This window comes from Melopsittacus undulatus, chromosome Z, assembly GCF_012275295.1.
Source record: "Melopsittacus undulatus isolate bMelUnd1 chromosome Z, bMelUnd1.mat.Z, whole genome shotgun sequence".
NCBI classification, from domain to species: Eukaryota; Metazoa; Chordata; class Aves; order Psittaciformes; family Psittaculidae; genus Melopsittacus; species Melopsittacus undulatus.
Genome location: NC_047557.1, coordinates 42,953,377 through 43,077,976, shown reverse-complemented (window position 1 = coordinate 43,077,976; position 124,600 = coordinate 42,953,377). Strand labels below are relative to the sequence as shown.

Genomic DNA, 124,600 nt, shown 5'->3' with positions numbered 1-124,600 from the left:
GCCGTGGGTCCGCCGAGCTCGGTGCTGGGGAGGGTGCTCTGAGCCGCCCGTTGTGTGGGAGCGGCGCGGGGGTGGGGGAGAAGGGAAAGGAAGGAACAGAGGGAGCCTTTCTCCATAGACCAGGGACCTGGGAACGTTCGGCTTAGGTTTGGGAGAACACTGAGAAGGGACCTGACGGCGGTGCGAGCGGGTGGGGTGCCCTCCCTGAGCTAGAGCACAGGGTCTCCGTCCATAGATCTGACCCAAATGCTGTTGGCGAGCGCTGCAGTTGGCAGCTCGCGGCTCTGCAGGCATCCGCGGTCCCCGGTCTCGGTCCCGTTGCTGGCTTCTCGCAGGCTGGTCGCACCCCGCTGCGAATCGGAGCTTGCTGAAGACGCAGTGCTGACTACGGGGTCTGGGGAATCGTGGATGAGCGGGGAGGGTGGCGCAGCTATGCGGTCCTTCTGTCAGTTTGCCGAATTTGAACTGCCGAATTTGGAAGAAGACTTCAGGCGATTTGTTGGGTTTTTTTTCCTTATTTTTCTCCCGTGTCAGACGTTTCCTCTTCTTCCTTTTGTCCTCTGATTTAATGAAGCAGATCTGCTAGAGATTACGTAACAGTTTCTCTGCAGAGTGAACTGGGATATGCTGATTATCTCTTTTGTCAGGGGGGAACCAGAGGACAAAAGATGTATAAGGGAACTACATTTCAGAGCCGGTTTTACAGTGGGTTGGATCTTTTATTTTTCTTTTCAAAATGCGTAAACTGAATGCTTCCAGTGTTTCTAGCAAAGATCGCCAGCACAAGACAGTGGCTAATCTAATTTACTAAGCAAATAGAAGCTAGCTTAAGCAGATTTTGTCTTTGAAGTTATGAGGAACTAGCTAGACTTTAAAATGAAAACATTAATTTCATCCATCACCCTTTCTATTCATTGTGTGCTCAAAGTACAGAGCATTTGTATGTGGAGGAAAGTAACAGAAGAAAGCTCAGTATGAACTACTGTTAAATCAGTGACAGCACCTACTTCATATGTCAGCATTGCATTTTGTTCAGTAGCTGTTGGAAATGCCTGATGGTTCATAGCTGCACTGTACTTACATTTAATTTTTTGGGTAATCTTAGACTCCTAGAATGGTTTGGGTTGGAAAGGACCTTAAGATCATCTGGTTCCAGCCCCCTGCCATGATCAGGGACACCTCACACTAGATCAGGTTGCTCAAAGACCTATCCAGCCTAGTCTTGAACACTGTCAGGAGTGAGGCATCCACAACTTTTTTGGGCAATCTGTGCCAGTGTCTCACCAGCCTCACAGTTAAGAACTTCTTACATCTAACCTAAATCTTTCCTGTGTAAGTTTAAACCCATTACTCCATGTCTTATTGTTACAGTTCCTGATGAAGAATTCCTCTCCAGCATCCTTGCAGGTCCCCTTCAAATATTGGAAGGCTGCTGTGAGGTCTTAATGCAGCCTTCTCTTCCCCATATATGTAACTCCATCTTGTAATGATCTCAAGGTTATGGCAGCAAAGAGCAGTTCATTATTGTTAGACCTGATAGTGGTTAAAACATCTGTAAATGAAAACTAGTTGTATCTTTAATGCAGAAAGCAGTAGGGCTTGGACCAGCACTCTGTTCTGTAGAAAGACTGTTGATTTTCTTGGAATTCTATTCTTAAATTCAAGAGAGAAGGACTATAGCCCATATAATAATCATTTAACTATGAAATTAACAACACTCCCCCACCTCCATATATAATGAAAATTAGTTTCTGAAAAGGTGGTATGTTTAAAGGTTGTCACAAATGCTTTCATTACCAAATACATGTGCGTGTTACTGCACAGGCTGAATGATGACAATTATGGGCTGGCTTTTGTGAAGTAATCGTGGAGATCTCAGTCCAGTTCTTAACACACCAATGAATGGATGCCTCATAACTAACTGTAAGCAACTGCCACTTCTCTTGCAAAAATACCAAGCATCAAAAATGAACAGCAAGTTGGTTATGTGTGTGTTAAATGACTGTAGCAGTTTAAAAGTTAACACATGTTCACTGCAGTAACCCCTAAGCTGAGATGCTTTGAGAATATCAAAGCACTTTGATATGATACAATGAAGCGTATTGATAGAGCGCCGTAAAGGACTGATCTAAGTTCTGTTACTTTTGATACTCACATGGGAACATCCAGAGAAATAAAATTGCTTTTTACTGATTTTTAGGTTCCACACCTAGAATTATTATATTATTTTTTTAATAGATGACAAGTTACTAGTATTTAAAATGCTTTGGTGTTTAATGCAAAAGTATCCTTGTTTTCCTTAGTCAAGCATATACATGTAGGATCCTTAAGGTAGGCCTCAGTGTTCAGTAAAACAGAAAAGCAACTAGATAGTTCTTTGTAGTTGTGTCTGAAATGTGTGCTTCCTTCTTGAAGTGCGAGTACTTAAAATGTAAGAGTTATGAGGAACTTGCTTGAACATTAATATCTTTGTTCATCATCATCATCATATACTTGACTTGAATAGGCTGCTTAGTTTAAGAAAGCTTCAGCTAACAATATACTAGTTTAGGGTGTAATCAGTTGACTACCCGCTATTTTTGTCTTTTCAAAATGATGTTACATTAATTTTGAAGGTACTGATGTATTTTGTATGCGTTTGTAATAGTGTCTATTTTTACACTGCAGAAACTCATACTAAAGCATGATGAATTTCTTAAGGATACTTAAGAGGATAAATGAGGAAACTTGTCCTTTGCTGTTCAGTTTAAGAAAAAAATCCTGTAAAAGGAGCTTTGACTGGCATAAGCAAAAAGGCAGTCTTTGAAGTACTGTGTGCACAAAGGTCAGTGAAGTAAAATAGAAAACACAATTTACTAATAAGTTTTGTCTTTTTATAATGTATTCTCCTCATGCTGTGCATGCTATTCTTAAAATATGCTAAATAAATGGAAGCAGGTTTAATAATTAAATCTTTGTTTACTCTAAAAATCACGAATTTTAAGAGTCGCAAATTGACCAGTTTGTGCAAAATGACATCATTTGTTTATACTTTTCTGAACAACACAGAGAACCTTCCCTGTCCCTCCAGAAACATCTTCAGTCCATTGTGGGAAGAGAGGTCACCTGCTGCAAGTTACTGTCAGTTAGCTTTACCCCAGGAAGTAGGAATCAGACATTTTTTAAGATTATTTTTTATCTTTTACACTAGTTAAAGTACTGCTGATATTTCAGGAGCTTACCATTGATTTCGATGCCCTTTTTAACAGAAGTTATTGGTGCAGGGAAAAAAGGAAAATGGAGGCATATGAAAGTATGCAAATACTTTCATGAACAGAAAGAAGGTTTCTTTCAGCTGGGCCAAAGTTTATTTTAAGTCTTGCTGTTCTTTAATGTGCCTGTATATTAAAAAAATTACAATAAGATTCGGATTGTTTCAGATTAAGGGTCTGTTTTAAAACAAAACCAAAATACCTGAGAAACTGTCACAGTTTGCAGGTTCACAGTACTTACCTGACAGCTTTGTCCTAATACAAGCTGTCAGAACCTGGTGCATTGATTTAACTAAAAATATCTATGCTAATAGTCAGAGTATGAAGAAGTAGCAACATATTGCCCTCAGTGCACAAATGAAATTACATGCATGAATTTTTATTTTAACTGTGAGTGTGGAGGTTCTTGTTTGACTGAAACAAATGAGATTTGCTCTGGGTTTTGGTCAGGTTTTTTTTTTTTGTGTTAATGTCCTGCATATATAAATTAAATGAGATTGTCATAGGCATATGATTTGGTTCAAGCTTTCAAAACATTGTGTATCACTTCAGACATTTGTCCCCTTCCTTCCTTCAAAAACAAAACCTCATCCTTCCCACCCCCAAACTCCAGAACACTTTTATGAAAATACCCACCAGGGTACAAATATGTATGTTCTTAATTACATTGTGCAAAGAATATTGATTTATTATTTCATTTGTAATATTTCAAAAGAAAGAGTAGATGAATGAGCCACAGATGTGAAGCTGAACTGAAATGCTTTTGTATGCATTGAAATATACATGTAACAGTGCACAAAAGATCTCCTCGGAGGTGAGAAAGAACAGAAGCTGGAGAAGTACCAAGTGTTCTAGTGATTAGGAAGGGATGGCATATCTGAAGAGCCGAAACAAATTATCTAGTGTTTATGTGGGGGCAAGTTTTTGCTTTCAAATGAGGGAGTGGTTGTTTTACAGAGTTAAGGAGAGCTGGTAGGTGGGTTCATTATCTTGAACTGACTGGATATGTTCAGTACATAGAGGTATAGAAACTGGTACACTTAATTAGTGCAGCTTAAAATTTAATAGGAAACAATGAGTAAGCAGGTGATAACTACGGGGAGGAGGATAGGATTCAATAATGCTTACGCATTGCTACCCATCACAGTATTTTGAAGAGCTTTTTCTCATTCTCCTTGCTTTTTCCTGCTCCCAGAGGGGATAATCATTAACTTTTAACATTATTTGTGATAATTTTAGCTGTATGATCTGATACTGGAAGTCATACTGTACTGCTTACATAGTAGCAAATGTTGATTTAATGGACTATAAACATGCAGTTGGGAGTGGGGAGCCTGTCTTTGTCTGAAAACTTGCGTCTGAATAAACATCAGCAGTGTTGCTTGATTCATTGCTTGTATTGCTGTATCAAAAATACTAAATGAATGCAATGTGATTTGTGTAAACTAAAAAGGCAGCTTATATGTTTACGCCACTGGACACCACTGATGTCCTTGCCTTCCCACATTGTGTGTAGATTGACATAGCTTTATTACTTTTTTCTAAGTGTTTGGATTGTCCTGTTCAGAAGTATATCTTCTGCTTTTTTTGTTTACATTAACAGTAAGTAAAATTAATGGGTCTCAAAATAGAAGTAGCTGCATTAGGCATGTTACCATCACTTGTTTTTTTCTGAAATGAAGTTAACACTTTTTGCCAGTCTTAATTTGCATCTGCTATTGTGTCCTCTTTAGTGCAGAATTACCATATTTTGAGCTGATTTTTGTCATGTAACAGGACATATACAGAGCTATTTAAAAACATTATCTTCTTAAGTGATTTAAGTAAACTGACTTTGACTTCAACTTTGAAAAATTTGAGAGATTTTTATCTACATCCTCCCTTATTTGCTCGTTACTTGCCAGAGCCTGCATGAAACTATTTTTGTCTTTGCCTGAGTCATACTTGAGTTGATTCCATGTCTTCTGCTTGGCTTTAAACAAAGTTATGCATTTAAAATAATTCCATTAATAGAACTTCACAGGAAACTTGTAGCTGTACTGTTTGCTGTTTTAAGTATTCTCTCTTGTCATCCAGCCTGACAGAAGAAGCAAGATTGTCCCCACCTGTTGCCAGTGTACTGGTAAATTCCCATATTCTGATTATCTGCATTCTTCTTGTTCAGACTAGATGACTGGAGAAACCTGTACGGCAGGTGAGCGAGGAGGCTGCTTCCAAATACATGTGTATTTTCTGATTGTAACCCACAGGTTTACAGTTTCTAGGAACATTAAGTTATTCGCTGGAGAAAGATCAAGAGACTAATCAAATCAAGGATGATGCCTTAATCACTCATATTCATTCATATTAATATGGTGGGAAGAGAATGTAATAAATATAATCAGGTGTTTATGCATAAGTTTTATATAATGGACTAAAGAAACCATTATACGACTTCAAACTTGAATTAACTACACCAGAACTCTAGTTGAGTTTCCTGATTTAATGGGTAGAAACTGGCTGATGCTGATGGGCTATAGGTCACACTGTATTTAACCAGGCCCAGGTAGGAGGATTGGTATCTCCTGTCTGTCATAGCTACACAAAAGTAGTCCCCTGCCTCCAACTTCTGCAGTTTCCGCTTACTTGCCAGAAAAGTGTCTTTGTTATGTGTCGAGAAAATATAGTTGGATATGTCCCCTGCATAGATTATCTGTGAACATTTGCATGGATGGTACAAACAGAACTTAACTTTCTAACACTAGAACACCATCTGTGTTAAAGGAGTAACAGCAGTAACTGTAAACTTCAGGTGAATCAGGCCTAAGGAAGAGCTGCCAACTGTCACCCAAAATGCACATCTGCTTGCTTTGGATATCTTCGTTCCTGTCTTTTTGAGTGGAATAAATTGTAGTGTTTAAGATAGTATTTGTAAGTTCTGTAGCCAGGTGTATGTATTTTGAAAGACAAGATAAATAAAAAATGTGGACAATGGAAAGGACCTGAAATCTGCTTTTTGCTGAATAAGAACAGGTAACTCCATGGTTGCAGATGGTTATTGGGAAAATAACCTTACATATTTCTATTGGGGATTGTGCATTTATCATTATGTATTATTAGTAGAAATGAGATTTGAACTGAATTTCAGTTTACCAGCTTTCACTAAAGGGCTGCTTCTCCTTTGTATACACATGACCTCAGAATTCTAAGCAGTTTCCTTTCTTCGTTTGAGGAACTTAATGAAGAAGGAAGTATCAGTCCTTGGTTGTTGCAGATAACGGTGTCAATGAGTGAGAATTGCTCACTTCCGGAAGTCTGCAGTGATACTGAGTAGCTCAGACCTGGGCATGCAGAGGTTTAAACATATAAAATATTTATCTTTTGCAAAGACTGTGAGGAGAAGGGGAAGAGAGAGGGAGAAAATGAAGCCTTTGGCTTTTACAAATCACTAATGAGTTTTTTTACTTGCTCCAGAGCTCCCTCAGTGCCCAAGGCAGCAGGGATCCCGTGACTGTGAGGCTGGTGAGGCACTGAACAGGTTGCCCAAGAAGATGTGATAAACACATAAATGTATTGGCTTTCGCAAATTATAAGTGTGGTTATGTGGATATAATTATACAAGTTTATAGTAACAAAACCAAAGCTTGATAAAGACACAAGATGGGCAAAACAGAGTCAATATAGAAGAATCTGTAAAGGTAAAGGGGGGGGGGGGGTTGCATGCTTGATATAAGAAAAGCTAGTGCCTGTAAAATATATTTTTTAGCTTAACTTCGGTTGTAGAAAGAGAACAATGTTTATGTTGTTAGCCTGTGGAATTTAGTGGCCCCACTAAATGTGAGTTAATTGTTTCACACTAGTCCTCTATCTTTAGTTTTAAAGAACAATGTTTGTGTTGTAAGTCTGTGGTGAGATAACAAGATTTAGTGAGTTATTTCACACCATCCTTCTACTTATCAGTTAGTTTAGAGACAGAGCCTCCCAAACATCTGCTAGCTTGGGATACTCCTGTCCTGCTATAAATTTTGCAGGAAGGTCACACTGTTTTAAATCTTTGCTAGTTATCAGAATAATTACAGATATGGCTGGTTTTAGCGAGTTGTGTGATTACTGGGGCATCCAACTGTGCCGAAGGTGAAAAGTACACTGTGAGAAAGACTGCTTATTTCATCTTGAAGACCCCTACTCACATGAGGAAGACTGCTTACTTCATCCTCAAGACCACTGCCCACAATCATTGGAGAGCAGTGCGCAGATGCCAAGAGGATGAGACTTTGATAATAAATTATTGGACTTAGTTATAATGTTCCCTGCCTGTACACAGGAATTATGAATATGTATGTGACTAATGGAATTGTGAAAGTATGTAAACCTGTAACAAATACTAATCATTTGTGCCTCTGGCTATGGTCATGTGCCCAGCGCTGTTTGCTTTTGCTTTATTGAATTTGTCCCTCAATAAAACTTCGTTATCTTGTTTAGAGGAGTGAATTTGTATTTCAGAAAGACATAAACGCTCCATCCCTGACAGTGTTCAAGGCCAGAATGGTCAGAGCCTTGGGCGACGGGGCTAGTGTGAGGTGTCCTTGTCCACGGCAGGGGGTTTGAACTAGATGATCTTATGCTCCTTTCCAACCCTAGCCATTCGTTATGATCCGTGGCTTCACTGCGTGCTGTGAAAGAAGGGTGTGACAGTTCCCCCGGGCGGAGGGCAGCGCAAGGCGCAGGTGGAGGAAGGAAGTCCGGATGCGAGCAGCCGGTATGACAAGTGACCCGGCGAGGCAGGTTCACTCGAGTAGTCACATAATCCTGCAAGCACCGCATTCCCACATGCCCCCCAGTTCTTGCACCTGAGGCAGCCCGCACCCTTCCTCGCCACCTGTCCCTAGCCACAGGCTAGGCAACTCCGTGCCGCGGGGTAGGCCAGCAGCAGCACCGCGCCTGAGGCGAGCCGGGAGAAAGCCACTCGCAGCTAGGTGAGAACCTTTCCAGCTTCCGCCTCCGCCCGCCAGCTTGGCTCCCTCGCGGAAGGTAGCGTTGTCGCACAGGCCTTGCAACGTGCTCCCCCCGGCGGCGGTGGCGGCGCCTGCGCAGGGCCGGGGCGCGGCAGGAGAGGCCGTGACGCGTTGCGGTGAAGGCAGGCTCCTGCCGCCGCTCGCATGAAGGCGGTTGGGATACGGCGTGGGGCCTGCGGACCGGCGCGGCTGGGTGCCCCCGCCTGACCTCCGCGCGTGAGAGGCACGCCTCCTGCAGCCTCACCCGCCCCTCAGGGGGGCTGCGGGGCAACCCCAGCCCTCGAGACGGCGGGGGCCTCAGAGGTGAAACCCCCGTCCTCCGCAGAGCGGGGCCAGCTGCAGTGGGGGCGGGGCCAGGCGGGGCAAGGCTAGGCGCCAGCGGGGAGGGACCGGGCCCGGGACTGAGGCGGGGTGGGGTGGGGCGGGGACCTACCCGGTCGGGACCTACCAGGCGCCTGGCCTGTCCTGTACGAATTCACCCCGTGCTGGGTGGATGTCTCAGCTGTCCCGGAGAGCGGTGGGTGTGCGTGGAGACGCGTGGCCACGGTCGTTCTCTCCGGGATCCGTTTCCTGGAGGTGCTACAGCCCTACGGTAGGAGCGCTGGCTGGCGTAGGGCCTGGCTGGGGTGTCGGTTCTGCCCGCGGCGTGGGGGACGTTTACTCTTCGCACTGCACGGTTCGGTGCGCGGCCCGCTCAGAGGCTCCTCTCAGCATTACAGCGAGTCGGCATTACAACACAACTTTTACGTTTCGCGAGGCGGAAAGGCTACGAATGACCCCTGTCCCGCTGCTCCCGGTGAGGCTGTAGCTGTGTGGCTCCTGCCCGGCCCTGCCAGGTAACCTGTCATAGGCAATGCATGGAAAACACGGCGGCCCGGATGGCTTCTGCTGAACGGCTGTTGAACTTAACACTGTGGGGAGGCCTTTCTTAATATTTGGGTGTGTTTTAATTTTCCTGCTTCCTACTGCAGTTGTGGAAATGTAGCACGGCAAGTGCTTCTCTAGGTGTCGGCTCAAGTGCGTGACAGATAATCTGAGAAGTCTGTGTATCGGGGAGTGGTGTGGTGTTTCTTTTCAGTGTAAACTGTTTTCCGGCACTGGGCTTTGTCAGATGCTTAGGAATCCTGACCTGGGTGAACTTCAGTTATGTACATTTGTAGCTGTAAGCTCTCTGTGTTATGTTACAGGCAGAGGTGAAATTCTGTGCACCTGTATGGTGTAAACCCATGAAACTTCTGGATAGTCTTGTGGTACAAATTTTGATGTCTTTATTTTTGCATCACGAGGGAATTAGTTGTCCAACGAATGTATTCTCACCGGTAATGTTCTGTTAGAAAAAATACATATGTGAACTACTTTCACGGCTTATACTTAAAGAAAAGGCTTCCCAGTTTTGCAGATAGCTTTCAGTGTGTGTTTCATTGCTGCGTGTAATGATGGGTGACAGGATGCGGCTGATGGGATAGCCCCACCTTCTGGCTAATCCTTCAGCGAAATCATACTCGTGACCCAAGAGTTTTTCTGGAAATTATACCCCATGACGAGCGTTGTGGATATAAGTGCAAGGCTGTGTCGGGATGTTTTGGGTTTTTTTCTTGGCTGGGGAGTGGTAAGATAATCTCCTTTTCTGGAGACCTTCCTATTTAAGGTCAAGATAATTTTATCCCATACCCCTGTTTCAGCAGAACAGTATTTTATTGTTAGTCTCTGATGTCTCAATTCATTATAATTATTTTTTTTAATGCCAATACAAATTAAAGGAAGTATTGTCCACTCCCCGTCCTCCCAAAAGCTTTTTAAAAATAATTTGCTTTTTTTTTTCCTCTGTTGTAGCTTTTTCTTTTTTTCTTTTTGAAGAGTTAGGGGAGGATCCCAGAGCCAGGAGTAGTCTTAGTGTGTGAAGTGATACCTTATCTATGTTTGTGTGAAGTGACATCTGATCTCAGGCTTAGCTTTCAGTTCAAGTTTTGGAGATGGTGGTGTTCTTAATTAAGTTTTCATATTCCAGAAAGTCACAGGTTGTCTTTCAAATGGAAGCTTTTGAACTTGAAAAACAGTTAGTTGTTTTGGTAGTAGATGGTAAACACACCGGTTTATATTGGTTAGCTTACTGCTGCTAGGAGCAAATTCCCTGAAATTATGTGTGAGAAGCTACAATTAGCAAGGGAAAACCTGTGAGAAGGCATTATGAAGTCCTCTAGGCTTACAGAAGGAGCTTGCTATTTCACCTCACGTTTAGGTTTTAGTCTAGGGAAAACATTCATCTTGTCACTCAGCAACTTGTCAGCAATGTATCTTATCATTAGAGATTTTGCAGTCTTTAAAATTCATGAGATATTCTGCTGGACATATCTGGGAACCACCTGTTTTTTGGCTCCCAGTGTGTTACTTGAAACTTCTCCTTGAATTCCAGTATCTGCAAGCTGCTTGCTTTTAGAAGATTGCTCCTGCAGCATGAATTGCTAATGTCCAAAAGATCTGAATGCTGCTGAAGTCGCCCTGGGCCTGGAGAATAGCTGCAGTAATTGAAGTGTTTAACTCCTTAATCAACTTAGAGGGAAGTCATGGTTGTCAGACCAAGTGTGGGAGTACTGAACAAGGCAGCTGCTTGTATGGGCACTTAAAAGGGATTTGTAATCGCAGTGTATCTACAAGTATGTTTTCAAGCCATGCACTATCCACAGCTTAGCTGTCCAATATCCTGTGCTAAGCATCAGAAAGATTATGAGCTGCTCATTGTGTGTCCTCAGTATGATTCAATGTGGTTTACATTTGGAACTACAGTTTTGTAAAAGTTATATGTAGAAAGACTGGGGTGGAGGGGGAGAAGGGAGCACCCAAACATCCTTCCTTCATTTTGCAACGGCTGCAGAGGTGGCCGTCCTGCAACTGTCACCCTGAAACGTTAGCACATTACAGGGCACATAAAATTTTTCACTACATCTTTAAGAAAAACCCTTACTATATATGAGAAGCAGGATGTGCAGGGTTTTGCATACTGGAGGTAGGTAATACTTTTTAATTGCTTCAGGTGTATTTCATAAGCTGAATGGTACAAATCAAGGTTTTGAAAGTGAGAATTGTTATTGAGAGTTTTATGGATTGTGAGATGACTGTGTTTCTCCATACTAATGAGGTAGAATGGCTCGAAGTGTATTGAAGTAGATAAAGCTGCAACAGGGAGCAGCATATTTTTACTTGTTTATTTCTATTGTCTTAAAACCAGACTTGAAGATTTGCTTTAACTCAGCTGGTGAAAGGCAAGGTTAGATGCTTGGGTTGATTTCTTTCCAGACTGACCTTAGCCATAAGGATGATGTAAGCTGAAGGAGGAGTCACTGAATTAGGTGCTGGAAAGCACCTCTGACATTTATCACTGTGTCAGTGAAGCATTTCCAAGAGCTGGGGAAAGTTACCAAATGTCCAGTTCTTGTTCAGTTTTTGGTGTAGGGAAATGTTTAGTTTCTGCCATGTCTGTCCTTTCCCTCCTGGCTTTTTTTATTGCGCTCCTCTCCCTCTCCGTGCTGTTGGCCTTCTACCTGATGAAAGTGTTATTATGCTAGCTGGGCAACAAGTAGCTGACTTTTGCAGTATTTATGTCAATTTAAATCATGCAGGTTTTGAATGTGATACTCTGTGAGCCTGGAAATTGCGAGTTTGTAGTATTTTGAGGAGTAACTTCGTGCTTGCCATGTCTGTAATTTTCTATGAGCTTCTTTCCAGGCAAGAAATGAAGTAGTGTTGACTACGTGTTTCAAACTTTTTTTTTTTTTTGTACAGCTAAGTGGACTAGTGGTAATCAGATGCATTGCATAGTTGGAAAGCTGTTGTATGGGGATTTGGTATTTCAATCTTCTGTGAAGCTTTATGTGTGTCCTTTTGAATGTCTGATTATATACTACAGTTTATCTAATTATGTCAAAAAGTCAACACTTTGCTATATTGCAGCAATGGGTAAATTAATCAGCTGACTTTTTTTGTTTTTACTAAAAATATTTATAGCAATAAATATTTATATCAAAGGGTACAAGGAAAAGACAGTAGGTGATTTTCAGAAGTGTGTTTTCTTTGACTAGTAAAGGTTGTTCACTTTTTCATTTTACTTTGAATTTGAAAATTATTTTCCACCACAAACTTAAGATTGATTTTTTTTAATTATTTTTATTTTTTTCCTACTTGGAGGAGTTGGTTAGCTTTAGTTATTAAGGGGTTATTTTTTGCCATTTCCATATGAAATTACATCTAGAAGAAAAGTATCTCTAGTTGTGGTAGAATACAGTATAGGATTTGCCAACTTGAAACTTAGTTGTGAGAGTTGAAAAATTTCCCCAAATTGTCAGTCAGAGTTTTAAACTGGATTATAGATAACCAAAACTTTTATGTAATGTACTGTGGATTGAGCTTTCAAGATACAATGCAGGCTGTACCAATAACTGTGGCATCTCAAAACAGCCTGTGAAAGTTTTAATCTAACATGAGGCCTCATGTTTTTGTTAAGGAGATAGTTCACACCCAATAACTTTACTACTCTGTATAGCTTTAAAATATTTTCTGTCAAAAAACAGTTAAAAATACACATGGAATTTGTTTCTTGGGGCACTGAATTGGGAAACAGTATGTCATGTGTGAAACAGTAAATGATTAAACGGTCAGAGGGGTTATTTAAGGTATAATTTCTAAGCCATTTTGAAAGGCACAGTCCTCCTTATGATACAGGATGGGATGGTGGAGGCAACATGACTGTATTAATAACAGTGGCCAGTTCTTACTGCTGCTGAAAGAAGAGCACTGTGCTGCCCTGACAAATGTTTCTTCTGTAGTCTCAAGTCACATACTGCAGTTTTCCATATCGTGCAGAGATATTTGTGGGTTTTGGCCCACTGTTTTTGTCACAGTGTTGACCATTTTTCTACAAGCATTCTGAATGGTGGGCTTTTTGGTACTGAAATAGTGGTGCTTCCCTTCACCTGATGCTGCTCATCCTAAATTTTGAGCATACCTATTCCTACAAGTGTAAATTTAGGTAAATAGTCTGTTTCTGCAAACAATTTATGTTTAAAAAAGTAAACCAGAAGCTGTATTTTGGAATTGAGGTTACCTAGAGCACAAAGAATGCAGTAATCTTTTTGTATAGCTGTATTCAAACAGACCTTTTCAGTGTCTTGAAAAATATTTTAACTTATAAACAGCTTTGGAGATTTCAGAGCATGTTAAATGATAGGCTGTCAAAGGCCAGTTTGTTTCTGGTATGTTCTGGTATGTGAATCCACATGTACTTCTGAGAGGTAGAAGTGTCTTTTGAAAGCATACCCCAGAATGCAATCACCTGATCTCATGGAGGGTTTTGATTTTTTTTATTTTTTTTTTTTTTTTCTGCCTAGCATTTATGGAATTTTAAATCATTACATATTTTCTCAGTTCATACCCAGGATTTTCTCTCTTTCATTTTCAGTTCAGTGTTTTGTTTTGTTTTTTTTTAACACAGTTCTGTGCCTTGAACTTTGGTGTTCCTTCCTTGTTTTGCATGCTATTTTTTATGGAGGATTTACAAAGATTTTGCACATCTACTTGCTTCTACTATCCAAAAAATGAGTACACAGTAAAGAAATTACTTTTTTTGTTGTGCACTTGTTAATGTTTACTTTTTTTAACCTTTCAAATCAAGTAACTCCATGAGGACTGTAAGTGAAGATTGAGCTCTGGCTTTGAAAATAACATGATCCTAGCTTTGGATACAAAGCAAAATGGGAAAATATATATAGAAAAACACTCTTACAGGTTTTTGCAGACTTATTAGGGTAGATGTATACACTACAACTAAAGCTTTGTTTTTTCTCTTCATGAATATGATTTTATATGTGGATTTTGCAGTTCATTTGTTCATGATAATAAAACATCTTTTAATATATAGTAAACAGACTCATAGGCCTTTCCGAATAAAGTCTATTATTTTAAGAAAACAAGTTTCTGGAAAATAAACCCACAGAAAATAGAATATACTGCAAGTAGAACACATTTAGTAGTATCAGTAAACTGTGAATATTGATACTTTGTTTTGACTTTTTTAGTTTTGCTTGGTAAAAATAGTTGACTTCTTTGGAGTGTAGTTACAAAGTACTTCCCTGCCAAAGTCCTAATGTTATCCAGGTAAATTTCAAATTTCAGAGGTCTCTGGCCCTCTAAGGAGTTTTCATGTGGTGGGTTTTGTTGTTGTGGGTTATATTTGTTTTTTTTTTTTTCTTGGAAGTAGGGGATATGTGTGTTTGGTGTGGATTTTTTTTTTTTGAGTGGGAGAGGAGTTTAAGAAAATAAAATACAAAGGTAGTTTACATTTTTTAGGTACTTATTCTTCCAAGACATGCCTGCCCATGTTAAAGTATTTTGGTTAGTTGAAGCATGTGAACTCTGTTATGTAAACTCAGAATGTCTTCCATTTTCAGTAGCGGTCGTATTAGCTTTGTTTTCCCTAAGAGATTTCCAATAGAAGCATTGCAACATGAAAACTGAGATTTTTTTTTTTTTCAGCCTCCATTGTCTAGAGAGATAGGCTTTATCTGTATACATTGTTTGTGAGCATGTCTGATTTTTGTGGTGAATCATTTTGCCCTGTTGAACTAGTCCTGCTCATTTTTCTTGCCATTAGCTTGCCAGATACTGGTAGATTTGTCTTCCACGGGAGGTATTTGAAACTTTTTTGGGAGATTTTCCCTTGCAAGAAAATGGGCTTGATGGCAAAATAGTCTGGTATGACTCCAAAATCTAGACATGTTTTTTAAATGTGTATTTAAAAACCCTCCAGTTTCAGTGAAAAAGAAAAAGAGGAAAAAACAACCATGAAAGCAGAGTTGCTGTTAGTTAAAGAGTTTAAGCCTCAGATGTGAGCTTACTGTGTTTAACATAATGACAGTCTCTTTCCTATGTGATGTTACCAAAACGATCATGAAATTGCTCAGTGCTGACATATTGTAATGGTAACTATGCTTTTTTTTTTTCTTCTTCTTATGATTCTAACACAGAGTAAGGGATGGAGTCTGGTTTCATGTCTGCCTTCTTTACGGTCTATTAGTGATTAAAAGGAAAACAATTTACAGTGACTACACTTAACTGCAGGTTCTGGTGCAGTTGAGCCATGCATTACTGTACTGGGTTTGATTTAATTTCATCAGTTTTATTTAAACATGGCTGTTCGGGGCATATAGAAATTCTACCTGGATGGCTTGCAGTAGGTAACAGATGTACTCCCCTTCCCCTGAAATACATGCATCAATTTAAGTAACAGAATCATAAAGACAATGCAAGAAGAGCTACGTGACAGTGCATGTAAAGCATTTATTTTTTTTAATTATCTCTTTCTATTATTAGGTAAATGATGGTGAGTAAATTTGGTGATTAGGTAGCTTTCTGTGGTGGTATAAATTCCTGATAGTTGCCTGATGACAAAGGATTCCTCTAAGAAAGAAGACAAACAGAATTGGGCAGGCACTGGTCTGATTCAAGTGAAGGAGACATTTATTTTCTTATTTTTTTTTTTTTTTAAACAGATGGCATTTTAGGTTTCTCTTTCCCTAAAACAGTGGATTTAGTAAATGAATGCCTAAAATGGGAATGAGATACTGCTTTCTGGAAGAATCAGGAGCCAGTTCAGACTGCATCAGATAGGTGAGATGAAGTAAAAAAAGAAGGGTTTTGTTTGCTGTTTTTAGTGACACCCTGGGTTCAACTGTAACAGTTGAGGTTTTTTTTTTTCCTTACTAGTAGCTGGTGCAGTGCTGTGTTTTGGCTTTAGTCTGAGAACAGTGCTGGTAACACATGGATATTTTAGTTGTTGCTCAGTAGCTCTTATCCTGAACAAGGACTTTTCAGTCTCGCACTCTGCCAGTGAAGAGGGGCAAAAGAAGCCAGGAGGAAGCAGAGACAGGACACCTGACCCAAATTAGCCAAAGGGGTATTGTGTCCCACAGGACATCGTGCCCAGTATATAAACTGAGGGGAGTTACCCAGAAAGCCCAGATTGCTGCTCAGGTCAGCCTGGGTATCAGTTGGCAGGTCATGAACAATTGTATTGTGCATCACTTGTGTTTATTGTTTTCTTTTCCTTTCTCATTTTAGTTTTATATTCTCTCCCCTTGTTATTTCCCTTGTTACTATTATCATTGTTAGTACTAGTTTAATGTTATATTTAAGTTATCGGACTGTTCTTATCTCAACCTGTGGGATTTACATTCTTTCAATCCTTCTCCCCATCCCATCTGGAGGAGCGAGGGGAAGGGGGAGGAGGGTGAGTGAACAGCTGTGCTTTTTGAGTTGCTGGCTGGGCTTATGCCACAACCAGCGAAGAATTTGAATAAGAAACATGTACATAAGTACTTGGTGTGTGATTTTCAGGGGTAAGGGAGGAAATCTGAAGCTTGGTGGTCAGCAAAGGGGAGCCCAAACCTGTAAGTTTCTTCTTTCACATGAGAACTGTGGCTCAGGCTGTTAATAAAAAACAACAGCAACATCTGCTGTTGCTGGGCTGTTGATGTTGGTGGTGGGCTGTGGACAGTTGCATGAGGTTTAACAAGGCAAAGTGTGAGGTCCTGCACTAGAGCCACAACAACCCCATGCAATGCTACTGGTCTGGGGAAGAGTGGCTGGAAAGCTGCTTTGCAGATAAGGACCTGTGGGTGCTGATTGACGGCTGCTGACCATGAGCCAGCTTGTGCCCAGGCAACCAAGAAGGCTGACAGCATCCTGGCCTATATCAGCAATAGTGTGGCCAGCAGGACCAGGCAGTGACCAGCCCCTGTACTTCGCACTGGTGAGGCTGCGCTTTGAATCCTGGGTTCAGTTCTGGACCCCTCACTGAAAGAGAGACATTGAGGTGCTGCCTCAGGTCCAGAGAAGGGCAACAAAGCTGGTAAAGGATCTGCAGCGCAGGTTCTGTGAGGAACAGCTGAGGGAACTGGGATTATTTAGTCTGGAGAAGAAAAGGCTCAGGAGGGACCATATTGCTCTCTACAACTACCTGAAAGGAAGATAGAGAGGGGAGGTGACTTGTCTGTTCTCCCAAGTAACAAATGATAGGACAAGAGGTAATGACCTCAAGCTGCACCAGGGGAAGTTTAGACTGGATATTAGAAAAAATTTCTCCACCAAAAGGATAGTCACATGTTGAAACAGGCTGTCCAGAAATGTAGTGGGATCATCATCCCTGGAAATGGTCAAAAACCATGTAGTTGAGGCCCTCAGTGACATGGTTTAGTGGTGGACTTAGCAGTGCTGGGGTAATGGTTGATCTTGATGACCTTAAAGGTCTTTTCCAATCTAGTTGATTCTGTGATCTGGATTCTCTGACCCTCGTCATAATCCCTTCATGTTTTCTTGCAGAAACCTTGAGGTCCAGTCACCTATGCTAGCAGAATGGTATTAGCATGGAGCATTAACTACCAGAATTACTAATTCACCTTTCATTCTCCTGCAGTTCACTCCTTAACATGTGTCAGTAAATTATTGCTGGCTTGGAGAGGCTGAGCATCTTGGTGTTCTTCTAATGCATATAAATCAATATTCAGGAAGGCTGTGTCCTGACAAGTCTCTGTAGTTGAACGGGTGCTCCCAGTAACACCTAATAGACATACCTGAATGAAATGGCGCCAGTTCATTTCTTTAGCCGTTGTTTTGAGCAAAAGACAGTCACATTGTGATAGTGCTTACCATTTTGTGCAAGATCTTTGCGGTCAGGGTGTTTATCCAAGAAGTAGGAGACTGGGTTCCGTGTTACTCTGTTACATTGCAGCACCTGCCAAAACTTATGTGTAAGTATAGGGGGAATATACTCTGCCCTTTTGCATGAGCTTTGCCAGTGAGTGGCTATGTTTCACAGGGCTGAAAATACTGATCAGTGGAGAAGGTGAGTCAATGGCACAGTGACAAAGAATTCACATAGGAGGGTGGCAAATACGTGTCGCATAATGCTTGTCTTTGCTTTTGTGGAGAGAAAGGGAAAAGTGAAAATAATATCAAACTTCTTATAGTCCATTTAGTTTATCTTAGTGTTGGTAGCATTACTATAGTAAGTGCAGCTTTCTGATTTGGAACTTTACCTGTCTGGAGAAGTTTTCTATGAAGATGGTCCCTGTTTCCCCTGTAAGGGTGGAAGCATAGATGGAATAATGTTCCACAGACAGTGTCGAAAGACAAAGGGAGATTACACAGAATCCACCATATATCAGCTTGAAGCTTAACTGCCTAATGCTCTCTGGTCACCTCTGCTCCCTTCCAACTCGAGGTTTGGTTAGTTGTTTTTTTTTTTTATTATTATTTTTTGGTGGTGGTCTTTTAAATGCAGAAGAACTGATACTAATTACCCTCTGCTCTGCTACCAGTGGCTGGCAAGTGGCACTAAATGTGGTTAAAAGTATGTGTAAACTGAGATTTACGCACCTTCTGCTGTTAGCTTTCTACCAATTCTTTACTCAAAATAAGCACAATATTAAAAGTTTTAACATAGTTTGAAAGTGGCTTTTTTTGCATCACCTGGAAGAATGTTAAAGAGAGATTTTGTTTGTTTGAGAATTATGCATACTTTTTGATTTTGTTTTGTTTTTTTGTTTGTTGAGATTTATGCATACTTTAGCATGCATAGGTGTTCCACCAGAATTCTCTGGATTGCTGGTATATGCATTTCTATCTCTTCTTCTCCCTTCCTTGGCCTGTTTTTTTTCCCCGAGAGGTTCTTGTGCTTTCTTACCTACTTGTCTTTTCCTCTGCAGCATTTGCACATTTGTGCTTATGGTAAATTTGGAGTAAAACAAGTTAAGACCTTGCAATTCAAGGTAGTTCATCTCTGTAGCTGTCTCCACTTGTACAGCAGTTCAGCACACTATAGTATGTAGACACTATTGACACTGGCAGACTTTTCATCATCTGCCTGACAGCGGATCAGCGCTACAAGCAAAACAGCACTTGGTTACTTGAATTCAAGAATCTAATATTTTTTCCCCCAGTAAAACCTGCAACCTGGTTAAAATAATCCAGACTTCATAATCTGTGAAATGTCTGCATTGTGGTGGACACAGTTATTCTCTAATAATTGTTGGTTGATATTCAAAGATCACCTGCTACAGGGTCGTAAGTGTTGTGTCCCAACTAGAAGGAAGTGCAGCAGGAGGCCCAGGAGACCTCCTTGGACAGATAAAGAGCTGCTGAGGAAACTTCAAAGGGAAGAAAGAGGCTTATAAAAAGTGGAAGCAAGGACTGGCAGCCTGGGAAGAATACAGGGATGTTGTCTGGGAAGGTAGGGACCAGGTTAGGAAAGCTAAGGCCCAGTTAGAATTAAACTTGGCTAGGGATGTGAAAGATAACACGAAGGGACTCTGTAGGTATGTAGCGAATAAAAGACAGACTAGGGACAAAGTGGGCCCTCTCTGGAAGCTATCAGGAGAACTGGCTACCCTGGATTTGGAGAAGGCTGAGGTTCTGAAAGACTTCTTTGCCTCAGTCTTCACTGGCAAAGACTCTTATCACACCACTCAGGTCTTGGAAGGCAGATGCAGAGACTGTGAGAATGAAGACCCTTGGCCCACTGTAGGAGAGGATCTGGTTTGAGACAATCTTAAAGAACCTGAATGTGCACAAGTCCATGGCCCCTGATGAAATCCATCCGTGGGTCCTGAAGGAGCTGGGGAATGAAGTTGCTAAGTCACTGGCCATCATATTTGAAAAATCATGGCAATCAGGCGAAGTTCCCGATGACTGGAAAAGGGAAATATAACCCCCATTTTCAGTGCGGTGAAAATGGATGACCCAGGGAACTACAGAGCAGTCAGTCTCACCTCTGTGTCTGGTAAAATCTGGGAGCAGATTCTCCTGGAAGGCATGCTAGGGCACATGAAAAACAGCAAGGTGCTTGGTGACAGCCAGCATGGCTTCACTAAGGGGAAATCCTGCCTGACCAATTTGGTGGCCTTCTATGATGGGGCTACAGAACTGATGGACAGGGATAGAGCAGTTGATGTCACCTACCTGGGCTTGTGCAAAGCGTTCTATACTGACTGCATGACATCCTTGTCTCTAAATTGTAGAGACATCAGTTTGATAGGTGGACCACTCGGTGGATAAAGAACTGGCTGGATGGCTGCATGCAAAGAGTTGTGGTCAGTGGCTCAATGTCCACCTGGAGACCAGTAACGAGTGGTGTCTCTCAGGAATTGCTGTTGGAACCGGTCTTGTTCAGCATCTTTGTCGGTGACACGGACAGTGGGATTGAGTGTGCCCTCAGCAAGTTTGCTGATGACACCAGTGCTGGAGGGAAGGAATGCCGTGCAGAGGGACCTTGACACACTTGTGAGATGGGCTGATGCCAACCTTATGAAGTTTAACCATGCCAAGTGCAAGGTCCTACACCTGGGTTGGAGCAGTCCAAGCACAGCTACAGGTTAGGCAGAGAAGAGATTCAGAGCAGCCCTATGGAGAAGGACTTGGGGATGTTGGTCAATGAGAAAATCAACATGAGCTGGCTTCAGTGTGCGCTCACAGCCCCAACCGTATCCTGGGCTGCATCAAAAGGAGGGTGACCAGCAGATCGAAGGAGATGATCCTGTCTCCCTATTCTGCTCTTGTGAGACCTCATTTGGAGTATTGTGTGCAGTTCTGGTGTCCTCAACATAAAAAGGACATGGAACTGTTAGAACAAGTCCAGAGGAGGGCCACGAGGATGATCAGGGGACTGGAGCACCTCCCATATGAAGACAGGCCGAGAAAGCTGGGGCTGTTCATCCTAGACAAGAGAAGGCTGTGTGGAGACTTCATAGCAGCCTTCCAGTATCTGAGGGGGCCTATCAGGATGCTGGTGAGGGACTCTCCATTAGGGACTGTAGTCATAGGACAGGGGGTAATGGGTTCAAACTTAAACAGGGGAAGTTTAGATTGGATATAAGGAGGAAGTACTTTACTGTAAGGGTGGTGAGGCACTGGAGCGGGTTGCCCAGGGAAATTGTGAATGTTCCATCTCTGGCTGTGTTCAGGTCCAGGTTGGACAGAGCCTTGGGTGACATGGTTTAGTGTGAGGTGTCCCTGCCTATGGCAGGGTGGTTGGAACAAGATGACCTTAAGCCCTAACTATTCTATGATTCTATGATTTTAACTGTTCATTGTCTTTAAAGGAACTCAAGGTAATTTACACTCGAAGAGTACTTGGAGAAATCTAGGACACCTGTTAACTTGGTTCAAGCTGTGAAATCTTGTGAAAAGCTGAACATTTGCTTGTTTTGGCTGCTGGGAAAACATCCTGCTTTTAGGTAAGTCTGGAAATAAGCTTCCTTCATACTTCATCTGCTTTAAGATTTTAGGAGTTGCAGAGTGAAATTTACCAGTAAAAAAAGCCTGATTATTTAAAGTGTTGAACAACAAGGATTTTTGAGAGGACTTGCAAATCTCTCTTGGGGGAGGCTGTGTTTGTGTGTGTGCTTGGCTGAGTTTCTTACCTGCTTTTCCCAAAAGAACAAGTGCTTTGTCTTCTTTATTCTCACCCACTTTTTTGAATATCCTTTTTCCCTTTACTGTCTTCTAACCAGTAAATTCTAACCACTGTGCCCTTTAAGGACATGATTATTTTTCTCACAGTAGGCATATTTGTCACTCATACTAGATCTCAAGTGGAAGTAGAGAGGTTCTGTTAATGGTCCTGTAGACTTCAACCTGAATTGCTTGGAGCCACCATTTGAGGAAGCAGTGTACCCTGAGGACACTGTGTCCTTAAAAGGATAGGAAAGTTGAATCCTTCGCATGATATGGTTTCTGTCCAAGAAATGTATTCAGGTCTTGCTTAAATAAGAGCACCAAACACTCCATATTTCTCTCTGTGGCTTTAGTTCTGGTTATCCCATAGATACATGAAATGGCAGTCAGAAATAAGTGGGTTGTGGCATCTCACAACATTGTCAAGTAAGTTTAAAGAAGGGTATTTACTGGCTTCAGCAAAACCTTTGTTCACTGAAATTTGTGCAGTGAAATTCTGTCATGGGCATACAAATATTGTCTATTAATTAACTTAGATAAATTTTTCTTTTATTATAATCAGACTCTCTTGGTGGGACTCAGTTATAATGCAGAATCATACTCTGTACTTCTTTTTCAGTAGTTTAGTTTAAAAGCTGGATCAAATAGACAAGAACTTGTGATAGTTTGGGAGAAGCACAATCAGTGTGAATTAACTTACTAAACATTTCTAGTGTAAAGCCATCCAGTATGGTGGTAGTATTTCATCATTAAAGAGCAAAAGATATTGATAATTTGTAGCTGTTTAATATCTTCCAGGTTGTCAGAGATGGTGATTTGAAGAATCAGGTTTCCGATATGAACAAAGTAAGAACATCTGAAAAAAGGTATATTTAAAACTCTAGTGACTTTTCAACATCAAGTTATTTGAGATTTGAGAAAAAGCAGTTTTTATATTAATAATAATTTAAATAATACATTATGGGTCCTTAGTAAGAATGTGTAAATTGATGTACTGAAAAACTGAGGGAGTCAATATTGGTTAACATAAATTATATGTATTTAATATTTAACTTTCTAAATTTAAAATTTTCAGTTAGTGTTAGACACAATCAAGTCTACATTAAATTTTATTGAAATGATTATTAGGTAATTTATTTTATGCAAATATGGGCAAAACATAAAAAAATCCGACTGAAGCAATCAAAGGCAAGTTTATAACAAGCCATGAATTTGTCGTAAGGTGTGTATAGTTCTCCAGTAATTCTGCAGTCCAGCACACAGCTAGGATAAACAAGAGTGAGATTACTGAATATTTCAAGAGTTGAAAAGTTGTGTGTTATTTTCATGATAACTTGTTCTAGCAAATATGTGGAAAAAATTGAAGAGATTTTCTGTGGAAAACACCATGTCTATTAAGCATCAGGAAACTGTTGACAGACTCAGTCCTGCTCTTCTCTTAAACTAGCAAGGGTTAAATCATCTATCAGATTAAAAAAATATATCTAAAGGCAGCAAAATAGGGAATTTTGGCTTCAGTCTTAGTTCTTTGAAGTACTGTTTATTTTCCAAATGAGTGGATGAATTTGTATGTAGGACATGCCCTACCATGGATTAATTTTATATATTGGGATGAATTTCAAATTTTAATGCTTGCATGTAGAAACATGTTTGCTTTTGTTGCCTCTAAGTGGAGTGGCTTGGTATTGGAGTCTGTGTTCCTGTTTGTGTGAGAGATTGGCCAAAAGAAATACAAAGAAACTACTAAGTTTTCTACTTAGGGTATATTAGTTCCTTAGGCATTCCAATAGGCAAAGTCAAACTCTTAGTCAGCAATGCGTATTCTTGGAAATACTGCCAGTTATAATACGTAAAGTACACAAAGAATATTAGATTTTTGTGGAGTGGCAACTTAAGTGTCTTGTGTTCTTCTTTAGTTATTGAGTTGAAATTAAAGTTTCCATCTCTGCAATTCAGTTGTTCCGTAAGTTGTGAATAAATTATGGTGAATTCATTGTACAGACATAGCTGTGAACTAATCAGAGGTACCAGCACTCTAAATATTATTTGGTAACTGTGGGGGTAGCTGGGGGGAAGGAGGAGGGGAATAATGGATTGCATTGGAATAAAATAAAAACAAACTCATGAGAAGCCTGCCTACTTTAAAATAGTTTTTTTTTAATGTGCTGAAACACTGAAGATCTGTTTGCTGTGAGAGAACACCCTGATATGTCAGTGTGCTGACTGACTGCAGACAGAAGTTGCAGAAGAAGGAAGGTACAGCTGGGAAACTGAAAGTTTCTGATGGCTTCTTTAATTTGACTGTTATCTTTTGGAAGGCTTTTTGAAAAATTAATAGCTTAAAACCATTCTAAGATAACAGAATTTTTATAAGCTGCCATGACAGCCGGTAGAGTTATCTTTCTCATTATGAGCAGACGCTTAGAAAGGCATAGCATTTGCGTAGCAAAGGTAGTGTACAGTAAGTAATGGAGAGTTGTGAATCTAGCACTTTTTCATAAATGGAGTAAAAATGCTTGAAACTTTTTTATAGTTGGTGAGACTGGAAGAAATATCTCTGCAGTGAGGGAATTTTCTTTGAGAAGATGTTTTCTTTTTGAGGGAGTTCTCTCAAACATGAACCCCTGATATCCTGTGTTCCTCAATGTCTGAGCAGTTGATTCCTCTATATCTACTCATAGCTTTCCTAACCAGAAAAGGAAATGCACAAAGCTCTTTGGTTAGTTAGAGTCATGCTGTATGCTTTGGCAACAGTTGAGATGATGGCAAGGTTGTTCATGCTTCCTTTCTGCAACTAAGGTGATTGTGTGAGGGGTATTTTGAACTGTGGCATTTGAACGTGGGATGGAGAAACAGTTTCCCTGCGTGTTGAGGCATGCAGTGTACAGGATCAAATAGGTGTGGTAAACTTCTTGGGATCCTTAAAAAAAAGTCTAAATTCATCCCAGAATAATAATTGTCCGTTGTTTTCAGAGCTCATGAGTTTTGGGTGAAGTAGTGAAAGGCAAAAATGCAAACCTAGTGGCTGTGTTTGTGGGAGTCAGGGAGGAGAAACTAAATAGCAGTAGGTCAGCCATCTTCTCTTCTTTGTACAGAAGGATCCTGGAAGAACTATCCAAATGGGCAAGGCTTCAAACAGCCAAAGGTAGTTTGGGTTCTTGAAAATACATCTGATTTTTCAGGTATGAGGAGGTAACAGGTCCCATGAGTGGGAAAGTGACATTAAAATGCCACATACGTGCTTAAAGCTTTACTGACACAGCCGTTGCATCTGACTGCCATCAGGAAGCTAAGGAAAGTGCTCCATCCAAATGCCCTGCAGCACTGACTGCATACCAGAGGCAGTTATGCTGTCATAAGGAAATAGTGCACAATTTGTTTCTGGATGTGCTCTTTCTTTCACTCCGTGGTTAGTTAATGCCTGAAAATATTTTGAGCTTTGACTAATGGTCTGAAAGTGAAGAAAGAGTTACTATTTAAATTGCAGAAAACTTGAACCTGGAAAGATCTGCAGAAATATTGGAAGACTAAGAGATTTCAAAATGCTCTTGTGAAATGCAAAAACTGATATCTGATGGAAAAATGCACATGGTACTGTGCTAGAGGGGTGTACAGCTGGAATTGATAAAGGACATTTGTAGTGATGAGAGCCAGAAATAGTAAGATTTGTAGACTTTCAAATGAAAGAAATAAAAGTGTTAGAATCAAGTTGCCTTTGGTTATGTAATTACCATTTTTGCAGGCAGTTAAGGACTGATTGGTCATAGGTCTGTCACAAAGGGCATCAGTGATGTTTATCCAACTCTGAAGAGAATAGTTTATATGGCCTTATGAAGGTTCTTCTTGTGCTCCTTAGTCATGATTTTTGTAACTAGAGACTCTGTGTGTAACCCTTGGTGACTACAGTGTGTTTTTATGGGAATTCTTTAAAATGTGTGGGGTGAAAAATATCTCTTTTAGTAGCAAGTTCTTCACATTGTGGGGAAAGTCTTGTATGAAAGGCTGGACGCAGTGTTCAGGGTATTCATGTGAGATTCTGCAACGTCAGCAGTGTAGGAGGAGATTTAGGTCTGTGAGGACACGGTTTTTATTCTGCCATTCTGACTCTTAACTTGGTTCACCTAGCTGTTGGATAAATAAATACTGAATTCCATGGTGCTTCCCTGTTTTGGAGAACTATTTTCTAGATTTGGAGCCTGGATGGTTTGTTGGTCAAAAGTATGTATTTATATTACAAATATTGAAAAGAATCCCATTGCACATTGGGCTCCCATTTTATTTGTAGGTCAGATGGGCTCACACAGCAGTATCATGCACAGGATCAGAGTCAGGCTGACTGCTGTAATTCTTGTCGTACAGCTTTTTTGATTTAACATGCAGGCATGGAAAGTGTCATAATATTATAACCAGTATGTGTATAAGTGTAGAGTATTAATAAATAAGAATAAAATTCTTGTTTCAAGAAGAAAACTGTTGTAGTTAAGAGGAAATAAGGACTTTGATTTACATTTCAATATAGACTCTGGGCTTGTGTTATTTTCAAGAACACTTTATTGGGTATGCTGAAGATGTAAAGTTCATTTATTATATTTCTGTTGGAAGACGTCATCCAAAATGAATAATCCAAAACTATTCTAAAGATATCTCTTTAAATGCTGCAATGAGTGCTCAATGCTCTTGATAGAAACTCTGGCCCCAGGAGGAGATTGTGGCTCTGAATCTTAGAGTTTAAATTGTTGTATTTGCCAGTGCAGAGAATAACTTATCCTTTCTAAACCTTTTAGAGCTTTTAGTAAGTATGGAGAAATTATATGCTAACTTTCTGTACATGGTATATTACTTCCATGTGTCAGTGTAGCTTGAATTCTGCAGGCTGCAGGAGTCAAAACTGAGGTTAGCTCTGAAATTTTGATGCCTGTAAACGAATTTTGTCTTTACAAAAACTTAATTGTTCCTAAGGATCATTTTTGCTTTGAGTTGCTTCCAGCTTTGAAACAACATTTATTTCAAAAGTAACGATATACCATAGTGGAAATTATATGTATATATATTGACACACACACATACAAATTGAAGCAGCAGTTCTCTTATACTTTGGATTATATGTGAGTTGGCTGACCTCTTACTTGTTTTGATTGTGGAGCTGGTGAAGATAGTATCCTTTGGAAATTAGTCAGTTTGTATACCAGATCAACAGAGCTTGTAGATTTCATTAAAATCTTGGGTTTATTTTGGAGTAGTTCAAGTTCAGTGGATAAATAAAGGAGTGGAAATAAACAAAACAAAGCTTATGCAAATAATAATGGATTTGTTATTTATTATTTTGGATTACAAGAAAGGATTGGAGGGATTATGCTGCACTTATATAAGGAAAATAATATTTTAGAAACCAAGACAGATTTGTTTTAGATCAAAACCAACTTTTATATCAAAGTCAGACAAATAACTGAGAAGGTGATACACTTATTTTACAATATAAAACTTAATTTTATTTAAGATCTATAATTAGTGTAGCCATTGCTTATTACTGATGCTAACAGCTTGTAAATATCATCTTTAATCTGTAATTGTTTTTTGGCTATGCTTCTCATTTAGATGTCAGTGTGGAAAAAGGAAATCAGTTGAAGCAGATTCCTTGACAGCTGTTTTATCAGTTTGCTTTCACAGTTGTCCAACCTTCACCATCACCTGCCTTTTTTTCTTGATTTTAACATTTTTGTCCAAATCTAATTATTAGTAGAGTTAACTGTGTGAAACCTTTTCACAGATATAAAATACAAATCGGGGAGACAGTGCCTTATTGCTATAAACAAAACTGAGAGTATTTATAAAACTGATGTTATATACTTTATTTTTATTGCAAATAGAACAGTATATGTGTAAAAATTAATTATTCTAGATTATTGCAGGACACTAATGTTACAAAACTGAAAAGTCAAGGTAGTTAATCCTTGGAAATCATGATTTCCTGTAGTTAATGACATGGCTATTATTGAAATGTTAAATGTTTGTCTAAAAATTACTTTCACATAGAAACGTGAATCTCGAAACTATTCTTCGTAATTATTGTGATGATCTAAAACTGAAGAACAAATAAAACGATTCTGGGCCGACTATTTACTGTTTGTAATCTACCTATCTATGTGGATGTCTTTTTTGAATCTATTTCTTATATTAAAATACATTTTCAAGGGAATATTATGACATTAGGCCAAAATACCCTTATGTTCCAAGTGAATCCAAACTGTGATGATAGCTTTGGACATGTTCCAATTTTTTTTTTTCTTCAAAATGGTGTAATTTTACTTCAACTGGTGGGTGTTGTTTTGCTCACTTTTCTTTTACTTCTAAAACACTGTCCTGAAGGAAAACAATCCTGGGCACTGTTTGTAGTCAATTTTCCTTTGAATGGCAAATTTGATACAGTATCCTGGCACTTAAGTTAAACTTTATAAAATACAAGTTACTCTAATTGACATAGGTAAACAACATTTTACCTATACCTGTTACACGCGGCAACCAATTTCCCTATTTGCAGTTGCTTATGGAGGTGGTGATGTATAAATTTGTTGTTGTATAAATTTAGTCAACTGCAATGCAGGCTTTGCAAAATCTGTAAATTTGCCAAAATTAAGGAGAATTAAGACTGGTTTCCAATAGAGAGAGAATACAAAGGTGGATTAGCCATTCCCCTTACTCTGACAAGGGATTTCTGTCTTTAATAGTTGTATTCTGTAATCTAAATGGAAAAATGAACATAAAAAATCTGTTTTGTAGTGTTTCTACTAGTTCTCGGACTATGTCTCTGCTGTCACAGCTGGAGAAGATCAATTTGGGCTCTGTGTTAGGAGAAGCAGACAATGCCAGATATGTTACTTCAAAGATCCTTCATCTGGTTCAGAGTCAAGGTAAGTATCCAATTTTTGTGGTTTTAGTACTTTTCCTTTTGAGCCTTTCTTCTTGTATTCCTTCCTTGCGGGACTTCTGATTTCTGTTTGGTAAACTTTGTTATCCTGTTTTTGTCACTGATTGTTCAAAGTGCCCGTTTAAGGTTATGTTTAAATACCATCTGGTAAAGTACTGGTTACAAATTGTTTTCAAACAGATATAATTTAAATAATAATAATTCATATATATGAGAAGTAGAGGTGTCTGGAAGAGAGATTTCTTACATTTTCTTTTGTTTACAGTTTGGTTTTTTTTTTCCCTTAGGGCGTAACAAGATTGTTCAATAAGTGAAAGCAAAAATAATTTTTAAAATTACTTAAGTCTTTTGCTTATTTCAGTTTTATATACATATATGCAGTTTTCAGTAGGCTTTGTTATTTGCACAGTGCAGATTTCTGATCAATCTGTACGTGATTCACACCCCACCCCCCCCCACTGCAAGTTAGTATACTAAAAGAACAATGGTCTTTTTCTTGCTGGTAGAAAAAACCAGGAAGGAGATGACTTCTAAGGGCTCCACTGGAATAGAAGTTATCCTGTCAACTCTAGAGGTAAATCCTTTTAATCCACATAGCTATGGGTACATAGGAAGTTTTCATTTTACCATTGGTCTTCATATTATTAAGTACGTTGTTATCCTAGATAGTCTTCAAAACGGGACTGCAATGATTAGATACGGTCTTTAAGTACTCTTCCTTATGCATACGTATTCTAAGAATTAATATAAATATTCTAAGAAATTATTTGCCAACTGTCAGTTCTAATTAATACTCCATACTACAAACCAGATTTTAATTAGTTTTGTCTTTAATTCACGCTGCATAGTGGGATGGTTAATTGGGTGGTTACATCATAAATTGTTTGATTTAGTGGTGGCAATTTCTTTGAGCTCTAAGTATCTATACCACTGTATTACACTTCTGTATTAAGCAAAGAAATCTCTGTGGTTTTATTGCAGAATACAAAAGATCCTCAAACTATTCTAAATATATTGAATATTCTCATAGAGGTAATTTCAGTTGGTAAGTTTTCATTAAGCAGTAATTTGTGATTATATTCCTGTATTCTTCTGTAGATTTTGGGGGGTTTTTGAAAGTTTGTTTTTGTGTTCATTTTTTGTTTGGTTTTGTTGTCTTTTGATTTTTATTTTTTTTCCCTTGATCTTTGCTAAAGCTGATTTGTATGCAGAATAAAAAGTGCATAAAAACTGAAGTCACCTTTCAGACATTCAGCCAGAAATTATTTGTGTTGCTCTAAGCCTAAGTCCAGCATGGTTTTGCACAGCGTACTCACATATGAAGAAAATACTGCTGTTTTAAAGACTTCTTTTATGATAACTTTAACTTTGATATGTAGTTGTTCTTTGGCTTCAGAAATATCAGCTAAGGTTTAATTCCTAGGTGGTGGTCGAAGGGCAAACATCTTGGTCACTAAAGGAGGGACACAGATCTTATTGCAGCTGCTTTTGACTGCCAGCAAAGACTCCCCACCAAACGAAGAATTAATGGTGCTTCTTCATACCCTTCTTGCAAAAATTGGTCCGAAAGGTGATAATAATACACTTACATAATATGGCTTAATACTTTACAGTTTTAGTGTTGATACTTTAGAGAATTTTCTTTCTATTATGGTATAAGCATCATCTACTCAGAATTAGTAGAAGAGAGCAATAGGAGTAAAATAGAGGGGAGGAAAGAGTGGTGCAAAATAGATACCCAGCCTTGGCATTATCAGTAGAAGGAATTCACAGTTCATTTAGCTTTTATTTCTTTATAATAATCAAAATTAGTGTGACTGATCTTGTGTTTCTTTGATGTCAGACAAAAAGATTGGCATGAAAGCAAGAATTAATGGTGCCCTAAACATATCATTGAATTTAGTGAAGCAGAATTTGCAGAACCACAGACTAATATTGCCATGTCTTCAAGTATTAAGAGTTTACTCAACCAGCTGTAAGTATTGCAGACAATTACTTCCTTTCCCATGATAAATTTTTTTTTAATCTAGATATGGTTAAAGTATTGGATCTAAATGTTTGTTTAATGGTAGATGTTTTAATATTTTTTTATCTGAGAATTTGCTTTTTATATCATCAAATTGCTTAAATACTAATAAAAGCTGTGAAGTATGTTTGTACATCTTTTTGTTCAGTCTGTGTGTGTGTATATATAGTTTATCTAGTTGGCAGGGTTGGCAGGGTATTGGATGTGTAGAATTTTGAGTCATCTAGTTTGCATAAATGGTGATGTTTTAAGATCTAAACTAGAAACGCTAACATTGTGCTTGCAAAAGCACTTCAAATTAAATAATTGTTCTCTTTATTATACATACTCACAGTTCTTTTGCTTTCATTATTTCATTCTTGATTGCTAAATTGAAATAGGAATTACTGCTAAATTAAAACAGGAGATACTTTACTTCTTTATTTAATGTTTCCTTTATTCCTTGTGTTGAAGTGCCCTACTAGTGGACTAATTCTTCCACAAGAACCTAATTCATTGTTTGAGCAGGCAGTAGAAAGTTGATGAAAATAATGTAGTTCTTGCTGTATCTCTACTGTCAGATTCTCGTAAGTTTTCCTTTGAGTTCCAAGTGGCCATTAAACCTCTTTAAAATTGTGAGAAATTGAAAACATAACCACATTCCTCTAAGATATTTAATTTGATGATCTCTAAGTTATGTTTTCAGGACATTCATATAAGCACCTATAATTCATAGAATCATAGAATCATAGAATAGTTAGAGTTGGAAAAGACCTTAAGATCATCTAGTTCCAGCCACCCTGCATGGGTAGGGAAACCTCACACTAAACCAAGTTACCCAAGGCTTCATCCAACCTGGCCTTGAACACTGTCAGGGATGGAGCATTCACAACCTCCCTGGGCAACCCATTCCAGTACCTCACCACCCTCACGGTAAAGAATTTCTTCCTTATATCCAATCTAAACCTCCACTGTTTAAGTTTTAACCCATTATCCCTTGTCCTATCGCTACAGTCCCTAATGAATAGTCCCTCACCAGCATCCCTGTAGGCCCCCTTCAGATACTGGAAGGCTGCTATGAGGTCTCCACGCAGCCTTCTCTTCTCCAGGCTGAACAGCCCCAACTTTCTCAGCCTGTCTTCATATGGGAGGTGCTCCAGTCCCTTGATCATCCTCATGGCCCTCCTCTGGACTTGTCCAAATACTTTCAAACATGAAAGACTTAATTCTGTTGGGCTGTCAGATAATGAGCTAATATGGTTCAAAATTTAAGAATTTAAGACTGATAGTTATATGGCTTAGGTGAAAACTTGCTTCGTCCTGAAAATGGGAGATTGAACTGAGTCTCTAATTTAGATTCTGCTTAGATCAATTGTATGTTTCTATATTTCCCACTCATTCTAAAAGAAAAAAAGTAGGTCTTTATTACATTCTGGTGTATATCTTGTTTAAATTTTGTTTAAAATGTTGTGTTCAGTTACTACTAGAATAGAGTTCTAACTTGGATATGGTGTGATGCTGTTTATGCTGATGAAATTGCTGCTTGGGTTCAAGTACTAAATTCTGCAGTATAACATTCGTGTTATGTTGAAGTCAATTTTTAGTTGCTCTTTATTTTGTTAGGAGTGCATATTCCTAATCTCAGTTGGTAACTGAATTTCTGTGCTTGTTTCAGCAGTTTGTATTTTCAGTGAGCATTTGGCTTCAGCCATATGTACATCCAGTGTCCTTCTCTTGAACATAGGTTTTGGTTGGTTGTTTTTTTTTATTTTCCCTGAGAACATAAATGCGTAACATACAGCTCAGAAAGTCTTGTATATATTGCCATTTTGAAATTTTACAGCAAACACTTGGCTTTCAAATCCAGATGGACATACCTGTCTATCCTGTCACTATACAGAAGGATCATAGCAAGTCATAAAACTCAATAGACTCAAAATTGAAGAAACCCCGCTGTCTTGATAAACTGTGAGATATTTTGGAAGAAAATGCTTTTTATGATGTATCTTAATAACAAAGAAAGCGGAAGTGTGAGCTGTAATATTTACATAATTTTGCGTGTAAAGTAATAATTTTTTTTCCTTTCCAAGTTTTATCAGGATTGGGTTGTCACATGAATTGTGTTCAGAGTAGTGTCTGCTTGTCATGATATGTCTTCAAGCACAAAGATGTCTAACATTTTTGTGCTTCAGAATTAACTCATGTATTTTAGTTTAAGTAGATGTTTTTTTCCTTTTGCCTTTCTTATGCTTATCCATCTTTCTTAAAATGGATTGTTTCTAACTCTTCCAGCTGTAAATGCAGTGTCCTTGGGAAAGAATGGAGTTGTAGAACTGATGTTTAAGATCATTGGCCCTTTTAGTAAAAAGAACACTAGCCTTATGAAGTAAGTAAGGTCACTTTAATATATTATATATAAAAATATTAGATATGCTTCAAAACTTGTAAATAAAAAATAATATTAGAGAAATCAAAATTTCACATGTATTTGAAAGTTAAAGGGAGTTTAGAGGGAGAACCACAAATCTAATAGTTTACCCAGTAGAGTAACACAAAATATTTGAATTTCTAGTTACAGTACTGCTAAAATAATATACATGTTATTTTTTGTCTATAATGTTCCTGCATGGAAACCGTGTAATAGTAATCCCCAGATAAGGACAAATGAGTCAAGACAGTCCCATCATTTTTCAATTTGTTGAATTGGCTGCCATATCTCCTTTGTGTTTTTAGAGTGACACTATCTATTTTATTTTGTAATAGAATTTTCCTTTTGTTTTACTTCAGAGCAATTCTAGACCCCAGAGCAAAACCATGAAACAGAATAGGAATATCTGCAATATCTGTCAGTTGGCTATTGTGTTTAGAAAAAAAAAATGTAAAAAATCATTGCGTATCTTACTGTGGTGATTTTAATTTCCCCTGCTCCCTCCCCCATTTTGGTGAGGGTTTTTTGTTGGGTTGGTTTTTTGTTTTTTTTTTTTTTTTTAAGAATTTAAGGTAAAAATAGTTAAGTGGATAGCCCTTTCTTTATACACTACCACCTTTTTGAATTACATAACTGGAATTTTTCATTTGGTAACAAAATAATATTCTCACATGGTTCATCTTCTAACTTCAGTACAAATAAAAATAAGTGCTATGTTACCTGAATCTGGTATTTGTGATCACTGCAGTGTCTTTTTAGAAAAGTGCCCTATGTCTTTAAGCTCCAGCTAAAATTAGGCATATGAACTTATTATTCCATGATGTAAGTAATCATGATATCCTTGTTTACAGTCTTCACACATCTGATTTTAGACTATCTGTGCAAAGGGGCAAAAATCAGTATATATGTTTTTGAGTTGTACAGCTTGATTTAATTGAGACAAGATCTTTGTGTACAAGAAAAATCTTACGCTCACAATCTTGTATTGTAGTACAGACTGATGAGCATTACTCTTCAGTATATTCACACAGTGCCAATTTTCACCTACAGTTTTCTAAAATAATGTCCTTTGCTGTGTGGAAGTACTTGTTCTGCTGCTGCATAAAGACATGATTTTCAGAAATATCTCCTCCACTGAGTATTGTTCCTAAACATTACATTGTCATGGTGGTTTTTTGCAGGGACTCAAAGTTTGTACAGCCATTGCATTGATATTTTTAAATTTCACCATTGAATTTCAGTAACAGCAGAAATGCATGATTTATTATGCATGAAATTCATGAATGATTTAGTGAAATCAAGTTTAAGAAGCTAAGTCTGTGATACAATGCATCTCAGAAAACATGAGGATAGGTGCTAAATAAATATATTAGAAGTAAATATTTTGTATAGTTTTACAGTGTTGTTGATTAAACTTACTGGTTGGTTGCTGTTTTGACTTTTCTTGTTATGTTGACAGGGTTGCTTTAGACACACTTGCTGCATTGCTAAAATCAAGTAAGTGAATACAGGAAATTGTCTAGTTGAGATACATATATGTGTATGTATTTATATATATATATATATATATATATATATATGCAGAGCAAAACTACTATTAAGTCTGTGACCAAAAGAAAATCAAGGCTATGAAATTTAGAAGTAAGGCTACAATTTTATCTGCAGTCCTTGGTGCTCTAATATTTGTGTGTTATATACACCTATGTTTAAATATCAGTTACTATTTCTTCAGTTATGCAGCAGAAAGCCAGTGCTGATTCTGCAGAATTGATCTGGATGTAAGGTAGAGAAATAGCCTCTTACAGTCACTGACCTCTTCAATGCCCTTCAGTAACAGATATCAATAGCGTAACTCCTGTGCACCATCTTTATAACATATGTCTGAAAATATCTGTTGGATGACAGGGGAAAATACAGGGTTTCTTCAGGTACCTTTCTGAGTAATTAGGTCTTGGGTCCTAATGACAAGTCTGTCAGTGATGTTTGTGAAGTGGAGCTAAGGGTAACAGAACAACAGTCTTTCCCCAGACATTACCTATCTCGGCTGGCAGCAGGGAATCCTGATAAATGTCATCTCAGCAGATTTTCTACCAGCATTGTAACTGTTGGGGATTAAAATATCTTTCTCTCCAAATAATTGTATAAGAGCTACAGCATTCTTAAGTTTAGTGGATAAGAACTGGTGTGTGATCAGATTTGCAGAAAGCCATTTCAGACAAATGACAGTAAAATTCTGTACTGATTATTATAGAGTGCTGAGTTTCGCATGTTTGATCAGTGTGATACCTTGGTTTTACAGATTTGTGTATTTACTAATTTTGGACTGTTTCCTTGGGAAATCTAGGGAAATAAATAGTTCCTAATTATTGTCAGTATTCTGTTCTGCAAATTAGCAGTTAAATTTTAATGTTAGGGAAAGAAAATAAATTTGAGTTCTTACTCAGCCCTGAGGATTCTGACATTGCAACTTCCTGCACGTTTTATAAGTAAATCTTTTCATCAAACCACTAATCTCTGGTGTGAGAGAACCAGTTGTCATACCGGTTACGCAGTATTTTGGGTAGGGGTATTTTGATTTTATCAAATATGAATGATAGTTGCTGTAAAACTATATGAATTGTAAGTGTTAAGACATTTGTTTCAAATCTTATATCAACACCACCTGTGTGGACAGGTGTGCTAAGAAAATACATTATTCTGAAGAATGTAGGGTAGACTACTGACCTCATTTATTCAGTAATTTCTGGTTAGGTTGATGTAAAACTGCTAAGCATGACTAAAATACTACTTTAAATGAAACAATTCAGTTACTTGACTAAAAAGAATAATTTTGATTTTAATTTTGATTTTATTTGAAAGTAATATTGAAGTCATTAAGCAATTTTTAATTTTCTTTCCTAACTTTTTTTTCTTTTTAATAAAGAAACAAATGCCAGGAGAGCAGTAGACAGAGGATATGTGCAGGTGCTTTTAACGATTTATGTTGATTGGCACCGTCATGATAGTCGACACAGATATATGCTGATACGTAAAGGTGTTTTACAGTGCATTAAAAGTGTTACAAATATCAAATTGGGAAGAAAAGCATTCATTGATGCCAATGGGATGAAAATTCTTTATAACACCTCACAAGTAAGTTCATCTCGGTTGGATTTTTGTAGTGTTGTTTCTGCCTCCTTGACTTAAGAAACAAATCCTTACCTCACATGTGTCATAGTTCTTTTATTGTATTCATAGAATCATAGAATAGTTAGGGTTGGAAAGGACCTTAAGATCATCTAGTTCCAACCCCCCTGCCATGGGCAGGGACTCCTCACACTAAAGCTGATTATGGGGTTAAGGATTGTTTTCTGTACTTGACTAAAGTGGAGTGAAATAGTAGAGGATTAGATTAATATTTGCTATTATTTGGCTGTGACTATCTCTGGGAGGGGCTGTCAATCTCAATTTTTAAAAATGTCTTAATTTTGAAATTAGGATTTAAAAATATGGATTTGAGCTCATTGAAATTCTTTTGGCCTTCAAAGAAGACATTAGTAAAAATTATTGTAAACAAAATACTGTAAGTGAATTCTAGAAATCTGTAAAACAAATGTAGCTTCACTATTAGTTTGAGAGATTCTTTTTTTTCATTGTTTTCCTGTTAATAGGAGTGCCTTGCAGTAAGAACTCTTGATCCCCTTGTGAACACATCCAGCCTAATAATGAGAAAATGTTTTCCTAAAAACCGTCTTCCATTACCAACTATTAAAAGTGCTTTCCATTTCCAACTCCCAGTTATTCCTGCCAGTGGTCCTGTGGCTCAGCTGTACAATTTGCCTCCTGATGGTACGGTAATTTTGTAATGTTTTGTCTTTGGGTATGTCTAACATTGCTTTATGTAATGTGGAATCAATTGCAGTTATTGGTGTTCTCCACTAAAACTTGGACTCTGAGACTCTTCTCAGATAGCAAGAGGTCTGTGGCTGTTAGTGTGGAGCACGGATTTCTAATGTTAAGTTTTAACAAGTGAAAATTTTGTCCACACGTATGTGGTTGTGTTTCTGAGAGACAAAAAATAAAACAGGAACAAAAATGTGATTTTCATCAAACTCTGAAGTGTAGGTTGTAAATACTAGCCTACAAACTTAAATGGGCTCTCCTTTTATCTCGCTTATCTTACACGTTTTCCCATGTGATCTGTAATGTAGTGTACATTCAAATTTTTAGGCATGTATATTCCTTGATTCTCTTATTCTGATAAATTGGATATAGTGAGTTTTGATTAACGTGCTGTTTTAAAGCATTGGTTTTTGGTTTGTCGTGGTTATTCCTTCATTTGTATGATGACAAAGGTAGAGATGATTTCTTGGATGGTTGCAGCCTTTTAGGCAACACTTGTCTGCAAAACATTTGTATGCTGCTATGTATGAAATAGATTCATCCATTTTTGGGGCACCTTTCAATATTTTTGTGTAATTAATGTTTAATGCATTTTCAGACATGGTAGAATAGCTTGGTACCTGATAAGCAACTGATGAAGTTGCTGCCAGAAAGTTACTCTAAAATAGAGAGCAAAGTCAGACTTTTTGATATTTTCTTATGCACAATATCTCCTGAAACAAATGTGAGTAAGTCTGAAAGAAGACAGCTTTCTGACTGAGTCTGGCTCAATTCAAATGGGTCAGACTCAAACTGCAGGAATTTTAGAGTTTATGTTTTGTCTTCAAAGTAGAAAATGGATTTAGAAGTGTGTTCCAAAATTCAATGGAAATTAAGCCTCTATTTAGTACAGTATTTTTTTTTTATATTATATAGTATCTATTTTGAAGTAGACTACTGATAGTTTGGGGGTTTTTGATAGGTTTATTGTCTGTCAAAAAAGAAATTAAAAACCTAAGGAAATAGGATACATAGGATTTTGTTTTTAGGGAAAACTTGCGTAACAGAAGACATGTAATATGTTGGGATGGGTACTGCTCTGAGTTTACTTGAAGTATAATATAATCAGCATTGTGAAAGCAATATGTGTAATCATTGTGAATACACAAGAAAATCAGTATAATTTGTAAACATCCAAGTGAGCCTTTTACTGACAACCAGCAAATTTCCTGAATGAAAAACAGTCTCAGAAAACATAATAAAAAATCCCAGCATTCAAAATGCATGGGCTTTCTAGAAAAAGATAAAATCTGCCACTAGTAAGCAGAATATCTGCCAGAACAAACAGTTAATGGCCAGTTTCACATATTAGGGTGTTAGTTCAATTTTCATCAGTCATGTGAACAATTAGTTTGCTTCTTGTTTTTTTATTGTTAAGAAAGAGGGAATCCTAGGTCCTTCAATGTACTCGGTCTCTAATTCAAGTAGAAATTAGTCATTAGTGTGCAACTAGTTTCACATGTAAGAAAAAAAACAACATCTTGCTGTATGTTTTGGGGGTAAAATTTAGTTCCAAACAGGTCATACTAAGCAGCTGTAGTGATGACTCTCCTTGAGTGTCTTCCTTAGTAGGCCCCATTTAAGCAAGACAAAAAAGGTGAAGAGGGTGCTTTGTCCCACTGTTCCCTGATACTAGGTCAATACCAGTTAATATGAGTAATAGGTGCGAAGACATCAATTATTTTTGGATGTGATCATTATTACTAACTTCGGGAAAAGATGCGAGAGCTATCTCATTCTGTGCTCTCCTCAAGACATGCTGAAGTATTCTTGGCACATCCACATTGTAAAGTATTTCTAATGGCTATCTCCTGACTTGCTGAGGTGGATTTTTTTAGGGTGTTGGATGTTTTTTGATTTTTCTTCTGCTTGTTTAAACCAGAGATCTTTGTTTTGACTGAAAACTGTATGGAAATGCAATAAATTGAGACTGCACTATTGTCAAGCAAGGTTTTTTCCGTAAATCTGGCAATAGTAACTAATATTTACTCATTGTTTTTCACATTGATTTTTTTTCTCAAGTGGTAAATAAAGTAAACCCAGAAGATAGAAATTTTTTAGACATATGTATGGGATTAAGTGTATAATCTGCCTTGAAACTTTTTCTATCACAGTGGATGATGTAGTAGATGAAAGTGATGATAATGATGATGCAGAAACAGAATCAGAAATGGAAACTGAAAATGATGATAAGGACCGACATTTCAAGGTTGGTATGAGAAAAAATTAACAGGCAAAAATCAGGCATAACAGTTTTCATTTTTTTTAAGTTGCTTGAATCGTGCATAGAATCATAGAATAGATGGAAAGGACCTTAAGATCATCTAGTTCCAGCCACCCTGCCATGTTTTTCAGTGTTAAAATGACTTTGAGGAAGTTTTCAGGGCAGCTTCTAAAATTAAAAAAATTCCTGAAACTTAAGAAATGTGTATGTTTTGTGAAAATATCAGCATTTATTGTTCGGATTGTTTCAAGATTTTAATCAAAACCGGTTTGCTTCACACTTGGTGTGACTGGAGTACAGTGGAACAGAACTGCAAACTCTTAGTATTCTTTTTATGATTTGTATTTCTCTCATCCTGCTCTTTTAAGCTGCTCAGTATATAATAGCTGCTCTAACTTTTTCCATCAGTCTGGACTGGGATTGACTAGGTAAGTGTTTTAGCAAGGTAATAGTGAAGTTCATCCAACTGTAGAGGTAGAGACCAGACCTCGCACTGTTGTATCGCTTTGGAAGGTCTTTTCTGCTGGTCAGGACATCAAAGGACATTTGGTCAGAACTATCTTATTCTGTATTTTTATGTTGCATACACTCAGTTAACTGAATTGTCTGTCCATGGACAGGAATGGCAAATTATATTCAAGGCTGTCATGAGCCCTTACGAAGGGAATATCTTCTACAGAAGCACTTCTTTGACACTTCAGTCAGATGAAATCTCCACATTTGAGACTGCAATAGTTGGATTATCATGTAGTTTGATGTCTGTGTACAATACCTTTGGATGACAGCAAGAAAATGGAGATATTTGTAACAGTTCTGTTGAAATAGAAGCTTTAGCATGCTAATAAAACTGAGCTGCTTAAACCTTCATGGTGAAAAGTGCAGTTCAATTAGTTTTAAAAGAGTAATACTCAACTTTTAAAGCATGGCTATGTCAGAAGTAGAGGTAAATATAATTATTTTAGAAGTTTATTAATTCTGGATGCAAGATTAATTTGTTCTGGTGCTCTTTCAGAATGACGATATTGAGACAGATATTAATAAACTGAAACCTAGACAGGAATTGGGAAGACCCTTAGAAGAACTGAAAATGTATGAACAATTCTTTCCAGAGCTTTCAGAAAACTTTCAGGTAAAGTATATGATTCCCAGGACATTCCTCATCAGGATGGGTTGTCTCTGGATTACACTTTGACATTCTTTTTTTGGGTGGATAGTTCCTCTAGCCAAAAAATAAGAGTCTGCATATAATAGTGCTAAAAAGTTATTTAGTTAAATGTTAATGGTTGCTTTAATCTGAGTGAGAAGTGGACTGTGGGCAAATATGAAGGAAAACTTTTCTGATGTCTAATTATGGCATACAGCAGAAAATAACAAAGGACACAGGATTTTGACAGATTCATTGTAGTAGGTATTTCCATAAATGCTGTGCACCTCTTTAAAGTAGCTGGTTAAAATATCTGTAGAACTACATTGAGTTGATAATTTGATATTGATGAACTACTTGTTTGTCACTTTGACACTATCTTCTTGTAAAAGTTGAAACTTCATTGCTATGTTTTTGTAAGTTTAAAATATAATAGCTGTCATTTTTTAAATTACACTTATTTGGACTATTGCAAAGCGTATCTCAGAAATGGTGAAAGAGGCTTCTGATACAAATGAAACTTTAAGAATAGTTTACTTTTTTTTAATAGTTTTGTTTTTTTCTCTTTTATTTTTCAAGGAATGTGACTTAGTTTCCAAGGAACCAAAGCCTTATATACCTGGTACAAATCTGAGTGGACCTATTGTTGTTCCTACAGCAGGAGAGGAGTACTCTGCTGAAACAAAACCATCAACAAAAGGAGTTGCTTTGAAGGAGAGCAGTCCTGTATTGACAGAGGAATACAGTAGAAGGCCAGCCTTTCTGGAACTACCAAAGAAAGATAGTATCAAAGAGAGCAGTTTACATCAGCTAAATGATCAAAGAAACCTATCTCCATCCTGCCAGTGTCTAAGCCAAGAAATTGTGAAAGGCTTAGACAGAATGAGTTTGCAAAGCAGTGCAAAAAATGATCAGTATTACAGTACAGCATGTGTAATAACAAAGGAACGCAAAACTAGCCTTACCACACTTGCTTGTAGTAACCCTTGTGAACATGTTTCACCCTGTGGAAGCAGCCTCTTTGAAGGATCATCTGTCCACCTGGGAAAACTCTGCTGCACTGGAGTGGATTCAGAGGAGGAGGATTCCAGATCTAGTTCATCAGGGGAACAAGTTATGCTTGAAGTTTCTGATATATCACCAGTTCATGACTGTGATCTTTATATTGAAATGGTAAAAACCACAAAGTCTATTCCTGAATATTCAGAAGTGGCCTATCCAGATTATTTTGGCCATATTCCACCCCCATTTAAGGAGCCTATTCTGGAAAGGCTGTATGGCGTGCAGAGGTGAGTTATTGCCCTCATTTTTTGTTGTTATTTTCATTCTTTTGAGAAACAATCTCTACCCTGAAGACTAACAGGCACAGATATAATGTTTGCTTTGGCATCTAAATTTACTTTTCAGTGAAAAGTAGTTTTGGGGTAGGTGGGTAGGCATTGGTCAGTGCAGAGCCATAAACAAGAGCACAATCTGTTTCTGTAATTGTTAATTCTGTAATTCAGTTTCAATACCAAGTTTAATGTATAGTCTCCCTTTCTGCCTTTTCATTATGCGCATTTAAGTTTTGCAGTATGTAAAAGAACAAAACAACCCACAAAAAAACCCAGGCAAACAAACCAAATAACCTACCTGAATGCTTTCTTCAGGTCTTAACACAGATTTGACAGTTAATAGTTTAAAGATATTTTAGCTCTTCCCTTTGCTAACTAAGCTATCTTTCAGAAAAATGTAGTGGGAAAAAATCAATAAATAAATACACTTACATGTTTGTTTTTAGTGTTTGCAGTACAACAGGTTTTAGAGGTAACAAAGGATGAGGATGTAGTTTGTGTTAGATCCTGCAGAATGACACACAATAAGTACAGAATAAAAAATAAAACAAACCACAAAAAGCAATGCATCGTCATGCTCACTTCTTTCTTCACTAAGAGATAATAGAAGACAGTGGAGCATGATGTGACTCTTAAGAATAAATTGCAGAGATAGTATGAAAAGCTGACTTATATGCACAGTAAGTTCCAAAAAAAAAAAGATTAACATGTTAGCAGAACATGTAGGAGTAGGTATGAGACCTTGCCACTTGCTTAATTATTAGATTGAATGCCTTCAGCTTTATAAATTTAACCAATTTTATGAGATTCTTCATATTTATATTTAGTATTAAAGTGATTAAGAGATGAAGTGTCTTTAGGTTGTCTAGTTAAAATCCTCCAGGTGTTTCATATTTGTCATAAAAATGTGACCTTTCTATTGAAATGATCAAATGATGAAACATTAGTGATATAATAAGTATACCATTACTAGAAAGCACCATTCAGTGTTGTCAGAGAAGATTCCTCCCTATAAGCTAATTTTTTAGAAAGATTCTGATAAAGACAAGAGATAACCTTGAATCAGAAATCACCTAATAACTGCATTTTAAGAAAATCTTGCAAATTGTCATGATGGTTTTGTAGTACTTAATAATTCCGAATGTTCCTGAGTAAAACTGAGTGAAGCCAGATAGAATTTGGCATTCTGATGCTAATTCTTCTTAGATGTAAAACACTCTATTAATTCTCACTTTTAACCACAAACCACGTGTGCTTATACATAAAGTTGATTTCTAAACCATGAAGGTAATTCCGGAGTATATTTTTTTAACTCGAAAATTTCTTATTTTTGTTGTATCTTCTGTGTTGAAAGTAACTTTTTTAGGTCTTGCGTGAAACAAGAATGAAATATCAGGTAATATTGCTAAACTTGAATAAAAAATCCTGCATCACCTTTTTAAGGTATGCTCTTCCAAGAATTCAGTTTTCTACAAGTGACTCAGTCTCATTACTGCAATATGAGAAATTTCTGAGAATGGAACCTGTTTATAAAGGGCTTAATCTTTTTAGGAATTTATAGGAAGATGGTGAAAATTAATTTGGTAGGAGACATACAGAAGCTTTTCAGTCTTCGGCAAAGCTGTGTCTGAACTTTTGGCATTCAGTGGGATTTGTGTTCCCTCTAATGCAAGCAGTTTTTCAGCTAAGTCTTCTTCATAAAACAAATAATTGTCTTAATACATCCTTGTAATCTAAAAAAAGGTTGAGGAGGGCTGAGGTGGGACATTTGTGGATTTTCTTTATACTTTTGTTAGACAGATGTAGTGTGGGATTTTTTTTTTTTTTTAGTCTTCTGATATGCTCGGACTTGCAATGTTTTTGAATTTGTGCCTTGGAGTGCCTTTGTTTTTTCATTTATGTTTAGTAACTTGTAATTTTCATAAAATGTCTCACCCAATTATTATTGTTTAGAAAAGCGTCATTGAGAATGACTGAAGTGTTGTAAATTATTCTGCCTTTTAGGGAAGAAAATCATAAGTTTGGGTTTAAATTCCTACTTTTTTCTATTCCTGAAGTTTTAGGTTGTTTTTTGCTCTACACTTTAATTTTTTCTAATCATCTCATACTTAGAAGTGATTACGAGTTAAATCAGGATCCACAGAGGACTAATCTATAAACAGAGAGCTCCACATCAAAACCAGTGGGTGTTTTTTTTTTTTTTCATTTAATTATCTTAAATAGCTTCTCTTTCATCTTGATTTTTGGAACCTGAAAATGTCAGCTACTGCTTTTCATGTGCATCTTGAGTAACATTTCTTTTGTCTACACTGATTATTACTATGGGTTTTGAATGCCTGATATTAATGGATTTTGTCTTGGCTAAACTCTTGGGATGATAGGAAGTATTATGACCCCTTAGAGCTGAGGCACACTGTGATCTACGGAGTTCTGTAAGATCAACTGCAATATCAAAAATCCTTAGTTCTGCCCTGAGCGGAACCTGATCAGACAGATTGTGGTGAGTCAGCCTCTACAATTTTGTCAATACATTAGACTTGTGACTTGTTTTCCAGTTTTAATTTAATAAGAGACACTGGAGTTATGCACTTACCTTCTTTTTCTCATTTGTTAACAATGTTTATTTTGATTAGAGAATTTTCAGCCTGAATGTACTTTACTGCTCTGTTCTTGTATTATTCATTGTTAATCTGCCTCCTTTTCTTCTTATTGCAGGTGCTGTGAAAGCTTTCCCACACAGCTCTGCTACTATATTTCATTCTTGAACTGCAACACATTATTACTTTTCCAAACCAGGACCTAGATACTGCCAGTTGTGCAATGGTTTTATGATCTGGATAAACATACACCTGACATTTGGCTGACATCACCAAATTCACTCTTACTTGTTACCTAGTCGATAAATGAACCTAGATCTCCAGAGGTGAAAAGCTAGTGCACTAATACACTCACTGTACAACCTACTCTAAAACTCTTTAATTTTAGTTATGGTAGGACTCATTTAAGTTACTAATGTTATAAAGTACTGTCCTTGATTAAAGCATTAACATAAATAATGTTTGAGTAATTTGTGCTTCTACTATAGAATATGAAGTGGTGCATTTTTCTGCATAAGATAAAACCCATTGTGTGCATGAAAACTCAGCTCCCTCACGTACAAATAGTGGACTCAGTCAGCTGTGAATGCAGGTGTTTAAACTTAAGAACACTTACAGTTTGTGCACATAAGTGGGGGTGATGCTGCAGTCTCTCTGAAAATCTGTCTCACTATCTTCATATCAACTTTGTAGTTTTCATCGTTGTATGCGGCAATTCCTCTTTTGTAGTTGGAAACAGTGTTAAACAATTTAAATAAGCACTCTGCTTGATATTGTAGGACAAAAATATCTCAAGATATTGAAAGACTGATTCATCAAAATGACATTATAGACAGAGTTGTTTATGACCTTGATAATTTGAGGTAAGTTTTTTACCATTCTGAAAATAATATTCAGTGAATACACAAAGCCTGTTCTAGTTTTTCTGTTATATGATTTGTAATATTTAAAGCAGTACTATAATGATGGACTTCAGTGAATGTTTAATATAATGTAATAGTGTTTCTGCTATCCAGGCTGAATTTAGAGGAAGGTTCAAAATAATTTTTTAATTACCTAACGAGGGCTAAAATAAATGAGTTTGGGTTTTTATTTTTTTTTTAATTATTATTTAAGTTTGTTCATTTTGGTCCCTTTTCTTTTTTTACTTACAGTTGTTTGGTGCCAGAGGAAGTAGATGTTTTGAAGTTTAATTCCAAATTTGAATCTGGAAACCTGCGCAAAGTTATTCAGATCAGAAAGTAAGATATTTCAACTTTTTTTTCCACACAGAAGGCCTTTTATTTCTGCTTCTTATAAAAAGATTTATTTGGTTTTGTTAATCTTTAGAAACGAATATGATCTAATTCTGAACTCGGATATAAACAGCAATCATTATCATCAGTGGTTTTACTTTGAAGTCAGTGGAATGAAAACTGGCATTGGTTACCGGTTTAACATCATCAACTGTGAAAAGTCAAACAGTCAGTTTAACTACGGTAAGATACATTTCCCATACTTTGAGAAGAAATATGCAGAAAAATACCTGTATTAGAGAGCTCAGATGTTTCCTTCCCTCTGCCCTGAGATCAACAGTATGTTCATGTTGTCAGATCAGATTCTTTTTTAAAGCATTACTAGAAAATGTTTCAAAAAGTTTCAGTTGAAAAGAAAAGAATGGCTCCCTGTTTTTAAAATGAAGTTTTCTTTGAAGGGAGGCAAAAGCAGAAGAAAATTCCTAATTTGTCCTAAGGCCATTCTTTGGGTGGTGGTGGGGGGGGGGGGTAGATACTAAAGCCTGTTGATCCACACAGGCACAAGAATGACAGCTGTCATCATTAATCCCTTTCTGAATAGAGGTATATTTTCAGATGTGAAAGTAAGTGGAGACATTCTCAAACTGTATTGTCTCATTGATTGGAAGAGAGGCACATTATTTGAGAAGGGAAAGTAAGTCTCCTTTGGAATGCTGGGCATCGTATGTGACCCTTGCAGTCTCCAGCAAGTAATGCTTGCTGCTTGTAACTCATGCAAAAGTACTGTCTCAGTGAATATGTCTGTCTTCTACTTTGTCAGGGGGTTCTGTGTATGTGTCATCCAGAGTAAAACCATTTGGTTCATGATTTTTTTATTTTTTTTTCCCTGGATTTTCTGGTATTTGTCCTTAAGAAGGAGGAGGAGAAGCTCCTCTCTCCCCACCCTGTCTCAAACTATTGGAACAGAGTAACACCATATTCTTCTTTGTCACAACTGTGCAATTCACAGTGATAAAATCTAAGCATACCAGGGAGTTTGGCCAGTAATAAGATGCTTTTACATTATTGACTAATTTTCATCACTTAGATCTTCACTCGTATGTTGCATAAACTTACTTGATAGTTACTTTTGTTTTTTTTAATTACACAGAATCAGTAAATGGATTTGACTAACTAGTAAATAATGTTCAATTAATATGTAGTATTTCCTACTCTTAACTTCATATTAATAATTCACTTTAATTATATTCTCAAAAAAATACAGACTTTAAATAGTTAATTTTTTAAAAATATACGTAATTGTCCTGAAACATCAGTTATTTTCCATCTCTCCAGGTGAATGGATATTATCAACTTTTTATATTCTCTTTGAAATTTTTTTGTAATGCTGAGGTGGATGCAATGGGACCCAACGCTTCTTGTAGATTACTATTCATGCTAACCGCAGCTTTCATTTAAACATTTAATTTTGATGTCCTGTGGGTCTGATTCCTTTTTTCTTCCTTTATTATTTTCTTAAAATTTGGATGAGGGAAGAGGGGGGAAGAATATTTTGTCAGCTGATTGAAAGAGTGTACAATACCCAGTCATTCATGAAATATGCTCTGATAGTGAGTAAATCAATATAGGTAGTTTGGAAACTCACAGTGTTGATGTGGTCTATTACTGCCAAGATCTTGATGTTTAATGTTATGTATTAAAGTGAGATGTAATTTTTCTTCAAGGTATGCAGCCCCTCATGTATTCTGTTCAAGAAGCATTAAATTCTCGACCATGTTGGACTCGTGTTGGGACAGATATTTGTTACTATAAGTAAGTACACCAATCAAATATGCAGCAAACACTGAAGATTAATATGAGGTACAATTTTTAAGGAGAAATGCTTGCTTCCGAGTTTGATAATTCTATTTTAGTAGTTCTGTTAAGAGCAGAGTTTTCTTCCTGAATTACTATTGAGAACAACAGAAGTGATCAAAATACATAGGGTCTTATTTTGTTAGCATAATGCTAATATTTAAGCTGATCATCTTTTATACTTCTGTTAGAGATTACTTGGTGCTTAGAGAAACTTTTAAGGGAATGTATGGAATATGTGCATGCTTACTTGGAATCTTATTAGTGACTTCCAGTAATACAGGTCACATGCTTATTATTAGGCTTCTACATTCTGTGGTATAGTCATTGTACACTAATCCTGGAACACAGGATGAGATAGTATAGCATGTCCATGCATTACCCTTCTTGGTCAGTATGAATGAATGTGTGTCACTGCTATAATAAAGTATGCTTAGAAAGAGTGGTAGCCAGTGTTTTTAACCTGGATGTACATAGAAGAAAAATACAATCACTAAAAATATTCCTGGCTCTTAAAACTCTTAGGAAGAATTGCTAATAAAAAAAAAAATCTGATATGTTTGTTACCTTCATTTTACTCTTAGGAATCACTTTTCAAGAAGTTCAATTGCTGCTGGAGGTCAGAAAGGAAAATCTTATTACACAATTACTTTCACAGTGACTTTCCAACATAAAGATGATGTCTGCTACTTTGCTTACCATTATCCATATACGTACTCAACTTTAAAGGTAAGAAGTTTATGATCTGTAACATAGAAAAATATTTGTACTTTTGGGCAAAGTGAAACGTAAGCATTCATGAGTGAATTATTCTTATTTATTTTTATAAAGGTCAAAATGCTCTTTAAAATGGAGAATTTTCGTAAAATGAGGGTGTTTACACTGGTGAAGAGTATAGATTATTTTAATGTTTACACTGGTGAAGAGTATAGATTATTATAAAGAACAGTCCTTGGAAAAATAAAATTGATACTTGCAGGCTAAATGGGCTTTCTGGGAATTGTAATTCATAATTGACTGGAAACAGTGCTAATTGGATGAAGCATTTATGTTTTGGTCAAATTACTCATTTCCTGCTGTTCTGCACATACCTCTTCATAACTGACCTATTCAAATTACTATATTTAAGACAATTAGAGACATTTTTCGGATAATGAATTGGCGAAGAAGAGTTTTGAAGCTTTTGGCACTAAGCAAAACTCTTGGCTTGAATGTCTGTTGGTTCTTTGTGTTGCAGCAAAAAGTGAACTTGGTAATTTGGAGGCCAGTGTGCAAGAGCACTGAATGAAGGTTTTTACTAAACCATGCTTGCTCTTGGAAGTGCTACCTGTTAAGAGATGTTATAAAAGGCTGCTGCCTTCAGCAGCTCTTGGGCCTGGCAGTTCCTTCTGCCGGGTTGCTGGAGCCTAGCCAAGGGACCTGGGGGTCTCTGTCCCAGGCTGGTAGACACAGGTGCTGCTTTCCTGTTTGCTTGTAAGTTGAACCACTAGTGAGTCCGTGTGTTGCAAACTGGGAGAGACAGACACATACACATACACATTTGTACTTCCCTCAGCCTCCAGCATGGCTGGCTACACAAACTGGCGCAGACAAGGCACTGCCTTCAACTGCACCTGTGTGTAACAACTACCAGGGCTTGCTTAAATCATAATTGCAGACATCCAAGTCCCTTTTGTCTCTCCAGCTGGGATGATTGCTGTTTACTACCAAAAGTACACACCCACCCTCTCTCTAGAATCACAAGCACAGGCACATTTGTGGATGACTGGCATGGTTCATCCATGCCAAATCCCTGCCTGAATTCTGTCTCTCTTAACTTGCTGCGCAGGCCTCCAACTGGCAGGCTAGTCTGGCCTAATGCTCAGTATCAAACAGATGTCTGCACTTGAACACTCAGCTCATATGGACTCCACACTTGTTGTTCCCCTCAGATGCCACCATGGACTGTCTGCCCACTTCATACCTCTGCCTCCACCTGTGGCATCCTAATCATAGTCCACCTGGAAGTTTGCTAGCAAATTGCACATGCACCCCTTCTGCACAGTAGCTTTGGGGAAGGCACATATGATTGCTTCTGTCCCCAGCAGCTGGCACCAGGCACACTGGCTTGTAACCCATCTCTTTACTCCAGGTGCTGGCACTGAGACGCTTTCCTTATTTCACTTGTCCTTCTCACCCTAGTAGCTCGTTTTTGGGGGACACACTGTTCTTGCCGCAGTGGCTGGACGCCAAGACCCTTACCCACTCCAGTACATGGCACTGAAGCACTGTCTTGCTGACACTGCAGACTGAAGGGTGCCTACATGGCCTACAGCTTCAGCTGCTTGCACCAGCTCTGCTTGCCGAAAGAAGTAGCTGGCACTTTGGACACAAAGTCTGTGCTCACAGAGATGCTCCCAAGAGGTGTGGCTTCTCCAGCTACTGATGCTGAGACATTTGTTCACACCAGTTGCTAATCCAAAACCCGCTCACACCTGTCTTGTTAGTTATGCCTAGTACCCTCAACACTTGCATGCACAGAATAGAGTGAGGCTGCACAGAGAGATAACCAAGGGCAGACTGCAGGGATCAGGTGCATTAAGTTTTTGTGTAGTCCCATGGGCCTCCCTTGAATATCTGCAGTCCTTATGTTCTTGTTTCCTCTTTGTCCCTTGTGTGTCTCTCTTCAAGGCATTGCCTGTAGATTCTTAATGGGCCTTCAGTTAAAGACTTGAGACTTTGGTCTTTGCTATTGTTTCTGTTATATCTTTTCTACCAGGATTGTTTCTTTCTATTCCTGTTTGTTGCTTCTCCCATTACTTATTATACTTACTATTTCAGTGCAAAACTGAAAAGTCCCTGACCAGATAACCTTAATGAAGCAAAGGTTCTTACCTTCCACATACCCTTATGGTATCATTTGGTAGAAAATGAAGTACCCTCTGTGCCTTCATCTTCCTCAAAGCAGTTGGAGAAATGGACTTTATAAAGACAAGAGAATGTAGAGAATGATATTTCGTAGTCAAAATTATGATCAAACTTAGGAACAACAAAAAGAAAGATTGATGGAATATGTTGTGATTGCAAAAGATTTCAAGCATCTTTTCATTATTTTTGGGATGAAGATGCATCTTCAGAAGCTGGAATCTATGCACAACCCGCAACAGATATATTTTCGACAAGATGTTCTCTGTGAGACTCTGGCTGGCAACAGTTGTCCCTTAGTCACTATTACAGCCATGCCAGAGTCTAATTACTATGAACATATCTGTCAGTTCAGTAAGTATGATTCTTGTTTCTCATCAACTGAAAATAATGTAAAACTAGCTCTGCATGAAAAAAAATTAATATTAATTGTTGTGCATCATAAAATAAGTTTAATGAATTACATTAAATTTAGAGGTGTTAATATTCAGGATTTGATTTGTATTCGATATTTATTTGTGGTAGTCAAATAGGGATAATTATATCTGGATATTTAAGAATATATATATTCATACATTTTAAATCAATTGCTACATTTGGCAGACAACACTTCTTGGAAAAGAATACCTGATTTCTGAGTAACTTTTTTCTCCAAATGCTCAGGTTATTTGCTTGTCAAAAAATCTTTCACAAAGCCAGTATCTAAGCTACTGCAATTTTAAGTAAGCTTCAGCTATGACAGCATTCCTGCTTTATTCCTTCATCCCAGTATTTTTGTTGGCTATTGGAAAAAAAAGTGATCAAAGTCATAATTGCCAGCTCAAGCTAGTTGTGGCTATATGATTGTATGATTGAATTTAAAATTCCATTGTGAAAGTTCTGTGATTAGCAGTCCATATAACAATATTCTGGCAAGCTCTATCAATAATACTGATTCTTAATAATACTTAACTGCCAAATACTGTATTTTGCATTGTAATAAGTGAAACTGACTATTGCCTCTTTTTTCAAATAATAAACAGTTTACTTAGACGGAATATTTTTTTACAACATCTATGCATACTTCTTTTAGGGAATCGTCCTTATGTTTTCCTGTCTGCTCGTGTACATCCTGGAGAGACTAATGCAAGCTGGGTTATGAAGGGAACACTGGAATACCTTATGAGCAATAGTCCAAGTGCCCAATGTTTACGAGAATCTTATATTTTCAAAATTATTCCCATGCTCAATCCAGATGGTGTCATCAATGGGAAGTAAGCATAAGTTTACTCACAAATATGTATCTGTACTACTAAGTCTTTGCATCTGTTACTAAAAAAAAAAGTAAATTAAAAAAAAATCCAACCTAATCCCAGAAACACACAAACAAAATACTTAATATGAAAAAAGTCTACACTTACAAAATTGGTAGGACTTCTCAAGTTTTTTGGCTTTTTAAAGGCAGTTGCATTGCTCAATGAATTTCAGTTTTATAAAAGGTATTTTCAGTTGCTCATGGACGATAATAATTTCTTTGTGGTTTTACATGGAAGTTTAATTGTCTCTGAATTACACTCTTTATGTATAGAGTATTACATCAGAGCACAACTGCTTTTAGGAAAAGCAAAACAAGTTCATGGCTCTCATGAAAAAATAATAGTTCTTGTATCTGAGCTTTTTATGTAATTTTGCTTTTTTAAATTTTAGTATTTAGAAGGGTGTTGCAGAAATAACTGTTGTCAAATGTTATTTAAAGGGGAAAGGTAGTAGGTGTACAAGAGAAAGGGTAAGAGTATCCTGCTTTAAAGTTATTAATAGTAATTCTTTGACCTTTCTTAATGAACTCAAGGGATATTTCAGAACTTTTTCATACCACTGTGAACTCCTTCTCATCTAGTTATGGATAGTCTTCTAAAATGTTTTATGAACAAAATAAAATTAAAAAATAATCAAACCAATTTTAGATTTTAGTAGAACCATGTATTTAAATATGTAAAAAACATGTATATAGCATAACACCTGAAATTAAACCATTCAGCATGCAAATGAAATTTTTTTCATACAGGGAAAATTAAATCTGTCCCAGCACACACAGTCTTAAGATAAATGTACTGAAGATGACTGCCTGAACATGAATTTCTGCAACTTTAGAATTTCTTGCTGATAGCTGACTGAAAGAAGAGATGTTTATTTGCTTGCTGGGTTTTTTTTGTTTGGTTGGTTTTGTTTGTTTTTTTGTTTGTTTTTCTCACAGCTACTTCCCTTAACAATTTCATGTTTCAAGTCTTACATTTCTGGTAGACATTAGTATTTATATTACAGAAATCAAAACACCAAAACTGTAAAGATATCATATATTTTAAATTACTGATTTAGAAATAGCATTTAATAGAATCAGAAGTCGAGTTTCAACAGCAATTCAGAAACATTACAATTGACTTCATGTAAGGAGCTACTTCTAATTTATTTTTAGGGCTTTTTTTATGACATAACTTAAAAAAACCCAAACACATTATTTGGCATGTTAGAAAATTGGTTTGTTTCTTACCGGACTCTTCCAAAGAAGCAGTGGTGACAAGGAAAACTTGCGGTGGGGGGAGGCTTATTTAAAAGTATGATAATACAGACTACATCATGCGTTTTTCCACCCCCCCACAATAGCCACCGTTGCTCTTTAAGTGGAGAAGATTTAAACAGACAGTGGCAAAATCCAAATCCAGATCTGCATCCCACTATTTACCATGCTAAGGGGTTACTTCAGTATCTGGCTGCTATAAAACGTTTACCTTTGGTGAGTATGTGTGTGTAAACAGTTCTGAATCTCTTCAACCTTGTTTATGTAACTAGTCTATAAACTAAATATTTTAATATGGTTTTATAAGCTGCATCACACTCAAATTTGTCTTGGAGACCTGGTCTTCTGCAAATCTTTATATCAAGGTCTATTTCCTTTGCTAGGACAGAAGGTTAAACCTTCTTTCAGTGAATCCTATGGTTTTTGTCTTAACGCACAGTTAATTATACAAGGAGCTGTGTTATAGTATAAATAACTTTTTTTTTTTAATTTGTTCTTCTTTTGCTTTTATAAAATAGTAATTCTGAATGCCTTGGCTTTATTTTGCTAAATGATTTATTCTAGGTCTATTGTGATTATCATGGTCACTCTCGTAAGAAGAATGTATTTATGTATGGTTGCAGTATCAAAGAGACGATGTGGCACACTAATGTCAATGCTGCTGCTTGTGACCTGACAGAAGACCCTTGTTACAGGGTAAGTTTGACATTTGTGTCTTTTTTCACTTGGCATGAATTTGGAATATGCTTTACAAATGACTTGTATTTACTAATAACTTCCCAATATCATTGTGTGCACATAGTGACTTTATAACATAAGCAGACTTACTTAGAATGATATCTTTTTAGCTCATAAGTGTACTTGGAAGTATTTTGAGAGCTTTATACATTGTATATTACCATAACTAGGGATTTAATATTAGTAGAGTGCTTCATGTTCAGGGGTCTTTGTACCAATATGTGGAGTTTTTTGTTGTTTGCTTTTTTTTTACCTTTTTTTTTTTTACATTTTTTTTAATGTTAAGTTGATGCCATTATAGTAAAACTATGGAAAATATGTTTCCATGCATTTATAACTACTGGACAAGAAGATGATTTATGCATGGCGAACTATATAGCAACAGGAAAATAAAATACTGGATTGCTCTGAGAGACTTAATTTTGTGTATACAAATAGGGAAATTCCTCTTATAAACAGGTGTAATTAAGGAATGTACCCCTAATACATATACATAATAAACTTGCATAAACAACATCCACTACATTGTATAAGCTTCAAAAAATTCCAAAATTTAAAGAATGTGTAACTGCTGTCTTCTGTCCCGTAGAACTCCACTGCCGCCTTGTGGCAGTTGTAGACCTGTGCGTCCTAATTATAAAACTTAATGCATCCAAATCCTTTTTTGAGAAGATAGAAAGTTAAGCTTGAAAAGTGTGAAAATACACGTTAAAACGTAAAATCTGTTGCTCTTCAATTTTTTTGTGTGATCTCCTGGGTGCTGAGACTGTTGCTGTTTGCTTCTCAACACTTCAGCTTGCACTACCATGGCACACAGAAGACAATAGTAAGAGTTCTGAGAAAAAGCCTTTTGGGTTTCAAAAACACATATTGAAATGTTTGGGCAAGCTTATGCTGATAATATGCTACTGAAATAGAAAGCTCAAGGCTTTGGCTCTACTGGTATAAATAAGAGCTGGAAAGAATGAAATGATTTAGCATTACATACATACCTCCATTTGCTTAACTGTTTCTTGTATTTTTCCAAAGCTGAATTTGTTACATTGAACTTCGATTCACATTCTTGAAGTTAAATATGCAACTAGTCCTTTGCTAAATGTGAATGAATTTTATGTATTAATAACATACTGCCTGCCTTAGGTCTGCAAATTGGTTATAGCAGTCTAAAACTTAATTTAATTAATTATATGGAATATGAAGTACACTTAATTTGGAAAAAGTTAGCTTGGTGAATTTTGAAGAGATGGTTATCACCTGAAGAATTGGCTTATTATCCTGATTCTTACCCATATGACTAACAGTAAATTTCAGTGACTGAGTCTGAAAAAGGTTATTTTAGTAAGTAGGAAGTGGCAGACCTGTTGTCACTTGAACACACTGGGCTTTGAAAACTTCAGATGGAGAAACGTTTTTATTCTTGTTTTCTTAATTCAAATTGCAGCAGAATTTTCTGATAATAATTTGTGATTGTATATTACCTTCACCCCTGCTTTCATAAGTGGAATAAAAGAATCATTTTATATTTCAAATTGCTGTCCTGCAGGTACTCCCCAAGATCCTGAGTCAAACTGCCCCAGCTTTCTGCATGGGAAGCTGCAGCTTTGTAGTGGAAAAGTCCAAGGAATCAACAGCACGAGTTGTTGTCTGGAGAGAGATAGGAGTACAAAGGAGCTACACAATGGAAAGCACTTTATGTGGATGTGACCAGGGCAAATACAAGGTGAGAAAACATATCAGTTACATTGGTCTTGCTTTATAATTTCTTACATTTGGATTGGTATATTGTTCTGTAACCCTGCTTGCTTGCTTTAAGCTTCTGAAGCTCTTCTAAGATTTGTGTACTCTAATGTTGGAATGAAATGACATATAGTATTACAGATTGCATAATAGTCTTCATCTGTCACATAACCATCCTCAGCCCCATATGTTGTGCTTATTGGCTGTTTTAACAAGATTAATTTTAATTATGGCTTGTAACACATAAGTATGCATGTAGTTAAAAAAATCTGAACAGTTCTTTCCAGTAGATTATTAAATTGCTTAGTAATGCCAATACTAGAATAAAGATTTCCTTTACACATGGCAAATGGCTGTTCATGGTTCTTCAGAAGATACGTAGTAGTGTCCCTTTGGAATTTTCCTGTGTAGTTGCAGAAACAGGCTTATAAATCAAAACATTTTCATACTAGGTTACCAGAACTACAAATTATGCACATTTGAACTCATCATAGTTGTTTGACTTCTTGACTTAAAACTTGTTTTCAGTTTGTCTCCTTCTCAAGTGTTAACAGGGCCGAATATTTGAAAACAGAAGGTGACTTTGCTTATAGTTTTTCACTGGTAGAAAAGGTACTTCAAAGAAAATATTTGTAGGTGAAAAAAGGAGAACCACCACCCTAACACCTGATCTTCAACTTCTGTCACTGGATACATATTGAAGCAAGTTTTCAAAATTAACATTTGTGGAAGAAGTCCCAGTTTCCTCTGCTTGAAAGTAGTTTAGGAATGCTAATCAAGCAAATGATCACATCATCAGGTAAGATTTGCTTGGCAAAAAGAGAGTCAGAAGGCTGGAATCAAGAGAGGGCAGGGAGCAGAACAGAAGCAAAAAAACTCCAAACAAACAGTTAAAGCAAGGTGTATCTAATATATTAATGTATGCTCAAGTACCCATGCTTATCTGCCTGGGCAGAAGGAAGACAGGTATTTTGTCAGGCATTTCAGTAGGTCTGTAACTGCTGAAGGAGTTAATTTTGACAATTAACAACAGAAGCATTCCTCCTTTTGTAAGAATATTCCATTATTCCTCAGATTGACATAATTATGGAGCTTTCAAAATAATGACTCACCACCTTGCTTCTTGAAACTGCCAGAATATTCTTAAACATGAACTTTCATGGCTTTAGCACTGTTGCTGCAGAAAGTTCTTCAGAAAGGTGAATTGAAGATACTTCGTGCACAAACTTTCAAGATGCTTAGCCTGCAATGCCCTTCTTCAGTAAGGGAGGGAAAAAAGGCTGCATTCTGTGGGAAAATTGTTTGCTTAAAAGGGAAGAACGTTTTTCTATATAATATAAACTACCTGTTGACATCAGATTTTGGTTCTGTCGCTTCTTTTTATTTTGAATAAAACAATTTGTGAGGTCTTAGTCATCCTCTGAACATACTGGAAAATTCTTCATTTTTCCTTCATCGTGGCAAAGCTCAGACTTATTAAGAAAATATATCTAAAAGGCCAAGATGAGTAGGCAGAATAGGAAAAGAGCAACTTTTCTCCAGTGAGAAGGTCAAAGAGATGAAACAGTGCAGTCTTTTTTGCTTTTTTTTGTGGAGGGTGTTGAGCCAGAAACTCTGGATAAACTTGTAGTATAAATTACATGATATTTCATAATATGTAATTTCAAAACACAGGAGTTAAACTGTAGCAGCTCCCTCCCCTCCTATTTCCCACCACAGATGATATGACAGTTCAGATTTGAGGGGCTGGACTGTGTGTTTTGTGTAAAGATCTGAAGCACGTTCCATGTCTTCTGGTTTGCGTTATCACTGAATTTTGTTTGTATCACAGAGGTGATTACTCAACATTACTATCCTATGTGAAAGTAATGCTGAGTCTTTGCCAGAGCTGGATAATATCAGAACATCAATTTTTCCTCTTTTTTTTTTTATTTTACTTCTGGAAGCAGTCTTGTTTAAAGTGCTTGCATGGGGTCTTTGTAGTGCATTGAAAATTAGTGCTGCAAATACTGGTTAGTCATCTGCAATTCAAGATATTGAAAGGCAAGTGTTCAGATGAAAAGATGCGCCAAGATCTCCTATGGAGGATAATTAAGATGCCAGACAAAAGAACAATTTCTTCAATAATTCAAACAACCTGAAAGCTGAAATCAGTGGGAACATTGCTTAATTAAGTTAATTGAAAAGATTATGTGGCAATTATATGACGCACATGGAGAGAAGACTTGAGGAGACAATGATTCAGTCAACAGGCTTTGTCCATTACTGTGCTTCTTCAATCTCTAGATTTTGAGTTCTCATAAACTACTGTATCTTTGTGGCCTTTGCCAAATAAGAAAGCAGAACAAGAAGATGATGTTTCACTGCCCAACTAGTTTCTCCAAATCTTTGTATGGCTTTTTTCGATTTATGAAGTAATATGACAGGAAAATTCTTCCCAATTTGAGGTTGCAGTCTGTTGTACCTCTGTTTTGCATCTTTGCTTTCAGGTAGCGAAGTTCATCCTGAGACACTCTATAATGTATTTTCATGATGTGGTTAGTAAGGAAGACTTCAACCAGACATCTGAAATGTTAGTCTAGAAAAAAGACATTGTATAAAATGTAAAGAAAAAGCAATGAAATTTGGTGCATGTTAAAAAAAAAACAAAACAACCAAACAAACCAACCAAAACCCAGCAACTTTATGCTTCTAAACAATGCTTGTGACACTTAAAGGACTTCAATAGGCCACAGTTGAAGGTACAGAAACAACAACTGAAGGTGACTGAGAGATCAAGAAGAGTCTAATGAAGGCTTCAGTGAAAATGAACTTCACCTCAGGTCCCTTAGGGCAACTGTTTACTATTATTTCCTGAAACAGAATTTGGGTCTGTTGTTTCATGGAAATTAAGAGATTTGGCTGATGGGAGAATACCAATGGATTAAGAAATTCAGTATTTCTCAGATGTATGGCATTACATTCTCCATTATGATATAAAGAAATAACAGAAGCACATCTGTTTTGGCATTTGCTTTTACTGCAAGTATGTAGGCCTTTCAGTATAGCAAGTTCAAACTTTTATTGTCCAGAAGTTTCACAATTATCTACCTCTATCTGGATGCATTTAGGTCTCCCATTAATTATATCCTCTTTCTGCTGTGCTGAAAATAGCAACCACAGAACATGCACACGCTCTTTATCTTTCTAACAATTGTCTTTGCACTGTCATACTGTACCCTTGTCCATTTTCGACTTAGATACACTTCCATTACATTGTCTATAAGGAATCTGACAACTAATGATACTTTCTTCAGCAGCAGATGAAGCAAATGATTGGGAAAGTTGCTGAACCATCAACTTGTGCACATTAGTAATCTGTGTAACAGTGAGATTACTGTTACCCTTCTTTCTCTTCTGCGTACTTGTTGCTTCTTGTCCTTAATGTTATTTTAATCTTCTTGGGCTAGGGACTGTGCCTTCCTGTGATTAGCATAGTGGAGCCCCAGCTATGACTGGGGTCTTTGAATGTTTCTGACATGCAAACAAATACAAAACAAAAATATGAAATTGGCTTCTGTGGATAAGGTACTGCACTGAGAGTGAGGAGAACTGATTTCTGTTCCCAGCGGGATCAGTGACATGCTGTGAGACACTGTGCAAATCGCTCCAACCCTCTCTGCCTCCAATTCTCCATCAGTAAAGTGAGGATAATTCTTCCTTTATTAATAAAGTGCTTTGAAACCTACAGCACAAAAGCATTATAAAAGAGGTAAGTAGTATTACTGTTAACAATAATACTCAAATACTCAACTCTTGTTCACTGCTAACAGGTTTCTATACCATTTTGGCTGCGGGATGGCCCTGTTTAGTATAGTGGATATAGCTTGAGCATTCTTGTTGCTGAAAAACACCTTGTTTATGAAGACTACTAAGAACAAAACTCACAGGAGAAATAAAATCAAACTTTCCACCTAACTGTGCAAAACAGAAGTGCATGAAGAATGTATGGACTGTACCATTTCTGGAACAACATAACACTTCCTTTTAAATCTTTCATTTTAAAATACAGTGTCAGTGTGGCAGCTTGTGTGTGCATTTTTTAGCTTATAGTAAAAAAAAAATCCTACTCTATTCTTTTTGCTTTATGTATTTTCCTGCTTGATGACTTAGCTTACTACCAATTACTGGTTCTCCTGCTTTCATGCTTGTTTTGTCAAAGCTCCTTTTTAGCTATCCTTTACGTTAAGAGGCTTAGAAAATCCAAACTAAATTCCTTTCCAATTCTCCTGAGATACAGAAGTTGCAAAGGGGAAGATTGAGTTTGGTTGTGGTGTTGAATTTTGGTGTATATGCAGTCAGTACTAGCCAATTCTGTAACTGTTGAGGGTCAATCTAGAATATCATTCTCTCTTCATAATAGTAGTTGAGGTTAGAGAATCTGTTTCTCTCTACTGCACTGCTGGCTAAATTAAAAATATAGATGTCTCTGAAGGGAGGGTTTATCACATATTCTCCGTTTCCATATCATATAACTTCTATTTCCTAAATACTCTTTGCAGAGGAAAATGCTTTGGTATATCATTCAAGTTAGAAAACAGCTATGGCTTCTGATAGTTCATGTTTGTTGTTTTTAATTACTAAATGTGTGAATGAACACTTTCAGAATTAGCACATGTAGCCTCTGCATTACAGGAGGCAAGATATGTCTGTGTTTTTTGCCTTAAATAGTCTTATTGTGTCCAACTTAGTAATGAATTTGATTACAGCTACCGTATGAATTTACTCATCTTCATTCTGATGGAGCCTGTGTTGACCAAACTTGTATTTGAAATTCCTTTTGATAAACTTTGTCTCAGATTTTTAGAATTTCTACTTTTAAACTTGCATATGATCTCAGTCTCTCTTCAGTGTCATTGGGTAAAATCCTGTTAATATTGATGTGTACACTAGGAAGCTCCAAAGAAATGTGGATGTGTCTAGAAATGTCTGTTTAGCCTTAGAGGAATCCTACAGTTATTGTCTGAGTTGTCTCTGATACTTTTGCAAAGTTTTTACTCTACAGTTCTTATTTGTTGTCTCTAGAACAAGAAAATGTATATATGTAAATAAAATAACAATGTGTGTTTTCAGTAGTAATTATGTAGTATGTGTGGGTCCACCTCTATATACCTATTTTGTATTTTTAAATTAGGGATTGCAGATAGGGACAAGAGAACTGGAGGAGATGGGAGCAAAGTTCTGTGTTGGATTACTGCGTTTAAAAAGAATGTCCTCACCTTTGGAATACAGTCTGCCTTCTAGTCTATTGGATATTGAAAATGAGCTGATGGAGTCAAGCTGTAAAGTGACAAGGTAACACACATTTATTATGCTTACTACTCTTCTTTTTTTTTCCCCTCCCCCCAAAGGAAAATTGCACTTTGTTATTGGAATGTGGGGAACTAAGAAAGACTAGAGCTTGTGTTCATGCTTGACATTTACAGATAGCAATGAAAAATAAGGTCTAATCTAGATAGTGATAATAATAGGGGTAACAATAAAAGAGTGTCTTAAGGAAGTGGTTAAAAGTGTATAAAGAGCAGTTGTAACATATAGATATCTATCACTCAGTGATGGCTGGATGCCCCTGTATCATTTGTTCACTAGTACAGGATTAGCATGCTTGTAATGTCCGGATTTTACTGTCAGATCTTCTATGTGCTTGGTGATGACCTCCAGAATGACCTGTTCCATCACCTTTCCAGGGATTGGTGGCAAGGCTGACTGGCAGGTAGTTTCCTGGGTCCTCCTTCTTGCCCTTTTTCAAGATGAGAGTAACACTGGCGTTCCTTCAGTCACAGGGCACTTTTGCTGTTCTCCATGACTTTTCAAAGATGATGGAAAGTGGCAGATTAACACCTGCCATCTCCCTTAGCACCTGCATCATGGCCCTTGAGTTTATGGGTGTTGAGTCTGTCTAGCTGATCTGTAACACAGCCCTCTACAACCCAGGGGAGGTGTTCCTTTTTCCAGCCTTCTTCTCTTACTTCTGCGCTCTGGAATTCCTGAGAGCCATCCTTGGCAGTAAAGACTGAGGCAAAGGCGGCATTCAGTAATTCTACCTTCTCTGTGTCCTCTGTTATCAGGACACCCATCTGACTTGGCAGTCACTCCACATTTTCCCTAATTCTCCTTAAAGGTGCAGCTGATACACTTGTAGAAGCCCTCCTTGTCCTTGATGTCCTTTGCTAGGCTCAATTCTATGTGGGCCTTGGCCTTCCTTGTCACATCCCTGCACACCCTGATGATGTTCCTGTAGTGCTCCCACTCAGTCTGTCCCTTTTCCACATCCCATACATTTCTTTCTTGAGTTTAAGATTTACTAGGAACTTTCTACTCTTCCATGCAGGTCTCCTGCCCCCTTTGCCTGATTTCATCATGGGGATACACTGGTCTTGAGCTTGGAGGGAGAGGTGGTTTAATATTGACCAGGCCTCCCAGGCTCCCTTCTTTTCTACACTCTACTATCTCTGTAGTGAGTTTAAAAAAAAATAAAGGGGGAGGGGTTGGGGGGGAGCAGGGGTAAGCTGTTGTTGTGGGTTCAGCTGCAGTCATCATTTTCAATCCTTTGTAGCTGGTGCATTGCTGTGGTTTTGACTCTCAGCCTGTGAACAATGCTGATAACATCAGTGTTTTCAGTTGTTGCTAATGGTCTTTAATTCTTTTTCTTTTATACCTTGCATTGGTTGTCCATTGGAATAAATAAATGTAATTACCTGCTTTGCTTTAGAAACTGGTCTCCTGCTTTTCCATTTCTGTAGCATACTAGTTTAATGGGGAACATTGCAGAGAGAGAGATTAGCACAGAAAATCTGATTCCACTCAGTTATGCCAGGGGCTAAGATCATCAGGTAACTGTGGAAGGCAGCTGTCTTGCCCTAAACTCCTAGAACAGAAAAACATAGATACAGTCAGTTTTTTCTCATGGACAGGGATCAGCTCAAGGAGGAAAAAAACCCAATTTCTTATGTATTGTTTTATAAATGTTGCCAGGGATTCTGAATATGTGTTGTCTGAAGATAATCTGGTCAGGATTCTTATATATATGAGAGGCTTGCTGTCTAACAGACATTTCAGTTGTTCTTTGGGATGAGATGTAGGTGTTGACAGAAGAGGCCAAAATTTGAGAAGTGAAGAATGTAACAGCTAAGGAAGTGTGTAGATGTTTTTAAAAAGTTGTACAATGCACCTCAGGTAGATATATTCCTTGACATAAAGGTGAAGAGCAAGGGGCAATATTTCATACTGTAAAGCTCTTGAGAGAAATCACTGGATGAAATTCCACCTTTATGATAGAGGAAGTCCTGCTATGGCAAATAAAATCAATTATTTTAATGGCAGTTTTTCTCACAAGACCGTTATCAAAAAGAAAAAGTAAAAAGGAAAACTATGCAATGGAGAAGGAGGAAAGAACATGATAGCTATGATCTCTTCTTCAAATACAGGAAGACAGATGCAAAGAGTCTGTTCTCTCTAGAGCAGGTAGGACCAGGATTAATGGCCTTAAATTACAAGGAAAAGTCAGTCTAGACTTCAGGTAAAAATTCTATATGGGAAGCAAAAATGAAGTTCAGAAATAGTCATCTGGGGAAGCTGTGAGTCTGTACAGGAGACAAAGAATAGTATAGTAATATGAAAATGGGTCAGGCCTTCTGTGGACAGGTAGAAGCAGCCTCTTGTTTGCAAGCCCTTGTACCCTTGGAGGACTTCAGCTACCACAGCACCTGCTGGAAGACAGTCACAGCAGAGCATAAACAATCCAAGATATCCCTGGACTGATGATATTGATGACAACTTCTGGACCCAAGTGACACAAGAACCCACAAGAGGAGGTGCTTTGCTGCATCTGGTACTCACAAACAAGGGTGTGCTGGTTGGAAGCGATACTGATAGCAGTAGTCTGGAGAACATAAAGAAGGACTACAGAGCCCTGGGAGAGGTGATTAGGGTCTCTGGAGCTCAGATTGTCTTCTCCTCAATTCTCCAGGATACAAGGGAGTACCTTAAAAAGCCTAAGAGGATTGTCCAGGTTAATAAATGGGTAGAATGGTGGTGCCATAGTCAGGGGTTTGGGTATCTGGAACATGGGACTCAATTTAGTAAGCCAGGTCTGCAGGGGGCTGCTGGAGCTGGTCTGACAATGAAAGGGAAGAGTGGTTTTGGTAGGAGGTTTGTCAGACTGGTCAAGAAAGCTTTAAACTAGATGTGTTGGGGGAAGGGGGCATCATTCCTTCCCAACACATCCAGTCAGTTGCCAGCACCTATAATAAATGCTCGGAGCAATGCAGGGATATTCCAGCTGCTCCAACCAACAAGCTGGCTTCATTTGGAGCTCAGCTCAGATGCCTCTATGCAAATGTCTGTAGTGTGGGGAGCAAACAAGAGGAATTAGAGATTTGTACATGTCTACAGGGGTATGATATAATAGGCATCACAGAAACATGATGAGATGGCTCCTATGACTGGAGTGGAAGGTTACAGGCTCTTTAGAAAAGACAGGCCCAGCAGGCAGGGAGGGGGAGTTGCCCTTTATGTTAGGGATAGGCTGGATAGTATGGAACTCTGTCTGGGGACAGGTGAGCAGTCAACAGAGTTTGTGGGTCAGGGTTAAAGGGAGAACAATGATGTGAGACATTACTATGGGGATCTGTTACAGACCTCCTGGTCAAGAGGAATCTGAGGATAAAGTACTCTATAGACAGATAGGAGCATCCTCATGCTTGCAGGCCCTTGTTCTCATGGGGGACTTCAACAATCCTGATATCCATTGGGAGAGACGGTATGGCCTGGCACAAGCAATCCAGGAGGTTCCTCAATTGTGTGGAAGACAACTTCCTTCTGCAAATAACAGAGGAGCCGACAAGGAGAGGTGCCCTGCTTGACCTTGTGCTCACCATCAGAGAAGGGCTGGTTGGAAACGTGATGCTCCAGGGCAGCCTTGGTTGCAGCGATCATGAGATGATCAAATTCAAGATCCTCAGGACAGTGAGAAGAGCATGCAGCAAGCTCACTGCCCTGGAGTTCAAGAGAGCAGACTTTGGCCTCTTCAGGAGCCTGCTTAGCAAGATTCCATGGGATATAGCCCTAAAGGCCGGGGGGGGCCCAAGACTGCTGGTTGATATTCAAGGATCATCCGCTACAAGGTCATAAGTGTTGCATCCCAACTAGAAGGAAGTGCAGCAGGAGGCCCAGGAGACCTCCTTGGGTGGATAAGGAGCTGCTGAGGAAAATTCGAAGGAAAAAAAGAGGGTTATAAAAGGTGGAAGCAAGAACAGGTGGCCTGGGAAGCATACAGGGATGTTGTCTGGGAAGCTAGAGACCAGGTTAGGAAAGCTAAGGTCCAGTTAGAATTAAACTTGGCTAGGGATGTTAAGATTAAAAGGAAGGGACTCTGTAGGTATGTAGTGAATAAAAGACAGACTAGGGACAAAGTGGGCCCTCTCTGGAAGCTATTGGGAGAGCTTGCTACCCTGGATATGGAGAAGGCTGAGGTTCTTAATGACTTCTTCACCTCGGTCCTCACTGGCAAAGGCTCTGACCACAATGCCCAAGTCTTGGAAGAGAGACACAGGGACTGTGAGAATGAAGAGCTTGGGCCCACTGTAGGAGAGGATCTGGTTTGAGAACATCTTAAGAACCTGAATGTGCACAAGTCCATGGGACCTGATAAAATCCATCTGTGGGACCTGATGAAATCCATCTGTGGATCCTGAAGAAGCTGGGGGATGCAGTTGCTAAGCCACTGGCCATCATATTTGAAAAGTCATGGCAGCCAGGCGAAGTTCCCAATGACTGGAAAAAGGGAAATATAGCCTCCATTCTCAAGAAGGGGAAAATGGATGACCCAGGGAGCTACAGAGCAGCCAGTCTCACCTCTGTGCCTGGCAAAATCTTGGAGCAGATTCTCCCGGAAGGCATGCTAGGGCACATGAAAAACAACCAGGTGCTTGGTGACAGCCAGCATGGCTTCACTAAGGGGAAATCCTGCCTGACCAATTTGGTGGCCTTCTATGATGGGGCTACAGAACTGATGGACAAGGGTAGAGCAGTTGATGTCATCTACCTGGACTTGTGCAAAGCGTTCGACACTGTCCCACATGACATCCTTGTCTCTAAATTGTAGAGACATCAGTTTGATAGGTGGACCACTCGGTGGATAAAGAACTGGCTGGATGGCGGCATGCAAAGAGTTGTGGTCAATGACTCAGTGTGCAGCTGGAGACCAGTAATGAGTGGTGTCCGTCAGGAATTGGTGTTGGGACCGGTCTTGTTCAACATCTTTGTCGGTGACATGGACAATGGAATTGAGTGTGCCCTCAGCAGGTTCGCCGATGACACCAAGCTGCGTGGTTCGGTTGATACGCTGGAGGGAAGGAATGCCATCCAGAGGGATCTTGACACGCTTGTGAGGTGTGCTGATGCCAACCTCATGAAGTTTAACCATGCCAAGTGCAAGGTCCTACACCTGGGACAGAGCAATCCCAGGCACAGCTGCAGGCTGGACAAAGAAGAGATTCAGAGCAGCCCTGAGGAGAAGGACTTGGGCCTGTTGCTCAAGGAAGCTGTGAATGCTCCATCCCTGGCATTGTTGAGGTCCAGGTTGGACAGAGCCTTGGGTGAGGTGGTTTAGTGTGAGGTGTCTCTCGCCATGGCAGGGGGGTTGGAATTAGATGATCTTAAGGTCCTTTCCAACCCTAACTATTCTATGATTTTATGATGTACTGTGGTATGGAATAACACTTTTGCTAGTTTTGGTCAGGTGTCCTGTCTTTTCTCTCTCCTGATTTTCCATCCTCCCTGGCAGAGCATGAGACTCAGAAAGTCCTTGGTAGGAGTAAGCATTACTTAGCAACAACTAAAAACATTGGTGTTATCAGCATTGTTCTCAGGCTGAAAGTCAAAAACAGCCCTGCACCAGCTATGAAGGAGAAAAATGACTGCTACTGCTGAACCCAGGATAGTATCCACCTCTTATTCCATACCATTCATGTAATGCTCAGATCCCACATTTTTCACTAGACCATCACTCTTGTCTCCTGTGTGCATATGTATATATAAATACATACATAGAGAGAGAGAGAGAGAGATCATTCCTTAGTGCATGTGCCAGGCCCTATAAAGCTGCTGAGTTCATCCAGTCCATGGTGTCAAACTCCACCTCTTGTAACAGTCTTTCAGAGCAGGAGAGACCGTGTGCAGTGTTGGATTGTTGCCTGCTGATGACACCGCGGAACTCATCTGGTCACTGCTGAGCTCATCTGGTTTCATCAAAGTTCATTCTTTGTTGAGATGATGGTTGTAGGGAAGTCAGGGCCAGTCGCTGGTGACCTGAAGATATCTAGTTGGTGGGCTATAGAAGTGCTACATAGCAGGCAGTAGCATATAATTGAGTTCGTTGGCTGTTTTCCCCTAAAATCAAACCCCCTTGAGGTACATACTGGACTTCCCCATCTTCTTGCATTACCCACCAAGTATATCCAGGTGCCTGAGCAAAAGCAATCCCATGAGTGGGTTTGCCTTTACCTGAAGCAGGAATAACCCAGAATGTCTTCCCCAGCAAATTCTTTATGTGCATCACAGGAACTTTGTCCCCTTCTACAGTCTGTAAAAGTTCTGACTGGGCTGGGCCAGCCCTGTTGGCAGATCCTCTGGTGTTGACCAACCAGGTGGTTTTTGGTAAATGTGTATCCCAGTGTTTGAAAGTCCCACCACCCATTGCTCTCAGTTTAGTTTTTAACAGCCCATTGTACCATTTGATTTTCCCAGAGGCTGGTGCATGGTAGGGGAAGTGATATACCCACTCAATGCATGCTCTTTGGCCCAAGAGTCTATAAGGCTGTTCCATAAATGAGTCCCATTGTCCGATTCAGTTCTCTCTGGGGTGCCATGTTGCCACAAAATCTGTTTCTCAAGGTCCAGGCTAGTGTTCCAGGCAGTGGCGTGGGGCACAGCGTATGTTTCCAGCCATCCAGTGGTTGCTTCCACCATGGTAAGCACATGGTGCTTGCCTTGGTTGGTTGGTGTGAGTGTGATATAATCAGTGTGCCAGGCCTCCCCGTATTTGTTCTTCAGCCATTGTCCTCCATATCAGAGAGTCTTTAACCGCTTGGCTTGCTTGATTGCAGCACATGTTTCACAGTTGTGAATAACCTGGGCAATAGTGTCCATTGTTAAGCCCACCCCTCAATCATGAGCCCATCTGTATATTGCATCTCTGCTCTGATGGCCTGAAGTGTCATGGGCCCACCTGGCTAAAATAAAATTCACCTTTATGTTGCCAATCTAAGTCCATCTGAGCCACTTCAACCTTAGCAGCTTTATCCATGTGTTGGTTGTTGTGTTTCTCAGTGGCCCGATTCTAGGGTACATGAGCATCTACGTGGTGTATCTTCACCATGAGGTTCTGAACCCTGGCGTCAATATCTCGCCACAGTGCAGCAGCCCAGATGGCTTTACCTCTGCATTGCCAGTTGTTCTGCTTCCATTGCTGCAACCACCCCCACAGAACATTTGCTGCTATCCATGAGTCAGTGTAGAGATAAAGTACTGGCCACTTTTATCATTCAGCAATGTTGAGGGCCGGCTGGATGTCTTTCACCTCAGCAAACTGACTCGATTCACCCTCTCTTTGAACAGTTTCTGCAGCTTGTCACTGGGGACTCTGTATGGCTGCCTTCCATCTCCGATGCTTTCCTACAATATGGCACTACCTATCTAAACAAGGCATATTGCTGTTCATTTTCTGAGAGTTTATTTTATGGTGGGGCCTCTTCAGTACACATCACCTCCTTCTCTGGTGACATTCCAAAATCTCTGTCCTCTGGCCAGTCCATGATGACTTCCAGAATTCCTGGATGACTGGGATTTTGTATTTGAGCTCCTTGTGCAATCAGTGGAGCCCACTTACTCCATGTAGCATCAGTTGCATGATGTGTAGAGGAGACCCTGTCTTTCAACATCTAGCCCAGTACAGGCAACCGGGGTGCCAGGAGGACCTGTGCTTCAGTGCCAATCGCTTCTGAAGCAGCTCAAACCCCTTAATAGGCTCCAGGTGGGACCATTCTCCTCAGCTGCAGTGTACAGTACATTTTTATGTCTGGCCCTGTCCGGACTGGTCCAAGGGCCAATTCATGAACTACCTCTTGTTTAATTTGCTCAAAGGCTTGTTGTTGCTCAGGGCCCCATTTGAAATCATTCTTCTTCTGGGTCACATGATAGAGAGGGCTTACAATCAAACTGTAATTTGGGATGTGCGTTCTCCGGACCCCCACGGCACCCAAGAAAGCTTGTGTTTCCTTCGTATTAGTTGGTGGAGGCATTGCTGTTATCTCGTTGATCACATCTGTGGGGATCTGGTGTGCCCATCTTGCCATTTTATTCCCCAAATTTGAATCTCCTGTGCAGGTCCCTTGACTTTACTCTGTTTTATGGCAAAAGCAGCTTTCAGCAGGATATGGATTATTTCCCTCCCTTTCTCAAAGACTTCTTGCACTGTATCACCCCACACGATAATGTCATCAATGTATTGCAGGTGTTCTGGAGCTTGCCCCTGTTCCAGTGCAGTCTGGATCAGTCCATGGCAGATGGTGGGGCTGTGTTTCCACCCCTGGGGCAGTTAGTTCCAAGTGAACTGGACACCCCTCCAAGTAAAAGCGGACTGTGGCCTGCACTCTGCTGCCAAAGGAATTGAGAAAAATGCATTGGCAATATCAGTCATGGCATACCACTTGGCTGCCTTTGACTCCAGTTTGTACTGAAGTTCTAGCATGTCCTGTAAGGCAGCATTCAATGGTGGTGTGACTTCATTCAGGCCACAATAGTCTACTTGTTGGTATCCACTCTCTGTTAGACTTTCTCACTGGCCATATGGGGCTATTAAAGGGTGAGCAGGTCCTACTGATCACTCCTTGGGTCTCCAGTCTACGGATCAGCTTATGGATGGCAATCAGGGAGTCTCAGTTGGTGAAATATTGCTGTTGGTGCACTGTTGTGGTTGCGATTGGCGCTTGTTCTTTGACCTTCAGCAACCCCACAACAGAAGGATCCTCTGAGAGACCAGGCAAGGTGGACAGCTGCTCAATTTCCTCAGTCTCCAAAGCAGCAATACCCCAAAATACCCCAGTACTTTTGGGTCTTTGAAGTACTCTCTCCTGAGGTAGTCTATGCTGAGGATGCATGGAGCCTCTGGACCAGTTCACAATGGAGTGCTTTTGCCATTTCCTCCCAGTCAGGCTGATTTCAGCCTCCAGTACAGTCAGCTCTTGGGATCCTCCCATCACTCCAGAAATAGAAGTGGGTTCCACCCCTTGACAGCTTGATGGCATCAGGGTACACTGTGCACCAGTATCTACTAGAGCCTTAGCTTCTGTGGAACTGATGTGTCAGGCCATCTGATCCACACAGTCCAGTAAATCTGATTGTCTCCTACCTCTTCCTGTCTGGAGGCAGGGCCCCTTTAATTGTCATCATCACAATGTTGGTCACTTATGTCTTGTAGAAAGGCATTAGTCTTTTTCATCACAGAAGCTGGGGTAAAATAAATCTCTTCTACTTCTTCTGGGAACCTGCTCACCAGAGTCTGAAGCCTCAGCTTTTATGGGATGATCATCCTTGACCTTTGTTTCCCTCTTTAATTCATGAACCCGTTCCTCCAGAGCTGAGGTAGCTTTTCCATCCCACTTTCTCATGTCTTCTGTGTGATCCTGCAGGTAAAACCATAAGGTGACCTGTGGTGTGTACCTCCTATATCTTCTCTTGTGAGCAGTAGGACGCCTTTTGTTAATAGCTGAGACATGTGCTGGTACACATGGGGAGCTGCATAGACCAGATAGATGGTCTCTCAATTGTTTGAACTCCTGGAACAGTTTTTCCACAGCTGAAATGATGCAAGGGGTGAGATTGTCTTAGAACTCTTGGAGTTAACAAATCATCTCATTCACTGTTGGTAGTGCTACATCATGAGAGGTTATTGCTGCCAATGAATGGGTGTATGATGATGGTGTAAATTTCCACAACATGGGTCATATACATTCAACTTCATCTGGATCTACGGGTGCATTCCTGGCTTTCAGCCTGCTATAGATCATCTGTACAATGGCTGATTCTCTCAGAGACTGGATGCTTTCTTCTAGCGTGGTCTAGTTGGCCAAACGACGCATAACATCGTCCCTGTGTGTAAACCGTTCTTTCACAGCTGCCAAGAGCCGCCTGCAAAGGCTGAGGGACCGTTTCTCTTTTGCAATTGCTGTGTCAATTCCCCCTTCCCTAGCAAGTGATCCCAGCTGCTTGGCTTCTCTACCTTCTAGTTCATGACAGTTGGCCCCATTGTCCCAGCATTGGACCAACCAGATGATGATGTGCTCCCCTGGTTGACAGGAAAATCTTTTTGCATATTCTGTAGCTCGGTTGAGGTCTGGGGTTGAGAAGCCACCTCTTCTTCTTCCTCTGATCCACATAATAACTTTTGCTCAGATGCTGGGTATTAAGTGCATTGGCTCTTCATCTTTCTTCACTGCACGGGTACTCTTCATGCCTCATTTGCTTTTCCCTTTGCATACAGGGGCAACCAATACTGGCCCAAATTCATCCTCAGGTTTAGCTGCAGTGATTGTCACTGGTTGGAGTGGTTGCAGTATCTGTTGTCGGGGTTGGTGCAAGCCGCTGTGCTTGGGTGTTGAGTAGCAACAGACAGTGCAGTGCAGTGCAGTCAGGGTTTGAGTAGCTGCTGTACTTGTCCCTGGGGTTGGTGTAGCTGCTATGCTTGGGGATGGAGTAGCTGCACTGTCTGTTGCTGTCAGAGTTTCAGTAGTTTCTGTACTTGTTGCTGGGGTTGGTGTAGCTGCTGTACTTAGAGTTGGAGTAGCTGTGTTATCTGTTGCTTTGCCATGAGATCCAGAGACGTCTTTTTCTCTTCGAAGGTGCTGGGTAGTGTTCAACAGGGCCCTGTAAGCATAGGCCAAGGCCCAGTACGTTGATATGATTTGTCCCTCTCTGGCATGAGCAGGATTACAACACACCTCAGTTAAGTGTTTTACTAGTTTTTCTGGATTTTACACTTGTTCAGTGGTGAAGTTCCAAAGCACTGGAGGGGTCCACAGGCCTAGATACTTGCTCATACTATCCCACACACCCTGCCAGTCATGGCTGTCCAGCCTCGGGTAAAATCTCTTGGTCCTCCTATATCATCGTCTAACCCTAGACAAGACCCAAACCGGACTCTGCTTTACTTTTGAGATCAGACAAACTGGTTGTGGGTAAAAACACACTCTGTATGCGTGCCAACATGGTGATCCCCATCACAATCAGCAGGCAGGTCTCAAGGGTATGCAAAGGCCATTCAGACCCTTCAGAGCTCTCAAGTCATGCCGTAGATACTCTGGTGAGGGAGCTGGGAATGTAAGGGAATGTCTCCTTCATAGGTTGACCATCAGAGGATTTAAAAAAAGATGTGTAATTGCTAAACACTTCCATTATATACCTCCCAAAGTACAGAGGTGATGACCACACTGAGAATGCAAGCCAGATCAGTTTCATTATCAGTGAGTCTATTGTATTACAAGTCATTACCATAAAGTACAAGCCCCCCAGCTAATAAACGCTAAACCAGCAAATACTGGCTGCAAGTCAGGTACAACACACTGAGACTCTGAGATCAAGAACAACAACTTTGAGAGCCAATAAAGCAATATTGTGATGAGTGACTATCAATCCAAACCAATAAATGCTTATCACAGATATGATTAGACACACTCTGGTCAGATCTGTTGTTATCTCAACCCTTCGTGCCCCATGTTGGACACCACAAAGAACTGTTGTGGTTTAAGCCCAGCCAGTAACTCAGAACCATGCAGCTACTCACTCCCCCACTCTGTCTTTCCTCCCCCCACTCCCAGAGGGATGGGGAGGAGAATAGAAGGAATTTTAACTCCCAGAGTTTGGGATAAGAACAGTCCAGTAACGAAGCTATAACACAAATCACTACTGCTACCACCAATAATAATAATAAGCGAAATAACAAGGGAAGAGAATACAACCGCTCACCACCCACTGACTGATACCCAGCCCAGCCTGAGTGGCGATCTAGCCCTTCTGGGTAACTGTCCTCAGTTTATATACTGAGCATGATGTGCTGTGGCATGGAATACCTTCTTGGTTAGTTTGGATCAGGTGTCCTGTCTCTGCTTCCTCCCAGCTTCCCCTCCTCCCTGGCAGAGCATGAGACTTAGAAAGTCAGAGTAAACATTACTTAGCAACACTTAAAACCATCGGTTTTATCAGCACTGTTCCCAGGCTGAAAGTCAAAAACAGAGCACTGCACCAACTACTGAGACTGAGAAAAATGACTGCTACTGCTGAACTCAGGACAGGCCATCCAGCCAGTTCTTTATCCACTGGGTGGTCCCTCCATCCAATTTATTTCTCTCTAGTTTAGAGAAAGGGTGTTTTGTGGTACAGTGTCAAACACTACGGATAATGAAAAATCCAAATATATCTTTTAAGGGACAAATATAATTTTAGTAAAAAAAGAAAGTGCTTCTTTTTTAATATGTTTGGAGGATTGATGTAAATAAGAAAAAGCATAGTAAGGTATTGTTATTAAAAATAAGAATTAAAAGACATTTTAGAAAAAAATTATAGTCTTTTATATATTCAATGGCAGGTGCTGTAGAAAATACTTTTTTTTTTTAAATAATAGGGTTATTCTTAAAGTTGGTAATAAACATGAAGACTGCAGGATTGTATCAGCTATCTAGGAGTTCATCTTTTTACCCATAAAATATTGTTTGAATAGAATCTGCAAATCTTCAGGTTTTCATATAGTATTCTCTTTTAACTGCCATGGCTTCAAAGAAAATAGAGATTATGTTGTTCCTTACATTACAGAACTGTAGCTGCATGACAAACAACCTCTGCTAACCTGAGAAAAATAATGGTTTCCTTTTAAAAGGAAAAGCAGGAGCTTTAGCAGTAGAGGAAGAGGGATTATTGAGCCAGTTAATTAGAAACAGCCCAAGGGAAAAGTTAGGAAATTAAAACCCATAGAATCAGCATGACGACAGCTAAAAATATATTGTTGCAAGATATGCTGAGTGTGGGGAGCAGCAGGGAGGAGAATAAAGAATTTGATTAAGTGGAAAGAAATATTTTCAAGTGTTTTGATTTCTACATTTCTTTTGACACAGACTCAGGAAAACAGTGAAGTAATAATTCCACTTTGCAGATTCATGCTAACCATTAGAATAAAGGTGCTGGAAAGTTAAATATCCATGGTTAATGTTTGCTACATCAGAAGAAGACATGCTATGGGAAAGCAAATGTACATGAGTGGTATGCAACGCAGGTTTTTCCTTTGACTGAAGAAAGTACCATTTTGTAAGGAATTAAGACTCAAGAACGGGAAAGTGGAAAACTAAATTTAATGTGTATAATAATAATAATAATTTGTTTTCAGTAATAAATGATCGAGAAGTTGTGGTGTGTTGTCCTGGATAGTAGTGGAAAGCTAGGACTATTATGAGGCAGATTTCAGAGCCAGTTTTTACATTAAATGTTTATGTAGCTTTGAAAATAAGATCTGTTCATATATTCCAGAGGCACTTTTATTGAACATTAAAAGTATTTTTTTTTCTTACTAAATGGGAAATGCCTGTGAAAGTCAGCTCTTGGTTTCAGATGAGAGCTTCGGATGTACACATCCAAGTGCAAATGTATTACATCTGACACACTAACTTCAAGAATGGGCACAGTGGCTGAATTTCTGGAAGTCAGGGCATGCCTACATTTACTTATTCACACACGTGAATAAGTAAAATAAATTTATACAAACATAAATATATATATTGAATATATATACCAGTGTGGTTTTCAAGACTATAAAATAGGGCATATTGTATGGTTTTATAACTATAAAATAGGACATATTGTATGGTTTTACAAGCCACTTCAAAGAGGTGAACTATATGGTTTGCTTGTGTGTCCTGTTCTGTGTTTTTTTTTTTAATAAGTTTTGTTGTTTGTTTTTTTTTTAACTGGATCAACTATGTGAGTTTAATTTCCAAACAATGACACTTATTAAACAGTGAATATAACTTTTTTAAGAGCTTTACTATTCTGTATTATATCTCAGTAACATGAATTTTTATAAATGCCTGCTGTAATACTTTAACATCCCATTGTCAGTGGTTAAAAAAAATTTGTTATTCACATAGCTTATTGTAGTTTTCTGTTTCAGCATTCAAAATTATTAGCTAATATTGGGCCAACATTCAGATTTAAAGGCTCAGTTTCCTGTAAATTGAATTACACAATCTGTCCTGCAGTTGCAGTGTGGATTTCTTGCATATAATAGCAAACAAATCAGTATCTGTGTTAACTGATTAAAAACAGAAGTTGAAAAAAAAAAAAAAGGTGGACTTGTTGGAATGTCATACATTTGATGAAGTTCCTTTCCTTTTGTTCCTTAAATAAATTAAAATCTAAATTTTTTTCCCCCAACGTTTTTTTTCCTTGGAAGAAGTGTGGGTAGGTAGTGACTCCCTAGGGGAGAAAATGTCATAGGATGGAAGCATGGGAAAACTGTATTCCTTTGTGGCTTCTATCACAGGTTCTTCATGCAAAGTATGTATCTTTATGGTATGTTGAGTTCCCCACCTGTAAAATGAAATTGGCATCTTAGCAAAGATACTGCTTATTTTCCTCACTCTTTGTTTCTCCTAAATGGAAACAAATTTGTTTTAAGCACCAGTTCATTAACCAACATAGTGGGTTGTTGCCCTAGTTACAGCTTAAATAATCTTTAACAGCATTTAGTTTTGTGGAGCATTCATTATTGCGCGGCTTAATGAGTAAGAGCTTGTTTAGTGAGCCATGATTCAGATTGTTTTAAATGTAAATCCAGAGACCATGACTGAATTGAATTTTTGATAACAATTTTCTTACTGGTTTAGGTTTTCTGTCCTGTTTATGATTTTGCGGTTTGGTTTTGGGGTTTTTTTGTGTGTGGTTTTGGGTTTTTTTTTCCCCCTAAGATGGCACTGATTCTCCTTAATTTTTCTTCTGCCAGTATTTGAATTAACTGTCAACAACACAAAATGTGACAGTATAGAATGTAATTGAGGCTACAGGTAGAGGAAGAATACTGTGAAATTTATGTATATTGAAAAGAGATTGCGCCGCAGATTTCAGGTGGTCCACTTAAGCTCCTAAAAGACCTTTAGAAAGAAGCAGTGATTAATTCTTTTGATTATAAAGCCACAGACAGACTAGGCTGTTGTGTGTCTTAAGACAAAACCCATCAAAATTACTATGCAAACCTTTCTACAAGTACCCTGTGATCTTTCTCAATAAGAACATCCTCACTGTTTTGTGTGAGTTGTGTATGATTCAATTATTAGGTAAAATCCGTTACAGAACTTTTTAGGACTTAATCTGAATATAAAATTACTTATTAAATATTTAGGAGCACTTAGTGCTTTTAAGCAGTTACCTTCTTATGTCCCAAGGGAGGTTAGAAAACTGGATCTGGAAAATGTTTTTTTTTTTTCCTCTTCCTTTCATACTTTTTTCCTCTCCTCTGTGTTAAGGACAGGAGAAGACCAGAAAATTGTATTTTAACCTTTCTCCAGTTAACACTAAAGGTGTTAGTCCTCTTATCACTAGTTAAGGGCAAAGACAGTTCTGTAGGCAGTGGTTCAGTTCCTTAAACCTGCTGCCTCTGAGTTGCAAGGCTTAACATAAAAATTTAAAGTTTAGCTGTGTGCATGTGTGTGAGGACCTGATTTGAGTGCAGTGATTCATATGGGAATTTAGTTGTAGGCATAAATGTAACTCCTTATTTTGTGATGTTTGATAGGTACAGTGTAATTGCTTACAATGTTTTTCAGCAAAATGTGTTTTAATAAAATAAAGACATTTCCCAATGGAATTTTTAGATTCTTACCTGGTTTTTAGAGGTTTTCGTATATCCTTTAGCAAGTGTTATTTCTTGATGTAGTTGTATCCTTCAACAACAGCTTCTGATCCTGCTGTAATTATATGAAGTTCTTACAGGCTATTAGCATAGGCCTATAATGTGTAGCTAATTTGTCGTGGCATGTTTCTGTAATGAATTTTATGTGTCTGACTAGTTCAGGGTCTTACAAACTTGATTTTGGTTCCCAGTTGGTTTACATGCAATTGAAAACTCCATACTATTTCAGGTAAGCTGCCCCTTTCCTGTGGTGGTTTTTTGATTTTTGTATATCAGGGTATGGACCGGGCATGGTCTGAATCTATGTTCCAAGTAAAACTTTTAACATGATTCATGCAACTTCTTGCTCATTCTAGCCCCACTACATATGTTTTGGATGAAGATGAACCTCGCTTCCTTGAAGAAGTTGATTACAGCGCAGAAAGTAATGATGATCAAGACATTGAATTAGCTGATAATGTGGGTGATTATGAGGCAACTAATCAGGAAGATGGACTTTCAGATTCAGATTCAACAAGGATACTCCTTTCTTGAACCAGCTTTGCAGCTAGTAATAGGAATTTAAGTGTCCTGGCTTTTGTAGTTAAATACTTCCATGATGTTGTCTACCATGGGGATATACTTAAGAAAACACAGATAACTGGGTTGTGCCTAGGTCAAAGACAATAAATATTCATGATAAATTGGCATTTACTTTATTTAAGGAGTTCTGTGTTTTCTTTTAGCACTGAATAGATATTTACCAGTTAATTTTCTACTAAGTATCACAGCATGCCATTTTGTGTCCTTAAACCCTGTCTTCAGAAAATACAATTATAATTTATGGTGTGTCAGAGTACAGATTTTTTTAAATGTAGTTCTTTGAGTTGCTTCCTGAAAAAATATGTACAGATTTTCTAAATTAATTTATGTATGTGTCTGTATATGTATGTCTTTATACTGAGGTGAAGAGGTTATTTTTGACATTATTTCAAAGATACTCAATTGTGTTTAAGGTAATGTAGTGCTTGCTCTGGAACCATTCAATAATTACTACATTAAAAATGCAAAAGTGATGTATGAATTGTTTCACTTGTTTCTTGCTTCTGAGGATTATATTGTTCTTCCACACTACTAAATGATTTTGGTTTAGGAATTCAGTTTAGGAATTTTGTGCACTGATCAATACAGCCTGTGCTTATAAGAACTATACACTGTATAAAACTCAATCCCTTTATGGGATCCATGGTTTAATATGAGGAGATTTGGGTTTTGTAAGTGTACATGACTGCCAGAACCAGTTAAATATGTACACTGTTCAGCTACGCAGTTGCTCCATTTTTCTCGTTAAATATGCATGTCATTAAAAAGCATTCACTTTACGGGGGCACATTAACTATATACCCAATTCAAATGCTCTAAGAGGGAAGGTGCCTTTTGGTTTAAACATCTTTTGCCTGGTCTCAATCCAGTGTTAACCGTGTTCTGAGAAGGAGATTGAATTATAACTTCCTGAGGTCTCTTCCAGCATGAATAATTGTTCTGTGATTCTGTATACATGTTTAAAGTCAAGCTGTCAGGCATGGGATTTACACTTCTTCATCTCCTGTCATCTATTAATTCTCATCGCCTCTTGCCTCTGCTTAGAATAAGATCTAATAGAGAAATGAAGTTGTACCCTGTTGTTTACAGAACTGACATATGTTGCAATGAAAAATATTTTTCCCAAATTATTTTTACTTGATGTGACCCAGTTGTGGCATACATTTTCTTCTGCATGTGCAAGGGTTTTAAGAGCATGAAGAATAACACTTCTAAATTATCAGAGGTTTTTAACTGATGAGAACTTTGTGAATGTTTACTGTTGCAAATCAGACTGTATTTTGGAGGGGAAGTGTGCCTCTGGTAAAACGATTAAAGAAAGAAAGTTATCAATGATTCTCAATCAGGAGACAGATTTTGACCAGGATCTGCTGTTGCAAATGCAGCATTGTTTGGTGATGCCTGTCCATAGTATCCTGATTCTGAAACTGGGGAAGGGTTTTTTTTTTTTTTGTATGTTTGTTTAAAGGCTTAAATTTATCTTAGTATTCACGTAGATTTGAGATGTAAGGGTATAACGAAACATTTACATTCTTGTTCCTTTAGAAGTTTCTCTCTCTAGTGAAAATCATCATTGCTGGTGTTCCATGAATTACATATAGTAAATAAGAAAGTTTATTTAATACCCTGTTGAAGAGAAGCCTTCTGCATTGGAAGTGTAGCAGAATTTTCATCCTTGGGGATTTGTACTTCAGCACCTTACATAAATAATTTTTACTTACATTTCTCCTTAGTTTTCGCATGAACCTATATTAATCCTGGGACACTATTTTCATACTACAGGCAAGACTAGAAATGTACTTCATTCCCTTAAAGTGAATTGTGACTTAGTAGTACAAAACCATGTTTTCATCATGAGTAAATATGCATGTCTGTTCTTCTCATATCTTCTACAGCTTTTAGTCTGTGCAAAGGAGTTATTCATAACTTTTATAGTGGCTCAGTTTAGTAGTCACTCTCTTAAAACGATAATGTGTTTTTACACTAGATTCAAATGCACATGTGCATTAGAGTAAATGTATGCTTTTGATTATGCGGGTTGTCAGTCTGGCAGGTGTGGATCTGAGTTTTGACTCAAGAGTGAAGGTTTATCCTGACCTTACACATTGTTGAAAATGCAAAGGCTGTCACCTCTTACACATTTTGTGGCACTTCTTAACGTGCCTTCTGAAAGGCAGAGTCTCCATTTGTGTTCACAGGGATGACGGTTCATGGGAGGAACCACCGCAGTGGTAGCGGCTTTGGACTGTTCATATGACTGTTTATACTTCGTTGCTACAAGTTGCCATTGTTGCAGTGGTGTTGGCAGACACATACCGGTTTTCTCTTTTATCTGTTTTGGTGGGAAGTCTGGCATTTAGAGGAAAATGGAATAGCTGAGGCTTGAGCATGCATTCCATTCTGTTTCTATGGCATTCATCCACAATAAATGGGCAGAATGGATAGCAAAGAATGACAGCTTCTTGAACTGTCACAGATCAGTCACCTAGCATAGTCTGTCCACACAATTGACTGTTTTTATTCTGTGCATTGGCAATCCAGTTTGTTTCTGGTTTTAAATGATGCTCTTCCTATAAGCATTCTGTTTAGGAAGATAACATATTCTTATATCTTTTTCCAGTAATAACATGATTGTAACTACATCTGTTATTTACTGTCTTGCTTCTAAATAATTGCTGGATGATGAATTACTTTATTCTCTTCCCAGGTATAATTCAAGTTGCAGCACAAATTTTGGTATTGTGTCTTCACTGGTGACATACCCTGGTGTAACGCAACATACAGCTAAGACTGCAGTTTATGCCAAAATCTTACGTGACTGTTTTTGGAGGTGGATTGCTTTATCAGCCTGACTTATCAGGGAGAACTGGTTTGAATCTCAATAAGACTGTAGTAGCAGTAAACACTGTTCACAAAATGCAAAAATTCAAGGTTTCAGATAGTTCTTATTGTAATGCTGTGATAGATACAATTGTTACAGTGTTGTTATGCATGGCCCAAGTAACAATACTTATTAATAAAAGTACTTAATAAAGAATTAATTACTATCAATTTGCTTCCCTATTATTGGTTAGTAGTGTCTAAAGGATTTCTCATCATAACATTTGCAGCAATGTACCTACCTGTAAGAATTGGGGTGTATTTCAAAAAGTAGGATATTTTTGTTTTCTGTCAAAGTCAGTGTGCTGCAGGCTTACAGTACCATTTGCATATCAGTAAACTGAATTATAACTCTCTTAAAAATTTTAATATTCATTAATGTGTGTAAAACTTAGGAAGACTTTGGATGAACCACAATATATGCCATTACAGAGCACATGGAAGAGGAGAATCTTTTGGTGAGATTCTCCCTCCTACACAGCCAATAGATTTTTCATCTGATCTGGGGAAGCCATAAGTTAATTCCTCATGAAGTAATTCCTTTATAGTTCAACTCAGACTGCAGTTGAGGGTTAATTTATTTTTACTATTTGTATTCTTGCAGTGGCAATTTTAAGATTTGAGACAATGTTTTTGAGGGAAAGCTTTTAAGGTACAAGCAGATCTTCTGGTTGTCTGAAGCTGTCTGAAAAGAGCAAGTGGTTATTAGGAATCATCAGTGTCAATTTTGCAAATACATATGGAGGTTACTTAACTATGTCTTGTTGTGTTAGTTTAAGTTAAACAACAATTGGCTGCATGTGAAATTAAGTCCTTCACCAACTGTTATCCAAACTGTTGCAGGGTGTATAAGAGTCATAGTCACATATTTCTTTGATCTTAATGTTTCTAAGGTTATCGTGATGTAAAGCATTTGAGATGTAACCTCTTGTTTGCTTAAATAAACTAACTGTAGACTGCTTTGATAAAAGGGCTTCAAAATATGAAATGCTCAATAGGTTTGACACCTAGTAATGCATTATCTTACATTCTGGATGGCTTGGATATTTTTAATAGTATCATATACAGAATTTATTTAGTCTGTAAAATACTTTATAGCTATGAAAAACATGCTGTTAATTCTTCCGTTCTTATGTAAAGTCAGGTGCGAAATTTTTTTTTTTTGTAAAAAATACAATATTGTTAGTGCAGTCTTTGAAGCAGTTCAGAAAGAATTATCACTGAAAATTGGGGGTTTAGCAACAAAGGAAGCAGCACACCATAGGATTTGTTGATCCAAATTATGTGATTACCAAATGCCAACCAGCTGCTGCTTTTTTGCTTCTTTGCTGCCACGTAGCATTCTTGGCATGAGATGCTTGTGCTTAGTGTGTGCCCTTATTTCTTGGAAGGTGGCTATTTATCATGCATCATTTTTCGTGGTAGATTGGAAGAATACATACTTAAACTAGCAGCACCACATAGCACTACTGTAAATTTTTACTGGCCTGAATGTGGAATAAGAACCTGGCTAACAAAATTCCACTGTTAATATGGAGTGGGAGATTGACTCATAATGACCTAAAATAGGACTCTTCTTTGCACTGTCCCTCCGGACTTAAAAAAGTAATATATTAAATGCACAAAAGGTTCTGCACAGGCTTAGAATTTTATTCCAAACCCTAGACTGTTACCTATCTTTTGTCTTACACACTTGAAAAATGTCTAGATTTCCTTGTCGTGTATTTAGAGAATACCTGACTCTACTGCTCAATTCTTTTGTGTGTTTGGGATTTTTCCCCCCCTTAAAAAGGCTACTGGAGTAAAAAAGTGGTGTAATACTATTGCAGAAGTCTTCCAGCTTAACCTGTCTGCTTCTAACAACTAATCTGTATAAGGAGTCTCAATTAAAGAAAAGTTGTAAGCTTATTAGAAAAGCTGCCAAGGTCATAATGTGGTTTACCCCCAGAACATGTAGGTCCATGGCCAGGAAATGGCCAAGGCAGGGGGTTAGTTTTTACAGAGCAAGTCTTGCTTCCCTTCAAACTTGAGAGCCACACAAAGGTTATTTGCCTTCCAGGAAAGGTGTTACAGGCTGAAATCCAAAACTCATGTTCATTTACAGCTTGCAGTCTTCTTGACTTCAACCCTAGTATCTGAAACAGCTCTAGGAGGCTACTGGATTTCACAGTTGAATTGCTTTTCACTAGGGTGGTCTTTCTTCACTTGATTGGTTGCAGACCATGTTCCTTAGCAAGTCTGTCTCACTTAGCCTTTTAAAGTTAAATCATAACTGTTGTCTTCTCTAGCCAATAATTCAGGCAACATAAACTGCTTTTAGGTGGCAGCATCATATTCATGCTCACTTCGTTCCCAAAAGAAAATGAACATGAAAAGATTTCAGCATAAATAAGTCATGAAACACAGAGTAAGGGAGACAGATGATCTTTAACATTTTGTATAATATTGTCTTAATTATAGCATATTTACATAAATCTTACTAGTGATGTTAGCAGTCCAACTGACCCCACACATTAAAATGTCTCAGTTGTACATTTTGTGAAGACAAACCGGAATGCAGTGTCTCATGCAAACCCTCAACCAACCATCTGCCTTAATACTTGGCTTTGATCCAGCATCACAATTTGATTTAGTACAGTACACTGCCATATGAAAAGTCCTAAACTGGGTCAGACTGTATTCCAAATAATGTATGTCTGGGTTTTTTTGTTCTGTACAGACCATTGCAAAATTCACAAAATGCTCTGCAACAGTCACCTTGCTGTTACAGTTTGTGTATAATTACAAAAAGGAACAGGTTTGATTTGCATGGATCTTGCGCTTGTGTACACTTAAGTTCAATTTAATCCACGTCAGCTCTAGGTCACTTTGTTCTTCTAAAGCATCCAGTCTGGTCAAGACAGTCCTTTAGCTCGTGATTAGCCAGTGTCATTTCCTTCCCCCTTTGGGTCTGACTTCACTGTTGACAGCGTGTTCTCTTATAAACCACATCAATCATGACCACTTAAAAACTCTGCTGTTATCAAATGTACACCTTGTGTGTGTTCCAGAACGAAAGAAAGAGCCCCAAATCATCTGTTTAAAATACAGTAGCTCATTACTTCGTATCTCAGGTACTTGTTCCTTTAGTCCAAAGTCTGAATGTCTAAAATACAAGTATACTGTAATTTAAAAAAAGGTATTTTCAGTTCTGTAAGTGAGCTCAGGAAGATATTAACTACGCAAATCCCTTTATGCCAAGCACCAGAAACCAAATTTTAATAGGGAGGTAGATCAAATCTGGTGTACGCAAGCAGGGGTGGCTCCTGGTCAGCTAATTCTATAAGGAAGCTGACTCATTTGGCATTTCCGCTCACACAGCTCCCTGTTGCGGAGAAAATGCTGTTATTCACAACAGAGGAAGAAGTCTTCACCTTAACATTGTTCATGTGGCTGTGTCCACCTCACAGACCTTAATGATGTGTGGGCAGATTTTCCTCTGCCTGTGAGCTGTGCTGGAGAGAAGGATAAATTGTAACTTTCCAATGTTAAGGGTAACATAGGGTAGTGCTTAAGAGTGACCACCCTCCTCTGTGACTTGTCCACCAGGGCAAGGTGGCTATGGGCAAAGCACTGGCTGGCTGTGAAAGAAAATTGAAGAACAGGAACAGAGGAAATGCCTCCTTTGATTCTGTTCTGTGGGCAACAGAGGCAATCACATCCCAAGGGGCACCTTGGCTGCCTGCAAAATTCTCCCTTTGCGATCCCTGCAAAGGGAGCTTCCCTGACACCATGGTGGGGCTTGCTGGGTGAAAGCATCACCCAGAAGGAGGAAAGGTAAGGCTGGACATAGGAGCAGAGTTGCTGAGGTGTAATCACCAATGAGTCATGGATTCAAGAATGGAAACACCAACCTAGAAATCTGAGGGAAAAAAACAGAGGACATCTGGGTGGCAGTCTCCAGGCTGAGCCACCAGTGCCAGTGTGTGGGCAACCGCCACCTCTCTGTGGGGCTGAGGGTACCACTAGAGTCCACCCTGCCTGTGGCACTAATGCCTGCCTGGCCCCCAGAGCCTTCTTGGGCTGATCAGCACACTACTAGCACTTTGCCTTGCAGCTCACTAAATTCCAGCTGTATTTCATACATGCCAGCTAGTGGGTAATTGCCTTATGCTTTTATGTTGTGTATATGCTGTTTGCACCCAGCATGAGACTTGTGAAAAAACGGACCCAAAAGATGGGTCCTAACATGTCTTACAACCACTCATAAACCCACTTGGGTGAATTATACAAAATATTAGCCCTTCATGAACAGAACCATGAGTCTGCAGAAGCAGGATTATTTGGTATGTTTCTGTGAGCAAGAGGACTAGGGATCCCCAAGTAATTGCATCTTTCTAGGTTATGGCCTGTGTTCTATTTCTACCATTCTCCCTTCTGTATTCATACAGATCTTTATTTGCCAGCTGTATCATTAATATCTCAATCTGAGAAAGCAATTTATTTTTTCCCTACAAAAATGGGATATAAGCCTTCCTTATATGTTAAGATCATCACCTTAAACCCAGATCCACAAAGTTATCACTATTAAATGTAATGATTTACATCACCCTTATCAGGTGCTCATGTGAACAGAACAATATAAATGGAGTACTTCAACAAAACTTCAGAAGTATGTGTCAAATTTGAGGGTGGAAAGAATGTGTCTGGGACCCCAGCCTTAGGTGCAGGAAACCTTATGTGTTGAGCTCTGGGGTTTGCAGAAAGAGACATGAGCGAAACGTGTCTGCTGGGGGCTGAGTAATTCTCAAGAAATTTGGAAAGCCATTTTCTCATTCCCAGCTGAAAAGCAATATATGCTTCTAAGTGCTAAGGATTTAAACTATGCCAAAAGAGGAAGAGAAATGGTGATGGATTGAAAATTAAGGAGATGGCAAAGTGTTTTCAGATATCTTAAATGTACCTGTTTTCAGTGCCTCAAAAAAACAAAGGGAGAGGGGATGTGACACAGTTTAGGTACAACAAAGTAATTATTATTTCTGAATTCTAAAATTCAGGTTCTCAAAATAATTAATTTTTAAGCTAATTAGAATTCAGTGCTGTCTTGAAAGGAAAGATATTTTTCCTGGTATACTGACAAAAGAGGTGGTACTCTTTCCTACAAAACACTACCTGACACTTCAAGGCTAGAGCCTTGTGTAGCACAAACCCAAACCCATTTTACTTCTTCTTTTTAGACATGTAGTTTAAAGCTTCATTCATAATGTAGGTCAATACTGTGAAAGAAATATACCATTTTCCAGCTCAAGGTTTGTAATTGGGAAGGGCAGTTATATTACATCATGTAAGGGTATAAAATATTGATTGGTATAATAAAAGCTATGATGACTGGTAGTACACTTAGAATGCATTGCCCAATAGTATTACATCCCCACATGATGCCAGTTATCAGAATAATCCCTTGAGAAAGTTTGTAGAGAAGTGAAAAAGCAGTCATATGGCATTCAGCAGCATAGCATGTTTCATAGCTGCAAGACTGTTCTGGAGAGAAGCTGTACCTTCTTTTTGCAGAGTTACTGTGTATGCATCTTAAATTTTGTTATTTTCTCCGTACACATCTGGCTGCCAGTTGATGTCTTACAACCAAATAAACACCAGCAGATACACACTGCAGCTGTGGAAGTGTTGGAGGAGACAAAAAATGTCGCTCCTTGTTTGTGAGCAGGAGCCTTTCTGGGCAGCCCTATGAGTGGCAACTAGAGGTATTTGTACTGTATTACCTTTGTGACTGCTCTTTTTGAATGAGATGTCTCTGATGATGAGGTAGGCTTTGTCCTAATGAAGTGGTAAGGGAGATGTACTTCAGTAGGTACTGGCAATGAAATGCTACCAGGAATCATTAAAATAATGTTTTCTTGTAACTTCTTCCTCTGATTTAATTTATGCTGTTGTCTTATTTATTGAACACTCGGTGACTGATCTACAAAGAGGGATACTATAGGTATACCTATATTATGGAATATAGGTGATAATGTAGAATAAGATACATTGCTATAGAAAAAATATCCAGTGTGTTTCTATACACTGGCACAATTTCCAAATTAACAATTTTCTTTCCTCACAGACTGGCAAAGACATGGGACCTGTGCTACTGAACCAGGGGAAGGGTTTGTAAACTCATCTCTGCCAGCACCCAGTGCTGACAGCTCTAGGAAAGATATGAGGAGCTATTTATTGGCTTATCTAGTCAGAACAAAATAGCTCCAAGCACCCAGAGACTGTCCGAAACCCTGGTGTGATAGAGGTATTTTCCCCCTTCACTAACTGACCATACCCCATGTATGCTGTCACTGTTTTCAGTATTGTTTAATATCTTCAATGAAGCACTGTGATGCGTTTATCCCTGTGAAGGTCTTGTGCTACATTTTTTCTATCCTACAAAATATTCAATTTGTTGTGTCTGAGACAATAGCTGGCCACAGGACAGGTCTTGTGTTTCTAGGTGGAAATAGCTACACTCACAAGACAGGAAAAATCCAGCACGTCTGTTAATAGGTGTGTTATCGATGCCATTAAATCACCATAGAGAATTCAGAGTTAATAGGTAGGAATATAAGCTGGTAAAACAGTGGAAGAGGAGGACAGAAGCACTCAGAATAGTCAGACTTGCAGGCTGGCAGTAATGCTATCTTGGAAAGAAATTACAGCTAACACCAGAAATCTGCCTTTCTGTACTTTTTGTTCAAATGCCTGAAGGTTCTGCAAATTTCCTGTTTTGGGGAAACCTGAAAGATCCTTGTTAATCCATGTTTTTGTAACTTTTGGGAGAGTGGCATGGGACCATGCAGTAAATGTTCAACAGAGCTAATTTTGACCCTACTTTTAAGTATAATGTGTATGATTTGCTTGCAAATTAGCATAGACTTTATAGATTTTCAGGACAAGAGGCATGATTACACCTTACTTTCATTAGTGCTGCTTAAAGGGTCATAAAGTAATTGCTGATTTAGGCTGATCAGTGATGGCTGAGAGCAGTATTTGTAGTTCTGCCCTGATTTAGACTCTGAGAGCTGCTGAATCCTGAAGAAAATTCTTAAATTGCTAATCATTACTTCTGATGATTGACAAGGAAAAATTGCAGAATCATAGAGGTCTCCACACAACCTTCTCTTCTCCAGGCTGAACAGCCCCAGCTTTCTCAGCCTGTCTTCATATGGGAGGTGCCCCAGTCCCCTGATCATCCTCATGGCCCTCCTCTGGACTTGTTCCAACACTTCCATGTCCTTTTTATGTTGAGGACACCAGAACTGCACACAATACTCCAAGTGAGGTCTCACAAGTGCAGAGTAGAGGGGCAGGATCACCTCCTTCGACCTGCTGGTCATGCTCCTCTTGATGCATCCCAGGATACAGTTGGCTTTCTGGGCTGCGAGCGCACACTGAAGCTGGCTCATGTACATTTTCTCATCAGCCAGCAGCCCCAAGTCCTTCTCCTCAGGGCTGCTCTGAATCTCTTCTTTGTCCAACCTGCAGCTGTGCCTGGGATTGCTCTGTCCCAGGTGTAGGACCTTGCACTTGGCATGGTTAAACTTCATGAGGTTGGCATCAGCACACCTCACAAGTGTGTCAAGGTCCCTCTGCACGGCATTCCTTCCCTCCAGCGTATCAACCGAACCACGCAGCTTGGTGTCATCGGCAAACTTGCTGAGGGCACACTCAATCCCACTGTCCATGTCACCGACAAAGATGTTGAACAAGACCGGTCCCAACACCAATTCCTGACGGACACAACTCGATACTGGTCTCCAGCCAGACACTGAGCCGTTGACCACAACACTTTGCATGCAGCCATCCAGCCAGTTCTTTATCCACACAGTGCTCCACCTATCAAATTGATGTCTCTCCAATTTAGAGACAAGGATGTCATGTGGGACAGTGTTGAACGCTTTGCACAAGTCCAGGTAGATGACATCAACTGCTCTACCCAGTTCTGTAGCCCCATCATAGAAGGCCACCAAATTGGTCAGGCAGGATTTCCCCTTAGTGAAGCCATGCTGGCTGTCACCAAGCACCTTGCTGTTTTTCATGTGCCCTAGCATGCCTTCCGGGAGAATCTGCTCCAAGATTTTGCCAGGCACAGAGGTGAGACTGGCTGCTCTGTAGCTCCCTGGGTCATCCATTTTCCCCTTCTTGAGAATGGAGGCTGTATTTCCCTTTTTCCAATTGTTGGGAACTTCGCCTGGCTGCCATGATTTTTCAAATATGATGGCCAGTGGCTTTGCAACTTCATTCACCAGCTAAATCCCATTTTCTAATTTTAGTGTATCTGTCTGTTGATATCTAGCACTTGATCTCACTTTGTCTTTACCTGCTTACAGTTAAATCATTACAGCGAAGTTTTCTTTATGGAAGCTAGTTTTCTTTCAGTCTTTTCTTGAAGTTAATGGACTGCATGTCTTTGGCCTGTGTTCCTGTAAAGCATCCTTATAAACTTGGCTTTACTCTCACAGTTTATTCTGAGTGATCCCTGGGTCATGAGCTCCTGTTCAGCAGTGGTCATCAGAGACCATACAGTAGTCCTGCACTGTACCCACAAATTTCCTGATCCTGTGGGCACTGGTATACTAGTTTTTCTGCTTCTACTAAACCTTTTTCTGTCTCTGAGACTCACCCCTCTCACAAAGAGATTCTAACCTCTTTGTCTATGTTACTGTTCTCCAAAACTACACACAGTATTGCAGAGCAAGTTTTTATCTTTCAGATGTCTGACCTTGAACTTCTGTGCAGGAAGACTTGTGAGCTCAGTAAATCTTGCAGTTTGCTCTATGTTCAGCTGGTAAGCACTCTCATTTTGGAGAATATGCTCTCTATTATTCTTGCAAAAGTAGAGACTTATATACAGATTTTTAATTTAAATGAAACTTAAAAAATTCACAGAGCATAATTTTTCACTTCAAAATATGCCTGTTTAAAATTCAATGCAAACTTATGTCAATCTAAATTTAAGCAGATTGTAGAAGCAATTTAAAAATTTAACTCTAACTTGTTTTAACATCTAATGCCTTTGAAAACTATGAGCTAGTGATATGGGAAAGAGTGCGTCATAAGTGAGCTCAGTGTAGGTAGGAAAGATCCCTCTCTGTCAACCATGGGAGCTGCATGGCAACTAAAGCACAGATCAGACATCAAAAAAGTTGTTAATGCCAGTCTGAAGATCCAGATTTGATGTCCACCACTGCCTCTGCTTTGTGGAGTTAGCCAGGTCCCTGCTCCTGTCTTCACAAAGCTGGTGAGTATGAGTTCCTGAATGCCTGACTTGAGATAACTGAAACACTTGAAATGGGTTTTGAATACATGGAGTGTGCTCATAAGGCACTTGAGTATTTATAGTTATTTTGCATCTTAAATTCACCAGCACTCCAGGTCTCAGCTAAAAAAAATGGAGGAACCTCCCCATCCTCTTACTTAAACACTTGAGTTTGCTAAATAGAAATACAGTGATGAGCATCAATGTATTTAAAAAAACCCCATTGTTTCTAAGAGTCCTGGGGATTTTGGTTTCAGAATATTTTGAATAGTGTGAAATTATTAAGTCAGGAGACCCTACAGAGCACAATAGGGATAAACCAGCATATCAAATAGTCACTCAGTGAGGGTATAGAGTCTCTTTGCTGCAGTGAATGAGGCACAGATGCACGGAAAAAAAGTTTACACATACAGATTGCATCATTTATAAGCATATGGGTGCTGAACAGAGTCTGTACAGGCAGATTTGGTGTTCTTGAATGCAGCTTTATTACCACATTAGTGCAATTTTATATGGAGCATATAGTTAAGTCTTCCACTGCATTCCATCACCAAGTAGATGTTGTTTCAATCTCAGTGTCTTCAAATGATTCCGTCAAGTTACACGTTTTGAAAAAGGAATGAAAGTTTGACAAGAACTTTTTCATCTTTCTATTAACATATGTATAGCACATAGATGTTTTGACAGACTAACTGTAAAATGTTATTAGTTTATTTACATAATAAAACCCCTCAAACTTCCCTAAGATATCCCCAAGCAAGAATTCCAACATCTGTTTTTATTATGTGCTTATTTTCAAAGGAAAGTATGCAAAATAATTGTGTTTAAAGCAGAAAAAAAATAGTAACTTGCCCAAAGCAAACTTACCTCCAGTATTAAATGCCCCTTCTGTTAAATGCCCCAGTGTTAAATGTATACTTGCTCTGAACATAAATTGCTTTTATTTCAGAGGTTTCTATATGGGCTATTATTCATACTCTTGATTGCTCTTTATGTCAAAGCAAAAAGAAATAATTGCTCTTTCTTTCCATGCATCTTGGAAGATGTAAAATTCAAGAAAGCAGAAGTCACATTGCAAACTTGAAGTCTGTATTTGCTGTTTGTCATCACATTTGAGGTTATGAGAGATGAAGTAGCTCTTTCAAATGTCACACATAGTAAAAGGAAAGGTAATTCTGTCTAGAAATGGACCATGTAAACAATTAAGATTTGGATGTTTGTAACGTGAATGTGAGAAGTGAAATTTTTATATTTCCTCTATTTTCTTCCCTACATAAATTGCTAAAATTACCAGAGAAGTGCAGAATATAGCTATACAAATTTCAGCATGTCTAAACCCAAGACTGGGGTAATTTGTGGCTTTATAAGAAAAAAAGCAAGATAATTATTGTCCTCAACTGTTCCTAGTTTTGCAAAGAAAACATCATTCCATTAATGGTGTTCTGAGTGGAAGCAGAGTAAACTGTTTGCTCTGAATTTAGATATTGTAGAGAACTTTTGAAATTAAAGCTTTTGCTTCACTTATGAGATTTTCTGAGAAATAATGTATTATAATAAGCTACCCAGTACAGAATGTTAGAATTCAAATGATGAAATTTATGAAGTGCTCAGCCTGTTTTTCATAGTGTTCTCCCTGGCCTGGCTCTCCAGAGAGATGGCATCCTTCTTGGAAGAGGATGCGGAGGCTGTGGGACTGTGACACGCTGGACATAATGTGGAGGGTTAAGTGCTGTCTACCCACCGTCAGGTTCCATGCTCGGCAAGCTGTGTGTGTAGAGCGAAAACAGTGTTGGGAAAACACAAGCTGGGCAGCTGGGACAGGGATTCTGGAAATGGTGGGGTCACAGTGCTAGGGCCACCTCAGGCACACAGCAGGAACCTGGGGAGCAGCAGGATGGGGTGAGACTCTGCAGGCAGGCAGGCAGGCAGAAAACAGCAAGAGCAGGCCAGGTCCCACCGTGCTGGGGCTGTGCAGGATGCCTAGAAGTCTGCCTTTGGAGGTGAATCTAGCTGCAGGACACACGCTCTCTCCTGAGACCACATGCTGCAAGACAGCACCCACCTTCAGGTACCATGATATCTTATTGCACTCCTCACCCAGCGGGAGCAGTGCAATGCTTTCATGCAATCTCCTTCAGCAGCCTGGCCAATTCAATTCCTTGTTGGGAGGAGGGGTGGGGTGTATCGCCCGTTTGATTTTCCTCTGTTGGATGTTGGTGAGTTTGGTTTTTTTGGGCTAAGAACTGGGCTGTGAGAGAGGAACTCATTGTGTCCGGCATCTCTGGGCTGAATGAGGAAGTCCTGGTCCAGCAGCTAGAGCACTCCGTGCAAGACAACACAGTCTTGCTCATCCGCTGCCTGCCTGACGTTGTCGGGCTTTGGTGCAGCGAGGAGACTCATCGACGGTTGAACCTAAAGGATTCCCAGGCTGCCGGAGGGCAGGAGGGCCACCGTGCGGCCACACTCTGCAGTGCTGCCTCATCTGGGGCGTGCTCCCATCTCCAGCCCGTCCCCCCTGTCAGCCCTCCTGGTCCCACCATGAATGAGCTCCCCAACACCTCAGTCACGGCCCTTCAGGGCAAACCCCATGAGGAACCCCACCAGGAGCTGCCCAAGAGGGCTACAGGTCCTTCCTCTCCCAGCCAGGGGAGGGACTACTTGAAGGGGGAAGCTCAGTAACACCTGAAAAGGAAGGCTGGCAGCCCCCAGGCCTCTTCACCACCATGCAAGAAAACACCCAACCAGCAGCACTAGGAGTGCACCCAGGAGCTGGCAAAAGCAAGGCCAGGCCAGGAACTAGGGCACATGTTGGCCCCCGAGGGGTGTTGGGGGCTCTCAGCAGTAATTTAATTTCAGAAGAAAATAAAACTAAGAAAACTACAGAGTGAGCTTTAGTCTGAAATCTGCCACCCCCATCCTGTGGTGAGGCAGCTGGAGGTGATCAATGCCCTAGACTGTGTGGTCTGGAGGGTAGTGTCCAATGGCAGGTTAGTGCAGACCTTTCTCCTGGTGGAGATAGAGGAGCCCAGGTCCTAGCAGGTGGGAAACTGGCAGGGCAGGTTCCTCATGCCAGCAGGCAACATCCTGGGGATAGAGAGTGGGCAATGGCTCGAGGTTGTTCTTGCTCTCTGGCTTCTGCAGGGAGGAAGCAGAGGGACAGCCAAAGGGGTTGTGGACTCAGCGATCCACCTGCCCCTGCCAAGGCACTTCTGCTTTCCTCAGAGGGAAAGCCCGGGTGGGGTAAGCATGGAGGAGCTGGGGAAAACCAGACTAGCTCTAACAGAGGAGCTGCTTCATTCGTCTATATTTACTCTTCCCTTCAATGTGTTGGGCTTGTTGGCCCCAGGGCTGTGGTGCCTGGGCTTCTCCTTGTTCAGGGTTCTTTCTCCTCATTCAGGCACCATGTGTCTTCATGTTATGGATACTTGCATATTCTTTTTGTCATGAGGCCTGAGAGTGTCATGTGGCCTTAAAGCAGCAAGAGGTCTTGTCCACTGCTCATGGAGGGCCTCTCTGCTGTGTTTTGGCAGGATAGCCTGGCACGGTCCCTTTTCCAGAGCTTGCTACAGTGGGGCTGGTCTCTGGCCAAGCCCTCCTTGCTCTGCCTTAGCCACCATGGGGCCTGGCTCCTGCACTGGCAAGGCACTTGAATCAGGATGAAGAAGCCACGCATGAACCAGGGCCAAGCCTCACGGTGCTCAGCTCATGGCTTGAGCAGAGCAAGATGAACATGGTTTTGCCCTCAAACATGTTTTTTTTTTTCATGCTATGGCTACTTGCACATTTTCTTTGCTGTGTTGTGAGTGCCACTGGGCAGTTTACCATAGTAAATAGCTGGTTCACTTCTTGAAACACTCACTTGTTTACTTTTTTTTTGCCTCAGTTTTATAACTGGAAGAACAGCAAAGTAACACCTATAAATTGCTAATATGCACCATAATCTGGGACAACAGCAGGGGATAGGATTTCAGTGTCTCTCTTTGACTAGAAGGGGCACTGCAGAAAGACTTTGGTTAATCTGCCAGGTAGCAGATTTGCCAGATCTGCTCTCTGAGAAATAAACTTTCCTATAACTGCTTGATAATCATGTGAAGCAATTTTGGAGGCTTGGGGATGATTATATTCATAACAGAATACGCCCTGTCCTTGAGCAATATCCTGTAACCCTGCAATGTTATGTTAAGCTTTCTCATGAAAACAGAATATATTTCACCACCAGTTACCAGAAAATGTACCATCTGAGTCATAATTCATAAAATGATTGCATACAGCAAGGAAAACATCATTGATTATTTGCAATGTACTGCAAAATGAAAATTGATTCAATTTGCTCTAGACTCACAAAGATAATATATTTCAGGACTTGCTGAAAGTATCTGTATTTGAAAAGGATGATTAAGGTTACCACAGCTTTTGTAGGTCTATGGAGTTTGATATTCTGTATTTCACACAGCTCTGTAATCCATGTATATATACTTTCAAACACTTAGGACATGTATATCCTCATTAACTTCCCTTTCTTTTCTTTCTTATAATTCCTGATGCATGTGTTTAATATTCTCTTTTATACTGTTTCTTTTCCTGACTCATGCAGGATTACTGTTCTAATTTAATAGTAAATACAGGAAAGTCACAGATGTTGCTTTTGACATTGCAGCTTTTGACATTGCAGCGTTTGGAAGAGCAATGAAAACTATAAAAACCTCCTTATTCATTTACAGATAACATTGTAATTATCTGTGATGGATAACATGAATGAATGGAAAGGCTCTGTCACTCATTTAGCAGATACTTTAATATCACCCATGGGATAGGGGATTCCAGAGCAAGCAATATCTGTTGCCAGTAAGGAGGGGCTCACAGACAGGTTTTGAGGAAGAGGCTTGCTGTTCTACCTGACCACTTACAGGATTTCAGAACAGATGTGCAATTGGAGAAGTGATCTATTCTGTCTAAAACTTACAGTGCAATTACAGTCTCTGTTTCCACCTGACATTTAGGTAAATCACCATCCTTTTTTTATGTTCCCCTATCAACTCATAAACCAAACCCAGTGATTCACTCTTCTTAGCTATGTAAATCCAACTGTAATAACTGTGAGGCTGAGTTTGTTATGGAGCATTAACATTTGTATGGCAATATATGTAGCCTATATGAGTCAAAATTTCTCCCTAGAATAAGTTTTATAGTAAATGGAAGCCAAACTTTCCCTCAAATACTTGGGGAAAAATGCTAGAATTGCCCGTTGCTTGGATGTATGTGACAATGTTACCTCTGCAGAGACCAGCAGAGCTATGGCCAATCCCCATGTCCACAAAGGCAAATTCAGAAGTCTATCGCCTTTAATTTTTCCTATGAGCACTACCTTGATCTGTCTCCAAATTTGGAGGTTTGAGATCCCAGATGCAGCTGGATAGCAATCTCCCTGATACATTCGCCAGCACAAAACCACATGTGGCACTTGTCGTGTAACCTTCTTTCTCTGTCAGTTGTCTCTTTTCAGTTAATACAATGCGTTCATCACTGGTTATTTGAAATAAATAGAAGGATGCAGTGGAGTATATATTTATTTATGAAATCAAATCTGGTTAAAGACTGATCACTGTACATGTAAAAGAAACTAGAAAGAAAATGAAGACATAACTACAAAGAGAAGCTGATTCCCCTTGTACTGCAGCTGTGTGACTTCACCATCTTCTTCAGAAGTCATTTAGTCTGTTAGCAAATCAAGGAATAAAAATCATTCTATTGAGCAAGTGCTATGTTTCTAAATGTTGCTGAGAAGTATGTTAAGATGTACCCACCAGTACATTTCTTTGACTTAGAGGGTTTTATGGACATCAAGTTTCCCTGCAGGCTTCTATCATTCTGTTCTTTAAGAACATTCTCAGAATCAGCAACATTTTAACTCACTGGGATGACTCACAGGCACAAACTAACATACTAATTTGATGCAATGAGATATAGCTCAAATAACATCTTTGCAGGACTCTATCAATAAAGGGGAGAAAATTAAAATCACAGAGGTTTGCATCTAATGTGAGAGTAATCACATTATCACCAAAATGCAATGTTTGTAGATACAGTGCTGCATGAATACAATGTTACTTCATCTTTGTGTTTCCCATCCATGGGCTGAAATTCAGTTCAGCTCTTCAAGAGAAAGAATCTTTGCACAACGAAAAATAAACTCGGTGACAGTGACTGTACAGAAACCAGACTTTCTGTTTTGTGGCAAATTTTACAAGTTTAAGAGAAAGTTCTGAAAATAACCCTCATGAAAAAGAAATCTTTTGTGGTAATCAAAATAAGATGCCAACACTCTGCAAACAAATGTTTAAAATGAGGTTCATACAAAATTCTTTTCAAAATGAAAAAACAAATTACTTCATTCTGCAGTTGTCCAAAAGAATGTTAATGGAAATTCTTTTCCCTTCTTTTTGTTATAAAAACTGGGATCAGTACTGAATATTCCTGTAAAATTTTGCCATTTTAAGCAACCAGTAATTTCTGATGGAGAAAAAAACTGTAGGCAAAATTCTGATTATCTCGGAACAGCAGGATCTGCAAGGAAGAAGTCACAGCTTGTGAGAGGCCATGTAAGTATTTCTCAGCTGAAGGAAAAAGGTTGATTCAGGTCCAGCTTTTAGTGTATTATTTTTCTTAACTGCTAGTTAATGCATGTTGTTTCACTCAGCTTTCTCCAATGTAATAGTAAGTAATTCTGCAGGCCAAGAAAATTTTTGTTTGTCAATGCAGTAAATTAGCTACTATTTTTCTTACATGAATGAGATGTATGCATCTATGCAGGGCAGAATTCCAACATCCTTCATTACAAATCAACAATATCCTACTGTTATGTGAGCTGTGCCACTTTTCCATTAGCAAAGGCATACCAAAAGAAGCTAAGTAGGCAGTTCAGGGAATTGTTAATGTACTAAAACCCCTTTTTATGTAGTTCATTAGTTTGGACAGCTGGCTGTTTTCAACAATTATGAAGAGTTGATATATTGGCTTGTTTGTAATCTCTTGCTGGGAAGCAATTTAGTAGTCTCAAGCCAAATGCCAGTGACAGGGACTGCAATAACAAAAGCCACCAGACAAGCTGTAATACCCTAGCAACTTCATTCAGTAGAGCTGCAAGCAGGCCAGGAAATCCACCTTTTGGATGAGGGGACCTGATAAAAGCTGGCTGGTTGGTGCCCTCTTTCTTGGAGACCTGCTACCAACAGAGGTGTCTTCGAAGGTACACCTGTTGCATGGCAGCACTAGCTAATGGGGCTGTCTGCAGGAAAGGAAAGCAAAGCAAGGCCTGGGCAAAGCCAGAAGTCCTCTTGAAAGGTACTCTGGTTATTGTCCCCTGGGAAAGTGAGGAAGAGCCAGAGGTGAAATGCCCCTGGGGCCAGCTGGGGAGCAAGAACTGGGTTCTGCTCTGCCTTGCTCCCCTGAGGAATGACAGAGGAAGCAGGTGTATATCTCATGCCTGCTATATGGTGTTCCAGAGGAAGTCCAAGTGTTTGCTTTTTCCATAAAACTAAACTAATCTTTAAATGCATGGTACTCTTTATTTAACTTCCTCTCTGTTAAATGTTGACTTTTGTCCTCTGCAGACATTTTCTTTTCTTTTTTATTTTACTTACCTTCACAAGAGTTGTATAAAATGAATCCATGGCTGTTACATGTGACTGAGGCAAGTGCATGGTTTTCTACTTCCCTCTCATTCCAAAAATGAGAGGATTTTGTTTCCGTCACTTACTTCAAAAACTTTCTACATATGTAGTACTAATCAAAAAGGCAACCCTGGGGAATTTCTGACTGAAAGGTAGAATTCAGTATAACTGAAAGCAAAGGTTTATAACAAAAGCTGTTTAATAAATTTAATTCTGTTTGTTGTGGTCATTGCAGGTTCAGCAATAATGCAGTCCTTGTGTAGTATTACACCACATTCCTGGTGAACTCAGAGAAGAAATTACAGATATAAAATTATAGATGTCTGCATATCTCACTTAGAATCACCACAAAGGTATCCCTTGGAATATGAGTGGAAACTAAATGAGGTAATTAGCTCTCATTTCCATCTCTGGTGGGAATTGAATGTTCTTAAGCACTTAAATTATCCTCCTGTTTCTGATCCCAGACAATATTATTATCCACCTTAAGTGCTTTGTGGATGTTATCTTCACATCCCAGAAGGATGAAGGGATCCTTGCCTCTGCCACAGTAACCTGTGGGTGACACTTGTTTAGGGGCTAAGTGTTTGCAACAGAAGTTACAGCTTGGCTTCAGGTGCCTTAAGGGGGAAGCCTGAGATTTGAATCTAAAGCATCCATTCAGGAAAAATGCATCTTAAGGGTCTGGTTGCCAGCCAAAACTATTTGGTTTAGAAGCTGGACCTCTAACGCAGTTCTCAGCAGGATATTCAATGAGCTAGCCTTCACAAAACAGGCAACAAACTTTTAACCTGCTTAACAGTAGTAACTGGTGAACTGATTGCCACAACAATTTTCCTACCCTTTAATATCCTAGAGGTAAGTGATTGAGTTTTCAGTGGGTTCTGTGGCTGCTTTTTCCCCAAATGCAGAATGAAATTACTTTTATTTCCCCAAATTTGGACTACTTTCTTCTGTCACAAAACCATTATTTAAATAGTTCCAGCCACAAATGGAAATGCTGACAAAAAACCAAACCCTTTTTACTGAAAATTGCCCATCAAAGCAAATCCTGTGTCCTTTTCCATTCACCCTGTAGTTTGTACTGACTAATGGGGGATAATTGGGTCCACATTCTCTAGTGAAACTGCTATATATCTGGGCTTTTTGAAAAAGTTATTTGCAGCCTACTACTTCTAGCTGTATTTCTACAGTGCTACTGTCCTGGGTTCAGCAGTAGCAGTCATTTTTCTCCTTCTTAGTAGCTGGTGCAGTGCTGTGTTTTTGACATTCAGCCTGCAAACAAAGCTGTTAAAACTGATGGTTTTAGTTGTTGCTAAGTAATGATTACTCCGATTACGCTGTGCCCCATGCCACTGCCTGGAACACTAGCCTGGACCTTGAGAAACAGATTTTGTGGCAACACGGCACCCCAGAGAGAACTGAATTGGACAATGGGACTCATTTATGGAACCGCCTTATAGACTCTTGGGCCAAAGAGCATGCATTGAGTGGGTATATCACTTCCCCAACCATGCACCAGCCTCTGGGAAAATCAAATGGTACAATGGGCTGTTAAAAACTAAACTGAGAACAATGGGTGGTGGGACTTTCAAACACTGGGATACACATTTACCAAAAACCACCTGGTTGGTCAACACCAGAGGATCTGCCAACAGGGCTGGCCCAGCCCAGTCAGAACTTTTACAGACTGTAGAAGGGGACAAAGTTCCTGTGATGCACATAAAGAATTTGCTGGGGAAGACATTCTGGGTTATTCCTGCTTCAGGTAAAGGCAAACCCACTCATGGGATTGCTTTTGCTCAGGGACCCGGATATATTTGGTGGGTGACGCGAGAAGATGGGGAAGTCCAGTATGTACCTCAAGGGGGTTTGATTTTAGGGGAAAACAGCCAACGAACTCAATTATATGCTACTGCCTGCTATGTAGCACTTCTATAGCCCACCAACTAGATATCTTCAGGTCACCAGTGACTGGCCCTGACTTCCCTACAACCATCATCTCAACAAAGAATGAACTTTGATGAAACCAGATGAGCTCAGCAGTGACCAGATGAGTTCCACGGTGTCATCAGCAGGCAACAATCCAACACTGCACACGGTCTCTCCTGCTCTGAAAGACTGTTACAAGAGGTGGAGTTTGACACCATGGACTGGATGAACTCAGCAGCTTTATAGGGCCTGGCCCATGCACTAAGGAATGATCTCTCTCTCTCTCTCTATGTATGTATTTATATATACATATGCACACAGGAGACAAAAGCAATGGTCTATTGAAAAATGTGGGATCTGAGCATTACATGAATGGTATGGAATAAGAGGTGGATACTGTCCTGGGTTCAGCAGTAGCAGTCATTTTTCTCCTTCATAGCTGGTGCAGGGCTGTGTTTTTGACTTTCAGACTGGGAACAGTGCTGATAACATCGATGTTTTTAGTTGTTTCTAAGTAGTGATTACTCCTACCAAGGACTTTCTCAGTCTCATGTCCTGCCAGGGAGGAGGGGTAGCCAGGAGAAAGCAGAGACAGGACACCTGATCCAGATTAGCCAAAGGGGTAGTCCATACCACAGCATGTCATGCCCAGTATATAAACTGGGGGGAGTTACCTGGAAGAACTAAATTGTTGTTCCTGTCGGTCTGCTTATTGATTGGCAGTGGTGAACTGTTGTATACTCTATCCTTGTTATTTCCATTATCATTGTTATCATTGATGGTAGAAGTATTTGTTTTGTGTTACACCTTAGGTATTGGCCTGTTCTTATCTCAACCCATGGGAGTTACATTATTTAGATTCTCCCCATCCCTCCAGGAGCAGGGGGAGGAAAAGGGGTAGGGGAGTGAGCGAGCGGTTGTGTGGTTCTGAGTTGCCAGCTGGGCTTAAACCACGACAGCTACACACAAGGGAACTTCCTATTTGGTATGAATGCTAATTGTGCAACTAATTTTCCATGAGAAATATGTCAATAACTATACCGCATGCTTGAATTTTGTTTCCCTGATAGTAGTATTGGAATAACAATCCTTGTGTAGGAAGAAGGAATGTGGGGAAGCTGTGCTTGTTTTTTATGCTGTTAACACTACTACCTTTGCAATGTCTTGATGGCTTTAGAAGGTTGCCTGAACAGGCTGTACCTGGTTTAGGAGAAACATTTTTTTAATTGACCTTTGGGTTTTTTCTTACACCTCGGGTTCAAAAGCAGTTTCCAAATTAGAAAGCAGAAGGAATATACCCACATATTTCTTGTCAAAATGGATTTTTGAAGGAAGGGTTTCTTCAGCTGTTGCAATTTCCAAACCACACAAGGAAGGAAGTAAAACCATTGTGAAAGCAAGCAGTGCTGAGTGAAAGAAAGGTCCTAGAAAGAAAAGATGATGTAAGTACCTACTGCAAAGAGCCACTAGCTCCTTTGACTTTAAAGGAAAATATCCTGCAAAATTAAGATATTTTCCTTACTTTCTGCTTATAATGAACAATTAAAAGAACCCCCCCAAAAAACTAAAAGAAGCGCAATTAACAAACTACACAAAAATTAATCCAAGCCCTGGAGAAAAAAAGGTATTTTTCCCTTTTTTTTCAGGCAGATGGATTCAGCATCAGATGGTTTGTATGAAAAACAGTAAGAAACATGGCTTTCATTACTCCACTGTGCCTTTGATTTCTCTCCTCAACTGTTACTTGTTTATTTGCCCAAGCTATCATGACTCTGAGTCACTTGGGATGTGTGGAGCAGCACAGCTGTGAGCTGGCTGGCAATAGTTCATAAGTGATTCCCCATAAACGAAATTAGAATATGACTCTCCTGACCACAGTGTTTCTGGTGTGAGAGCAGGAGAAAACCTGCATTTCAGAGGCTGTGTTTCTTGTACCATGCTCACGCTGAGCCAACCCAATACATAGATTGGAGTACTCCTGAGGGAACACTTTTGGTTTGGCCTTGTGGGACTTTTTGCTTAGCAAGAGTGTGCCATCCCACTCTGCTGGTGATGAACGTTTACCACACTCTGCCTGGTTTGCAGGAGAAACCATTGGCACCCTGGAGGTTAATTTTGTGGTTAATTTCCCTAAACTGTCCAGAGCAACAAGTCATGGTAAGTTCTTATTTTTACAAAAGCTATAAAGCAGTGGGAGAAAGGAGAAAGAAAAAGGAGAGAAAACAAAGAAATAAGATAACCACAACATGGATCCAGCAATGCCTTCTTGGTCAGCAAGCTGCAGTCCTTGCAGTTGCAGTCCTTGCAGTTAGTGAGCCTCACTGGGATCAAAGATGGAGGAACACACGCCTTGTGGCTGAAGGACAGTTTGCCTTTTTACAGAGTCAGGTTCTTCCCAAATCCTCCCACAGACAAAGACTCATTTCCATGCCTACACAAGCATTGTGAGCTGCTCTGGACCTCTCCAGATGATGGTAGGGGTATCTGGTAAGCCCCAAGACCAAGTTTAACTTTGTGTCCCAATGGGTGCAGCAACAGTGTGGTGTAGCTGCAGTGTCTGTCACGCTGTCTTCAGGCAGCTTGTTCCCATGGCAGTTGATCTTTGTGACCTCAGGCAACACAGGAAAAACATCCCCCACCTTGGTGGAGCACAATCCCGTGTGCTGCTCCCTGCTCTTTGCCCAAGGAACAGGACAGTGCTCACCATAAACAAGCTCTCAGCCTCCCTCAGTTCCTTTTATCTTTGGAGTTGTTTTGAGACAGACACAAAAAGAATCTCTTGACTGTCTCAAAGGCTCATGGTTTCCCTCCTTCCTCATGAGGAATACCATCATCTATCTTCCACTACTTGCTCCTTCTTGCAACTTCTTCCTGTACAGCACTTGCCCTCTCTGCCAGCAGGCACCTGTCCTCCAAATGACACCATGGTAAACTGAGGGTCTTTGTCCTACTTTCTTTGATAGTCTGTATTCTGGGTAAGAGGTGCCTAACACAGACTTGTAATAACCAAATAATGTAATAACACGCATCTTTTCTGTTGAAAAAAGTTTATATTTGGCACCTCTCAGAGTAATCCTTCCAGCAAGTAGGAGGATGGTAGCTCATATGGTAGCTGGTCTGTTTTTAACTCTGACTGCAAAGGAATTGAGTAATCTTTCCTATTGGGTGTTTACCAGTACCCCCAAAGGCTGGCTGCTGGCAGTCAAGTCAAGTTGTGGTTGTTACTACCAGCAATCGTGCCCTTGGAGCTGGTAGCTGCACCCATAAGAGGAGAAATTAGGGCAATTTCAGGTTCTAAATTTGTAATTCAGCACAAATACTTTAAAACTGTGGTGGCAGTTGAAAACTATGGGTAGTGACGCAAACTGGGAATTACTGGGAAGACAAAGTTGGTTGCTCATGCAGCATATGTAGGGTGTGAGAAATTTCCCTCTCTGCTTCCTCTCCTTTGAAGGTGATTTCTGCCAGAAATATGTAGATATCTAAGTTGGAAAGACTGGGGATAAGGGAACAAAGGTGCTTTTCTGGGTGGTCTAGAAATAATAAAAGTATGACATCTTCCACTGGTAAGAGAGAATGCTGTACCAATTTTTTAGCTTTCTCTCTGCCCTTTTTATTTTTTTTTTTAAGGCAGTTTTTGACCTTTTTGGTTGTTTAAACTCTGAGTTTCATTGTGGGTTTGCAAATCCCACAGAATAAATTGTGTGTGGTTTCTCACTCAGTAAAAGCTATGAGAGCTGGGTAGCTAAATAAAGGGTATTCCCAGCAAGGAGAATATTCCCTTGCAGAAAATACTCCAGAATTTTTGCACCCAGAGCTGCCATCTTACTGAGAGGCAGCTACAGATATCCCTCCTGGCATGCTCTCTGTCATGTTGTTTGGGTGAAACTGATGTTGGATTTCCTTGCTAATGTCTCCATGAGAGCTGCACTGAAGGGGACTCTGTCCAGCTCCATGGGGCATGACCATGGTGGAGGAAACTCTGTCTCTCTCCTCTCTTCAGCATAAAGTCTGAGGGACAGTCTTGGTTCAGGAAAAGGATGTTCTCAGGGAGATAGCAGAGACACCCCTTTTCTCTATGTAAGCAGATGAAGCTTGCACTGACCTTTTAAAACAGATGTGCACATTTAGTAGCCAGGGTTAGTGATGCATCCTTAGCTCATGCAACTGTTGGTCTAAAATATTGCATATTTATTGGTGCCCCTCTGTGCAAAGGAATGGAAAACATCCACTCCAAACAAGAATATCTGGATACTGTATTTGATACAGGATCCATTAAGAACAGACTGGTCTAAATTCTGGACCAAACTAATTCTTAATTTAATGTCCTTGCTATCGCTTTAAATTATGGCAGAGACATACTGTTAGGAAGCACAGTACGGCTAGCATGTGCTTTCAAATGCTCTACCATCCTTTTGATTTTTTTTTCATATACGTTATATAAAAATCAACATAGAATTATCATACTTCTAATTTTACGTCTAAACAGTAGCACACAGATATTTGTGTCTTGCAAATCATAATATGTAGCCTCGAACAACAGAGAGTGATAGCTGATCACATTTCAGAACCAGTATTTTGGTTTTGTACACAGAAGAATACATCTTGGCTTCCCACAGCAATTTAAAAATAGCTGATTCTCTGTTTACAGTCAGGGAAGCTGAAACACGGAAGGGTTGAAGGATTTGCTAAAGGGATTTATATCTGCAGCAGATTTGGAAATAAAACTTGAATTTCCTGACTGAGCACTCTGTTAAAAACTATAACTTTTTTCACTTTTGAATGCTGATATCTCTGAACTGACAATCAGAAACTATTGTCAGAGAGAAGCATGATACTGGTAGTTCAGGATAGGTGATGAACAGATGCCATACACTTTGGAAAAAAAACATTTACCAAATTAAAGGAGCTGGAATAAGTTTTCATTTCTAATGCAGTATTTAGAAAGTAGCTGAGCATTTCTTTTTATGTCTTTCTCATAAAATGACATAATTTCTCCCACTCCCCCAAAACAATAACTTTTCAGACTAGTGGGAGCAACTTAAATATACACAATTGGGTTATGTATTATATTAGTGAAATAAATGCAGGGAAGATCTCTCTTCATAGGCTGTAGTCTGCTTAGTGGTTGTTTCTGATGGCTAGGTTTTGCTTTTTATTGTTTCTGTTTCCTCAGCTTTAATTTTTCATAATACCCATGACTGGCTGTTCTGTTTTCTCAGCTGAGAAGCAGACTTGCTTGTCTCAGCTGCAAAAGAGCGAACTGGGGTAGGATGTTTCTTGCAGACTTGACACGGTCACTGCATTGAATGTGATTTTCCATCGGTTAATCTCCTCCCCAGGCACGGGGATGTTTCTGGGTTGGCTGCAAAGGCAGCATGTTGATGAGTGGTGGGGATCTGAGTGCTGGGTCACTGGTAGGGAACAGCAGCCCTCCTTAATCAGACTGGTAGCACCAGCAATTGTACATGGGAAGGAGTCTCATTTTAGGGAGATACCTGCAGTAAGAGGAAGTCCACTGATTCAGAAAAGATACAGAAGTCTGTACACTAAAGGTGGAAGAGACTAAGAGAATTGCTGAGCCCTTTCCCAGGTACTGACTGGCAAGACACAAAATACATCCTAGCATCCTTGACCCCCACTTCTGCATCCTTAGTGGCTGATCTGGGCATACACTCATCTCCCTGGGGCAAAGTGAGGTGCCAAGGCACATATACCTGCCCCACATACATGCAGCCAGCACAACATGAACAGATAAGAGATTCAAAGTTGCTCGTTCTGTGGCAAGAGCAAAACACATTTAAAAATAAAATGTAAGGGAGCTGTGGCAAACTATCAGGAGATTATAAAATCACCCCTGGGGCCTGGTTTTGCCCATAAACCACAAGCAGACCCTCTGCCTGGGTTCCCAGCTTTTATGCTTTGCACACAGCTAGTAAGTGCCTATAGCAAGCATGTAAGGTAGGCCTTACATTTTATGCAGTTTTCTGCTTAGAATGATAAAGGGTTTATGATTCATTTTCTTTAAGTACCTAAAATAGATGAGTTAAGTATTAGATGGAAACTTGTTTATTTCCCCTTTCATAAGCACATGTGAATCCCTGCTCTCTTCTGCTCTCTCTTCCTCTCTTTTGTCTTCACATCCTCCCAGACAGTTCTTGTGCTCACAGCTTTCTTTAACAGAACTGTTTTGTTCTTTATAAAATTGAGACTTATAAAAGAAATAAATCTTACTATTGTTCTCTTGGGGTGCAGCTGTGTTAAACTGTAATCATGGGAGTTGAAACAGGTTTCTGCTCACAATAACATTTATATTCGTTTCCTGACACTCTTGCCGAATAACATGAGTGTCTTCAGCTGACCGAGGGGAAAAAAAGCCCTCTAATCAGTACTTTGAGTGTAAAATAATACTTGCACAGCACAGAACAGTTTCTGCTATATTACAGTATTTTTTAATATTTTGTTGCACTGAATGAAGATCCACTAGATCTCGAATTTCCAAGTTAGCATTTCCATCTTCTGTTTCTCCTCTGTCTGAAATTTCTCCTACTACTGAGACATCTTTTAGCATCAAGGATTAACTGAACCAGGCCTTACCATCTATCTTACCTGCTTCTCTGTATTTTTCCTCAGTGATGAGCACAAAAGAGTGGATCAAAACATCTGAGGCAAAATAGAATTGATAAAGTCTCGTGAGGATGGAAAACCAGGAGACTTCCACCTCATTGAGGCACTTCCTCTGATTTCCATGAGCAAGAGTGAAATGGGTGTCTTTGTATTTCAGCTGTCCCACCTGTAAAAGTTATTGGACTAGTAAAATGGTGTTATCTCCATTTCTTCTCTATGTTCATGCCCTTAGAGAAAATACTTGTTTAAATATTAGTCTGATTATAATCAGTGATATATACATAAATGTGATAACTCTCTGGAGGATAGATGCTTATCCTGGGTTCAGTGGTGGTACTCATTTTTCTCCTTCTTAGTACTTTGTGCAGTGCTGTGTTTTTGACTTTCAGACTGGGAACAGCGCTGATAACATTGATATTTTTAGTTGTTGCTAAGTAATGATTATGCTGATCAAGGACTTTCTGAGTCTCATGCTCTGCCAGGAAGGAGGGGAAGCCAGGAGAAAGCAGAGACATGACACCTGACCCAGACTAGCCAAAGTGGTATTCCATACCACAGCATGTCATGCCCAGTATATAAACTGGGGGGAGTTACCAGGAAGGGCTAAATCGCTGCTCTTGTTGGACTCTACCCTTGCTATTTTCCTTATTGTCATTATTATTGGTGGCAGCAGCAATGGTTTTGTGTTATACCTTAGTTATTGGGCTGTTCTTATCTCAACCCGTGAGAATTACATTGTTTCAGTTCTCCTCCCCATCCCTCCAGGAGCAGGGGGGGAGAAGGCAGGGAGTGAGCAAGCAGCTGCATGGTTCTGAGTTACCACTTGGGCTTAAACCGTGATGCTGCTAGAGACTGATGACTTAGAGGCTGACAGCTGGGCTTTTCCATTTTAACAAAAGGTTGCGTTTTCCTCTTTTTTTTTTTTTTTTTGACATACCAGTGAATAAATTGTGTTTACAGAGCAGCCAACATATTACAAATATTGTTGAAAACAGAAAGGCATGACCTCTTCTCATTTTAATTTCAGAAGAAGTTGTTATGGAAAGCAATATCTGCTTTATACAAATGTGAAAAACTGTACAGGTAACTAATTTTTTTTGAGGCTAATATTTGTAACCAATAAACTGTCTTTGCATATGAGAGAGACTTCCAAACTCTTCAGGAAAGCCTGCCTAGGTATATATAAACACAAAACGGTCCAATGTTGTGTTTTCATCTTCCATGTCTGCCCTGAAGCTGACACATCCCCTTGTATACTTTAATGAAGACTAAAAGCACTGTGAGCCCTTGTTATTATAACCTTTCCTTTAGCATAAAGATGAGCCTGGATCCGGTGCTGAGTAAGAAACAAAATAACATGAAAAGATGCTGCCTTTTTTTTTCCCAGGAGAGCAGGGTCATGAAAATAATAATCTGCAGGATGCAATACCTGGATAAACTGCTCATATGGAAGGAGCTGCTAGCAGGAAGAACATCTGTAAAGGGCTCTGTATTATTTCATCCTCACAGGGTCTCTGTTATTATACACCAAAGACTACTTTAGGCAGAGTGCTGTCACAGACCTTTGCTGAATGTAAATCCTTAGGCACAGTGTAACAGATCCAGTTGGAGGATATCTGACCCAGGTGTTAAGTACCTGCAGAAGTGACTCAGGTACTTCTCTCCCCTTTCCTCATGTCTGCAGCTCCATGGGAAGTTAACTGTTTCCAGTGGTTAGAAATATTATTCACAGTAAGGTAGAAACACAAACTGTACATATGCTGCCCACAGACAGTATGAATATTTCCTTGTAATTTGACTAAATGAAAACCAGCTAAAAGGAAAAGAAGAAAAGAGGAGTAAGTTCAAGTTTGAAGAAGAGAGCATCTCTCCAGTCTGGAGTCTCTACCCCACTGTTGATAACTGCTTTATTTCTTACTCCAAGACAGATGTTTAGAAGAGGGATTTTAAGAGCATACTGGTCACAACTTTCTTGTTTAGCCTAAGAGAAACACAGTTTAAAGTGGATATTTAAAGCATGGGGCAACTAGAGACAAAGCAGAGACATGGCTGCAGCTAAGACAAAGTATTTTGGACTGGTGCTTTTAGAAATATGAGGGCAAAATACCATCATTCAACTTGTAAGGACTTATGTGGTAGTAAAGGTGTTGAAGCAAAGTGTAAGAAGTATGAAACTGGTGCAATGAAGAAAGAAGGCAGTGGAGAAAGGAAAGCAGAGTGAGGGGAGTAGAGAAAGGAGAGTGAGGGAAGTGGAGAAAGGAGAGTAAGGGGAGTAGAGAAAGAAAGTGGCTTTTGTTTGGTGAATTTTGTTTCACCTAGAAGGAAGTGAGATGGCTATTCTACTAATGTTCATGTCAGCATTTGCCTACTGTAGAGTATCCACAAGTGTAGTTACTTATTTAAGTATATCATTAAATGGGTTTCAGGAGTCTTAGATGTTACACTCCTTGAATGCTACACAATATTTACATGGATCAAAACTAATCATCAGCCGTGTATTGAGCGGCAATGACATGATGGAGAAAATTGTCTGGTACTTGATGTCACATGGCCTAGCTTCAACTCTGTAATGCTGCTATGAGGTCTGGGAAAAGCATTTAACATCCATTTAACATGTTTCAAGTCCTTCAGCATGACTAATTGTTTTTAACATCTGTGAACTTTTATGAGATCTACAGAGGAAAAGCACTTGGGAAGCTTGATGCAGAACCACAGCCAGAGCCCTCCAGTCAGTCATACACATCTCTGGTGTGACTCACTCCTAACTTTCACTTTCTCCTACCAGCCTGAAGCTGTGTGTGTGGGCTTTGCCTGAGGCTGAATTGTTTTTGAAAGTTTGAGGAGAAAAAAAATTGTAGCTACACCATGTTGAAATGTGAGATGAGAGGAAGAGTCCTAAACAAACAATGAGCAAATGAGTCCTGGGGATTTTATGTGAACATCTGGTAGTGCCAAAGCCACATGAGGCCAAAGTCTGAATTTCTGATTCTAAGAAAGGGCTTAATGAGTATAATAAGAGCCACTGATTGTCTCAGTGAACGATGGCTATGATTTAGCAAAAACGAACCTTTGAAAATCATCATTTCAGTAGTTCCAGTCATAGCAATGTTTTTAATCATGATTTGCCAACTTTCCTGCAGTTCATATGCTCTGTTCATGTTTGGATGGCTAGTTAGTCTCTTTACTAAAAATAAATGAAATTAAAACTGTTTCTTATGGCTCCAAAAAGCTTCCTGCTGCTGTTCTAACTTCGGCCCTAACCTTACTAAAGCATAAGCACAAAATCACTTTAATTACAATTAATTAAATAAAGGTAAAGAGGTGTTTGTAGTTTACAAGAAGGCTTGACTCTTCAATTTGTTAATCAATTATTTGTTAATTACAGATTGCTCAGACTTTACTTGTGATACAAATAAAATGTCTAATTCTAGCACAAAGATGACATAATTCTTCTTTCAAACTGCTGAAGTCACAGAAAACTAGCATTATCTGATTTGGACTGAAAACATCTCAAAGCCAAAACCTGCCCTTGGATGCAAGCACCCACCTCTTGAGTTCATTTGGAGGCTGATTTCTGTATCTAAAAATACAATACAGCTCACCTGGTTTGGGTTAAAATTCAGTGCTGCTGTGCCATGAATGATGGGATTATCACAGATTAAATCAGAGATGATGTCCTTCCCCAGCGCTGATTAAAATGACTGAAATCACCCTAAATTTATATGAAAAGCTGCATGTTTTGAGCAGCACAATTGACTTGGACAGTAAATAAAACTTGAAGGAAGGTATTTCTTATGCTACTTATAATGCATTTCATGGGAAAGACTTGTTAGAGAAAGTTATCGCTTAATGATGGTACAAACAGCTTGTCTGAAAACTATAAACTGACTTTGTGGGTTTGCCCTGTTTATGCACTTGTATTGTGAAATGTCAATTTGAGTTACTTTGTGTTAACTTGAATCCATATAACTGGATCAATACCTGTCATCAGCTCTTTTGATGTTTATCCATCCTGTGTCAGGGCATTCTGCAAACAAATAACAAATAAGACAAAATAAAATGTTTAAAAGTGCCTTTTAAAGCAGTGCTTATGCTGAATAATAATGGACAACATTCAAGGATTTCCAGAGAACTGTGGTGAGTATGTTGCCAGCATTTTTTCTGAAGTAAAAATGAAAAGACTATAGCATTCCTTCCTTCTTAAAACATTTTCTTCCTTCTGAAGCTTCCCCCATGATTGACAATATAAAACAACCACTGATCAGAGGTGTCTGCTTTATTTTTCTTTGCATACATATACCAGCAATGCAGTTGTAAGGTAATACATATGAAATATATAGTGTCAGGAGAAAGGTTCATTCTCTGTCATTTTTCTTTTAGCTGCATAACAATACAGTCAAAAATACTCATTAAATATATATTCTAGCACTGGGTAGCATGATCTGCATAATCTGAACCTCTGATGTAAGTAAACAGTAGCTTCACTGATTTTATTCTCATGTGGATTTATATTGGTCTAACAAAAGGTAGAATTTTCCACAGTGTTTAATTTCTAGCTGAGGCTCACATGGTGTAGTAAGTACTGCAATGACACTGTCTCAGAAGTAGTTCGAGCAGAATTAGAGGGGTATCTAGTAAATGTCAGGGGCTACATTCTGGGTCAGAATGTTTCCTTCATGGCAAGAGTTCTGGAACTGAGAACTTCACCTTGGCAAAAGTGTTTCTCCAGCTGACTTTTTCCATCATTTCAAAAATTTTCTTTGTGCATTAAACCATCTTCACTGTTTGACAGTGCAAAGCATTCAGATTTCATAGTCACTGACTAAAAGCTGGACATGCTTCTGTTCTGAAATGTAGTGGAAGGAATACGATTTTAGCCTTGTTGTCTTTGTGAAAATCAATAAAGGTTTGGCTTATATGAGTCATACAATGCTGACTGGATGTTGTGTATGAGCATATTTCAGTGACTGTGCATTGTGTGCATGAAACTGGTTACTAGGTTCAGAATAGTTTGCAGTTTAGGTCAAGCAGAAGCACCCAAACTCACTAGCATTTTGTGATATTTACCTGTCCAGAAAGTGAAAAAGTGATGTTTTTTGTTCTCTGTTCTCATATTATCCTTTTTAGGGTGGATTAGTCAGCAGGAAGCCATTTGAAGAGAAAAGTGAGTGGAGGTTATAGGGCTGGGTGGAGAGAATGAACTTGCTCAGTAATTCTGTGTTAATTTGGATGTGCATTGGAGAGAGACAGCAAGTGTGAGACATCTGTATTGCCTGGGTGGGCAAATGATGATGACACCAAGAAATCTCTGCAGGGACACAGCAGGTTTCTGAGTCACTGAGCCAGGACACTGTAGCTCTGCTAAGTGTTTTACACCTCCCAGATGTTTAGGAATGATTTTATGTGATCTACTGCATTTGTTTCATATTCAGCAGATTATGTTCAAGTTGTTAAATTGAAATTAAAAATTAAAAAAAAAAACAAAAACAAACCAAGAAACAGCACACAAATGTTCCTCTAAAGCCAGTTTTCTGGATTTTGGCTACCTTTAGCAAAAAGCCACCGCCCAGCAAAAGTTTCCCCCTGTTTTCCCCTTAAACAGGCTAAGTTTAGATTGGCTATAAGGAGGAAGTTTTTACTGTTAGGGTGGTGAAGCACTGGAATGGGTGCCAAAGGAAGTTGTCAATGCTCTATCCCTGGCAGTGCTCAAGGCCAGGTTGGACAGAGCCTTGGTTGACATGGTTTAGTGTGAGGTGTCCCTGCCCATGGCAGGGGGGTTGGAACTAGATGATCTTGTGGTCCTTTCCAACCTTAACTATTCTATGATTCTATGATTCTATTTGCAATAATGCTGCGAATGATGCTGTTTATGGGTATTGGAGCTGAATAACCAACAGGGTAACAGGTGTAAACTGATTAAGTGATAGGTATTTAATATGAAACCCTTGTCCTTTGCAGTATGTTTAGCAACCATACATAGGCATAGATACACACTTCTGTATGGGTGGGTGCAGGACAAGTTAATAGCCAAACAAATGCAATCTTTATGTTTATGCCAATTTTATTTCCCTCTATACCAAATCAGCTACTTAAGGATGTTTGTTTGCCTGGTTGCTTGTTTTTGTTAAGACAAGACCAAAGTCTCCATCAAAAGAAAAAAAGCTTTGGAAAAGCTCTGTATTTTGTGAATCATTTAAAAAAACTACTTGAATTAGAAAGGAGGGATTGCAGCCAAAATTCCTGCTAAATGCTACCTGAACTGTGAGGCAAATTCAGCCTTAAGTTACATGCAATCTGAATAGTCAAATGTGTGAAGGAAGAAAGTAAAGCCTAGTCTTCCAGCAAAACAGCTGTCTTCCTGCTGACCTGCGCCTGGCCAGAAAACACCCTATTTTCAACCAAACTTAAAGCTAACACAGATATCTCTGAGGCAATGCATGATTTATATGTTATACAGCAGTACAATGTGGTATACACCATTTCATATTAGTAATGCACTTTTTTCCTTGCACGATGTTAGAACAGTGATTCTCAAGCCCTTCTTCATTAGGCATGCACTGAAGTCTCCATCCTACTGCTGACCGTTTTCATGCTGTTTCAGGAGCCACTGAAGTGGTTCAAATAGCGTTAAGTAGGTAAAACACTCTTTAACCCCTCATGTATGACAATATGATTACATGAATAATTTTGTACTGAAGTGTTTTGTTACTTGCTCTGGGATCCTAGATACTCCCATGTTTACAGACTCTTGTACTCTTCTTGTTCTTTATTTTAGGTAGCTTCCACTTACCAGACAAGGACAGGGCTCCTTGTGCTAGGCAATGTATAAATTTTGTATATGCTACATAAGAAGTTTATAAAATATTTATGAAGTTTGTATATACTCTGCACAGTGGCAGAGGTTGACTAGAGAGGTACTGGAAGCTCCATTCTTGGAGATACTCAAAAGCTGTCTGGACATGGTCCTGTGAAACCTGCTGTAGGTGGACCTACTTGAACAAGGTTGTTAGATCAGATGACCTCCAGAGGTCCCTTCCAATCTCAACCCTTCTGTGATTCTGTGAAATTTACAGTGAAAAAAAATTACATCTGTCTTTTCTAAGAAGCGCATGATATATATAGAGACATGACAAACAAGAAGGCAAGACACAAATAGGGTGAATACACAAAAAGGTGTAGTTTCATTTCTTTTGTATTTACAGAGAAATGCAATGATTTACTAAAGGTTGCTACATGAAGCCCAAGCAATTCTAAGATATGAACTTGGATTTATTGAAGTATCATGACAACAATCAGCTTGATTCTGTTTTCATGAGCTGGAGATTTTGTTTTTTATCAAAGCAGAAGTTTTATCATCCTACTTTCAGTTATGGTTTCCTACCCAAACTCATCTCTGCTTATGTGACCAAGAAAACATTTTACCCCACAAGATGCAGCCACTGAAATTAAAACTGAATTCAGCTGCAGATATTAATGATGGGGAAAGGCTCCTCACTGGCTCTTTACAGAACCACACTCAATGGTTAAAAAAAACAATGATAGCACCTTTTCATAGACAGAAATAGCTACGTATAAAGGGAAGCAACGGAGCTCTAGCCTTTAGTAATAACTCTCTTTTCAATGACTTCAAGATCCTAATTTTCATTTCTCTTGCCTGGGGCAACTCTTTTAACTGAATTTGGATATTAAGCAAGTGATTCATATGAGGTACTTATTCATTTTACAAGAGGTGAAGAATAAGGAGAAGAGCAATTGTAGACAAAGGAGTTAGACCTAAAATCTGGAAACCATGAAATGTAATGTTTGTGTAAACCTGATGAGAACAGATCCTTTAATCAGAAGTAGAGCATAAAAATTCTGTTGGAAGAAGACACAAGGAAGCCATGTTTAAGCTCTTACTCCTCGAAGATTTTTCCCTGAAGCAGATTTGAAACGGAAGAGGAGGGAGTAACAAGTGGTTCCATATGACTTTTTTTGGAAATTATTTTATTTTCCAAGACCATCTCTGCTGAAATCAATTTCCCCTAATGGAGCTGACCCAACTACTGTTCTATATTAAGGAGCCAGGTGTTCTGCTTGGTCTGTTTTGAATAAATAGCAGAGTATTTCTAAAAGACAATTTTTCATTTCTACTTTGTCATATTTATTTGGTCTGTTCCTATTTCAAACTGATGACTCGGCTAATATAAAATTATAAGACGCTGAGCACTCTCAGCACTTGTTTTGCTTTAATTAGAATTTTAAAGTGATACTACCTTCCAAGACCAAGTCATTCATACAATCATCAAATCATAGAATGGTTTGGCTTGGAAAGGACCTTAAGATCATCTAGTGCTAACCCCTTATCATGGGCAGGAATGCCTCACACTAGACTATGTTCCTCAATGCTTTGTCCAACCTGGCCTTGAACAGTGCCAGGGACAGGGCATTTACCACTTCTTTGAGCAACCTGTTCCAGTGCTTCACCATCCTCCCAGTAAAGAACTTCTTCCTATATCTAATCTAAACTTCCACTGTTAAAGTTTAAACACATTACCCCTTGTCCTATTGCTACATGTTTGTAGCATTTGAAATAATGAGTCATGACCAAGAAACTGATAGATTCTTCTTGGCTAAATAAGCTGGTCATGATTTTTAGAATAGTTTTACAATAGAAAGGGCAGTTTCTACAAAACAGCATTGCATAAGGGAGCTTTCAGTTTGTCTGAGATATGTCATATTGATGCTTTGGATAGGATCAGCCCAAGTCCCTTTGTAACATTCTGATTTGTGCAAACAAGCCCAAGTGTTTTTCTCCTATTAATCAAATTAGGATGTATTTTCCTACTGGGGCAAGCTCTTGCCTAGGAATCCCAGTCTGTTCAGCTCTCATGATGTGGTGCTATCCTTCCTGTAGCTATCAGCCCACTGTTGTCTGACTGCAGAGAGAGCACAGGAGATGTAAGCCGGCCCATTAAAGGCCTTTGGGAACATCTAATATTACACAACTAGTCTACTCCTGTGGGCATCTTCCTGAGTCTCTGAGTGTATGAGGAAGTAAGAACAGCAAGAGGTAAGTTACATTGTTGAATTCTGCAGGACTTCTATACATTCAACCTGCAGGACCTATACGTTGATATGACCTTGGAATACACTGGAAACAGAGAAGTAGTGTGTGAATTAATCATGTCACACTGCCTAATGCTGATTAGGTAGTGCTGTGCCCTTGCTGAGTTTATTGCTGAGGTAATTTCAGTGTACCTTCTTTAAGAAGTTGCTTCCACTAAGGAAATTTTCTAGCATTCAAATAAACTATTGTTGTCTGTTATATCAAATTTATTTTGACTAGCTTTACCTCAAATGGTCAATTTTGCTCAGAGGAGCAGTAAAAATACAGAGACACTTGACTTTCAACATTGTATGACATAAAATCCACATTCTTTCTGATGCTGACCATTCATTAAGTAGTGGTCAACAGCTCAATGTCCAGACAGAGATCACTTACAAGTGGTGTTTCTCAGGGGTCTGTTCTGGGAACAGTACTGTTTAATATCTTCATAAATAACATGGATAGTGGGATTGAGTGCACCATCAACAAGTTTGCTGACAACACCAAGCTGAGTGGTGCAGTTGACCTGCCTGAGGGAGGGGAAGCTATCCAAAGGGACCCAGACAGTTGTGGGCCCATGTGCACCTCTTGAGATTCAACACCTCAACCAAGTATGAGGTCCTGCACCTGGGTCAGGGTAACCCCCAGTTAACCCCAAGGCTGGAGGATGAAGGGATTGATTGTGGAGAAAGACTTGAAGGTACTGGTAGATGAAAAGCTGGACAGGAACTGGCAGCATGCATTCGCAGCTCAGAAAGCTTTGGCTCTCCCTTTCTGACCATTTTAGACAATGCCATTAACTTTGCCATATTTATTCCTCTTCTGATTTCCCATACTTTTTTTTTTCCCAGCACATTGTTTGTGCTATGCTGTAGGCTGAACTGCAGAGCAGGAATAGTATTTGTTAATGAGCAGGCAAGTGTAGTATTTCTCAAAAATGTATCTAATCATCCCTAGTATTTGACAGTCCACACTGTCTGCAGTCACATACTGTCTTAAAAGTTCATTCCATGAATTAGCTATCCCAAAGTAGAAATGCACTTTGCACAGCCATTGCACAAAACTGAAGGTTATCACTTAGTAAGAGAGAATAAATTCCTGCCTATATGGGTGAAAGTCACCTCAGGAGCATAATATACCCTCTGGACTCCTGTAATAGAAACACAAAATACACAAAGAGCCTTGGTGTCTCCATTACCAGAAGTCAAATGATGACCATTTAGTGGGATTCTATTATATTACAGGAAAATATCTCATGGTAACTTGAACCGCTACAGTCATTAAAAAGAAATTCCTTGAAATATTAGTCAATTTTTATTGTTTATGTGTTGACTTAACTCAGATTAGAAGGTCAGACTGTCCAGATCATTTTTCCTTTCTGTCTAAGTGAAAGATGAATAGTTTAATTTTCTCACTAATATTTTCAGTTGCATGACCTGATGGAAAAACAGCAGGCTGTCCAATCCTCTCCCTAGCACTGCCTCAATGTTCTGTTCATTTCCTGGTCATTTCCTGGCCACCATTTACTACTTCACTTAACTCCATTGTCTTTTCAGTTTCTCAGGCATAGTGCTCTCTAAATGCAGGGGTCTCATAACTTTTCGGCTAAATGGTGGAAGCTAGTGGGTATTTCCTCTCTCTCAATTGCAGCAGTGATACCAGGAATGCTAGGCTGCGTTCAGGGACTGTCATTTCAGCTGTAAATACCCTCTGCAGGTCAGCCAGTTCAAAGTCCACTGGGTAAAGTAATGCTTGGATTGCAAATGCACTGGAGTAAGAAATCTTTCTTTATTTGTATCTATCTGAGGCGTTCTTCCAGTGCAATTTCAGCAATGTGCAACATATGTGTAGCAAAGAAGTTTCATGATTAATACCACAGAAGCTGGGATTATAGTTACATACAGCCATAAAGCATAGGCACAGTTGCAGAGACTTAATTCCTAATACAAATAATGTGCACCAGAGAGTTCAGTTAAAGACTTTCTTTAATATTAATTTTTTAGCAGTAACAATCCTTTTGAAGTTTTATGGCCACTGCAGAAAATGTAAGATAAAAAGCCTGCCCTATGTTTTGTCAGTCCCCAGAATATAACAAAGCCTCTTCATTTTTCCCTTCTTCAGTCATTTGTATGCTACGTTTTTCTTCAGGGCTTGCTAGGATATTTGGTCAGATACCAGTTTTACATGAATATTATTTCAACTGTGGATCAATGTTTTTTGGGGCTACCCTTTCCTGTCAGTCATATTCCACCCAAAATATTTTTTTTTGTTTGGTTGGTTGGTTGATTTGGGTTTTATTTTTTGGGTTTTTCTCTTTTTATACTTTTTTTTTCCCCTAAAAAGGCTTTGTGTATGTGTAAAAATGCTTTGCATATTTCAAGGAATCTCTTCTTCCGTATCCTTCTTAGATGGAAGAGGATGAGTTAAAAAGAACAGTTGAAAACTGAAACACTCAAATACAAAATGTCTCTGCTCACCCAGAAAAACGTCCACAAGAAAGAACAGGTTTATTTCTAGCTGAAATGACATTCAGATCTTGTTTGCTTGGAAAAGTCTTGCTCTTTCAGTGGTAGAGTTTGGTTGGTAAACAACCATTAAAATTCTGAGCAGATCTGCATAGTTTGCAGGAAAACCTCTCAAACCAGCTGCAGCCTCCTTTCAGCAGATGGGAATTAATAATAGCCCTTTTTCTACAGGCTCTTCTGTTTGCACCCACAAAATGGGCCACTTTTCAGAGGCTGCTAGTGCCACAGAAGCCTGATTGCCACTGATGGTGTAAGCAGGTTGAGGCTGAGCAGGAGAGGGTGAGTGTGGCATCGTTTGCCTTTCCCCTCCCCCTTTCTGACTACTGCTGACAAGTAGCGCTGACTCCAGCTGGTACAGTGAGATACAGACTTGCTCTCACCCCTCCCTCTCTCTTGTCTGTCTTTTCTGTGCAGGCAAACCAACTGGGGATGATTTTGGTGCCTGCAGTGTCTCCAGGAGCTGTGTATTTGGGACTGGGAGTACAGCTTAGTGCATACTGTGGCTTTGAGGATTTACAGCACCCATCATCAGCACACACGGGTGACTGCTCACCTCTGCTAAGCTAAGAGAAGCTGCCAAACGGTGTCACTCTGAATGCAATGGGTGAAGGTGTCCAGAGCCCTGAGCGTGTAGGCTACCAGCAGCCCCTAAGATACAAATGGCCTCTTTAAGGGTCTGCGTTGATGAAGGGATCACCAGGGAGGACACACTTTAGCTGGGCCCCTCTTTATTCGCCCAGGAATTTATTGCTTTGTGTGTTTGACTGGAACATGCCTAAATTTCAGCTAAAATCTCTGGCCAGCCCCTTTACATTATGCTTGATATTTTTGTACCAGAGCTTTTGTCTGTAATAGTGAAGGAATTGCCAGGAACAGCTCTGGCTTCCCAAAGCTGCTCTTTATAAGGCCTTGAGGCCGCTGGCAGGCCATCTGCACTGATCTTGGCCACTGTGAGTGTCATCTGGAGCTGTCCCCATCTCTGCTGCCAGCAATTTGCCAAGCATCCCCGGGGCTTTGTCCTAACGCTCTCCACGGAGGTGGACCCGACCACCAGAGAAGCTGCCAGCCTCTTTGCAATGCCGAGACACCATTGACACCCAGGACTGTACAACAATGAAGAGGGAAGCATGTGAGACACAGAGACAAAATGTTCTTGGCTGAGAGCACTCATCTGTGGCTGGAGCTCCTCGAGGAGATGAGACCCAGCCAAAATCATTGGGAGAGCAGAGCACGCTGCAAAATCTCCTAGTTCGCAGGCACTTCCCCGCTCCCCCAGACAGGGGAAGATAAATAAGCACCACTTGGCGCAGGCAGTGGTGAGGGGTGGCCTCGGGGGTCTCCCGCGGGCAGAACTCTGTGGCCCCACCCACCCGGCGGGGAGAGGGGCGCAGCGGGGTCCAGATAGGCAGCACCGGCGGCAGGGCCGGCAGCAGCCGCAAGTGCTCTTAGAGTGCTGCACCGAGGCCGAGCCCCTCCGCTCTCCGCTATAGGGGGCTCCTTGGCCGTACCGGGCTCCCACCAAACTCCACCTTTATAAACCGACTTGGGGGAATAACGGTCGCCAGCCCCTGCATCCATTGTGTCTATTAGAAGGATGGGGAAAGTTTGCTTTTATGATTTCTTACATACGTTAACTGCTGTTAGTTTGCTGCTACCACTGTGTTTAATCTTTGTTTAGGAACCTAAAAGAAGTGCTTGAAAATTTTCATCCAGGCAATGCTGCACTTACCCTTTCCCCCCTGTGTTAAAATGCAGAACGAGAAAATCTTTGTTGCTCAGTAGGAGAAACTACAGAGCACATTGATGAATGATAAGTTTTCTCTAGTGTAAACTTGCTGAGGTCTGCTGAATTTCTTTCATATTGCTATTTGATTAAAGAAGGGGAACACATTTCCCATTTTTTTTTTAATTTCTGTAATTTCTTTGCATTGTTTGGAAATGTTTAGTTTTTCTTATTTTTTTATATACATGTTGATGACATGTGCCTCAAAAATCTTCTCACGCCAACTATTGCCAGATGCCTAACTGTACAATGATGTGTTGTTCTAACTCATCTGTATGGAAGTGGTGCAGAGAAACAAGAAGAGATTTTCTGCATATTAAAACCTCAAACAAACTCAGTTTTCTTCTCCTGTTCTCTTTACCTACCTCTGCTCTGGCAATATATTATTTCTTCATACCAAAAAATGTCATGGGATGTGAGAATTAATGCCACATGTATCTGCTCTTTCTTTTCTTCCATTATGAGATAGAAGTGGGAAGGATACTTATACTAGTTGATGACAGGTTGATTGAACTATCAACTTAAAGGACAATAGAATGCATTTTTATGTGGCAGCATGACATCTCTTTTAGCATCTAGCAATATAGGTGTATTCATGACTAGCTAGGCGTGAATACACCTGTTCTCTATTACGCTTAGAAAAGAATGCCTCCACTTTTGATGTTATCGCAGTCAGCTAAGTCAGTTGTCTACAGTGTTAGACTGGCAGTGTTTTGGGAATGCCAGCTTAGAATTCAGATACAACTGGTTTTGTGTGTTGCCTCATGGGCACCGAGGCTACTCCTCAAACAAGTCTCCACTGGGACTTGGGATTGGCCCGGGCCAGAAAGCAATTCAGGCTGATCACCATCAGTGACCATCTACCGCTGGTGCTATTTTCTGATGACTCATATAATTGCCTTGTTTGTCTCCATTTTATAAACGGAACAAACATTGCTTCAGTGGCAGAAAAAAGGCAGCTGAAGTGAACTGAAAATGTATGTGTTTTCTAAAGGAAGAAAAAGTCAAGCGGTTGTCTTTCAAGGATGACTGCTCTTATGCTTGGTGGAATCCAGTTAAGTACTGCATCTGAAGTGCTCTTGACATAAATACAAGGTAAGCTCATATTAGGCATCCACTTTTTTCTAAATTCATTTAGTTAAAGTTGGTTTAAACACATCTCTTAGCTACCTGAGCTCTAAGTCCGGAGGTAGAAATCAAATCCTTGCAAAGCACAAAATGCACTGTAATTATATATATGTATACTTACTAAAGTATACGGCTTACTAAAGGAAAAAATTTACATGAAAATGCAAAGAGAAGTTTGTTGTTTCCCAAACAGGAAGATAGTGTACTGGGTACATATTAATTTCATTGAGAGTAGTTATTAAGGTACTCAGACAATGCTGGCAGTACAGGACACAGGTATTATATATAGCTTGTCAGGGACTTCTAACTGTGAAAACAGTTGCAAAACATCTGGTTTGCTTTACTAGAAAATCCTGTTCACATTTCAGGGAAAAGTCCCAGAAGAAATGGTACCAAAGAAGTGAAGGAAGAAAAAAGTGTACTCTCTGTGTCTTCTGGTCTGCCTTGAAACTAAAGTGAATAGTGAAACATGTTCAGAAAGTTATACTCAAAAGAATTCTGTCATATAATTGAAAGTCTTATGGTTCGGGATCAAGAACAGTAAGTGTAAAACCACTCGAACTTCTGAATGGTGGTTGAAAACTGAAGGAACCCAGGTAGATAATCAAGTAGCAGATGATTTTGGAGAAAAGAGAACAGTTAAAGTAAAGTGAATTGCCTCCATCACATACATGAGGAAAAATAGAAAGGGTTTTATCAGCATGCTGGGGAAATAGCAGTACTTTGTAGAAAGTCCTGCTGTTAATAAATCAGTGTGGAGATTAAATTATCAGACACTTAGCATGGTTGAAACTCTGAACTTGCTTTTGTATTCATCTGAAGAAAAATAATAGACAAAGTGGATGGAAAATGCCAAGCAAATGCAAAAGGGAATAACCTACTACTACTACTACTAATACTACTACTACTACTAGTATTACTACAACAAAAAGCCAAAAAAACCGAAACCCCCAGGAAAAAAAAAAACAAACAAACCAAGAAGTGAAACAAGATGCAACAAATCTGGGCACATATGGGTCACCTGGATGAAACACATGTTAGGTGTTCAGGATACTGTTTCCTCAATATTTTTTTGCCACTTACAAGTATTTGAAAACCATGGGCAATGGTGGAAGTGCTGAAAGATGGAGGGAAAAGAAGTCTCACACTGCTTTTCTAAACCAGAAAGCAGACCAATTCAAGCAACACTCTGGTTCTGTGGGTCCCAGGTTTCCCCAAAGCCCCATAGGGGCACTCCTTCCTCCTTTGCTTCCCTCTCTGTTTAAGGAAGCACCTCAGCCTCCGAAGCCCAAGTTTACCTTCAATGATATGTAAGATTAGGTGTAAGTGCTTATTTGGAACTTTGCCTCTGAGAAGAAAATAGTTTCTGAATATTTTAACGTAGACTCTTGGCAATGGAAAAGGAATATGCAGATACACAGGAGATGCTGGAGAAAGAGATGAATGAGATATAAGTTCTATTTCACTTGATATTAAACATCTGGGATTAGCACAGCAAAATGCAGATGAAAACCCATAGAGTGAAAATATATTGGTGCAGCACACCACAGTTGAAGCCAAAAATCTGCAGCAGTATTAAAAAAATACAAAAATAAAAATAACCCTATTCCTCAGGCAGGATGCCATTAATTTTGTCTTTTGTATGCTGAATAAACTGGGGAGGTACAAAAGAAATCATGAGATTCATTTGCTATTTTTAATATACAGCAATGAGTTTTAGTGCTTAAAGTGCCCCAGCGGGTGTAAATGTGGATGTGGAATAAACAGATGCATGGATATTCAAAATGATGAATAGCTCAACAAAAACTTGCAATCTACTTGCATTATGAAGAATATCAGGATATTATTAATTGTGGCAATTTTTTCCTGTTTCAGGAGAGAGCTTTTCTCTGTTGGGAATGTAAATGTACTCACTGCAGCTTTATTAAAGGGTTTCATAAACTAAGTTTCATTAAAGGGAAAATCTGCAGCATTTCATCATTCCTCTAATGTCTCATTTGGACAGATCAGCTCTTGATCTAAGCTTCTGATACTTGTATATCCCTGATTCAGGGCAGCATTTATATTCAGAAACAGCCCTTAGTATCAAGCAGGCTCAAGTGATTTTCTAAATAGGAAAGGCCTCAAAGACATATTTAAATTCTTGCTTGGCTCAGGGGTTGCTTTCAGTCTTTTATGATGCTGTGAAGCAGAAACAACTGTGACGATTCCCGAGATGTGAGTTGTGAGCCTTTCCGAGCTTCTGAGTGCACTTGCACAGCCTCATTCCAACAGAATTTGGACCCTGCTTCTACCAGCTTATTTTATTTTTCTTCTTTGAGGATCTAGTGGTGAATTAAAAACAAAAAGGCATACATACAAACTTTGTACTTCAGCTGTTGAGCAGAAAGACGTTTCTGCAGGTCTGTCCTCGGAGAAGTTGTATCTTCTGTGATTAACACTGTTCATGGGAGGAGGCTTTCATTCAGTAGCATTCTGCTCCCATGGAGTAACTCAGCTGATGTCCACAGAGTAAGGCTCCTCTGCTTGGAAATTCAAACTTTCCTTTCTTGAGAGCAATAGCAAAACTTATTGAGACCACTTATCCAGGATACATACTTAAACTGGGTGAGTGAGATCAGGTACTTCTGCTTATTACAATGATCCTTGAGAGATAATTTCTGATGGGATTTGCTATTCTTCTTACAATATTTTTTCTTTTTTTTTTTGTTTTAATTACTTTGCCCTTTATTTTTTGTCAGTGGTTTGTGGGTTTTGTTGGGGCTTTTTTCATGATTGCCCTTTGCATTTCGCAGAAACACAGCATGAGAGAAGTTTTAAAAATACTCACTTTGAAATGAATTCCAAATTCAGTCCATCCTTACCCTTTAGACTGGTACAAAATAAGTTTGTAGTGTTGCAAAAGGAATGGTTTCTCACTAGTCAGTTAGGTGGGAAAGCATTTTGCTCAAACTGGTTTGCAAAACTGCTCCCCATCTCAGCCTCTACCACTATTGTACTGTGAGTCCTTGAAGCAGCTTTGCTTTTCAAGTGCTGTTCTTCAGTTCCTGGTGTTGTTCACCTGTTTTATCTATGCAGGTTGTAACCTTTGAAGGCCATAAATTTTGAAAGTTTTCTACCTCAGGGCTGTTACAGAGGTATCTACCCTGCCATTTCATTCAGAATGGTTGAGAGAAACTCTTAACACAGACTGTGTTCAAAATTGCCTGCCTCAGGCTTCATTACACTGCTGACATTGAACTTTCAGGGCAGATTTTGTTCCAGAGAAAGCTAGTCAATACTTCTTCTTCCCTACTGTGGGACAAATGAAATATCTGGCACCAAGAGTTTACTAATCTACATCAGCTGTCCTGTTTTTCACAATTTTACTTCTGTATGTGATGGCCCTTTCTTATAAAATCACAGTGGTTACAGAACAGAAGCTAAACAGAACAGAACACCTACCCTTCAGTCTCCTGATTTGTTGGACCACAGGTAAGATTTATGAGAATGGATGATCATGCAGCGAAAGCACAGCTGTGACTATTTGACCTAATTAATGCTCACTGTCCTCAGATGGCTTGTGGCAATGGTATATCAACTCAAGCAAGTGGTGATGGACATGGAGCCCTCTCATCTGGAGCACAGAATTCATCCTTGTTAGCTCGTAGATGCTGAATGTTGCAACCTCCAGATTACCATCTCCAAGTGGCCTTTGCCCTCTTTATTCAGGAGGAATCAACCAGGGCATGGTAAGGCCCCTCTGTCAGCTCAGGCTGTCATCTACCAGGGTGCACCCCAAGGTGGGGAGGTCTGACCTGATTAAGGACACCGGGGAGGACAGGGACACCCAGGTGTGTGGTATGGGGCTGCCCTGCTGCTGAAGACCCACAGGGGAGGGTGCAGGGCTTCGCCATGCAGGGAAGGGGGAGCACTTCCGCTTTTGTCTCTCTTTTTTTCTGCGATTTCCCTTCTCTTGCTATCTTTTTTCCTCCTCAAAGTGTTTCTCCCTCAGCCCTGACAGTGCCACAGGAAACCTCACCCACTCTACCTATTTTTGCTCACTAGCATGTGGGCAGGTATACCTGCCCTGTGTGCCTTAGCTCAGTGCTGCATCACGGAGCAAGCACTTTTGTTCAAAGATCTTTTTAAAGCTATTAAAATAAAATAAAAAAAAAAAAAAAAAGGAAAGAAACACGCACCCTGAAGCCTGAATAGCAGCATTTCTATCATCTGTTGTCATGACACACAGCTGACGTGGGAACACGGCAGTAAGGCTGACTGCTAGTTTAATTTTGGTGCAGAAATTTGCTAGAAGAAGCTTTCAAAAATATCTCTGGGTGGGAGGAAAACAGGTGGGTGCTGGTTATGTGTATGAAGAAGGAGGAAATAGTTGTCAATCTTACCTAAGCATTACTCTACGTCCATCAGCCCTTTGGTACCCTCACTATTTGATGGAAGAAATAAATGATACTGTCTCTCTTGTTTCTCTCTCATGTTACTTCTCAAGAAGGTGTTGATAGGCCTCAGAGTGCAGGGAGACCAACCATAGAATGACTGAAAAGAATGATTATTGTCTTGGTTAAAATGCACCTGCTCACACAGTCTTGGTAAAGGTGCTCATGCAAGAAAGTGATCTCACTATCATCCACTGGGGCAAGGTGATGGTGAGGTCCACTCAGGAGGTACTTCTGGGCCAGTAGCACCTAAAATGACAACTGACACTGGAGAATCAGGGTGAGTGACATATGGTCTTTAGGAACTCCTAAACTGAATATAATTTCTG

The 124,600-nt window shown here is 39.3% G+C and overlaps 1 protein-coding gene across 4 annotated transcripts; it reads left to right on the top strand.

The window, feature by feature from the left end:
* The first annotated feature begins 8,827 nt into the window (after positions 1-8,827).
* On the top strand, positions 8,828-77,389 carry AGTPBP1 (ATP/GTP binding carboxypeptidase 1). Of its 4 annotated transcripts, none has more exons than XR_004081348.2 (27): positions 8,828-9,081; positions 21,391-21,525; positions 22,544-22,611; positions 28,523-28,653; positions 29,177-29,244; positions 29,652-29,715; positions 30,094-30,240; positions 30,514-30,645; positions 32,968-33,061; positions 34,563-34,600; positions 36,027-36,235; positions 36,754-36,931; positions 39,139-39,233; positions 40,261-40,377; positions 40,972-41,681; positions 45,103-45,186; positions 45,478-45,564; positions 45,653-45,801; positions 47,283-47,370; positions 47,997-48,141; positions 50,517-50,670; positions 51,389-51,569; positions 52,957-53,086; positions 53,435-53,566; positions 55,152-55,328; positions 58,954-59,096; positions 60,519-60,651. XR_004081348.2 is itself a non-coding variant. In XM_013130546.3 (27 exons), exons 3-27 carry the CDS (start codon positions 22,583-22,585, stop codon positions 76,866-76,868), a joined length of 3,678 nt encoding a protein of 1,225 aa, XP_012986000.2. In that variant the 5' UTR covers positions 8,828-9,081; positions 21,391-21,525; positions 22,544-22,582; the 3' UTR covers positions 76,869-77,389. The 4 variants fall into 4 exon arrangements, 3 of the variants coding, with proteins under 3 accessions (XP_012986000.2, XP_030910041.2, XP_030910040.2); XM_013130546.3 differs by lacking the exon at positions 58,954-59,096 and adding an exon at positions 76,691-77,389 and having other exon boundaries at positions 60,519-60,679; XM_031054181.2 differs by lacking the exons at positions 52,957-53,086; positions 58,954-59,096; positions 60,519-60,651 and having other exon boundaries at positions 55,152-55,290.
* The last annotated feature ends 47,211 nt before the right edge of the window (positions 77,390-124,600 follow it).

Coding starts and splice junctions, on each gene's coding strand:
- AGTPBP1 (XM_013130546.3), top strand. CDS start 22,583: ATGAACAAAGTAAGAACATCTGAAAAAAG. Junction 22,612..28,522: donor GTAAGAACATCTGAAAAAAG/GTATATTTAAAA, acceptor TCTGTTTTGTAG/TGTTTCTACTAGTTCTCGGA. Junction 45,565..45,652: donor AAAGTTATTCAGATCAGAAA/GTAAGATATTTC, acceptor GTTAATCTTTAG/AAACGAATATGATCTAATTC.